This window comes from Cervus elaphus, chromosome 4 (assembly GCF_910594005.1).
Source record: "Cervus elaphus chromosome 4, mCerEla1.1, whole genome shotgun sequence".
NCBI lineage: Eukaryota > Metazoa > Chordata > Mammalia > Artiodactyla > Cervidae > Cervus > Cervus elaphus.
The window spans coordinates 15580481-15716689 of record NC_057818.1 but is presented as its reverse complement, the minus strand read 5'-3'; the positions used below and the strand labels follow the sequence as shown (position 1 = coordinate 15716689).

The following is a 136209-nucleotide window of genomic DNA, read 5'->3' as shown; positions in this document are numbered from 1 at the left end:
GCGCCTGACCACGCGGGAGCCACTGGGGCCTGCCCGGCCTGCTGCCAGCCAAGGGAGCTGCCAAGCCAGCCAGCTGTGTGCCAGGATGCTGATGGCGGGGCCACCGCTTCCCATCTGTCTCCACTCCCAGGTGGCACCTATTTTTAGAGCCAAGGCTTTGCAGCCGGGATGTAAGCAAGGCTCTGGAGCGGTGGAGTGGGCTCGCTTCGGGGAGCCTGCCACAGTGGAGCAGGCCAGGGCCGCCTGGCCAAAAGGCCAGCAGGCTGGCGAGGATGGGCCGCTGGGCTGGGGCTGACTCTTGGAGGAGCCAGGGCTGTGTGAGGCGCCTGTGAGACTGCTGTCCCCCTCTTTCCACCAAGCACCCTCCTCTGTGCCTCCCCCACCCTAGCTCCTACTTCTTTCTCTGGAGATGCTTGGCCACCTGGCCTTCCCGCAGCCCCTCTGCTGCCCCCACAGCTCTGGGTCTCTTCCTCTCACTCGCGGCCACTCCCTCTGTGGATCCCATCTCCCCTCTGGTTCCAAACCTGCAGAGTGAACTCCTTCATCTCCTTCCCGGTTGGTCGCCTGTCTCTCCTCTGAGAAGCCCACCCTCCCGCACAGTTGGCATTGTCCTACCCCAGCTCCCTCCCTTCTGTCAGCAGAATCAGCCTCTCCCCACTGCCTGGCACCAATGGTTTCACCCTGGCCAGCCCTGAGACCCCATGTGACCTCTGACCCTGCCCCCCCAGGGCTCTGGCCAGACTGGCCTTGAACATCAAGGCCTTTGCACCTGCCGTGCCCCTACCTGGGCCCCTGTTCCCTCTCTTCCTTCGAGTCTGCTCTGAGGAGTCCCCACCAAGCACCCCTGCACCTCCAGCCCATTCCTGGCTGAATTTCCTCAGCTGGCACAGTGCAGGTCTCACTTCAGGGATGTCCCCAGGGCCTGGAAAAATGCTGACACAGAAGGTGCTCAGTGAGCATCTGTGGGGTGGGTGAGTCACCGTCACGCAGACCAAGGGGGTCACTTCCTCTTAGTTTTCCACAAGGCAGGTCTGCTGAGATGAACTCCCTGTTTCTGCAAAGAAGTCTTTGCTTTTCCTTCACCTTGAAGGATAATTTGCTGATTTCTAGGTGAGGGTCTTCTTGTTTTAACTCCTGAAACATTCTCTCCACGCCCCTCTTGCTTGTGTGGTGTCTGACAAGAAATCGCTGTGATGCTCGATATTGCTCTTCTGTAGGTAAGTTCTCCCCTTCACTCCTTTCAAGATTTCCTCTTTGTCCTTGGCTCCCTGCAGTTGGAATAGAATGTGCCCAGGCATGGGGTTCGCCACGTTGTTGCTGTTGTTATCCTGCTGGGTGTTCTCTGAACTTCCAAGACCTCTGCTTTGGTGTCGGGCATTAATTCTTGATAGTTCTTCACCATGATTACTTCACGTGGCTCTCCAGCTCCGTTCTCCCTTGCTCTTCCTCCTGGTTCAATCATGTGTGCTCTTCACCTTTCGACACTGTACCATGGTTCTTGGATGTTCTGAGGTTGGTTTTCTCCTTTTTTCCCTCTTTTTGTTTCAGTTTAGGAATTTTCTGTTGACCTGCCTTCAAGCTGACAGATTCTCCTCGACCACGTTGGGCTGACTACCCTGCCTGCAGAAGGGCATTTTCATCTGTGTCACATGTTCATTTCTCACATTTCCTTTTTCTTCTTTCAGGAAGTTCGCATCTCTCTGCTCACATCACCCATCTGTCCTTCACACGGTCTGCCTTTCCCATTAGATCCCTTAATGTATTAATCACTGTTATTTTAAACTTTCTGTGTGATGAGCCCTGTCTCTGCTTCACGTTGTACCCCTCCTATGTCCAGTTTTCACAGAGGTGATGAGCAGCCTTGCCAGGAAGAGCCTGGCGACCGCGGGCCCAGTCCCCCAGGAAGACTCGTGGTGGTGAAGGATCCAGAGTGAGTGGTGTCCTGTGATAGACGCAGTCTTCACTTCTCTTAAAATTTCCCTCGAAAACACAACCAACTGCAACTCAATCAGGGCAGACTTCCTGTAAGAAGCAAGTGGACTCTGCAACTCACAGGATGGAAGCTCTGTGCATCCTCAAAGCCCATCCTCAGGGGTGACACCCTCGTCCTCTTGGGGGGATGTTCCTGTCGACACTGGCACAGCATGGAGTGTGTGAGGGTAGGTGACAAAGCCGGGAGTCAGTCCCAGCTCTGAGACCAAGCTACATGGGCCCTGGGCAGCTGCCTCCACTGTCTGGGCCCCAGTCTCCTCACTGTTAACTGTGCACAACTGTGACAGTGCCGCCCACGGGCCCTGAAGATGCACAAGCTCTCGGAGGCTTTCGAGGGGAGATTTCTCTTATAATCATGAGAGAGAGTTGGCTGAGGAATGATGGCCTGCCTGAGTGATGAGGAATAACACTGAGAAGGTACTGTAGGGAAGCTGGGAGGCGGAGAGTGTGGGGACAGGGAGAGGGAGAGAGAGAGAGACAGAGGGAGAGAGAGAGAGAGAGAGGGAGAGACAGAGAGAGACAGAGACAAAGGGGGAGACGGAGGAAGTGACAGAGGGCGGGAGGGCTGGGCCACAGCTCACAGGGACTCCAGTCCCCTCCTGCTTGTGGACAGGGGTCTCAACACCCCTTCAAGGCCTTCAGAGGGACTCAGAGGTAGGGAGGCCAGCCTGCCCTCCCAGTTCTTGATCAAGGGCATAAACTCAGGCTGGAGGTCCGTCCCGCAGCAGTCCATCCACGGCTCTGCCGACTGTGGAGCCTCCTGGGCAGCCTCGGCTGGTCAGGGGAACCTGACTGACACCCTCTCAAATCCTGCCTGGCTGAGCTCCATCTCAGACCCCAGAAGGCCTTGGAAGTTGGTCCTTAAACTGAGTGCAAGCAGCCCCAGTAACAGAGAGAAAATTCATCCCCACACAGCCAGGTGGATCCCACAGGAAGCTGGGCCGCTGGCCCTTCCCAAGCTCACACAGAAGGAGAATCCTGGTGGCTTGGGCTGGAGTCTGCCAGGAATGGACACTGCCGTTGGGGACCGTGTAAGCTGGGCAGCCTGGATGAGTAGCCTGTGAGGGGCACCAGTGGGGTGGAAGCAATCAGAGCTCTGCTGACTCAGTCTCAGAGCCCGTATTACTGGCCCAGTGGAGTGTGACCGGCTCCTTCAGGGTCCTTCCAAGCCACCTGAGTGAGACTCGCAAGAAAGTTGCAAGCAGGAAGCCATGGCAGGGGGTGGGGGCAGGGGCCTCAGGGCACCCAAGGTGCAGTCCCACCACCCAAGAGCCCAAGCCCCTCACCCCTCAAGATCCTGCTGTATCCCCACACCATTGACTCTGAGAAGTCGGATTGGTTTGCAGGAAATTCAGGGAACTTGACAACTCTGGGCTGAACTGGGTCCTCCTGGCACCTGTGAAACAGGGTCCCTGCAGGTGCAGTCAGTTAACATGAGGTCCTCATGGTGGGTCCTCACCCAATCTGACTGGTGTCCTTGTAAAGAAGGGGAAATCTGGACACAGAGACAGACATGCACACAGTGAAGCATAGAACATCAGAGGTACCAGCAAATGCATGTAACACACAGGAGCAAGTTAACATTGGGCAGGATATAAACTATATTTCTCACTATAGATCATACTTAAAAAGGCTTGAAAACCAGGACTTCTCTGGTGGTCCAGTGGTTAAGAGTCCATTCTTCCAATGTAGAGGGCCCAGGTTCCATTCTAGTCAGGGAACTAAGATCTCCATGCTACTTACCAAAAAAAAAAAAAAAAAAAGCTTGAAAGACACAGATCTGGGCAATTCTCAGTAAAACACCAGGACCATCATTCTGATTCCCATTTGACAGGTGAGGAAACCTAGGCTTCTGAGGGGTTGGGGACAGACGGGGCTCCTGGGTCCCTGGGTGGAGAGTCCTTGCTCTGGGGTCCCTCCAAGGGGAGTACATGACCGGCTGTGAAGGCAGGGCCTCTGGCTTGCAGCTCTGATGCCTGGTCCCCCTGCTCAGCGAGGCAGGGCTGGCCTATTTCCCACATCTTGGCCATTTGGGGACCAGAGGGTGTGGATGTCTGGAGCTTGGAGGAGGCACTGGGTTTGAATTCCAGCTCTGTCGTCTCTGGCCTAGGAGATCATGGCCCTCAGGGACAGAGGAAAGAGCCTTAAAAGATGGCCCTCCTGCCGGTCCACAGAGGAGGGATGGTGGACGGCAGACGGCCTGCCATGCTCTCCCCTGCCTAGACCTAGGTCTCCCGCCTTTCCAGTGTGGGACAGATGGCCAGGACTTGGCCTCAATGGCCCATATCTCTCTGGGCAGGCCCTGGCTCTGACCAGCCATTCAGACCCCTGGGCCTGGGGCTGCCGCTGACCTGGCCGTCGCTCAGCAGGTGTGGACCACAGGGGCACTTGGGATGGGGGCACCACCTCTCATTCCTCAGCTTTCTCCCTGGGCAGTCTTGTTGCTTCTTCCTCTGGCTACATCCCGACTCCAGCGCCTCCTCCACCTCTGACACCTCTGCCTCCTGGTCAAGCCCCATCCTCCAACTTCTGAATCATAGCCTTTGTGCTGCCCCCCTGTGTCTGCCACTGTCCTGGGGAGGAGACCTGTGCCTTTCCTATTCTCATCCCTTCTTGAAATAAGACCAGCAGAGATGTTCACAACGTGAGGCAGACAGTCTTGATGTGAGTTTCAAAGTAAGACAGAAGCAGTCATACTCATCTGTCTCAGTCCTGTCTGAGCAAAGACCTGCGGGAGGTGGGGAGCTGGCACGCAGCCCCTGGGGAGAGCTCCGGGCAGAGGCCCTGCAGGTGCACACACCCCGAGGTAGCCTGCCTGGCGCTCGGCTGCGGCCCCCTCTCAGAGGAGCCCTGGGCCTGTCCCTGCTTTAACCCCGCGGTTGGGCTTGGGCAAAGGGGCCCAGCTGCACTGGGGGGTCCTTGCTCCCGCTGGTGGGTGAGGCTCTTTGTGGGTTCTGCCCTGGGATGCTCCTCCTGCTCGGTGGGGGAAGCCAGCCCCTTCTGGGAGGGGTTGTTTTGGGCACAGGCTCCTGTGCCCCGGAGGGGCAGCGGAAGGGGGGAAACAGGCAGCAGGTGCCACTTCTAACAGCCTTGACGGGCTGCCAGTCGCCTCTGAAATCCAGAGCACATCTGCGCTCATCAGTTGGCCAACAGATGGGTCCCGGTTTAATATTTTTGGATTCGGTTACACTGAGGGGCTGATATGAACCATACAGAGTGCAGGTGTGCGAGCAAAACAGCGTCCTGCAGCGGGCGGGGTGGGAGGAGATTGTCCCGGGGGCGGGGGATGGGGACTCGCTCAGGGCAAGACCCCGGAGCCTGGCTGGAGACGCTCCAGGTGCCCGTGGGCGAGGAGCCTCACTCTGCACCTTGGGTTTGATCGCTGATTTTGTTATAAGCTTCTTGCAAACTGCATGCAGTAATTCCCCTGTCCATCCTGGGAGTGAGAACGGGTGGTCAGCAGGCAGAGAGAGGCCAGGCAGGGCCAGATGGCAGTGTGGTGGCTCACGTTCCCACCAGCAACGCTTTTGTTACTTAATCATGTCACAGGCAGGAAAGCACCCACCCACCATGCAGAGTATCTCTGGGGCCACCTTCGTGGCTGGCCCCAGGGGAAGTTCCCAGGGACCTAGATAAGGCTGCCGGATGCAGCCTTGGACTTGGAGCTCCAACCGGGACCCTGCAGACAGCGACCCCATGGCGATGTGATTGTTGCCATGGAGAGACATGGAGTGCTGTCCCGGGTCCTGGGGGACCCTGGCAGGAAGATGTCCATCCTGTGGATGAAGTCCTGGGCGAGGTAGCAGCCACCTGCCTGCCCAGCCTGAGCTCTTCCTGCAGAGACCAACTTGCTTCCTCTGACAGCACCTGTTCTCTCGGCTGACCCTGGGGAAACTGAGGCTCAGGGCAGCCAGGGAGCCTGCCCAAACCACAGCCGAGCAGGCCAGGGCTGCAGACCCTGTGAGCTGAGAGCAAAGCTGTGTGCTTCATTGGCTTGTGGTGGTGTGTCCCTCGCAGGCCCGATGGTCTTACAAAAACCAGCTCACCCTGTGCAGATCTCCTTGTCCATAGGCATCCCAGGGCCCCCGAGACTGCAGCTGGGTGTGAGGTCCTCAAGAGGTGGCACTCAGAGAGGACTCCCTGCCCTCGGGCTCTGTCCAGCTGGGAAGGAAGACTGACACGTTGTACACATATACACACACACACACGTAACGAGAACGAGTGCACGCAGGCCTCCCAGACCTGGTACAGGGGAGGCTGCAGTTCACATGTTCCTTCCTTCATTCATTCTGCGAGCACTTATCGATCACCTACTGTATGCCAGACCTGGCTGGGACATGGAACATCAGTGAAGAGACAGACGCCTGCCCTCCATAAACACAAAGTCCCTATGTGGTGTGTGAATTAATAGCTAATGGAATCAGAGGACTCTTCTTTTGAAAAGGAAGAATTGAGATTTTCAGGGCAAATAATGAAAGCTAATCTTTTTTTGGGGGGCTCTTAATAGGTGGCAGGCAATAGGAGGAAGGCATCCTTCTGTTGGTCTGAGGGTCCTCGTTGTACTGAGAAGGAGTAGAGTCTCCCGAGGGTGCCCGGCAACAGGTAGTGTCCAGCTGGGGAGAAGGAAACACCCCTGGGCATCGGTCAGGGGGTGCACCTCCTCTGGCCCCTTGGCCAGGACAAGAATAACATGTCTGCTTTGCAGCTGTGAGTTTGCTCCTCAGCCCCTGGAAACAAGAAGCAACTCACACTTTGTCTACATCCCAGCGGAGCTGTCCTGAGCCACTTGCCAGGACAGGGCCCTCGTCAGTTTAGCTGTCTTGTTCATGTCCAGGTCCAGAGAAGGGACCACGCACTGTTGTTGAGGCACCCCTCAACACACCCTGGGCCCCACACAGGCCTGAGTGCTGAGCACCAGCAGGACCAGTCCTCCTCCCTGCCCTCCTAAACCCACCTCTGCCCCACCCTCAGGGAAGCTCCTCCTCTCCTCCTGGTCCTGCAAGCCCTGCCTCCTCTGGGCCCTGGCTGCTATCCCCTCCCTCTCAAGTGCACATGGCCAGCTCTTCCCCTCCCAAAGGCAGGGACCTCATGGGATGTTCTCAGCCTCCTTTGCATCTAGGCACAGCCACAGTTTAACCAATAAGCTGGAAGGGAAGAACTCTCTGAAAAATTTCTGAGAAAGATTTTTCTCCCTGGCTCCTTTTCTTCTTTGAATGAAGGGGTCAAAAGTTGTTCTGATGGTTGGAGCTACAACCACCACTGTGGAACTTGAGGCAACAAGTCAGAAGCCAACAAACAAGCCAAGACTCAGGATGGCAGACCATGAGGACTGGGAGAGCCGGGGTCCCTGATGATGACATCAACTTACTGCACCTAATCCAGCACCACTTTCTCCAAGTTTCCAGAGAACTAGTGTGTGCGTCTGTTAAACCACTGTTAGCTGAACATCCTGTTACTTGAAGCTGAAAGCATCCCCAGGAAATGCAAAGCATAGAAACTGTGAATTCCCAGGCTCGACCTGGTCCACTGCCAGCCCTGCTTGGAGGCCAGTGGAGAAGAGATAGAAACTGGAGATGAGGACAGGACAGCCCCGCCACTCACTGCCTGGTGACCTTGGGCCAGTACTGAAACCACCCCCACTGGGCCTCTGCTTACCCATTAAAAAAAATTATTTTTGGCTGTGTTGGGTCTTCATTGATCCATGAGGGCTTTCTCTAGTTGTGGCGAGTGGGGGCTACTCTCTAGCTGTGGTACACAAGCTTCTCATTATGGTGTCTTCTCTTGTTGCAGAGCACAAGCTCTAACTACACGGGCTTCAGCAGTTGTGATGCTCAGGCTCAGTCGTTGTGGCACACGTGCTTAACTGCCTTGTGTCATGTGGAATCTTCCTGGACCAGGGATTGAACCTGTGTCCCCTGCACTGGCAGGCAGATTCTTAACCACTGCACCACCAGTGAAATTGGAGCGGGGCCAGCACCCAACCCCTCTGACCCCAAGCCCCCCTCCAGCATACCCCGGTCTGGAACCACTGCCCTGAGCTTTGCCAGCTCCAAGGGCTTTGCCAGCTTGAACCAGCCGTGACCCCACAACTGTAGCAGAGGAGAGCTGAGTTGGCCATAGGGAGGCAGGTGATGGCCCCTCTAGGGGTGTGGACTTCCGAAAGACTGCCAAGAGCCAGCATGGAGATGAGCACGAGGCAGCTTGATCAGGGCCAAGATGGGAGGGGGAGCCAGGGATGAGTCATCAGTGGACACCCCCACCCCTAGTCCAGGCCGAATCCTGGGAGTTCCCTGACTCCCAGGCTGCCCTCGAGCTTTGCTGGAGGAATCTGGTCTGGTGGTGGGGAGGAGCATGAATTCTGGGGTCCTCCCTATAGCCAAAGAGGCAGCCAAACCCGTCTGCTCCCACGACAGGCCATCTGGTTTACCCACAGGGCCACACCTGGCCGTTCCCCTGGACTAGGTCAGAGCCACGAGTGAGGAAAGGTAACCAGTCTGCTGCCCCATCTCACCCTCAGGCCCCCACTGGACAGATGGGGAAAGTGAGGCTGGGGAGGCTCAGATGCCCCGGAGCCAGGTGGAGCCTCCCTCCCCGCCAAGTGAGGGAGGGGGGCAGCTGAAGAGGCGCCAGATGGCCTGGATTCCCGGCTTCTGCAGAGACGCCGGGAACAAGACCTCATCTCTCAGCTACTCTCGCAGCTGAAAATATTTACATCCAAATACGTCCCAGTGCGTCATATTTTTGCCTCAAGCCAGTCTGGGAGTCTGTCCCCACCACCTGGGAGGCTGTGAGGCCTGCTGAGGAAGGGTCTTGCCTTTCAGGGGAGCTGATGAGTCTTACCAGAGGCCGGCATTAAGGAACAGGGGCCTGAGAGGGGCCCCAGAAAGGACCTCGGGGTTCTGAAAGGACAACCTGCCAAGTGCCCTGGCCTCGGGGTCTTTAGAAGCAGCTGGCTCTGCTCGAGGGGCTCCCCACAGAAAAGGTGGGAAGAGCCCGTGTGGATTCGAGGGTCTGCAAGGCTCTTGACTTCCTTCCAGGAGATTTGCCAACCTCGAGACTTCGCATCCTCGAAGCAAGACTGTCCTCCGCGCCTCACTGCATACGACGTGTTACTTTTACTGTGGTTTCTTGTTTTGCTGTCCTTCCTCTCGGGGTGTCCTCAGACCTGTAAGGGCGGGACCTGGCCTCATTCGCCCCAGCACAGAGAGCAGCATCCAGCTGCAGTAGGTGCTCGGCAGGTGCGTGTGCAACACGTGGACCACCAAATGTGGGGCAAGCTCCTGCAGACCCTTGGCTGCAGGGATGACCAGTGAGGCGGCCATGCCTCCTGGGCTGTGCAGCAGACTGAGAGCGGCAGAACGCTGTCTCCTCTGAGTGCTGGAGGCAGGGAGGCCAGAATCAAGGTGTCCACAGGCTGCGCTTCACCTAGAGGCTCCTAGAGGCTTCTGGGCCACACTGTGTCCCCCCGCATATTGGTAGGTTGAAGCCCTGAGCCCCAGTGTTTCAGAATGTGACTGTATTTGAAGATGAGGCTGCTGGGATGGTGCTGATCCCAGCATAAGAAGAGGGGACTTGGATGCACAGAGAGATGTGGGGCCTGCAGACACACAAACATGCACCTGGGTGGTTACAGCAGCTTTATTCAGTCCCCGAAACTTGGAAGCAACCAAGATGTCCTTCAAGGTGAATGGATAAAAAGTCTGTGCTTCATCCAGACAGTGCAATATTACTCAACACTAAAAATAAAGGATCTGTCAAGCCATGAAAAGACAGGGAGGAGCCTTAAATGCAAGTTACTAAGTGAAGAAGCCAATCTGAAGAGGCTACAGACTGTGTGATTCCGACTCTAAGACATTGTGGACAAGGCAGAACTATGAGACTGTGAAAGGATCAGTGGTGGCTAGGATTTGGGGGAGGTGCGGATGAACAGGTGGAGCACAGAGGATTTCTAGGGCAGTGAAGCTGCTCTGCATGCGACTATAATGGTGGGTACAGGTCATTATCCACTTGTCCAAACCCATGGAATGTACACTACCGGGAGGGACCCTGGTGTAGACTGTGGGCTCTGGGTGATTGTGGTGCAAGTCCATCTGTTGTAATCAAAGTACCACCTGGTGGGAGTGATAATGGGAGAGGCTGTGAGTGTGGAGGGAGAGGCTGTGAGTGTGGAGGGACAGGTGCTTGATTTTTCTGTGAACCGAAAATGACTCTAAAAAGTAATCTATTTAAGAGAAAAAGACCCAGCCCCACAGAACTGGCCTTCTAGTGGAGGGACAGGCAATAAACAACATGAGTGAGAAAATCTCCTCACCCAGAGATGGTGCCAACCCCAAGGCCTGAGGGAGAGGAGAAAAGGGGGCAAAGGGAGGAACAATGACATCTGTGCCCAGTGGAGTAAGTTTGATCCCAGTGGAGTTAGGACCCCACTTCACCGAGGACCCCAGCCCTCCCTGCCTCATACCTGGTCTCTGCTCCTCACCAGCCCCCACCCTTCTCAACGGGATCAAGCCTGGACAAGGTTGTTCATCTCTGGGGATGGGAAACTGAGGCTCAGAAGGGAAGACTGTCACCTCTGTGTGACCCTAACCCTCTCGGGGACCCGCCCACCTGCCTGCAGAGTGCATCCCCTGAGTCGTGGGGAGCTGCCCACGACTTTAATTCTTTCTGGATCAAACACAGCACCAGATTTGCTGCCTCATGTCTAGTGGGCTCAGAGGAAATGCAGTGAGAGCTGAGTGCTGAGATGGGGGCGGACACGGCTTCTCTGCAGGCAGGCAGCTTGGGGCGTGGGGATGAGTGGTGCCCAGGACACGGGAAACCTCAGCCCACAGTCAGAGAGAAACCAAGACCGGACAGGGCCGACCCCACCCTCCACCTGGGGCTCCTCAAAGGGAAAGTGGCCTCAGGGAGGGGCCTTCCCCTTTGCAGCTTGGCTGCTCAAGGGAGCAGAGTGGGCAGCTCCCCACGACTCAGAGGATGCGCTCTGCAGGCGGGTGGGCGGGTCCCCGGGAGAGTTGGGGTCACGCAGAGGTGACAGTCTTTCCTTCTGAGCCTCAGTTTCCCATCCCCAGAGATGGACAGCCTTGCCCAAGCTTGACCCTGTTGGGAAGGGTGGGGGCTGGCGAGGAGCAGAGACCAAGGGTGGGACAGGGAGGGCTGGGGTCCTCAGTGCAGCGGGGTCCTTACCCAGCCTGCCCAGCTTCCCCAGCCACTCTCCAGGTCTGACTGGACCCAGCCTGGTACCAGACCCCAGACCCATGCACCACCTGGTGATGTGAGCAGGCTGCTGAGCCTCTGGGTGACAGTGATGGTGAGGGTGCTTGGGCCAGGTGCGGCGCACACCAGGGAACCGTCTCAGCACTGAGTCAGGGCGACTGGACCGTCACTGCTAGCACTCTTGTTTCCATCCTCAGACCCTGTCCTCACCGGGCTCAGCCCAAAGCCCCCGTCCTGCTTGTTGAGCAGGCAATGTTCAGGGTAAGAGGAGCAGTATGGCTTCCCCCACTCCACACCACCTCCGGGCTCAGGGGGCCCACGCTGACCCAGCACAGGCTACTGAGCCCTGGTCCCCAAACTCAGAGGACGCTACACCATGCCTCTACCTCCCAGCACCTGAGCCTGGAGCACCCCTCTAGGGGCCAGGTCTCCAAAGGCAACCCACTAAGGTTCTTGGGCCTCTGGACCCACTTCTCCTGAACTGGTTGGACCACTGGGGTTGGAGGTTGAGGAGAGGTGGTCATTCCTTCTGTCTTCTTCATGCAGGTGGGGAATGGAGTCCTGAGGGCAGATGGAATTCATGCCTGGGAGGTTATAGAAGGGTGGGGGGCATCCAGAGATAGCATGTGCACACACACTTGGCCTTCCATCACACTCAAGTGGATCCTGGGCTGCACGCCAAGGACACAGCCATCACCAAGAAGGGTGAGGTCTCCACCCTGGGGCTGCTCTCCTGCTGTCCACGGAGGCTGGCTCACAGCAACCACAATCCAAGGTGCTAATGCTGTGATGGGGCATCCAGGACTATGGAGGCACAGGAGGGGCACTTCCTGAGGGCTCTGAGGGATGTGTAGGAGTTTGCCAGGGAAGGACCGGTCTGTGGGAGGAGCTGGGGAAGATCAGAGATAATGACAGCACTTTGGGGAGAGAAGCAGGTCCCATGAGAGAGACAGCTGTCGAGGGGAAAGGAGTAGAACAAGGTGGTATCCAGGGTCACCTTTGGGATTCATCCTGGGGCCTTGGGCAGCCACTGAAGGCTTATGAAGAGGACTTGGATGACAATCATGTGATTTGGGCAGATCTTCCTACTGCGGTGTGGGGGTGGGGGGCAGGAGCCAGGAGGCTGGGAGGAGGGAGGTCTCTGCAGACGGTGAAAGGGGGGACAGAGGGAGGGTGAGTAGGGGAGGGAAGCCCTCACTCCCAAAGGGCTTCCCTGGGCAGGGTCCTGAGCTGGACAAGCAGAATTCTCAGGGAATCTGACTGGAACTCTGTTCAGGATGAGCTTTCTGGTGACAGCACACCCACAGGGACCACAGCCGACCTTGACGGAGTAGGATCTCCGTGGAGTGGTTTCAGTGAACCCGCACCGCACCCTGTGAGATGGGCTGTGTGGTCCTCTTATTTTCTAGTTGAAGAAACTGAGGCCCAGAGAGGTTCAGTAGCTGGCCCAAGAGCATCCAGCAAAGACAGCTAACATGAGAGTGTGACCCTGGGGGTCTCTGACTCTGGAAGCCTCCATGTGGCAGGTTCACCGGGGCTAGAAGGCTCTGACTGAAGCACGGGATGGGAGGGGTCCTCAACATGAGCTAGAACAGTGGTTCTTTATTGAGGAAGAGGGGTCCATGAACTTGGATAAGGAAAAGATTACAGGGTTTTCCCTGGTGGTTCAGTGGTTAAGAATCCATCTTCAATGAATGGGATGTGTGTTCGATCCCTGTTCAGGAAACTAAGATCCCACCTATCTATCAAGTAAGCCTATGCTCTACATCGAAAAACCCCACATGATACAATGAAGATCCTGCATGCTGCAGCTAAGACCCAGCACAGTCAAATAAATAAATATATATTAAAAAAGAGATTACACCTATACTTCACTAACCTCTAACCAAAGTGTAGCATTTCTTTTTACCATGAACACAGGTGTGTCAGCCATTCCTGTGAGCTCGGCACGGACAGACTCAGCTGTGTTTGTCACGTTTGTAGGTCAGCAGCAGCCAAGTAGCAGGAATTTCACAGGGTTCAACCTAGCGTCTTGTATTTCGGCTGCTGTGACATCTGATGTCACAGTTCTCACTCACAGCTACGGTAAATAGAGAAGCATTGTGTATTACTACATCAGAAAGATCTTAACAGTTTGGCATCTGTATTTGGATGAAAGGAGTTTCCTTTGTACTTCTGTGAATGTATCCGTGTTCCCAACAACATTGCTTGGAGACGAGGATCATTGGTCTCACCAGACACCAGAGGTGCCCACAGCACCAGAGGGTCGGGATGCCAGCTCAGTCTCCTCTCACTGGTCTCTGCATGGGTCCAGCCTCTGGCCCCCAAAGACAGAGCTCCTCCTGCCAATAAGTGTGCTGACTGCCTCCAGGAGCCCCAGAACCTGGCCTCGTGTGCGGGATTCCCACTTATCAACCCAGGATGCAAGTGGCCCTTCCCTGTGACTCTGAGTTTGCTCTATGACACTCTGACTGGGGAGTGGTGGGCCAGGGGTCCAGCCCTGGACTGGCTTCACCTGTCTTTCCTGTGTGAGCGCACCACCACCATCAGGCCACATTTCATTCCAGACCTGGAAGCAGAGGTTGGCCACCTGCCAGGCCCTGGGTTGAAGAGTGCTGGGCTGTCCTGGCTCCCCTGTAGCTCACATCTCCCCATTGGGCCTTCTCTGGGGCTGTCCTGTGTCTCATATCCCTCTCTGGGAGGCTTTGTGGTTGGGAATGTCACCCCTGTGAGTTGTAGTCCCTGCTCTCTAAAGCACAGCTTACCTAAGATTTGCATAGAATTGTGTTTCCACTGGTCCATCCACCAGTCACCCATCTCTCCCTCCAACAGTCCTCCTGTGAGCCATCCATGCACCACCCACACATCCCTCCATCCACCCAACCATCCTCCTGTGATCCATTCATCTACCCAACTATCCATCCATCCTTTATCTACCCACCCATTCATCCATCCACCCATAAATCCATCTATCCACCTCCCATTGAGTCATTCATTCACCCAGCAGTCATGGGGCTCCTACAGGACAGGAAAGGAGGCAGAAATAAGACACCCATCCTAGTGACTTCCCTGCTCCCTCTGCCCAGTGGTCCCTCACCACTGGCCTCTACTGACCTCCCTCCAGCACGCTGGCCATCCTACAGAATCCTGAGAGCCTGGAGCCGTGACCACCTCAGGGCCCTTCTATCTGGAATGCATTTCCTCTCACCTCCCCAGGGGCAGCTCTGATCCCTGAGACACAGCTTCCAAATCACCTCCCCTGATTGCCCCATGGGCCACATCTCTTAGGGGCTTATTGGTTGAATGTCTGCCTTCCGAGGGAGAGAAGGCCCCTCGCCCCCTCCCTGCCACACCGGGTGCTGGCAGCCGTGGCCTCCGGAGGGAGCGGCCCCACCCCTCTTACTGCAGCCGCTTCCTCCTGGGCGCCTTATCTCCCGGGCCGCCCAGCTCCAAAAGCCGCAACTAACGTCTGCTTCCCCACAAGACCCAACTGCCCGGCCCGGGGGGAGTGGGGAGCAGGCGAACACTCCAGAGATGGCCACCAAGGGCGGTGTGGCACCCGCTCCCCATTCGCGGACAACTTTCTTCTATTTCAACTCAACCTCTGTCAGCCCCGCTGATCAGAAAACCAGGCAGGATGAGAGGCCCTTCATGAAAGTGGAAGTGTCCCATCTGGGGTGCCCCGCAGGTGCAAGGTGCCCTGAACATCTGCCCAGAGCTAGGGTGGGGACTGCCTTCACAGGGGAGGGGCCTGCGCCTCCCTAAAACCCTCTCACTCCCCAGCTTGGAGAGGTCCCACCATCTGCAGCCTGGAAAATGGGGTGACACAGGGCTCCAGTAGCAGTGGGGGTCACAGCCGCACCGTGGACCATGAGGCAGGCTGTGCCCGACATCTTCCACAGTCTCCACCCTGAGCGGCCTGGGAGCTGGGACCACCATGATCAGGGCGCCACGCACACCGAGGAAACTGGGTTGGGGGGGTGGGAGAGGTGGTGGCCAGTGTGACCCTAGATCCCACCCTGACTTGGAGCAGGGCAGACCAGGAGGTGCCGTGAGGACGGCAGAGACGTCGGGGACTGGGCCCTGGCTCCCAGGACCGTCCTCTCCATCTGAACCCTGGGGACTCAGGGCAGCCCGGCCTGCAGGGGATGTGCACGTGGCGGCCCCTTCCAGGAACAGACAGGGTCTGTGCTGCACAGGCTCTAGAAGGATGCCCACCTGTGGAGACAGTGCCTCTGGGGAAAGACAGCAGCAGGGGCATGGATGGGGTTCTCATTGGCTGCCCCGCGCCCTCTGCACTGCTCGGACTGCTCCCCACGGGCAGGAATTACCTAGAAATTCAACTCAGCTTATCAAAATTCACGAGCTCTGGGGCTGTGGGCTGCACACCTCTGGCCAGTTGGAGACCCTGAGCCGACACCAAGTTTGGGTCCCCAGGGATTGATTGACAGGCCAGTGGAGGGCAAGGGGCACGCTGTCTCCTTCGAGGGGTCTTCCCACAGTGGTCACCACCTTCACCAAGTGACTGCATGCCTGTGCACAGCCTCACCTCCTCTGTGTTGGGTGAGGGGTCTGGGACACCTGTGTCTAGTCTGAGAGGTGACTGAGGGCCCTGGCATGCTTTCTGTCATCCCTCAGACTGGGGAGCAGCCTCACGCTCTCGGCAAATTCCACCTGTGAGTCTGAATTGACTGTTCCCCAAGGTGTCCATCAGGAAATGGGGTGAGGGTCTCCAAGGAGACCCCAGCCAGGAGGACAAACTCAGAGAGGGGGTTTCCTTGCCCAGCCCAGTGGGCAGCACTTTCAGGGTGGGTGGGAGCCAGGACCTCCAGGCTGCAGGGGAAAGCCTGAGTGCAGGGGGCTGGCCAGAGTGGCAGGACAAGGATCAGACCAGGGCTGACCCAGAAGTCAGGTTCAAGGTTACAAGTGAGGCCCACGAACAGCTGGCCCTGGGAAGACGGCCCTGGGGGAAGTCTGGCTGAGGTCAGGAGAGGGTGGAGACCCCTGGACCACCCCAGGCTGCAGGCTGGGCCAAGCCAGAGGGGAGATTGGCAGGCCGGACTGGGCTGGGAGACTTGGCCAGGGTGGACATTGCCCTTCTGTTGTTGATCGGCGCCCTCACGCCCCCCTGCACCACCCCAGGTCAAGGAAGCACGCCCAGCGGGCCAGGCTCAGGGTGGGTGGAGTGTCACCGGCTGGGCTGGAGGAGGAAGTTGTTGGGAAGTCAGAACGGAATTGCCGTGAGGGGAGGCCAGGCAGGGCTGGGCCCAGATGGTTCCTGTTGAGGAAGCAGTGGGCACAGCTGCACGGCTGCTCCCTGGCCGGCCGCACTATCACGGTGACACAGCTGGCTGCCTCGCCGCAGGCTGCAGGCGACCTCCCCCACCGGCGCCTCCCCAGGCCCGCCCTGCATCACATGAGCCCCTGTGGCCACCCGCCCCTTCCCCAGGCGGCTGCAAGAAGGCCTGAAGCAGTCTGGGGGACAGAGACCTCCAGTTCAGAGGAGCCCAGGCTGACCAAGGCCTGCGTCTTTCCCTCGAGGGCCCACGAGGTTGAGAAGGGCATTGAGCGTGAGGCTCACGAGGCTCCACACCGCTGCCCACAACGGGGCTGCCCACCTCCCACCTCAGCAGGATTCAGATTCCTGAACCCGCCCTCTGGCTCCATGTCCCGGGCGTCCCCCGTGCTGGACAGTGGGCCCTCGGCATCCACCAGCTGTTCAACACCCCGGGGTCCCAGGAAGGGCGGTCCAGGTAAGGGGACGGGACCGGTTTGGGAGTCAGGGGCGGCGCTGAGCAGGTGGCATGAGGCAGCGACATCTCCTTGCTGTGCTTCCCGGCCTGTTGACTCATGTCGGACATCAGCACAGCCTCCCGCCGGGCACAGACCTGTGCAGGTGGGGCAGGTGGCCGGGGAGGACCAGCAGGTGCCAGGCCTATGGGTGGGCCCCACTGGGCCCCACCCGGGTGGGCCCCACCCAGAGGCAGACGCTGGAGGTGGAGGCTGTTCAGTGAGCTGTTCTCACCCCAGGAGTTGGCGAGAAAGGTGGTGTGCAGAGCGCTGGGGACCCCCAAGACTTGGAGGTCAGAGGAGGAAACCGAGGCCAGATGGAGAGGGGCTGGTCCAGGGCCCCAGGAGCGAGTGGTGGTCCAGGACCTGCTCCGCCCCTACTGAGGAGCAACCTGCCAGGGCTCCCACCAGCGGAGCCAGGGAGAGGTGGTCACACAGGGAGGACCTCCAGGGGCTGCTGACTGGGGGGAGTAGGAGGCTGTGGGCCCAAGCTGCAGGATCACCTGCCTGGCTCTCCCGGGACTCAGGGGCCCGCAGAGCTGCACACAGGAGGCCCTGCTCACCAGCCATAGCCACGTGGCCATGGATTATAAACACAGATCCGCAAGTCTCATTGCAGTCGCCTGCAGAGCGCAAGCAGGCCTGAGTCACCCCAGCACCCCAACCCCAGACAGCCCATCTCCCCTGCAGAGGGACCACCTGCCCTAAGCGGGTCCCCACCTTCCCCAGCCAGGGACCTGAGGGCCAGCTCCACTGGGCACTCAGCACATCCAGGACTGGGGCCCCAGGGTGCACAAGGCCCGCCTCTCCACATAGTCACTAGCTTGCTGCGGGTGATTCAAAGATGTTACCAGGGAGGTGCCAGTCACCGGCCTGGAATATGGCCACCCTGCCCTCGGGCTGACCACAGCCTCTGGTCCCATCCAGTTCTAGCTGCAACCACACAGCTGTCCCTCCTTCCCTGGGGTGGCCCTGCCTGACCCCCGCTGTCCTGGGACCACTCATCGCTCCTCACCTGGAATCAGTCCCTCTTCACCTGGGTCTCAGTTTCCTTGTGTGCCGGGCCCCATCCTTCGGCTCCATGAAAGGATCAAGAAGCAGCTTCTCAAAGCCGGGGGCGGGGGTGGGGGTGGGGAGGTGGGGGGAGCGGGTAGCGGCCGTGGCTGTGTTCGGATGGATGGCGGCGTGTCTGCGTGGAAGGGGTCTGAGGCCGGGAAACGTGATGCACCTGCTGAGCTCACAATGTCACTCCAGGTGTTGGGCTGCGGGCCTCTGAAGCAGAGCCGCAGCCACCCCATCCGCAGCGCGTCTCACCTAGGGGCTTCAGGGGGATGAGGGAAAGCAGTGGGCGTTTGGCTTGTGCGTCGAGCTGGGGGCTTGCCTGGGCACGGGGTCCCCGTCCTGGGACTCCGGCTTTTAGGAACTTGTGGCCCATCTTCTCTAAATCACCTGGCCCCATGGGACAGACACAGACACGCAGGGAGACATCCAGCTCCCCATGCCCCCTCAAAGGGGCAGATGCTGGGCCCCCAGATGCTGGACATCTCTACCAGAGGAAGTGGCAGGTGGGCTAGGCTGGAGTCCATCGGAGCCCGGGGGTCCAGGACAGGCCTTGGGTCAGTGGGTCTATCTTGCAGGCTTCCCAAGAGTCTGTGGAAAGCTTTGAGATTCCAAATGTCAAGTAGCACCTAAACCATTAAAAGAATAGTAAGTAATATCTTCTGAAGCTGAGTCTGTCTGTCTGAGAACATGCATGACCTCTGCACGGCCCTCCTGCTGGTAGGAAGTGGGGGCGGGGCCAAGGGCGGGGGGAAGACAGACCCACGGACAGACCCACCTCTGCCAGTGCGTCCCCGAGGTGTGCGGCTGCAGCAGACAGAAAGGAACAATGCTGGTTAGGAGGTGTTCACTGCACTCAGGCTTATTAGGTGCCCGACTTCCCTGGCAGTCCAGTGGTAAGACTCCACATTCCACTGTGGGAGCTAAGACCTGCACATGCCACAAGGTGTGGGCAAAAAAAAGAGCCAGTTGTGTGTGCTAGGAGCTGAACCCCACAAACGAGAGGTGGAGCTAGCACATTGGCAGTGGTGCCTCGGGCAAAGGAGGCTCAGGGACGGTGCCTGAAGGGGAAACTGAGTCAGGCTTGTTCAGGTGGGACCCAGGTGGAAGATCTGCAGGGAGACAGGGAGTGTACCGTCACCAGAGGGTCCAAGCGAGGCAGCTTCGTGGAGGGCGCCATCCTGTGAGCCTTGAGTCACCTGGCCACAGGGGTGGGGTTCAGAGGTCACCACTGTCACCAAGTGGTCTTGCCCTCCCTCCCCTGTTTCCCTCCTCCTGTCCCCGCCACCCCCCACCCCAACCACAAGCACTTCTTTGAAACATTCTCTATCTGGAATCACCCTCTCTGCTGTATTCATTTCCTGGGAAGGCTGTAACAAATCACCACAAATGGGTGAATTACAACAGAAATCTCCTCCTTCCGATTCTGGAGGCCAGATCTGAAACCAGGAGGGTCGCAAGGCCGAGCTCCCTCCAGAGGCTCCAAGGGAGGGTTCTACCTATCTCTTCCAGCTCTTGGGGGCTCCAGGTATCCTTGGCTTGTGGCCGCCTCCCTCCCATCTCTGCCCCCATCTTAATGCGGCCTCTACTCCTCTTCTGAAAAGGACAGTGGTTTTTGAATCTAGGGCCACCCCATTCCAGGTGACTGAGCTCCAACCATCCTGTCTGTGTTCCAGGTGGCAGGACTGGGGCAAAGGAGCCCAGGGCCTGCAGGGCCGCCTCCGGCACAGCCAGGCCCAGGGCTTGGGCTTGTGGCCTCCAGCTGCCAAGGGGGTCAGGGAGCCTTGAGGGCTTCACCCTGCAAGAGGGGAGCCAGGTTATCAGAATCCCACGTGTTCTCTGCCCCACTGCCCGCCCGCCACCCCACTTTCCAATCAGCCGAGGCCCTTGGCCACGCTTTCAGGGCTGTCAGGAGACAGTCAGCTATGGATACTGGGGAGTTCATACTGGGAGGGCCCAGGGCGTCTGGGATTGGCATGTGCCTGGGTGGATGGCAGAGTCCACAGCCCCTCTGTGCAGTGTGGGACCGAGGACCAAGCCCCACATCCATCTGTGTCTCTGTGCAAAGTACTGCGAGTGATTTGTCCTTTGACTTCTGTACCATTGCCTCACGTGGGACGGCTGTCCTGTGCCTGCTCTGCTCACATCCTGCAGGGCTTCCTTCCCTTCCCCAGGCCCGTCTCCACCTCTTGTTGACCACATGATGCTGGGGGCTCCCGTGTCAGGATATCGGCTCAGGGCTGCTGAGCCCCATGTGAGGTTGTGATTGCCATCACAGAAAAAGATACCAAGGTTCCAAGGGGCACGCAGCAGGCAAGAGCAGAGGCAGGCTTGGACCCGGCTCTACTGACCCTACAGGATGGATGCAGGGCCAGATGGGAGTGGGGGCCCATTACGGTGGAAGGAGCCCTGGACACCTGCTAGATCAGTTGGTCCTGGCAGGAAACCGCTTGCATGACCACTGGGCAAGAGTGTGGACAGTTTGAAGAGAAACCACTGACACAGATCAAACAGAGTCACCTGGCCAGCACAGAACTCTGGGGGACACTCCTTGACCTGAGGGGTGGGAAGGGAGGAGGGGAATGAGCTGAGAGAGGGGCCAGGAGAGGAATGGAGTGGGAGAGCCCTGGAGAGAGGACAGCAGGACAAACACCCATGTGTTCCCTCCATGCCCATCTCCTAGGGCCTCCTGACCTGCCCCAGGCCAGCCTCCAGAGCAGAGGAGCAGGAGTGCAGCTTGCCTCCATCCCCCCATGCCCCAGGTCAGGACCCAGCATAAGTCTGCGGAGGGAGGGCTGCACTCCACCCCAGGTCCTGGGAGGAGTGCATTACCCCCAGGGTAAATGTGGAGCACTCTTTCCCTGAGACCTGCAGTTTCCATGCTGTCCCATCCCACAAGCCTGGGGGCAAGACTTCCGGGGGCAGCCGGCAGGAGGACTCCAGCCACCCACGTCCTCCCCACCCATTAGACAACAAATCCAAACTTCAGAAGACAGAGCTGGGGACAGGAGTGATACCCAGGGGGCAGGGTGCAATCCAGGCCAACTTCCTGAAGGAAGTGGTCCCTTGGCGGGTAGCTAGAGGAGGCAAAGACTTTCACTTCTCAAAGTGTCTTGACTGAGAAGAAAGGCATTAGTGTTAACCTCTCACATCTTCACTTCCACAACTGCAGTGGTGGCGGAGAGGCCAAGGGAGGGAAAAGAGGGGCCACTGCTGGACTCAGGCTTATTCACACAGGTAATGGGGCCAGAGGTAGGGCTGCAATGGCGCTAATCAAAATCTCAGCATTAAAACCCTTTGTACAGTCCCACTGGCACAGCCAGGGCAGGCAGACATCCTGGGGCAGGCAGTGACTGGGAAAGCGTGGCCCAGAATGGAGGTGGCATCCATGGGAACCCCATCCAGGGGTCTTCTGGGAGTGGGGTGTTCACAGGTGCTTCTCATGAGGCTTTGGGGAGTCAATTTGCCATTCCATTGTTTACAAGAGTAAACTCAAGAAAAGTCAGGCCAGATCACCTCTCCTCTGTGTTCATGCCCTCTGGGGGCTTCCCCTGCCCCCCATCCCGTGCCCAACCCTCTCCCTTTATCCAGCTGGTGCATGGCCACCCCACCAACACCCAGACCCCCTCCCGCCCTGGCACTGTTCCCTCCCCATGGGATCCTCTTCCATTAGGCCCCCCCCACCCCCTCTTCATCTTTGCTCTGGTTACCCCCCCCCACCCCCAACACGTGTGCCCAGTCCTCCTTTCCTGCTGTTTCCCCTTCACTTATTACTCTATCTGACGAAGGAGGCAGTTCCGTGTCTATTTATCCTGTCTCCCTGGTGTGCTGGCTCTGCTGTCTGCTTGCCATGGCACTCTCAGCACCCGGAGTGGTGCTGCCGGGATGCCCAGCACTGGGTGGTGAATGCATCCCATGTCCAGGCGACTCAACCACCCGCAGACAGCGAGTGCGCTAATCAGCACAGGGGCCCTGGCCAGTGGCTTGTGTTGGTCTCTAGATGCTAGATCACAGCTGCTGTCAGACAGGAGCTTAGGCCCAAAGACTGGAGTGACCTGCCAGGGGTCAGACAGCATGTGGCCCCAGGGCTGAGTTGGATCCAGGCCTGGGGACGAGACCGGGGCAGCCCGTCCCAGCCCCTCCCCATGGGCACCAGCGTTCCCTCCCCCGCAGCTGGAGGTGTGGATGGGGCTGGACCACCTGCCCTCCCATCTTCTCTCCCCATGTCCTCTACAGGGGGGCACAGGGCCCAGAAAGGGAAAGGGACTGCCAAGCCACAGAACACCCAGGCAGGTGGCTTATAAACAGCAGATGAGGAGACTGGCGGTCTGAGATGACGTGCCGGCAGGTTTGATGTGTGATGAGATCTCCCTGGTCCACTGTGCCCCACCACCACCAAGCAGCGCTTCCAGGAAAGGCCCAGGGAGGGCTGGGAAAGGCCCAGTGGCCAGAGGGGGATGCCGACTGCAGGGAGGGCAGGCATCTCCTGCCATCCCAGTGGGTCCTGTTGCCTTGGAAACACTGACTTGCTAACTATCCTCCGTCCTAAGGATGGAGGAACCTTTTTGTCGACCCCCATCCCAGCACCTACTCAGCCACAGAGCCCACCCAGGCCCATTCCTACCTCACCTATCTGGCCCTGGAGGCCTGTGTCAGACTCCCAGGGTGCACACACTCCTCCCCCAGTTCCTAAGCGGGAGGGGGGTGGGTCAGATGTGGACTCACCCGCCTGGGCCAGCGTCTAAGCGGGAATCCCTCAGACGTGGCCACCTCTGTTCTGGGTGGGAGCGCTTGGGTGTCACTGCCGGGGGCTGGGCAATCCTTCTGTGACAACGCAGGCCTGCTCCTCAGACAGCAGAGGCTCGGGGACATGACCGCAGGGACAGAGGAGGGACCGCCGAGGTTGTTCCCCAAGGACAGTCTGCTCCCTGGAGGAGGAGGCAGGATGGGGGCAGAGGAGAGGGCCACTCCATTCCAGAGCCCTTCCTGGCCCTGGGCATGGCTTCTGCCCAGTAACCTTCAAAGGCATTATTGACCTGGCTGCATACATGGAGACGAATCAGAGGGGCCAAGAAACTTACCGAAGGTCACACAGCAGTCCCCAGCAGGGCTGGAGCCTCCCTGTCTGCCCAGCACCCTCCCTGGGGAGAAATGCACTTGGGCGGGGCCTCAGGAAAGGGACTCCCTTGGCACCCAGCACTCCAGTGTGGGAGCCACACCTGGCAGCCCAGACCCTGGGCTGAGCCCTCTGAGAGCCCACGGTGGGGTCTGCTGGCTCCATTCCACGGAGCCCGGGGCAGATGTTGCCGGCACCCCAGCTGACAGCTGGACAGAGCACCGCTGCTGCTAATGCCTGAGAGCAGCCCACCCTGGGCCACGGGGCGAAGCCCTGTGCTCCTTGCTGCTCTGCAACTTTCAGAAAAGCAGGCAAGCCTGCCCCAGGTTCATGCCTGCCCTTTAAGTAAGCTCGGGTTTTCTGAGGGCCACTCCTTGCAACTGAGGGCTCATGGGGCAAGGGGGACTCTGACTGTGGCTTTCACCCTGCAGGTGCAGCAAGGGTTCCCTTCCTGAGAGAAAGCTCCAGGGGGCTCAAGCCTGGGGGGCTTACAGCCTGGCGGTCTGGTGGATGAAGGCACACATGTCAGACGGCAGAGGGTTGGGCCCCACCTGCTCATGGCCGCAGGAGCCACACTGATGGACTGTCGTTGCTCTAGAGACATGACCAGTGTTCCCGGTGGATGGGGAACCAAGGCCTGGCCCTCATGCTGGCCAGGGGTCAGGGAGGCCACCCTGAAGATGCGCCCTCCAGACCTGTCTGCTCAGGTTGGACCAGGTCAGAACCAGGAGGGGAGGGCCGGGCTGGAAACCAGCTCCATCACTTGCCCAGGACCCCACAGGCCTATCTTCTTGTCTATGACGTGGGGGTGGCAGCCAGACCCCGAAAAGCTGGGGATGGAGGGGGAGGACCCCAGCACCCACCCGGCCCAGCCCACCTTTCTCACCCCTTGCAGGATCCTGGCTATGACCCCCTGTCTGTACCCGCGCCCCGGCCAAGGCCCCTGGCGGGAGTGAATAGGGGCCCTGTGGAAGGAAGTGGGGATTCACCCGCCCTGGGGCTCCCAGTGCTTCCTCCTTTCCTCCCAAATCGGGGTGCATTTTGAGTGCATGGAAAGCCCCGACCTCACAGGCCCTGGGAGGGGGCAGCATGGTGGGAGGGAGGCCAAGCAGGAGGGTCTCTGGGACGTTTGCCTCCAAGGCCAACAAGGCCCCTCAGAAAGTTCAGGGGCGGGGGCTGTAGGGGTCTTCCCACAGCCGGGTCCTCTTTTTAAGACAAAAGGTCTAGGGTTCCAGCCTCGCTGTGAGCAGAGCGACAGCACAGACGCAGGAACACCAACACCCAGACTCTAGACCTCAGAGAGATCACACTTTACTGAGGGGTCCCAGGGCTCACCTCCCCAGGACACTGCCCGCCACCCCAGCCCCACTGCTGACCGCACACCCACTCCTGCCAGGCAGCGCCTCGACCTCTGGGCTAGGAGCCTCCCCGAGAGGCTCCATGCGCACAGCCCTCGCCTCTCCCCTCCTGTTTCTCAGGAGGCCTGGACAGACGGATGCACAGACAGACTCTGTTCCACCCCTCCACCACCACAGCGTTTTCTAGACCCAGGGTCAGGACCCGATATTCTAAAGCAGGTGACAAAAAACTGCAAGTCATAACAGTATCATTCCAGCCCACAGGCCCCAGGTGCGTTGCACCCTGCTCTATCCTCTGAGGCCCAGGAGGCAGGACAAGGGACTCTGCTTTAACCTGGCCCCTCGACCCGGGCTTCCTTGTCTGCAGCTCGAGGGGCTGTCCCCACCTGGGGGGCTCTCCAGGCAGGGGCTGCCACTAGAAGCTGCAGGGCAGAGAGCACAGCTGGCTGGAGGGGAGACGGGAGCAGGCAGCTTCCTGTGGAAACCGAAACTGCCAGGTGCTTCCCTCCCCCTCCCCGGGGACCAGAGACAGCTGGACGAGGTCCTGCAGCCCTGCCCTGCCCAGCCACCTCCCTTTCAGGCAAATGTCCACGGTCCAGACTCTGCTTCTCACCCGTCACTACGGCGACGCACTTCCCTGAGCCCCTGACCCGACCCTCAGCACAGATGAGACCAGGTGGCCCTGAGGCTCTGCCACCCTCTGGGGCTGCCCGTCCAGCTGGAGACACCCTGGCATGGGATTTCAAAGTCTTTGGGCAAAAGCAGGATGCAACAGATATCTGAATAATCTCTAACTTGAATACAAGTGAAAATGATAACGTTTCAGGTAGATCAGATTTAACAGATTTAAAGCTGATTTCTCTGTCTGCCAGAATATGAAACGTTTCACACGCGGGCCACGTACAGTTTCTACTGCACAGGCTGCTGAGCCTGCAGGACCTGGGAAACAGAGGGACCGGCCTGGTCGGCATCCGGGGGGTGGGGGAGCCCTGGCATGCTGCCTGCTCCTACCATCGGCCCACCTTTCGTTTAAATTATGAAATAATCTGCCCACATCAGGAAAGCCACATCCCAGGCAGGGGAAGCAAACTGTCACTTCGTCCCAAAGCTGCTCCCTCACCACACTTCTTCATTAAAAAGGAGTTGCTTGTAGATCCAGTGCCCCCTGCCCCGGAGGCTGCCCCTCTGCCCCCACCCTGGGAACACTGAAAGCCAGGCTACAGGTCCCAGACCCAGTTCAGGGTGCCATGCGAGGTCAGTCCCCCCAAACTCGGCTCCGAATCCTCAATGTAAAATGGGGCTCGTGTTGCATGTCATGAGCATGGAGTCGCCCACCTGTGGAACCGTCCAAAGAACTGTTTTATCTGTGTGTGTCTTTCCCAGATAGGGTGTAACTGTCTGTGTTTTAAATTGCTACATAGAAGTATTGAGTTCTGTGCATCTTCTGCAATATTCCTTTTTCTCCCCACGATGATAGAAAACAAAGCATCAGTGCAGTCGTGGCCGCGTTGCCTGGTGGCCCCCTGAGCCTGGCAGCTGGAGGGTGGGCTGCAAGGTGACCCGTTGAAGCTCCTGTTGAGAAAGGCCTTTTGTACAGTCACATGTCCCGTGCAATGTAGGGCATTTCAGTAGGTCATGAATCCTTGTGGCTGCTGGGGAGGCCCCATCCACAGAAACTAGCGTGGGCAGAGGTGGGAGGCAGGGGCGGGACACTGGCATCTGACCATCGAGCCGGTGGGGGCCTCGGTCCACCTGATCCGACCTTTTCGGCTGTATTTTCTCTACATCTGAACATGGGCTCAGCGGTCATCTGGGTGAGGCTGTGGCAGGGAGTCTGGCTGTGATGAACAGAGGAGAGGCTGGTGCGGTCTCCCTCGCTCTGCACCATCCCCTCCCCAACTCAAGCCCTGCTCCAGACCTTCAACGTGAGGCTTGGGTGGTGGAAAGTCCTGGTGTGGCCACCAAGCAGCAAGCTTGAGGTCTCCGAGCTGGGAAACCCCGCTCCAGGAAGCTAGAAATGGCACTCTGAGCAGCCCCTCAATGACGCTAGAAGGAAGAGGTGGCTGAGGGGACTTTGGTATCTGCCTGTTGGCCGCTTGAGCACCACCCCCCGGGCCTTCCCCAGACAGCACCGCACAGAGGTGGCCGTGGCCAGTCCTGGGTGAGTCAGGAGACTGCACTACTGAGCAGACACACCCGTGCACTCCTCAGCGAGGCCAGGAATACATGACAGGCCGTGCTGGAGCCCAGGCCTGGTGGGATAGCCCCCGCTGCGGAGGGTGTGCAGATGGGCTGTTGCAGTCAGGACAGGGCCCAGGGGTGGGCGGGCATTTGTAATAATAGTGGCACATCGCTGAGCTCTCCCTGTTTCCACAAAGGAGACGTGTAAGCACCCCAGTTCACTCCCATGGCCCTGCCATGTACTGGATGCCAGGGTCTGGCTTCCAAGCCAGGAGCTCTGAGGCTGGCTCCGTGACTTTTGGCTGGCATGTTCCCTAAAATGTTTTTGAACAATCAAGTCCCCTGTAAGGTGCTGTTTCTCAGAAAGCGGCCTCACCCAGCTCAGTCACACCAGCCCTGGGCTGCTGCTTTTGTGTTGGGTATGAACAGGGGCTGTAGCCGCTACAGAAGCTTTGGAAGGTGACAGCTGGCTTCACCCCACACGCTGGCCGCGAAAAGAGTGACCTTAACACTCCTGCTGGCTAATGCGTGTGAGATGTGCGGTAGCGAGCAGGTGCCCCCACCCCTTGGGAGGAAGCAAGACGAGGTTGCCAGGGCCCAACTGGGGCCTCCGGGTGGGCATCTCACTGCCACTGTTACTGAACCAAACTTGGGTCCCCTCGCCCACAGGCTGCACAGCCTGTCCCCTGATGCCGCGTTGTGATGAAGGAAAGCACCCTGTTTATTATAGGCGGTGAGCAAGGAGAGCGAGCAGCTCAAGCTCAAAAGACCCAGACTCGCTGATGGCTTTCAGGGAAGGGGTTTCAGAGGCTAGGTGAGGGAGGGGCTGCAGGGTGTCTGCTCAGCTGGTGCGCAGTTCTCAGATTGGTTGGCATCAAGGTGAAGTTTTGAGCATCATCAGTCTTCTGGTTTCCACCTGGTCTGGGATCTATGCACTTGTATCGGGAGGTCTTGAAAACAACTTCAGAATGTGTGTCAGCGTGCATGCGTGTGTGCATGTGTGCTCAGTCGTGTTTGACTTTTTGTGACCCTATGGACTTTAGCCCACCCAACTTCTCTGTCCATGGGATTTCCCAGGCAAGAATACTGGAGTGGGATGCCATTTTCTTCTCCAGGGGATCCAGGGATCGAATATGCGTCTTCTGAATTGGCAGGCGGGTTCTTTACCACTGAGCCACCGGTGAAGCCCATGTGTGTCAGACCTTTATCCAGATCTTTCAGGGAAGTGGGAGTTCAGTGACTCTGCTCTGTGGCTGGTTTATAGTCTAAATTGTAACCAGTTTCCAAGCCCAACAAGAATTATTTTTCTCTACATCTTCATATTTCATGATCATTCGCTCTTGAGTCAGACTTTTGAGACTCAGGGTGGCCTGGGAGACTAAAGCGAAAGTCGTTTATTTCAAAGAGCAGCGATCTTGGGGCCTGTTTGTGATTTCACCAGCATCTTCCTAAGACTGGGCGATGGTGCCGACCGGCCTGTTTGCAACACCTAACATTGTGTTTAACATCTAACAGGTTGTGTGGTGTAGCGTGTCATGTTTTATGCTGCACATGTGCTCAGGGCTAATTTTCATGGAAACCCTGAGGCTGCGGCTGCAGGTTTAGCACCTTGATTGGTGGAAACGTTGCCCCAAAATCAAACTGTCCAGGCCCAGACAGGGAAGCCTGGCGTGCTGCAGTCCATGGGGTCACAAAGGGTCAGACACGACTTAGCGACTGAACAACAAGACTGACATTTGTCAGCTTTAATTCAAATAAGCATGTTATTAAATGACTCAGCTCGTCTCACTTTGGAATTCCACTGCTAATGTGCATGGATGGATGGCAGACGGGTGGGTAGATGGGGAGAAAACGAAGGAAGCTGGAAGGCAGGTGAAAGCAAATTCTTGAAAAGTTTCTTCTGTGAAGAGGGTGTCTGTGTCTGTGTCATTGCTGAGGTAGCCGGCTGGGAGGCAAAGGCGACTCAAGGGAGGATGTGGGTGATATTCCATCCCGAGAAGAGAGAATGCCGCCTTGAGACCCCTAAACACAGTCAGTGAAGCACAGTCTTTGCTATGAGCACAAACGGTTTGTAACTTGTCGGTTTCCTGCAAGTTAACACCCAACTTACAGCATCTGGGGCCCAATCGGTGTCAATAGAAAGACATCCAGGCCCGTCGCGGGATGCCCACTGACCGTGGAAGCCTGACTGGACACAGGGAATGAGACCGGCGTTTCTGTCAGAGGAAGGTGAGGAGGAGAGGAGTCTGGCTGGGTCTTTATGCCCTGAGGCAGAGCCTCGGGAGTGGTCCAGCCTGCAGAAGAGACTGACTGTTCACAGGAGGAGGAGCTCAGGAGAGGAGAGGCAATAGGAGGGAGCAGACCACAGGCCTGGAAGTCGAGGACCCCAGGCCTCCTTCACGCTCCTTTGGCCAGGTCTCTGGAGAATCTTAGATGCATGCCAGTTGGGAAGACCCCAGCCACAGACCAGACCAGACTGCCTGCTATTGTGACACCAGGTTCTGCCCGGGAGCCCCCAGGACTGAAGGGGATGCTGAGGGCAACCATGCTCTGCGGGCCCAGTGAATGTCAGCCCTGAAAGGTGGGTTCTGGAACCTGGACATATTTCAGTCCTGACGTCTGGACCTTCAGGAGCTTGGCCCCTGGCTGACCTGGTTGCAGGTCACCTGGGAGCCTGCACCCCTCTCTCAGCTCGAGGCAGGCATGGCTCATCGATCCCAGTAGCTTTCTGTGGAGCGTGGATGAGGCCTCAGCATCACTCAGAGTGCTCCCAGGGCCAGTCCTGGATGGTGGTCACACACTGTCCATGGGGAACAACTGTCCCCTCATCCACAGCTGGTACTTTAGTCAAATGGGATGAAAATGTCATGACCGTGTAAAACTGGGGCAGAGGCTTCCTCCACTAACCATCGCTTTCTCTTTGAGTCTTGTCTTCGGACCACATTTGGTTTGGATCGCTCTGTCCTGGGCGATGGGTCTCCTTTGCGCATGGTTTTATGTCAGGTTTTAGGAAGCCCTTCATTGGAAAAGACCCTGATGCTGGGAAAGATTGAAGGCAAAAGGAGAAGAGGGCGGCAGAGGATGAGATGGTTGGATGGCATCATCGGCTCAATGGACCTGAACTTGAGCAAATGCCAGGAGGTAGTAAGGGACAGGAAAGCCTGGCGTGCTGCAGTTCATGGGCTCGCAAAGAGTTGGACACAACTGAGCGACTGAACAACAACAGAATTAGGAAGCCCTAGCATCTATGGGGTCGCACAGGGTCGGACACGACTGAAACGACTTAGCAGTAGCAGCAGCAGCGTCCCCAGAGCACGAGGATATAGCTACGTCCCCACCCCCACACCGCTCAGGACAAACTCTCAGACAAGATGTGAAAGCTCTCTGGGATCCGTTACTTCATCCATGAAAAGTCAAATTTCAGATAAACAATATTTTCATATAAGTATGTCCCAAATAATTCCTGGGAGACACTTATACTGAAAACTATTCACTGCTTATCTAAAATTCAAATTTAACTGAGCATCTGTATTTTTATTTCCTAAATCTGGCAACCCTCCCCATGAAGGATTTCAACCCTATCTCCAACAGGATTGCATTCAACTACAAATAGCAGAAAAGCCAACAGCAGTAGAAACAGGGTTTGTTTGTCTTTGTCCATGTAACAGAAGCTCAGAAGCAGGTGGTCGAGGCTGGTGCGGCCATCTAGGACACAGACTACTTTGCTCTTTCTATTCCACCTCCACTTACTAGTGGCTTCCTAGCTGCAAAGTGGCTGTACCACCTCCAGGCATCACGTCTGCCTCCCAAGCAGGAAGAAAGAGGAAGAGAGAAGATGCAGAGGACAAAACTGGACCAGCCCCTTCATATAAGGAAAAGCTGGCTTCTGCAGAAGCCCCAGGCAACAGACTTCTGGTTCCGCCTAGGACAGGGGTCCAATCCCCAGTCTGACGCGCCTTCCCAAACCAGGGCTTTCTGACTTCTCATTTCACACCTTCTCTGCAGTTTTCAAACAGTCTCCGCACTCAAGGCTCCACCCTCTCACAGCCCGTCCAAGTTCACAGCACCTGCCACGTGCCCTTGGAGCCTGGGTGCAGAGCCTGCCCCTTTACGGGTGGGAAAGGGTGGGCTCCCATGTGTCCTCTGGGGCTGCACTGGTCTCTCCCCCTGCCCCCACCCTGGTCTCAGATCTGAGGAATGGAACTCCCCCCTACTCTCTCAGGGTCCTTCCGTAAACAAACTAGTGAGTAGTGGCCAGGGGCTCTGGAAATGTGAGTGTTCCCGTGTGAGAATCCTTGCTTGTCCACCTCTGCCACCCTCCCCTCCTGCTTCACTCCAACGCCCCCCAAATAGAACTTCTCCTTTCCCTCGGAGCAGCCCAGTTCCCCATTCGCGGCCACCACACTGCCCTCAGCTTCTCCCCGAAGTTTCAGGTTCTGAGAGCTATTTCAGGTCTTCCTCCCACCCGCCTGCACCCCGGCCCTGCCTCTCTGCATGGACTGGCCACATGGAACTCCCTTCCCCAAGCCTCCAGACCCACAGCTGTCTGTCCCACCTGCCGTGGTGGGGAGAGACTGGACCCCGGCCCTCACCTGCCCCCTCTCCTGGGAGCCAGGGGTGACTGTGGTTCAGAAGGTGCCTTAGTTCTGGGTCTGCTTTGATTTAAAAACAGCTTTCTTGAGATAACTCACATAGTATACAGTTCACCCAAGCAAGGTGCCCAACTGCAGTGGCTTTTAGTCTGGTCACAGAGCTGTGCAACTGTCACTGCCGTCTAATTTTAGAACATTTTCATCTCCCCTAAAAGAACCCCTGTGCCCCTCAGCAGTCACCCTCACCCACCCCTGTCTCCTCCTGTCTCTCCATCCGCCCACTCTGGACGATTCACATCAATGGGATGCTGTGATGCGCTGCCTTTGTGTCTGGCTCCTTCACTGAGCGCGATGCTTTCAGGACTCGTCATTCCTCTTTCCGGAGAATCCTATTCCGTTGTTTGGAGTGTGTGGCAGCCTGGAGAGAATCCAGCCCACGCCTACACGCTGTGTGTCTCGGGCAGGGAGAGGCTGCCCCTCTCTGGGCCTCAGCTCAGATGAGGTCCGCTGCCTGGGCCTGGTATGAGGATTCCGTGGGGGTCACAGGTGAAGTGCCCCACGAGGGTGAGAAATGACCAACCCTCCCTGCGGTAAACATCTGTGTTCTGCCCACTGCATTCGGATCCTGCCCACACCCTCCCCTCCCCCAACACCCAACTGTGTCCAGACTCCAGGGTGTGGGTGGGAGAGGGGCCATCTCTAGAGCTTGGCCCATCCTGAGCAGGGGTGTCAAGTAGACCGTGGCTGGGGCTGGGGGGAGAGGTCTGTGAAGGACAGGGAGCACTGGTCAGCGCCCCACACGCTAGCTCCAGGGGCTCATCAATCCCCAGCCGGCCTGGGCCCACACAGGAATGTGGGAACAGTGGCGCGTCCCCGGGCCTGGGCATGGGTTTGTCGCCTTCGGGAGCTGAGGTTTTGCCTCTTACACAAGAGGAGGGGGTGGGGCTGACTGGGGGACGAGGCATGGCCACCTTTGTCTTCCGGCTTCCCCAGGGCAGACCAGGGAGGAGGCAGCCTCCCCTCATCTCTGGCACGAAAGCCCAGCTCTCCCGCAGCGCTAGGCAGACCTGGCTCCAGCTCCATCCAGCCTCAGAGCTGTTCCCAGACCAGCCCCATGGGCAGGAGGGAAGGCAGCCACACACCGCTCCTGTCAGACCCCTGCTGGGCCAGCCTCTTGGCAGGAAAAGGTCTTTGGGGGTCACATCCCCCTTCAGACTCCTGCAGTCCCAGAAATGAGATGGCCTGAACAGAAACAGCCAAGGGCCTGGCCTGGGCATGGTTCTGCCTCTCTGTGAAATCAGCTCCAAGGTCTGTCATCTGTATGGGGAGCCGCCTCCCCAGAACTGGGGCAGCAAGGGCCTTCTCCATGCCCTCTGTTGAGGGTCACAGACAGAAGACAATGGGGGATGCCCCAGGACACACTCTGGACAGACTGAAGGACAGAGAGGACAAAGGGGGATCCAGTGAGCCTGGTGGGGGAACCCCATCTCCAGGCACACCCTCCTTGCCTCCTGCCTCATCTTCTGTTAGTGCCCCTGGGGGAAGGAGGGAGCGTTTAAGGGATGTTTAGGCACAAATGGGGACTAGGTACGGTTTTCTCTGTGGGTGAGGGTGGTCCTCTGTCAGCTGCTTATTCAAGGGCAACATAGAAAAGCAGTGTTGGCAGAGCCTGTGTGTGGGTCCTGCACGCTCGTACCCCAGGACAAGTGGGCGCAGGAAGCCACAGCCATGAGTCAAGGGGAGCCTGCCTCCTTGAACACATGAGCAGCTGCGATGGGACTGTCATGGGGGTGCTGGAGGGCGTCCCCCCAACTTGGGAAGGCTTCTCGGCAGATTCTCAGGCGGAGAGGAGCTTCAGGCAGGAGGGTCCACGTGGAGGGAGCTACGGGTGTCTGAGGGGCCGCGCAGGAGGCAGACTTTGTCTCCGTCGGGAGTGATGGCACCAGGCCCCCTGCAGGAAAAGGCCTGCGGATGCCCCTGTTCCAGGGGTAATAAACACCCGTTTCAGTGGGAGATGTGTGTGGGCTTGAGATGGCCCAGCTGGGCCTGCCCCGGGCATGGAGCCGCCGTGGGCGGGCTGTTCTCACCCTGCTAGGCACAGAGCGCGGCTGCCGCCAGCTGCTTCCAACACAACTCCCCATGTGCACGGCCAGGGGCCAGGGCCAGCGGAGGCCAGGGCGTGCAGTAAGGGTGCCAGGCTTGCAGGTAACAGAGACGCCACCCAGGAGCTCAGGCAGGACCCAGGTGTGTTGGCTCAATAACGGGCTTCAGGAAGGACGGGGTGGGACTGGCCTCAGGGGCCCTGGGTCAGCCAGCACACGCTCAGGGCAGGCCCTCTCGCCTCTCAGAGCAGATGGCCCTGGGCAGCTCTGAGAGAGCCTCCTGAGCAGAGCAAAGAGAAAGTCCCCAGTTTAAAACATCCCAGACAAGGATCGTGACTGGCCCGGCCAGGTCACATGCCTTCCTCTTGGCCCAGTCTGTGCTGCCCACGGGCCTTCTGAGCTGGGTATGGCCCTGGAGCTTGTGACCAGAGCTGGGGGTGGGCTGAGAAGCCACAGGCCTGGCATGGGGCAGCCATCCTAACCATACCCTGCAAGTGTACTGTCAGAACTAACTGCTATTTTCCCCGACTTAAAATGCTAAGATAAATGATAAATCCAAACATGCAGATAAGAGAAAGGAAGGTGAAGATGAAACGAGAATAATGAAACCTCTCAGAGAGTGGCATGAAGGTTAAACAAGGTCACGCAGAGTCGTTCAACAAATACTCTTTGAGGGTGTGGGCCTTTCGAGGCCCTGGGGACTTGATAGTGAACAGACAGACACTCCCTGCCCCAGGGGAGAGAGGCCAGGGAACAGGTAAAACACAGGTAAACATGCTGGACTGCAGTGATGGAAGGACAGATGCCTCATGAGTTCACGGGAGGTCCACGATGCTCCTGACAGGCTGGGCCTGGGCACAGGCCTGAGAGCGGGCAGCAGGGGCGCTGAGACACAGGTGTGCCCAGTGCAGGGTGCGTGCCCCGAAATCTGATCGCTATTCATGTTTTACTGTGGTCAGACCCTGGGCGATGGAATCTAGTGCTTGGGGAGGTTTAGCAGGAAAACCCTGAAAGTGGAGAAAATTATTACATGTGCATGTGCTTTTTTCGGGTGGGGTTGGTAACCACTTCTGACTTTCACTGTTGCACTGTGACGTTCATGTAGGAAACATCCTCTGGTACACCAATATGAGTGTAGGGATTGCTGGTCTGTTTACAGCTCTGGGTCATTATGGTCAAAATGTTACATGGCCTGTTTACCAGCACCCTCACCCACACTGAACATGTTTATTTTTTTAAAAATATTTTTAAAAAATTTATTTATTTGGCTGCACCGGGTCTTAGTAACCTCATGTGTGATCTAGTTCCCTGACAAAGGACTGAACCGGGCCCCCTGCATTGGGAGGACAGAGTCTCAGCCACTGGGCCACTGGGGAGTCCCTGGACATCTTCATTTTTCAATGTGGCCATTTCTCCGGGTAGGGAGCTTATCTGGCTCTTTAGCCAGCAGTCCTGAGGTCACCAGTGAGGGTCCGCGTTTTCCTACAGCCTTGGGATCTGGAGCACTTAAGAGAAAGTCTGTGAAAACCTTCTTTTTCTGACTTCATCGAGAATCCCTCAGAGAACTGGGTACAGGAAAGAAACTGCTGCCGTGACTGGGTCTGACCCCCACAGCAAGAGCCTGCCTTGCAGCTGTGTGACTGATGCTGCTCCCCCGGGCAGGATCCACATCTGGGTCTTCCTGGGCCTGCCTCAGTGCCCAGCCCTCAAGAGCCGCCTTTGTCTTGGTTCCTCCCCACAATCTGGAGGCCCATGGACCGCCCTTCCATAGCCTCCTTTCCGATGGCCATCGCCCATGGCATGGCCAGGCTGCTAGATGGGCAGGCCACGAGGTGGCAGGGTGTGACCGGCCAGATAACAGGGCAGAAGTGAGCAAGGTAGGGCGGTGCAGCGAAGAGGGGCCCAGGCTGGAGTTGGGAGGACTGTTCTACCCCAGCCCCCCCACCACCCTTTGTGGGTTCTCAGCCTCCCTGGGTCTCCTCCTCTGCAGAAAGCTGCCACAGGGGTTGTTCCAGGGTTTGGATGAGAGTGCGTTTGAAGTGCCCAGTACTGCCCTGCACAGGTGGGATGCCAGGTGGCTGCTACCCCGCCACAGGAGAGCACCTCTGGGGCCACCTGGCCCAGGCTGCACTTAGCCCAGTCAGGAACTGGGGTTTTAGCTGCCTGGCTCTGCACACAGGATAATTAATGGCTTTGCCTGGAGAACTTGTCTTTCCAATTCTCACAAGGTGGCCACCATCCTGATATCTGACAAAGGTTGGCTTAGGTAAAAACAGTGACCTGGAGTCAGTGCTTGTGAGTCCCCAGAGGCATCTCCCAGGACTCCAGGACTCTGAGGATCCCTGGGCCAAGTGGAGGGAGCCCCATGGAAGAGTACAGAGTCCAGCCTGGCAGGGGTCCATCCAGCGTCTCTGCCCAGCAGGCAGCTGTCCTTGCGCCCCGCCCACATCCTCTGTCCCTCCTCGGCCCCGCCCACGCCCAGCCACGCCCACATCCCCTTGTCCCCGCTTCTGCGCACACCAACTGGCTTGCGACCATGCGTTCTCACCACCCTCATCTGTGTTCCCTCTGCACCCGACGGGGAGGACGCAGGCGGGGTGAGGGTCCCTGGAGCAACCCCGCAGAAAGGGGCAGGAGCTGCCGCATAAATCCGTGTCCTCCCACCTCTCTGACCCTGGGTGGACAGCTGCTGCTGCTGGTTCCCTCCCTCCCACTCCCCTGCCCTGCCTCCTGGCCTTGACCAGACACCCTCTGGGGTTACCAAATAAGACAGTGCCCCATTTCCCAAAGCCTGTCTCTCATTCCCAGAATCCAGGGAGGAGTTGGTTTAGGCAGCCCACCTGCCAAGCTGACCCCACCTAAAGGGAAGGCCTGATCCATGGGAAGCCTGCCTGTGCATGACTTGAGACTGCTTTGGGGTCCTGTTTCCCACAGTGTGGCCTTAGCCTACCCCCAGCCCCCCAGCATCATGTGGTAGAAAGGGCAGGTTGGTAGTTGATTAATGAAGGCTGGGGCCTGCCGGCCTTTCTAATCCCACCTTGGGGAAGGAGCCAGCTACGGGGACTCTGGAGCCTGACCCAAAGGGAGACATGAGTAATGGTGATCTCATCTTTATTTAGAGTTTTGATACTTTGCTCACACAGATTTTGTCGTTATTTCTAATATTTTAAAATATTGGGTTAGAACGTGACTTATTGCAACCACTGAGTGGGGTCTTTTGATGCCCCTTAAATTCTGCCTCTCAGGTCCCCATCCCAGGAGACTTCATTTTCACAGTCACTCCAGGTGATCCTAATGTACATTAGAGACCCTCTGCATCAAGGGTGATACTTAATAAGCCAAAGCAGCCCTCAGATGGCTGAGATCAAGACAGCCTAAAAAGTAAGGCAGAAAGTCAGGTGTGTTTCATTGCAAGAAGCAGACTCAGTAAAACCAGCTTGAACAATAAAGAAGTATTATTGCACTAGAGTTCCAGAAGCAGGGTGGGTTTCAGGGACAAAACAGGTTGCTGGTTGATTTGGCAGCTGAACAATGCTCTGACTGGCCCTATCCCCTCTATCTGTCTGCCCCGCCCCTGCATCAGCATCACCCTCAGTGCTGGCCATTGGGCCCCCTCCAGACACAGCAGTACCAGGAGCAAGGACACAGCAGGTTCCTCTTGGCACGTGAGAGAGAGGACAGTCCCCAGAACCCCCTCTCTGCACATCCCATTGACTGGAGTGGGTCATAGGCTCACGTCTGAGCCAAGAATGAGCTTCTTTCTTAACCTGTAGAAAGGCTGGGGCTGGCCAGGCTGGGTCCAGTGCTGGGCGGTATCCTGGAGTCCTGGAGGGATTGTGGGCATGTCAGGACGGAGACCTAAAGTGGGAGCGGGGGAGTTGGTGTCGTACCTGGAAGGTGGAAGAGGAGGTGAGCGACAGCATTCTCCATGGACACCCCAAGAAGGTGTTTCAGACATGGTTGACAGAGCCCCTTGGTGACAGGCAGAGCTGTCCTGGGGGTTGTGAAGGCAAGCACCTCTGCCCCCCGATACAGCCACACCTGCCTTCCCTGACTGTCTACTGGGACCCTGCACAGCTGTGCTCTGCAGACCTGATGCCAGGCACACAGGATGAGCTCCACGGCCCTCCTGCTTGGCCCTCCTGCTGTGTCTGTGTGGGGCTCTAGGTGAGCCTCCCCTTCTGCAGGAGGAGCCACCCCTGGATCCAGGTGGGTTGGGGAACTGAGAAATGCCCCTGGGTCCAGGCACCTTCCTGCTGGAGCTCAAGACTCTTTCTGCTTAGGCTCTTTCCCTGCCTTTGTGGTTGACTTAAAGCCACAGAATCTGGTCCCCACACCAGCTCAGCTGATGGCCAGGGCAGGACGCCACCCACCTGGGCCCTGGTGCAGTCCCTCTTCCCAGCTTCCTTTGCACAGTCACCCCTCTCTCACGTCCCCAAAAAAGGTCAGTACCCCCTGCTGGGCTTACCCATGATGCCTCTCTGTCTCCCTGCTTGCAGCAAACAAAGCTTCTTGCAATTCAGACTGTTTCCAGTCTTTGCAACAAAATTGACGGAGGCCCATGAATTTGTCAGCTGACAGTCTTTAAAAATCATTCTTGTGACTGGTCACCCTGAGGTCCGGGGCAGAAAACTAATGGAAGGAGGCCACGGTGGTGTCACTAGAGCACATGAGCCTCTCGTTATTGTTCAGTGGCTCAGTCGTGTCTGATTCTTTGTGACCCCCATGGACTGCAGTATGCCAGGCTTCCCTGTCCTTCACTATCTCCCAGAGTTTGCTCAGATTCATGTCCACTGTGTCAATGATGCTATCTAACCATCTCATCCTCTGCTGATCTGTTTACTTGTGTAACTGGGGCTTCTTATAGTTTCACAGTAAAAATCCGTATAGGAATGGGATTCGAGTTGTACTCCTTTTCTTGGAAATAAGGAATATGTATGGGTGGATACACACTGCTTCAAAAAACCTGCCCATTTATTAGGCATTTCTAATAAAAAATTTACCTTTTATGTTTAATAATTCTCAAAATGTGTAATAAATTCACATTATTTTTATCAGCTACACACCACTTGTAATTAAAACAATAACCCAATGTAGAAGACAAACTTGAACACAAGAGAATGTTTAAATCTTGAGATCCCAATATCTTTACATACTTTCGTGTGATACAGGAATCTAAATAATTTCAAACCGAAACTAGGGCAAAATTCTGTTGGGCAGAATAGAAACATACAGTGAGGGAGGGAAGGGGCTATGTGAAAAGTCAGGCGTCAGAGAAGCAGAGTCTATATATTTTGGAAAATAGTTCTTTATTGGGTGTGTGTCTTGCAAATATCTTCTCCCATTCTGTGGCTTGTCTTTTTATTCTCTTAATAGTATCTTTCACAGAAGTTTTAAATTTTAATGAAGTCAAACTGACCCAATTTTTCTTTCCTGGATCATGCTTTTGATACTGTATCTAAAAGCTCATTGTGTCAGCTTGGAAGTTGGTGAAAATTCAGATGTTAAAGAAGAGTTAGTTTGTGGATTTTTAAGCGGACAAGGATGGCTATCAAAACGCTATCACTACTAGACCAGCAGATTCTCTCTTATTTTGAAATATCCATACTTAACGGTGCAGCAGATTTTATCCTCTTGGCAACTATTTAAACTTCTGGTGAAGATTTCTACGTACAACAGAAACGTATTTGAGGAAGTCCGTCATCACTCCGAATTATTTCGTCTTGTTCTAATATTTATTTATCCTGCTGTGCTGGGTCTCGGTTGCCACACGTGGGATCTTCTCTCCTCCTTGTGGCATTCAGGATCTTTAGCTGCAGCCTGTAGGACCTAGTTCCCTGACCAGGGATGGAACACAGGCCTCCTGCATTGGGAGTGTGGAGTTTTAGCCACTGGACTACCAGGGAAGTCCCAGAATTAATTTTACAGACAAGTGGTCTGCAGTGGCTGGATGCCCAGGTTGAACTGGCATGGTGGGACTCCAGCTTTGCCAAAGACCCAGGGGTTGTGCTGAGGCCACTTCTAGGATGAGGGGAGCCCAGGGGAGGCAACAGGGAGCCCAAAGGGTAGAGGCTGTGAAGCATTCAGCTTCCACCCATGCAGCCACTCGGAGCCTCTGTCCCTCCACCCATAACGTGGGGGCTCCAGGAGCATCTGCCTGACAGCTGAGGGAGAGTTAGGTGCTCAGCTCAGTGCCTACCATCAGCAAACCCTCCTCAGTGTGACAGCTCCTGCCATGACTCACCATGACTGTTGACGAGGTCAAACTGGCCTGGCCATCCCTCTGATCACTCAGCGCAGGCCTCAGTCCTCCCAGGCGGGGACTCAGGAGCCTTCGGGCTGGCTCGGGGCCTGAGCGTGTGGTCTCTGATGATTGCTGTTTTATTCCTGGTGTTTTGAGATCTGCCACATCTCCAGTGGTGTTCAATACCCTGCTTAAATCAGTGATGTTGCAACTGGTAATTTAACACAAAGAACTGACAACCATGTGCTGTTTGCAGGGGATGAGATGCAGCAGACCCCAGGCTAGGCCCAGCTTCTGCTAACGCTCTGTGAGAATTCGGTGTTGTCAGTCGGTCCACCTCCCTGCCCAGCTGAGAGCACCAAGGTGGGCTTCGGGCTGTCTGCTTGCTGCTCAATGCTCCACCTGGCCCACTGGTGGCTTGTTAACATCTCTGAAATGTAGAGGCGTCTTAGGATAACTGGGAGAGCATTCTCTTTTCTTAATGGTGCATGAAATGAGGAGTATCTTAACATCAGTGGTGCTTCAGAGTTCATGAAATAAGGGAGCTGGTATCAGTGAACCCTGGTGTGGGAAGTCTGGGACGCTTACTTTTAGATCCGCATTCTTCTGTGACCCAACTTTGCATGAAATGTTCCCTTGGTATCTCCAATCTTCTTGAAGAGATCTCTAGTCTTTCCCATTCTATTGTTTTCCTCTATTACTTTGCACTGTTCACTCAAGAAGGCTTTATTTTTCCCTGCTATTCCCTGGAACTCTGCATCCTTTTCTCCTTTGCCTTTCCCTTCTCTTCTTTTCTCATCTATTTGTAAGCCCTCCTCAGACAACTACTTTGCCTTCTTGCATTTCATTTTTGGGGGGATGGTTTTGGTCACTGCCTCCTGTACAGTGTTATGAACCTCCGTCCATAGTTCTTCAGGCATTCTGTCTACCAGATCTAATCTCTTGAATCTATTCGTCATCTCTACACACAAGTTCAGGACCATCTGCTCCACCCTGGGACAGGAGGGGTCCACACCTGATCACATTCTGAAAGTCAGGGGAAGGGAGATGCCAGAAAATTGTGTTCCAGGTAATCCTTCACCACACTTCTCTTATCTTCTCTTATCTCCACAAGGATAGAGACGCAGGAGGTCAGGGACTGGCAGGGGCCACACAGCTAGTTGGTAACCCAGAGACTCTGTCCAGTGCCCCTGGGAGTGGCCATGAGGATAAGGCAGGGATGACTCTCTGCCCAGAGCCTTGCATTGTGTTTCTGCTGGCTTCCTTTGCCCAACTTGCCCCAGTGACGGGGGTGGGGGTGGGGGGTGGGGGTGTGGCTCACTCAAGGAGAAGGTTGTTTTTTTCTTTTTTCTTTTTTTTATTAGTTGGAGGCCAATCACTTCACAACATTTCAGTGGGTTTTGTCATACACTGACATGAATCAGCCATAGAGTTACACATATTCCCCATCCCGATCCCCCCTCCCACCTCCCTCTCCACCCGATTCCTCTGGGTCTTCCCAGTGCACCAGGCCCGAGTACTTGTCTCATGCATCCCACCTGGGCTGGTGATCTGTTTCACCATAGATAATATACATGCTGTTCTTTCGGAACATCCCACCCTCACCTTCAAGGAGAAGGTTGTTTTTTTGGCATACTGATGTATTTTTGAACTTGGGAACTGGGGACCTTGGATCTTCACATTCAGATTTATGCCAAACAAGATGTAGATCAGGGCTCTGCTGTTTCGAGTTCTGGACCCTCTGTCTCCTAAGACCGATTCTCTGGGACCCCCAGCTTGTCTCGAGGAAACAGTCTGTGTGGGTTGGGGGAGGCCGAAAGGGGGAATGGCACCGATTTAACCAAAATATACTAACCGGGCGGATGCATCAGATATGCTGCAAAGCACTTTAGGGAAAGAGGCAAATAGGTGCCGGGGGTGAGGTACGGTGAGGGCTGCAAGGCAGAGAGAAGGGGGGGCACAGAGGCCAGGGCAGCGGCTCGGCAGTCCTGCAGACTGAAATTAAACGAATGGGATGCAAATAATGCAGAACACAGGCAAACGCCCCAGGCCAGAGGCTGCGAGCCCGGGTCCGGTGTCCCCGCACTCCTGCGGGTAACTGGGTCAGCGTGGGCCCGAGGCCACAGGCACTGAGAGCGGGGCGCAGCGGGAGGACGCCCCCTGCCGGCAGAGCGCGGAGGCGGCTCCGACCCGGCCCACGCTGCGGGGGTGGAGGGGGGGCGGCGGCCGGAGGAGGGGCGCCTGCTGCTCTCCTCCCGCCCGGACTCCAGACATCGCGGCCGTAAAGCTGCGAGGCGGGCGCCGCCGATTGCTCCGAGGTGGGTGTGCGCGGCAGCGCGCTCCGCTCCGGGCCCCCACCCGGCCGCCCAGGGCGCGGCCTGAAGAGCCGGCGGGGGTGGGCACGGGCGAGGGGCCCGCTGGCGCGCCTCCCGCGCTCCCTGCAAGGCACCCTCACGGCTTTCCTCACGGCACCTCGCGCTCCCCGCCCACGGCACCCACACTAACACCCGCCACCCGCGCCCCCCCCCCCGGCCCCCGTGCGTCCCAGCAAGCCACCCCGCGCTCCCGCACCCTCTGCGCTCCTGGCTCCGCGGCCCCCACGCTCCCTTCACGGGCATCCCTCCCCACCGAGCGGCGCGCGTCTCTCTCCGCACAGCACAGCGCGCCCACCCGGACACCCCGCGCACCCGCGCTCTCCCGACTCACACCCGCCCGCGCGGCCCTCACACTCGCACCCGAGCTGCTGGCCGCCGGCTGCGCCCTAGAGCCTCCGGCCCCCGCGGCTGGCCAGCGCCCTCGGCCGAGTTCTCAGGGCGCGCCCCGGGGTCCGCGACAGCCCGAGTGGCTGGGGCGGCGGCGGGCGGAGCCACTCTCCCGCGCCGGCCCCGCACGGAGCCCGGCGCCCCGGGGCGGAGCTGAGCGCGATGGGCGCCGGGCGGGAGGCAGGTGGCGCAGCGGCGGCGGCGGGGGACAGGAGGCGGAGGCGGGGCGCGCGGGGCGGGGGCCGCGGAGCCCCGTGAGACGCTCGGGCGAGCGCGCGGCAGCCGGAGCCGGCGCCCGCGAGCCAAAGGCGCGGCGGCTGGACCCGGCGCGGGCCGCGGAGGCCGGAGACCGCCCGGGGCGGCGTGAGCGCTTTGTTCCCGTGCGGGCGGCCGGCGGGCGGAGCGAGCGGCCGGAGACCGGCCTGGGGATGGCCCGGGCGGCCGCCCCGCGCGCCACGGCCCCGCCTCGCCCCTGAGCGCGGTCGGCGCCAGAAGACAGCGCGCGGGTTGCCCCCAAGTTACGGAGGCAGGGACCGAGTTCGAAGGAAAAGCCACTTCTGGAACCGGGTCGCGAGAGTGCAATCGCCTCCGGTCCGCCGGACCTCTGGACCGTAAGTGCCTCGTCCGTCCGTCCGCGCTGCCGCCGTTGTCACTCGACTCCGTCCGTGGCTGCTGTCCCGGGGTCTCCTTGAAGCAGCACAGAGTGCATAGGCCTCCTAGGGACCCCCTCCCCACTTTGCAAAGTTGGAGCCCACAGCGGGGTGGGGCCAGCCCACTCAGTGCCCGCCCACTGACCACCCCCGAGGTGAGCTGGAGCTTGACCTGCTGGGGGTGTGGTCAGACCTAAGGTGGGACCTGCGTGTGGAAGGTGAGGAGTCTTGCGGGTTCCCCTGCTTTGCCTGCGCTTCCTGACAAAGAGGGCCTGGGCCAGGTGACAGGGGACTAGTCCGGGGGGACAGTGGGTGACACTCTAAGAGATGGACGTGCCTGTGGCCTGGCTGGGGAGGCGGGCCAGAGCTCCCTCTAGCCCCTCCCCTTCTTGTTTTGATCCCTGGACATGCCGCCCAGCGCAGAGGCATTGAACATTTTTAGGGGTGAAGACTGCCCTGGGGGATGTCCTGCCCCAGCTCCCAGGGTGGGGAGGAGATCTTAAATAACAGCCTCTGGATCCTGTCAGCTCCGGGGCCTCGGGCAAAGCCCGGTGGCAGCGGTCCCACTCACAGGCTTTGGGAACCGTCCATCTGCATGTTGGGCAGGCCCAGAGCCAGGCTGTGGGAACGGCAGGGAGGGAGGTGTGAGCCGACGTGGAGGGACAGATGGCTGGAAATTCAGCCCTAGACGGGCTTACGTGGAGCAGAAGGCAGCAGGGCTGGTGGCAAGCCACACTCTGAGCCGCCGGCTCTGAACACACAGCCTCAGGCTGTCCCTCCTTCCGGCCCCCCGGAAACTGTGTGTGTGCTCAGAGGAGTGCCAGGCCCCCGCAGCCTCCCCACCAGGATAACTGTATTCCCCAGCACTGGGGCTGAGGCTGGCTGACCTCTGGCCTGTTCTAGAGGCCGGGGAGAAAAATATTTCCTTTGAGAACAGAGATCTTGTGCTACTGTGAGGGGTGATCTGAGCAACAGTCAGGCCCCTACTTTGACCGGCAGCCAGGATGCCAAATCATTATGTCTAACTGGGTGTGTGTTTCCTCCCTGGACCCAGAAACAGGAGGTTCCCAGGGCGGCCACCCTCAAAGGACAGGGGTTGGCTGGGGGCAGAGGACGGGCAGCTGTTCTGGATCCCTGCGTTGCTCTCCCAAGTTGCCACAAGGTTTGAGAAACTTCTTCAGGTTGGGCCCCAGGGGGCATCCTTTCTGGGGCAGGGCACATTCACAGAGGGCTGGCACTGCGATGGACACTAGGGTCTTGTGTGTCACCCAACCCCCACTTCTGTCCTCTGCTTGGGGACCCCCAGGAGGCAGAGGGTTCTGCTCTGTGCAGCCAACAGCCCGGTCCCTAAAGAGCCGGGGTGCGTGGGGCTTGTGTGGCTGAGCCACCCTCATACGTGCGAGGAACGAGGAGGGGAGGGGCGCTGAGCGCAGAAACAGATGTGGCACTCAGGGCTCCCGAGAGCTAGGCGGACTCGGGTGGGAGGGAATGTCACATTAGGACCAGTTTTCTGGCAGAATCCGGCTCTCTCTGGAGCCGCCTTGATCCGTGTGTGACTGGGGGAGGGGACGTGTCTCACAGGCCCACCCAGGGCCCCCCCCCCGCCAGGCCAGCGAGCTGGCAGATGTGGGGTGGAGGTCCTTCTCTGAGACCCCCGGGGGTGCCCAGGCCACCTGCCAGCCCTCCCTCTGTGACCAGGTGATCCACGTAACTGAGTTACCACCTCCAGGAAATCTCTCTGATTTGGCTGCACATATTTTCATTTCTGCATGACTGGAAGAAATTAATTTTCCTTCCTACGCAAGGATCTGGAGACGCCGGCAGGCTGGGTCAGTAATCCGCAGGATCCAAGCCTGCGAGGCTGCCCTGGGGGCAGGGGGGGCTGGCTCTGAGTGCTGCTAGTTCCTGGGCAGTCAGGGAGGGCAGCTGGCATCCAAGGAGGCATTTCCCTACCATCCGGAAGTGCCCTGGCACTCTCGGCGGCCTCCCTCCTCTGTCCAGTTGTGTTTGGGTTGTCTGATTCCTCCCGGGCTTGCAGGATGGTGGTTGACTTCAGCTCATCTGAGTTTCCTCACCAGTGTGTGTGTGTGCGTGCGCACGTGTGTGCTCAGAATCCAAAACAGGAGTGTGCTGAAGAGCTTGCACACAGTAGGTGCTAAATGAGTGCTGTTCTGAGGAGGGAGCAGGCACTTCCATGGGGCAGCTCCATCCTGCCTGTGGTGTGGCTCTCAGACACATGGTTCCTCTCCAGCCCCCAGCAGCACAAGTCACCCCGGGGCATTGCCTAGCCAGGCTCTGCACTCAAAACTCACCACCCCGAGTCTGTGGGACAGCCCATGGTGGGGCTTTCCCTGTTTCACAGATGCCCAGGGAGGTGCAGGCTGTTGATCCCACGAGAGGAGCCCCGGTCCTCCCTCCAGACAGCAGCCTCCTGGCATCCGTGTCTGTGGGCCGGGCCCCCTGCCTGCCTGTAAGGATTCCTCCCACACCTGCTGGGCACTGACAAGGGGTTAGTGCCCCAGATGTCAGCACTGTCACCTGGACACAGACTCTGGCACGTGGGCACAGTAACAACTGACACCCAGGGCATTCCCTGGGGGTAGGGGCCACGGGGATCAGGGCCGGGAGGATGAGTACCTTCTGCCTTGTCTGGGTTGCAGAGGCCTGAGGCCAGCCCCCTCCTCTTCCCACCACCCAGGATAGGAGCTGAGGTGGTCGGTGTCCTTTCAAGGCCCTCTGGACAGCATTGGCCATTGTCTGGCTGTTATAACAGGGTATCCAGGCATAGCATTCTGTTGGGCAGCTAGTGTCACTTCCCAGACCTGGGGGGTGGGGGCAGGGGGTGGAGGAGGAGCCTGAACTCTGAAACTGGTAAATGCAGGAATGTGGCCACAATCGAACTTACTGGACCGGACTGACCTGGAAGGTGCTTGTCACCCATGGCTGTGTCACTGGTCACAGGGTCACCCAGGCAGGGGGTAGAGTCATTGTCACGCAGCCTCAACAACAGCTCACAGGCTGGCTGTAGGCTTTGCCCCTCATTTGACCTCAGAACAACCCTGAAGGTGGGCACCCTTGACATGCCATTCTCCACATGGGAACACTGAGGCCAGAGAAGCTCATGAGAGGTGGGTGCTGCTCCCGTGGCACAGGGGGTGGACAGGCCCCTGGAGCTTTCTGCTGCGTTTGGAAGATGGCCTGGCCCTGTTCCAGAACCACAATGGCAGCAAGAGCTTGGTTTCTGGAAGCAAACTCTGGGCTGGCGTCACCTTTGTAGCCTCAGTGGAAAGACCTAGGCAGAGGACTGGCGCTCAGGATGGAAACTCGGGACAAGGAAAGTGAGTCGTGGGTTCCCAGCCCTTGCTTCTGAGTTCACGGCACGCATGTGGCGTGGGGTGATGGCTGAGTGGGGCCTCCGACGACCTTTGGCAATAAAACAGAAGTTGGGACTTCTGCTTGCTGTAACCGGGGACGCGCCGGGGGCCAGATGTCGGCAGGAAGGAAAGCAAAGATGCATTTGGCTGTGATAAGGAAGCTGCCTCCTGGGGCCGGGGCGCCCGCAGCCCTGATCGACTGTCCACCCGCAGGCTCCTGGCCACCGCTGTCCATCCCACTCCTTGTCCACGCATGCTTCTAGCCTCCCCGGGGCCTGGGTGCTCAGACCCCCTGCTGCCCCTGAGGCTGGAGCATGGTGGATGTGGCGGGAGGAGTTTGGGAAGGGTGTCTGGCCCTGGGCGCCTTCTGTTTACTTGGGCAGAGAAAAGTCCACAGCGGAGGTAGGGCAGGAGTCACAGCTGCCGGGACAGGTTGGTAGAGCTCCCTGTGTACATGACGGCCCCGGGCCACGTGTGGGACCCACAGGAAGTGCTCACCTGGTGATCCCGACCCGGGAGGACCCAGAAAAGCCAGAGTGAAGTCAGGGAGGAAAGGAGAGGCTTCCGGCTGCAGTGGCCCCTCTGACAGGCAGGCGAGGAGTGTGTTGAGAGGCTGGAGAAGTGGGGGTGTTCAGGACCAGAGGAGGCTGCAGCCCCCACCCAGTTTGGGGAGCTTCTGCCTTGTGTATCCAGGCTGTGGGGAAGGGGAGGGAGAGGACACCACCCAGCTTCTCTGAGCTGCTGGGATTTGGAGGCTGATTCCCCTCCTGGTGGTGGCTGTGTGACCCTCGGCACTCCACTCACCCTCTCTGAGTCTATTTCGATGCTAAACACAGTCTCACTGGCTCCTCCCTCTTGGGATTGTGAGGAGGGTGGATGGTCCTACGTATCTTGCTGACGGGTGGCTCTAGACGTGGTTGTCACAGGCCCTCTCTGGGGGACACGCAGTGCGTCCTGGGTTTCACTGGTGGGTGTGAGTGTCGGGCAGCTCCATGTCACACCCTGTTGCTCTGATTGCAGTCCACACCTGTGTCCTCCTGCCCCAGGTCCAGAGAGATGGGCTGTGTCCTCAGTGGAGCCCAGACCCCTGTGCCTGCTGACCCAGTCCCCACGCTGGGGACACAGCTCAGAGCTGAGCACAGGACCTGAGTGTCCCCAGGGACCATGCTCCACTCTGCGCTCCCCCCCACCCCCGGTTCATGGGGGAAACTGGGGCCCAGTGGGAAACCAGGTCCCATGGTTACTTGGTGGCAGAGGTGGGATTCCAACTCGGGAGCCTCCATCCTCCCCCCACACCTGGGTCCCCAGGTGGCTGTTGTGTCTTCTCCCGGGAGCCTTGGGCTTCCCCAGCCTCACCCAGCCCTGCCTGGACTCGTGAGCACAGTGAACCAGGGGCCTTTTCTCCCCACCTCCCTGCCTCTGAGGAGTCAGTGTGGGCCGGAGGGCAGCATTCCGCATCCGAGCTGGCTGCGTGCAGGGTGGTGGGGAGGGCAGCTGTTCGTGTGCTGACACTTGCACACCTGTGCAAGAGAGGCCCTTCTGCCCCTGTGGAGAACTTCGGGGCAGGAGAGCGAAGGGCACGTGGTCCCTTCCACTCCCACGAAGAGCGGTCCTGCCTTATCCCACCAAGGCGCCCGTCTCCAGGCAGGGGACAGGACGACACTGCCCTGCAGTGACCCCGTCTGCAGAGCCTGCACTGGACCGGGCAGCCTTGCAGGTATTCTTTTTACCCGGGGCAGATCCCCACTCGTGAAGGCTCAGGTTGGGGCTCTGAGACCCTCTCCATAAGGCCCACCGACTGCTGGTCTTGTCCCTCCCATGTGGTCTTTGCCCAGATATCTCCCTGGAGTCCAACTGTGTGTGACAGGGAGTCCCCGTGCCCTGAGACAGACTCTCTACTCTTGGCGTCTCCTTGGACCATTCAGGGGCTTTCTGCAGTTTGGAGCTTGTTTGCTTGGCTTGTGATCCTAGCAGCTATTACTGGGTGGGACTTGCCATGTGCACCCTGGGACCCCCAAGACTGTGACCACAGGAGATGCTCTGAAGGGCAGTTTCTCCCAGGATGCATCAGCCTACATGGCCCAGTGAGCCATGCCCACGCAGTGCAGACATTTGCCAGTTAGGGTTGTGGCCATGTGGAGAAAAAGGAGAAAAGGAGAAGGAAACCCACATGATTCTAGTGATATGTGTTATTTAACCTGGTGTCTCCAAAATGTTGTTATCTCAGCATGTAGTTGATTTTTTTTTTTAAGTATTGAGATCTTTTTCAAAAACACTTTGAAATTCCACGTGTGTTTTACATTTGCTTTGAGTCTGAGTTCCGAACAGCCTTGCTGGTCAGCTGGTGACCACCGTGTCAGACAGGGCGAGGCGCAGGCACAGGGGGTTCCCCAGTGGCGGCTCTGCCGAGGGGCGCTGTGGTGGCCCTGGGGGTGCAGGCGTGTGGCTCTGAGATGTGTAGTTGGGGACGACCATGCAGAGGTGACAAACCACAAACAGGAGGGGCCGGAGCCAAACAGGAGGACCGTGGGGCTGATGGACCTGGACAGGACTCTGGCCTTTGTCCCTGGAGTCTCCAGGGCCCAGGGCAGCCCCCTGAGTGGAGCTGAGTGGTGGGAGCTGATCAGGTTTGCAGGTTTGCATTTTGAGAAGATGGTCCTGGGGGACAGGTGAAAGGGGGACAGGGCCAGGAAGAGGCAACATCCAGACACAGGCACCTCGGAGGGCAAGGCCATGTCCAGGAGAAGTAGGCGCCCCCCCCTCCCAGCTCTGTGGACTGAGCCTGAGTCCCCGGGATGGGTGGAGAAGCCCCCCAACCATGTCCAAGGTCTGGGTGTTGGTAGAATGGTCTGAGGCAAGGGTGCTTACTCATGAAAAGCTGTTCTTCCCAGTGCCCTGCCCTTCCCTCTGCTTGGTGGTAGAGACGGGGGCAGGGCAGCTGCAGGGAGGTCCCTGGGAGGAGGGGAGCAGTTCGCTCCAGGGACCGCAGTGTACATCACCTGCCGTGGGAGCCCTGTGTGTGAGTGTGCACGTGAGGGGGTGCACATGGGGCAGGTAAGTATGTGTGCAAGGCTGTGAAAACCAGGCAGAAGGAGGATGTGTGATTTCCCTGACTGCCCCTAGGGCAGCTGCCCAGGACTCTCGTAGAGGAGCCATGTGACCCGTCTAGACGTCCACACTCTGACGGCTGCAGCAGTGCGTGTTGTCCTGGATCCCACCTACGCGTCCCAGCCCAGCTGCACGGCGACCCCGTGAGCACTTGTGAAGGGTGACCCAGCTCACACATACATAGACAAAGACTATCCCTGAATGCCTGTCACTACACACAGACAAGGACTGTCCCTAGTCACGTGTCTCTACACACAGACAAGGACTGTTCCTGACCAACTGTCACTACACACAGAAAAGGACTGTCCCTGGCCACCTGTCACTACCCACAGACAAGGACTGTCCCTGGCCACCTGTCACTACCCACAGACAAGGACTGTCCCTGGCCACCTGTCACTATACACAGACAAGGACTGTCCCTAGTCGCCTGTCTCTACACACAGACAAGGACTGTCCCTGGTCACCCGTCTCTGCACACAGACAAGGACTGTCCCTGGCCACCTGTCACTACACACAGACAAGGACTGTCCCAGGGCACTTGTCACCACCACCTGCATAGACTGTCCCAGGACACTTGTCACCACCATCTGCACAGACTACCCCAGGAAGCCTGTCAATGCACACAGACAAGGACTGTCCCAGGACACTTGTCACCATCTGCATGGACTGTCTCAGGATGCCTGTCACTTCACACCTGCATCGCTTTGTCATAGGAGAGCCTCATTCGGGGTGTCAGGCACCCAGGTGGAATCTCAGCCCACAGGCTCACCCTCAGCTGCGGTACATTGTGTGGTTTCTTGGAGCCTCGGTTCCCTCTCTGTTAATGTGAAAACTCCTTTCTGAAATCTCCACGATTGTGATCATTCAATCCCTGGTAAGGGACCAGCACAGCTCCTGGCCCCGCTGATCAGCATGGCCCTGGGGGCTTCAGAGTGGAGGGGACAGGTGGGGTGGTCATGAGGTCCTGGGCCTGACCCCGCATTCAGGAGGCTTTTCTGTGTCTCAAAGTGGCTGAGGTCCCTTCATTGCCACCCGGACCCCTTTCTGGCTGATAATTCTCATGTCACACAGAACATCAGCCCAGTTAGGCTCCTGGTTCAGGAAGTCATTAGGGGAGACCATCCTGAGGCCCCTCTTGGCCTCTGAAGGGTGCACCTCCGGATGTGGGGTGTTCCTTGGAAGGTAGCAGGTCACCGACCAGTAGGGCCCAGCCTCACCATCTTCCTTCCTGGGCCTGCCAGCCCAGCTGGGTTGGGGTCAGCAAGGGAGTAGCTGTCCTGCCCGCTTCTTGGGCTGGGGCCCCCAGGTGAACAGATCACCACGCCTGGGAAGAGGGGCAGGACCCTTCTCGTTAGCACTGCCTCAGGCTGGCCCCTTGTTTCTGAGATCCATCCATGTTGTCACATGTGTCACTGCTTTCCTTCTTTTTAATGACTGAGATTCAGTGACTCAGATCTGCACATTGCGTGTGTCCATCATCAGTAAAGGGCCGCTGGGCCGCTTCACCCTTGGTGAGAGTGGATGATCTGGAGTGAACCTTCCCGAGCACCTTCTTGGGTGGGTGTGTGTTTTCAGTTCTCCTGGGGTCACTCCTGGGACAGCATCTGCTGTGCTGAGTGGTCATCAGTTTAAGTCACTGTCCTCCAGATTTCAAGGAATGAATTCACATGGAAAGCCTTCTGCCCTGGTCACCTGGCTTCCCTGCATCACGCCCCTAGGTCAGCTCACCCCTTCCACAGGTGACCACACCCTGGCCTGGAGGTAGGGTGGGGAGCACACAGTTGTCCAAGTCACTGTCTGGCAGAACGCCCCGCCAGGAGCCTGAGGGTGGTTGGGACAGCAGGGTTCCTCTGCCCACAAGCTGTCCTTGTGTTTGGTTCTACAAACACTCACTGAATTTCCCTGGCACCTGTGTCCCAGGTCCTTGGCATGAACAAGATGCTGCACCTGTTCTCTGGCTTCATTCTCCCCACTCCCCCAAACTCAGGGGAAGTAGTTTGGGGCCACCATGTGTCAACCAGAGAGGCCCCCTCCAGGGACAGAGCCAGATTGCCAGTGGCTTCGAGACCACACAGCCCTCCCCCTAAATGTTCACCCCGACCCACCTGCCTTGCTGTGCCGCCAGCACCCAGGGACTGGCAGGTCCCTCTGCCTGTTTGTCCCACCCCACATCCACATGGCTTCCACCATCCTTCTTCAACCCACCTAGCAGTCCCCTCTGCCCTGAGTGCCCCCCATCCCCAACCCCCCATGTCCCCACAGCCCTCAGCGCCCCCTCTTCCTTGCACATCACCACGTTTCCTCCCCAGGAGGTCAGGTCTGTGAGGGCAGGACTTCTGTCTGTTGGCCCTGCTGCCTCAGAGCCCAGGCGGGCACCTGACACACAGGAGGCCCAGGGGGGCAGGAACATGTGTCACCTGTGACTGCCCCATCTCCAGGCAGTGATGCCAGGGTCACGGCTGCAGGGACGCCCTCGCTGGGTGCTGGGAGAGTGCTGTTTGAACAGCAGGGCCTGCCTGCCTGCAAGCTGTCGCTGTATTTGGTTCCACAAACAGCTATTTCATCTGCTTTCCAGCCCGGAGTCAGGTCATGCGTCCTGCCTTCGTCGGGGCACAGAGGAATGGACAGCCAGGGTCCTGCCTATGTGGGGGCGTGTAGGGAGGCAGCCGGGGTCATGCCCGCATGGGAGCACAGAGGAGGCAGCCAGGGTTCTGCAGGGCCATTCCCTGAAACCTGACCCCACTCACTCCCAAACAAAGGCTCCTTGAGGGCCCACTCCAGGGGCATCTCAGAGACAGGAGAGGGCATAGCCCCTACTGCTCTGGCCAGGACACCCCAGACTCCACGGCACAGCCTGCCAGGTGCCGGCTCTCAGATTCTGCCCCTCCATCTGGCTGCCCAGGACTGGGGACTCCTCATGCATAAGGAGCCCGTGTGGCAGGTCCGGAGCCCCAGTCCTGCAGGAAGAATTATGGAAGGCTTCAGGGTGGAGGGGTCAGGAGGCCCCTGGGAACGGAGACCCCACAGAACTGGGCCTGGGACAGAGGAGGGGAGGGCAGTGGAGGTCACCCTGGGTCACCTTTGCTTCGGTCTCCCCAGTTGAGACGTTCCTCCCCCCCCCCCCCGGAGCCACTAAGAAATTAGGTGTTTCTTTCCCAGCATGCCAGGGAAGCCAAGGCTTTGGGGTCACCGCTGAGCCTGAACGGGACCAGGTTGACACCTGGTGGTGTGCCCATCCCCCATCAGCTGACACAGCTGCTGTCCCCCTGGGCATCCCAGCTGTCACCTCACAGGGGGGCAGGGGACCAGGTAGGGAGGTCCCTGGAGAAGGATAGGTGGACCCGCCCCTCCCCCAGCCTGTCTGGACACAGGGCAGAATTCGAATACCCAGGTGCTGGTGAGGGTATGTGAAATAATTATATTCCATTTTTCTGCACATCAGAAGACCATGTATCTCTCGATGTATGGCAGAAATTCAGTTCCTCGCTCTTCCTCTGAGCTCCCTGCTGGGGTGGGACTGATGGAAGCCACACGACCCCCAGCTGCAAAGGGGCTGGGGGTCCTGCCTTCTAACTCCAGAGGCACCGGCCACTGCCCACCCGGCTCACATCTGCCCACAGGTGCCCCTTCCAGGATGACCCTCCTTTACAACTGTTGTTTCCTTCCTGGATGAAGCCCAGGAGGCTGACCCCAGAGTAGGGGTCATTGCTGCCTGGCACAGTGCACGCCCAGCGGCTGTGAGGCACCAGCTCAGAGCTGGGTGACACTTAAATGAGATAAGCTGTTGATGAGAACACAGTTGGTTTAGGCACTTGTTCCTTTGACAAATAGCGACTGAGGGCCTGCCATGTGTCGGCCCGTAATCCGGAATCCAGCGGATGGACCCGCCCTGGTGTGGCTGCTACTCTGTTTGGGGAGAGATGGACAATAAACGAAGGGAACAAGGAATGGGCAGGGCCTGGGGCTGGGAGGTGGTGCCTGTCCTTGCCAGATGCAGCTTTTCTGAGTAGGTGACATTGAGCTGAGGCCTGGAAAGGAGGCAGCCAGGGGACCACCAGGGCATAGCCCTCTAGTATAGGGGACAGCCAGTGCAAAGGCCCTGGGGCAGGAGCATGCCTGGCACATTTGCGGGCCAGCAAGGTGGCCTTGCAGCTGGAGAGGAGAAGCACAAGGGAGGAGGGCAAGGGGATGGAGGATGGCCTGGGAGCTGCCTGTGGGCCTTGAGGGCTTCAGCTGGTGGAGGTGGTGACATAAATACTAAGGCATGAAAAAGTCGTACATTTCCTGTGTGCCAGGGGTTTGCAGTGAAGACTCGTAGAGCTGACCCAGCAGGCATCCTGGCTTCCCCCAGGGTCTGCCTGATGCCCCCTCACGACTGCACGGCAGTGGCCAGTTTATCCCTGGGGGAGATCCCTGCCCGGAGCTGTGCCTTTGTAGCCAGCAGCCAAAGCCTTCATGCCGGAGCCCAGGGTGAGGGACCCAAAACCGGTCCTCCTGTTTTGCCTGCTATTCTGTGGTCCCACCACTGGTGGGCTTGGCGCTCACTCCATCCTCCTGATCAAGCTGACCACTGGCGCTCCAGCTCCATCTGTCCTGAGGCCTTGGGGGTCCATCATGCGGAAGGAGAGGAAGGAGAGTTGCTTGTCCCCTGAACCCTGTGCTGCCCAGAGAGGGTCAGAAGATGGACATTTCAGAGACCAGGAGGCCCCGTGGGCATCCTGAGGGGTTTGGCAACCAAGGGGGTGGAGCCGGAATAGCCCAAAACAGAGCCTGGTTGCCGCTCGGATCAAGCCTGCTAGCTCCCTGGAAGCTTGCTGTGCTGGAGAGTTGCAGGTCTGAACTGCCCGAGCTCACGCACCTGCACTGCCGTGGGGTGTCCCCGGTCAAGGAGGAGCGAGCAAGTCCCGCACACTCGTGTGCCCAGCACCGGGCACACAGAGGCCGCCCACAGCCTGAGGGTGTGGTTGGGGTGAGGCCTGTGGACATGGAGAGGTTTTCCATCCAAGGCACCAGGGCCTCCTTAGTCTCTCTGTTTTAAAATAAATGTCCTCGTGAAAATGTTCACACTGCACGGGCAGAAGGTGTCATGTGACTTTGGGCACTCCCCACAGCCTCTGAGGCCACCATGGTCTCCCCACTTCTCCGCCTCGGGAAGGTCCCCCGAGGGGAACACAGGAGATGAGGGCACAGCCCTGGATGAAGCGCTGTGGACTCCATGTGTGCCCCAGGGCTCAGGACAGGCCTGATCGAGCCTCCCTGGGTCAGAGGGGAAATCCCAGGGGCCAGCAGTGGCCTCGGTTTTCCCTGCCGTCAAATGGGGAGATGCCTCGCAGCCTTCTCACAGACAGGACGGGAGCCTCCGGGCAGAGCAGGCGGATGCCACGCCCCTCTGCTGAAAACCCCCAGGGCTGTTTTGACTCAGCAGGGCCCCACCCCCAGATCTCCTTGGGGTTCTGTGAGACCATGTGGTGGAATGAGTCAAAACATCCAGAAGGTTCCGCCGGGGAGGGAGGCATGGAGCTGGCTTCCCGCTCGCCTCCCCCAGAGCAGCTGCCACCACGGCTGTACCAGCGCCGGCCCATCTGCCTGCCTGGGGCCGTCCAAGGCGGGGAGGAGGGGCTGGAAGCAGACCCTCTGTTCACCAGGGACACAGCCCATTCTCTGGGTCAGGGCTGAGGGCTGGCGGGCAAGGCTGACGCTGTGTGACCCTGGGCAGGCTCCTGCCCTCTCTGTGCCCCTTAGAAGCGGCACAGTGATTCCCCCTTGGGGCTGGTGTTGCATGTGGACACTCTGAACCTTGGACTTGATTGACCAGTGAGCTGGCCGGTGGTTTCTGGTTTCTGCAGGACTGCCCCTTGTTATAACTGCTGCTCATGGCCTGTGTCACCTCTGAGGGGGTGGGTCCTCCGTTCGCACAGAGAGGAGGTCCCTGAGGTTTAAACTCTGAGGTGCAGCCCTCCCTGGGCAGATATGGCCTCCGGGGTGCAGGGTCCCTGCCCTTGACTCTGGTCATTGTGTGCCCTTGCCGCAGACCTGGGGTGGGGGCTGTACCCGAGGGTTCCTGTGGCCCTTTCCCTGTGGCCACCACCCTTCTGAGGTCCTGACCAGTGAGTCTGGGCTCCTCCCCACAGCCTGGCGGGCCCTCTGCACCACATGGGACTGCCAAGGATCCCTGCAGCTGGCTTTGCTCCTGGCTGCTCCTCAGCGAGCCCCAGGTGTGGAGACGTGGTCAGGTGGGCCAGCACGGGGCTCCCCACACCAGGCCCAGCTGCCCAGCATGCTGCAGGAGCTGCTATTAGACATGTTTTGTGGCTCAGACAGTAAAGCGTCTGCCTACAATGTGGGAGACCCGGGTTTGATCCCTGAGTTGGGAAGATCCTTCTGGAGAAGGAAATGGCAACCCACTCCAGTACTCTTGCCTGGAAAAGCCCATGGACAGAGGAGCGTGGTAGGCTACAGTCCATGGGGTCGCAAAGAGTCAGACACAACTGAGTGACTTCACTTCACTTCCCTTATGGCTCGAAGTGGCTAAAAGGCCCCAGAGAGAATGGCCCAGAATCTGGATGACCAATGGATGTTGAAAGGGACCCCCACTGGGCAAGGCTGAGGTACAGGCTCCCCAACAGCCTGCAGGGCAGGGCCTGACCCACACAGGCCTCGGCCTCCAGCAGCTCAGGAAACTGCCCAGCTACATGCTGGTGTTCAGCCAGGTGGCCTGCCTGGAAGGGGAGGCAAGAGGGGAGCGGTGGGCAGAGAGGCTGGCAGGAAAGCCCCAGTATGCTCATGCCGGTGCTGCGAGGCAGGATGAGCATCCCTGCTCTTCCAGGGGAAAATGCTGAGACCAAGCCAAGTGGAGGGACTCGCTCACAGCCTATGGCCAGAAACTGAACAATGCCCAACTCAAACCTGGAGGATATGCCTGCCCCTGGTCTCTTGTCTGGGAGACTGGAAATCTGGAGGGAATGAGTTGGGTCCGGGCAGCAGGGTGAGTTCAGGCCAGGCCTGTGCACATCTGCATGGTGGGGTCGGACCCACAGCCCTGCCCTTTCCACCGTGCACCCCGCAGTTACTGAACTTGTGAGTTGTCCCACCTGTAACTTGGGTGTAATAACATGTTTTACATTTCACTGTTACTATTAAATAACAGAAAAGCCTCATGGGACTGTTGGAAGGATTAAATGAGCTAATAAACTTTGGATCACTCGGTACTTGCTGTTCCCCAGCCCTGCTCCGAGGTTGGGACAGGATTCCGGGTGGGGACTGTGAGCTGGGACCCAGCCTTGGAAGGGGTTGGCCCCTGAACTCTGGCCTGTCCATCTGTGGACTGTTGACCCATGTCTCAGAGAAGGCTGGTGCAGGCAGCCCCCTGAGCAGGTGCCCACAGGCAGCAGGAGAGGCAGACTGTTCTCTGTTCTGGAGCACTGTTTGTGAACGTGGACTGGATCCTGGTACCTCCCCATTACTCCATATGTGCTGCGACTGGCAGACATGGCGAATCAATCTGCACACTCCAATGGCTGTGGCAGACATCACCAATCAATGTCAGGCACACCTTTCCCTTTCAGTCCACCTGAGGCAGTGGCATCATTCTCACAGAGATGCTCTGCTGCCTACCTCTGACGGGCCAAGGGGAAACCCACCAACCACACCAGCTGGGCAGCTGTGAGGGCCAGCCAGCTCTGACCACCTCTGCTTCTGTAAGCCGTGTGACCTGGGAGGGGGTGGGGAGAGCATCTGTGGGAGGTGGGGGAGGGGGCACCCCAGGGTCCAGCAGCTCCAGCCCCTGGAGACGGCATGACTCCCTAGCTTGGCCTTGGTGATGTAGTCAGTGCAGTAAACACATCCTGGAAGTAGGCTCCTTCTGGGTTCAAGTCCAGCCCCTCCCGAGGGCTGGTGTGACCATATGACATCTCAGAGGGTCCTCTCCCAAGCGAACCCTGTGCATGGGAATAATGACACCTCCTCTGTGAGCATCCCTGGATAAGGTTCACTCGGAGACTTATGTTCGGGTGCCTCCTGCCTGCCTGCCCCGGGCCGGGTTCAGGGAAGCCAGCAGGAGAGGGCAGAGAAATTACAATCCATGGTGAAGGCTGTGGACGAGGAGCCGGGTGATGGGTGGACGAGGAGTGCTCCGGGGGTAGCTCCCAGTCCTGGTGCTCAGGGTGCCGCCATGCAGCATTTGTCGGAGCAGCATTCCCCTCCCCTAACTCCAGGCAGGCCTTCCTGGAGGGGGTGCAGGCCTTCACCTCCACCTGCCCCCCTCCCCTAGCAAGATACAGCCAAGACATGACGGACCCTCTTAAGGTCCCTCCTTCCTCTCCAGTGATGGGGGGGGGAGTGGCTGGAGGAGGTGAGAGTGGGAAGGGGGAGGGCAGAAGGGCCTGAAGGAAGGGGCTTCTCACTCCCTGGAGTGAGCTGGGAGCCCCAGCCGGCCCCCATCCAGGGCCCTTGGAGGAGGTGCCCACCCGGCAGCCCCAGATCAGGGAATCCCGGCTGGCACTGCGCCACCACCTCCCTGCCACCCTCATCCACCAGGAGCCAGACACAGCCCGGATCCTTGCCAACTGGGGGGAGGGCGTGCACTCGGCTTCGCCTACTCCCAGCCATCCTTTCTGCTGCCTGCGTGTAATTAACAGAGTAATTAAAAACAGGATGAGTTAATTGGTATTCATTTATGTGGCAGATGTTTTTAATTGAGGCAGGAAACAATTTACCTGTTTACATAAACAATGGCAAAAGCAGGCTTGTAAAACACATTTTTTAAAATATTTTCCTCCCCCTTCCTAAAAAGAAGAATTGAAATCACTCGGTCTCCCCTGCGCCTCCGTGTGAGAGCGGTAGGCCCCGCCCGGGAGGTGCGTGCCAAGAGGAAACATCTGCTTAAAAGGTTTGCTTCCAGAGGACTCTGTTTGCCTTATATCCAGAGGAAGGAGGTTGTTCCCAGGTTGTAAGGACACCAGCTCAGAGGGATGCCTCTCCAGGGGGTCACTGTGGTGTCATCCCCAGGGCCCAAGGGGGCTCTGACCTCCTGGGTGGGTGGGCCAAGGCTGGGGAGACCACCCAGCAGGATGGGAGGCAGGGCTGGGAAATAGCAGGGGACCCTGTCCAGCCAAGCTGGGGGCTCCTCTGGGCACGGAAGGGGGCTTCCTTTCCACCTGCATTTGTGGCAGCTCCGTGTTCCTCCATCACGTGGCCAGCCTGGGGACTGTGGTGTCGGCCAGCAGGCCCTGTCTTCCTGGAGTCCAACCCTTTGGCCATTGCGAGGTGGGGTCCCCAGGTGGAAGAGCAGAGTCAGCCTCATAGAGGGCCCCAAGGAGGACCTCCAAGAAGTGAGTGCTCAGGGTGACTCCTGTCTACAGATTGGCACTAATTTGGCACTTGCTGTATGCCTGACTGCCGTCTATGCTGGTTATTACTGTCCAGCTCCTGTTAACTCTGGGGGCGGGGCTCATCTCCCCATTTCACAGGTGAGGAGCCTGAGGCTGGACTGAGCACACAGCCTCCAGGTTTTGTCGGAAGAAGCCACAGCTTGTGGAGCTGACATGTAGGCGCTGTGGCTGCCCCTTCCTTGCGAGTACACACACCGAGGGTTATATTCACACGGAAATATCTAGAGGGGTCCACAGACCCATCAACAGTGGTTACCGTGGGTGGGGGCTGGGAGGGTGGGAGTAGGCCTTTCCCGCGTGACTAAAACCCCAAGCTGAGCCAGCTGCCACACTCACCAGAGGGCATGTCGCTGACTCTGAAAGTAGGAAATAATGGGGTTCCAGGAGCTGTGTGAAGTGATGGGGTGAAACACGTGGCCCGTGGAACTCAACAAACGTACAGAAAGCTCTCTGCAGTGAAAACGGGCTGCATGGGGCCCCAGAGGCTCCTGGCCCCCTCTGCAGGGGAGGGTCTGGGCCATGCTGTTGGGGTGACATACGATTGGAATTTCTGGAACATTTTGACGGTTCCTGGGGGCAAGAATATGGATTGTTTGGAATCCTTCAAGGAGAAGGGCCCTGGGAAGACGGTGCCCAGAGTTTGGCGCCCAGAGCTCCACACCCAGGACGCCAGAGAGGCTGAGGCTCAGTATTCTCCTTCCGCTTTGCCAGGCCTCTCCAGCATTGCTGTGGTTCAGTCATAAGAGTAACCGCAGGTATCTGAGGTGAGCAGTAGACAGAGATGCTGCAGCCAGAGGTGCTGGTGGTATTCTCAGGAGCTCCGGCCTGCGCTAGTGCTGTGTGACCTCAGGTGCAGACCTCAGCCTCTCTGAGCATCCAGGAAGGGAGGCAGTGATGGTCTCCCCAGTGTTGTGAGCTTTGACCACAGTTAAGACAATGACATAAATGTAAGCACCCCTGTAGCCTCCCCTTCCGCCTTTACCGAGTTCTCTGCCAAAAGAAGCGCACGTTTTTCAGGGGCCCCAGTCTCGCCCATGAAGACAGGCGCAGGAGGATGGGAGGGTCTGGGGCCCTGCAGCGATGAAGTCTTTCCTGGGCCAGTCTTGGTCCCTAGGTGTGCGGGTTGGGAGGGCTCTGGGCAGGGCCTTCCATGTCCGGGAACTGAGAGCACAGAAGAGGGGTTGGGTGTCTCTGGGCATCTCGCCAGATCCACGGGGGGTCCGCAGTGGGCACCGAGACACACCACGTCGGGCTGACACTCATCACAGCTGAGCCGCACCAGCTCTCAGGTCATCCTTATGAAAGCGGGGCGTGAGAGTTGGAGACGCCCCTGGTCCCCTGAGCAAAGCCTGCCCAGACCACCTCCTCAGCTCCCACTTCAAACCTGCTCCAGCTGGTGCCTGTCACCACTTGGGGTCCCTCTGGCGTGTGGGGAGGATCCTGCATTGATGTCTCCGGTCATGGGTCACCGGGGCCTTCACAGACCGTGTGTACTGAGGGCAGCTGTTCTGTGGCTCGGGGCTGGTGGGAGGATCATCTCGCTCTCAGGGATGTGCTCGGAGGGGCGTGCATGCAGGGTAAACCGCCAACCCTAAATACTGCTTAGCGTTCGCAGGAGCAGCGCGATGAGTTTATATTTTGGCAACATTCCTCTGGGGAGTTCAAGGTGATGTGCAGCCAGTCTACATGCTTTCCAACAATGAAAATGCTCTGGGACTCAGGTCAGCCTTCCGTGGTGCCTCAGTGCCACCAGGGGAACCCCTAACCATGCAGCCTGGGTCTCCAGAGCCCCCAGCCTCCCTGACTGCTGCCCGCCTTCGTGCACAGAGTTCCCGCTGCCCCGACTTCCCCGAGCTGTGCCTCTGCCAGACGCCCTTCCTGGCTTCAGGCATGCACACAGGTGCAGGTTCTCCTCTCAGGAGCCTCCCTGACTCCCAAGCACCCGATCCAGATGTGTGAGCGCTGACGCAGGACTTTGCGCTTCATGCGAATCTGAGCACCGATTGGCCTCAGAGGTGTCCTGGCTGAGCAGTTCCTTGAGTTTTGTCAATTCCTTCTTGAAAACAAGTGATCTGGATGAGTGTTATCTGTTAAGTGAAACTTTGTAGTTGTCTATCTTGGTCAGAGTTAGGGTGGGCACAGTGCTGGTGGGCAGCAGGCAGTTTAAGAGTAAATCAGGAATTACTTTAAGTGTCGCTGGTACAAGAGGCAGGCAGAGAGGAGAGGGTCCTGCTGCCACTCCCCAGGGGCAGCTTCTGTTTCCTTCTAGAGACACTCTGTACATATTGGATCATCTTGTATTCCAGGGGCTCCTGCAGTCTCTTTTGGGGTCACACCCCTCCCCTAGGAAATGCACGTGCCCACATCCTGCCCCGTGTTGTCACAACCCCTCGGGGGACACGTCTTCTGTTCAGACTAAGTGTAGGTGGTCCTTGGCTCTAGGAGGACTTCCCCCAAAGCACCGGGGTGCCTCCTGGGGTCTCAGGGTCCCCCACCCATCACATCCCTGCCAGGTGTGTATGTGAGCGAAGCAGAGAGCTGGCTTAACAGGCTCTGGCCTGATCCTGACTATGACGTCGGCCCGCGTGTACAGTTGAGGAGACTCAGAGGAGGAAGCCTGGCCAAGGCCACCCCAGTGATGAGGCCACGGCTGGACTCAGGCCTGCCTGACCCCAAAGCTGGGCTCTCCCCACTACTGCTCGACCTCATGGGCTGGCCTGTGTGTCCACCACCCCCACTGCCATGAGCTCTGGTCAGGACGTCACCGCCCCCCACTCATCCACCTACCCATCCACCGTCTACCCTCCGCCCACTCAGCCACCCGTGACACTCTCTGTTCACATGCCCACACCCCTCAAGCCCACCCAGGATTCACTGTGTTTCTCGTCACAGCCCATTCACACTCGCTGGGTGTGCCAGCCTGCAGCTGAGCCACACCCCCTTGGTGGCAGGTGTGCATGGTGGGCAGGAGAGGACCCCGGAGTGCTGGGCCCAGGTGCTGGCAGAGGGGGGCCCTCCCCTCCACTGGCATCCCCCCCCACACACACACATGGCAGGCGGCCCAGATGGTGCATGCCCCCCCAGCTCTCAGGAGCCGCTCTTGGCAGCACAGCCCCAGCAGCTGGGTGAGGAATGTGCTCCCTCCGTGCGCCAGCCGCGGGGCAAGCAGGGGACATCTGGATCACGTTTGCGGCCGGCGGAGAGCAGGGAGGGTTTCCATTCCAGTCGCTAAGCACACTCCACCCTCCCCACCTCAGAACTCTGCTCAGCGCCAGGGCATCCTGGACCCAGCTCCACGACCATCCCAGGTTGTCTAAGAAGGAAGTCCCACCCCTGCCTCACTTGTTTGGAGGGTCTGTACGTGGCTGCAGCTCTGGGCTTCTTGGCCTAACCAAACCCTCAGACCCCTTCTGCAAACACAGACACAGACATAATGGCTCTGACGGGCCTTCTACCAGGAGCTGTGGTCACCTTTTGTTTCTTGTCATTTTTCTGCATGTATGTTTGTTTGCAAGATGGAGTTACATGTGTTTCTACTTCTTTTGGTTTTTATTTGAAGTACAACACACACACAGAAAAGTGCTGTGTGCATGAAGGCTCAGAGTGTGCAGGTAACAGACAACGTTCCCTGACCTGCCCCAGGCCCTGAGCCCCCCTCCCCGGTCACTGCCTGTCGCGGGCCCACCACCCTGACTGTAATGCCAGGTTCTGAACTTCCTGTAAGTGGAGACACTTGGCCCATCCTTTTTGGGGTCTGGTGTCATTCACTCAGCCACGTGTTGGTGACATTTGACAAACTGGTGCATGGGGTTGTGTGTGTGCTTTTTCCTTACTGTGTAGTATTCTGCTGTGTGGATCTGCCCCATGACCTCCCAGTGGGCCTCTGTGACAGTGACCAGTGAGTATTCTTATCCTTTGCTGCCGATGCTTGGCTCTTTGCTCTTCTGTTGATTCCCTGCCTGACAGCAAACCACTGAGCCATGGGTGTGTGATATTTCAGGCTGGTGGGTGCTGAAAAATGGTTTCCAAAGTGAAGGTACCCACCATGTGATTTCAGGCTCCATAGGGTCCCACTGGGTGGCTCATCTGGGCCGGCAGGGCTTTCTCTTGAGTTGAGGTTGGCAGTTCTGCTGAGCGTGGCCAGGCCCTCACATGCCTGGATCCCCAGCTGAGGCAGCTGGTCCAACTCGCCCAAGTGAGCCTTCCCATCCAGCAGGTTCAGCAGGACAACCAGAGGTACTGACTGCCTCATGTCCAGCTCAGAGCTGACAGCCATCACTCCTGCCTCATCCTAATGGCCAGAGCAAGTCCCTGGCCAGCTCAGATCCAAGGGCAGGGAATTGAGCCCATCTCTGGGTGGGAGGAGCTGCAGTCACATTGGAATGGGTATGAAGAACTCCTAGGGGGGAGAAGTGAGGACATTTTCTGATGCGTCCACCCCCAGGTGGAGGGTATCTTAAGTCGCCATAACTGAACTTTACTGCTGATGGGTAGGCTCAGAGTAGCTCCTTGGTCCCCACCCCCTACACATGGGGGAGCTGCCCACCAAGGCCACCAGTCAGGGAGCAGGTCCTGACCCAAGCTCCGCCCAGGCTCCCGCCACAGCCTCCAAGCCAACAGGCCAGGGTCCCAGATGGCACAAGGGCAGGCAGGGCCTCTCTGGGTTTCTCACAGGCTGGTCAGCACACCTGTGTGCAGCATCTCGCTGACCACCAGATGTTGGCGCTGGTCTGGGGTTCGCAATGCACAGAAAGACAAGGCCCGTGTCCTCGTGGAGACAGGACCGCACAGACCATGATCGCGGGTGCTGACAAGTGCTCCCCAAGAAATTAAGTGGGTGATGCAGTGGGAAGGGCAGGGGTCCTCTGAGGGGGGACATTTGAGCTCGATCCTGTGTGAGGAGGGAACAGCCTTGTGGAGCGCAGGGGAGCATCCCAGCAGGTGGAAACGCCCCGCGGCCGCCCGGGAGAATCTAGTTGGGTCTCCCAGCCTGGAGGCACAGTCAGGTCAGGAGAGGATGGGCACCTCCTGAGGGAACCCTGGACTGGAGGACGGTGGTGAGACTGGGTCTGGCTCGCTTCCACTGCACCTCAGTGGCATCTCGGTGGCAGAAGGGACCTTCCTGTCCAGGGGGGTGGCTCCCTCCCATCACTGGCGGGATTCACGATCCCCTGCTGGTGCAGGGGGCAGCCTAGCCACCACGGTGTCCCCTCTGGGGCTGCGAGGGTCTTCCCTGTGAAGTGGGACATCCTCTTGTGGAACTTCCTGGCCACCCCTCTGGGGAGGCTCTGAGGGTCCACAGTGATGACCATGCCTGAGCCCAGCAGCGTCGTCAGGTGGAGCACTGGACACATCTGGGCTTTGTCAGGATGAGGGGTCTTAGGACCCAGGCATATACACCGCTCCCAGCAGAAGGCAGCCCACCTCAATCAGAGCTGAGCCCTGCTCAGCACCCAGGTCTTTCAGAGGAGCCTCTTGCTGGCTTGTCCCATCCCTCTGTGCCTCTGCAGGGGCTCTGCTCTTGTCCCCATCTCACAGATGAGAAAACTGAGTCCTGGGTAGAAAAGTCAGTGACATTCAGGCCAAGAGGCTGAGACAGGGTGGAGGGAGGCCAGTCATAACCTCTCTCTTGTAGGCACCATGGTGGCCTTTCCCCTTCTGGTCCATTGTCTAAGACTACCCCTGTCACCTCCCCCTGACCTTGAGATGCAGGAGTTACGGGCCCATTTTATCAGTGGGTAAACTGAGGCCTGGGGCCATGCTGGGGTGATTTCCCCAGTTCACAATCTGTCACAGAGCAGGTTTCCTGGCTTTTGGTCCAGTGCTGTTACCACGGCGATGGGCATCCTTGGTGTTGTCACCCACAGGCCCAGGGGATCACGGGGTCCCTGGGGGCAGGAGGGCCAGGGTGGCCTAGCACTGTGTAGCAGGAAGGGTCACAGCGTTAATGGGCAGAGGGACAGAAGCCCAGTCAGACCCCAGGACTGGAAAGGGCTGGGCAGAGGATCCAGTGGACGTGGCTGGAGCACTCGTGGGGGTGGGAGAGCCGCCCGGACCAAGGGAGGGAAACACTAATCCTTGTGTGTATTATCACTGATTCATCAGGCGGTGGAGGCTGTGATTGAAACCAGATGTGGGCAGCGGCCCAAGTTCCAGCGCCTGGAACTCGTTAGGGCTGCGGCCCCCCTGAAAATTCTCATTGCTTTGCAGAGCATTGGGGATCAAAGACAAGCCGTCCCTGACCTTGGCCTTGGAGGGAGAGGGAGGGGTCAGCCTCCTGGTCAGACCCACCCATCTCGATGTGGGGGTCAACCCCATGTCCTCTGCTTCAGCCTGGGAGCCCTGTCCGTCCCTTCTGAGAAATGGCTGCTTCCTGGGGTGCATGCCTGGCTTTTCCCTCCATCCCCAACACACCCACTGGGAGGCTCCAGGAGAGTCCATGCCCCTCCTTGCCCCAGGAAGTTGGCCCTCAGTTGGGAGATTGCCTGCCTTGCTCCAGAACCCCCAAGGTCCAGGAGTACATGCCCCCATCCACCCTCCAGGAAGCCTTGAGGGTGACAGAGGGTGTTCTGGAGGCAGGTCCTCCCCAAGCAGCGGTATGGAGGCTCAGGTACCCCCCAGAAATATCTGCGCTCACCCTCCTGCTAGCTCCTGTATGTGCTGGCAGTGGACCTGTCCCACCTTGCCCAGGCCCCTCAGTGGCTGATGTGCAGTGGTCAGTGGCTCAGAGGAGGTGAATCTGTCACCGGGGGTAGGGGTGGAGGCAGTGTAGGGAGGTACTCGGGCTGGGCTGGCCTTCAGGAAAGACTTGCTGCACCACCCACATCCGCCGTGTCGCTCATGACTTCCGAGGTTGGCCCGACAGTTACACGGCCAGAAACCTGCCTGGATCCACGTGCGAAGAACCGTGTCCACCCCTCATGTGGATGCAGGAGGATCCCATTGACGCTCAGAGCTCAGGAGGGCCACCCGCGAGCCTGGGGAGCCGGCTCCTGCCTCCACGCGCCGTCACTGCCGGGGGACTACGCCCGTGCTGGAGCGCACTGCTCTGGGGTCCGAGGGCCTCACGGGGTCCACCCCTGACGCGTGGGGGTGTCTCCCAGTGGGTCCTGCCCAGCAGGGATGCCCTGAAGCTACACCCTCCCCGAGTGCTGTGAGGCTTGCGTCCCCTCAGACACACCCACCTTCTGCCTCTTCCACGAGTGTGGCATCGGGCTTCTGGAGGTTCGGGGGCTGTCATAGTTAGGAGGGGGCTCTGGGGCTCATGGTGGTGCTATAATAGAAGGTCTAGGAAGAAAGAGAGGGAGAAAGGAGGAAATCTGTAGTCAGGGCTCTGCAGCCTCGCCGAGCTGTGGTCTTGGAGGAAGCCTGACCTCTGTCCCCTGTCCCCTCGATCTCCTCACTGCTTCAGCAGGTGGTGATGCCCACCTGGCCTGGGGCTTGGGCCCACAGAGGAGCCTGGGAAGGTGCTGGCACTGGAGGCCATCGTGGAGGACACGAGGTGGGGCTGTGTGAGGCCCCGAGTGCCATACAGGGAGCTGGGACACTGTGGAAGCCACGGTGGTCTCCGGACCCTGGAGGCCCCTTGCTCTCTGCAACTCTGGGTGTTGGGGTCCCTGTCTGTAAGCCCAGTGGTAGCGGCGTCTTCCTCCAGGACTGGCGAGGGCTGCCAGCGGAGTCCCCAATCATGGTCAGGATCCCGGAAGCCCAGGAGCCGCCTTCACGGAGGGGCACCTCCCACGGGCAGCTGTACCCTGCCCCGGGCAGAGTGTCTGCAGGCTGGGACGCCACGATCCTCCCAGGAGTCTGGCCTGAGCAGGACAGAGTGTGCCCGGAGGCGCTGGGGACAGGTGGCCGCCTGCCCTTGCTCGGGACACCTGACACCAGCCCGCTGCTGTCCTGCCCCCGGACCTTTGGAGGACAGGGACGGGGCTCCAGGGGACACCTGACCTGATCGGGGAGGTTCCCTCCAGTCCCTGGCTGATGCTCTGGGCAGAGGAATCGGGACTGTCCTCAGTGAAACAGCGCCTGTGGGGCTGGGAGGTGGGACCGTCCTGCCGTCCATGGGCCATCTCCCTTCTTGGTCCTGATTCCACAGCATTTATGCAGCACCTGCTATGTGCCTGGCCCTGCCCTGCACACTGTTTCACTGAGGAAGACAGTCACATTCAGGCAAAGACGTGGGAGGTGAGGGCAGAGAGGGAACGGCCAGTCACAAAGGTCCATGAGGGCACTCAGGATGCCCGCCAAGAGGCAGGGGCTACCCGGTAATGGTCTCAGATGATGTGTCTTAGGGGTCAACTCGCCCCTCTGCCTCCAGGAAGGTCCAGTGTTCAGCTCACCTTGGCAGGAGCTTCCGGACCTTGGCCTGCTCCCCAGCGCAGGGCGGAGGCCAGGATATCAGGGCTTGGACCTCTAGTGCTCTGTCCCCGCCCCCACCTGCAGCGGCAGAGGCTGCGGCCGGGCAATGTGCCAAGGGGCACACTGGGGCCGGGGAGCAGTGCCCCTCCTCAGGGTACAGGGCTCCCCACCAAGCCTCCATGGGCCTGGGGAACCCTGCCTGCCTGTGGGTTGGTGCCAGGAACGGAGTCTGGGCACGTCACAGGTCATAGCCCAAGACTCCGCAGAGAGTGGCCTCTGGGCCCTGGGCTTCCTCATCGGCCGCCTCGCAGGCTGGGGGCTGCGTGGAGTGCTCAGGTTGAGGCCAGGCTCACAGTCAGGGCCCTGCCCCCGGAGCAGGGTTACCTGTCGGTACCGGGCCCACCTGCCCACTTCCTGCCGCTTCTGTGAGGGTCAGACGAGGTGACGGCAGAGTCAGACCACAAGAGGCCAAAGCAAGCCCTGCTTCTGCAACAGCACCTGTGGGGGATGGGCTGTGCTGATGCTAAGGGCCCCCTCCCGTGGAGGGTTCTAGAACCCCAGGGCTGGGAGCGCGGGGCTGTGGCCAGTTCTCAGCTGGGCAGGGCGGGCTGGGAACACAGGCGGACAGGGAAAATGATGGATGGGGTGGCTTGTTCCGGCACATTCTGTATTCTTTCCCACCAGCTCTGCTCGGCCCCGGAGAGCGGCTTCCTCTGTCAACGAGTTAGTGACATTTAGTGGGAACTGGAGCCACTGTCTGGGAAACACGCAGGGTCCCCAGGGGCCTGGGGAGCACCGCCCGGGTCTGGGAATGTTCTCGAGGGCTCGGAGCCGGGGCCGTGGGTGGGGCTGCAACCGAGTAGGCCGTCCCCTCTCACCCTCTGGCTCCTGCACCGCAGCCGGACATCAGGACACCAGGGGGGCCCCCACCCTCTGGGATTGAGGGACGGGCAGTTCAAAGAGGAGCGAAAGAGGGAGCAGCAGGTCTCGGGTGGGTAGGACTCTGGGGCCACCTCCAGCGCCCTGTCGGCTGTGTGAGCTCGACAGGTCACCCACCCTCTCTGTGACTCAGTTTCCTGTCTGTCAGATGGAGCAGAACTAGGCTGCCTCCCACGTTGTGCGAGGGTCAGACTCCTGGCTGGGCCCTCAGCGCATCCCTGCCCCCTGAGCACACGGGGAGGGGACCCCGGGGGAGGGGCCAGCACCCCGAGAGTTCCCCCCAACACACACCAGCATAAGGGCCGTTGTTCTGGCCAAGATACTGTGCGGGCTCCTGGGGAGCTGACAGGGACCCTGGTCAGGGAGAAGCCCAGACGTGTCTTCTCCAATTCCACCCCATCTCCCACTTTTTTCTCTATGGGGTCCTGTGGCTGCCATGGCCCCGGACTGGTGATGGGGCCAGCGGAGGCCCAGGGATGCTGAGGCCACCCCGATTCTTCCTTCCTGGAGCTCTGACACCTAGGGAGAGCCTAAGGGAGTTGGGAAGATGGTCCTTGCACTTAACCTGCCGCAAAGCTGGGGCACCCGGGGCGTCACCCACTGACTCAGAGCAGCAAACCCACCCCAGCCTCAAACCCCAGGCAGCCAGCCTTTCCGTGTCTGGTCGGCCCACATGATGTTCCCCAGGGAGCATGAGGTGGCTGCAGAACTTTCTGATCTCCCAGGCGGTGGCGGAGCCTGGGGCTTGAGGCACCCCTGGAGAGCCCCAGGCTCGGGCCCTGCTGTCTGTCAGGCTCTGAGACCCTGAACAAGACACTTGCCCTCCCCGAGCCTCAGTTTCCCCTTCCACAAATGGGCCTGATGGGGGCCCCTGTGGAGACGCATTGAGTCCTTCTGCAGGGTGTGGCATTCCTGGTCACAGTCGTCCCTGGGACCCTCAGTGGGCACGCTGATGTGCATGGGACACGTGCCAAGCCCTCGCCTGGGGAGCTGTTATTTATATGTTAATCTTATAAAGGTGAAGGAACTTAAAGCTAGACATATGTCCAGCTGCCAGGGCCCCCTCCCTGACCTGCTACATCAGAGCTCCCTGAAAGGGGCTTGTGCAGGGGATATCCTGATTTTGGGTGGGGGCGTCTGTGGGGCTGAGGGTCCCCAACGACTTCAGAGTCAGGAGTGGGGAAACAGACCCAGAGTGGGTATGGGGGGGCCGTTTGAGCCAGGAGGGTGTCCCACGGACCTGTCTCTCACAGGCAGGCACAGGGGCCAATGGTGCTTTCTGGGGAGGGTATGAGGGTGCAACGAGAGGCTGCGTGGACATGCAGGGCACAGAACCCGGCTCCCCCGGGGCTGGGACTCTTGGGAGTGGGCCCCGGAGGGTGGAGGACCTGAGAGTGGGGGAGGGGAAAGAGCGGCCTCACGTGGCCGGCTCAGGCTTCTGGGTGGAGTCTGGACCTCACCGGGAGCTGTGCCCTGCCGACCACGCTGGCACCCTCAGGAGTCTTCACGGCGGCGGGAGCTGCCCCCCTCCTGGCCCTCAGCACCCCGCAGTGGGCCCCTACCCTGCCCCTACGACCTGGCCAGCTCCTGTTCATGCTGGTTTGTGGGCTCAGAGTCCCCCCCTAGGTGACCCTATGGGGCGGCCAGACAGGCAGTCAGGTTGTGCTAGAGCCCTTGGGGGTCTTGGGCCTTGGAAGGGGCTAGGGGCTGGTCAGGAGGCCAGCACTCAAGAGACTGAGGCTGCCCATCTGGCAGCTTGTTAGCCATGTGCCCTCAGACGGTGCAGGCCGGCAGACGGGCAGGCTTGTCTCCTCCACACACAGCTCGGGGCTGCAGAGGTGGAGAGAGAGAGCAGTAATTAATAACAGCAATGATGGTCCAACCATGGTGGGTGCCCTGCCCTCCGCTAAGCACTCTTCTCCGTCTCCTTTGACCCATGCTGCACCCCGGGAGGTGGGTGACAAGTGTGCCCATGTAGACACGAGGAGCCCAACTTAGAGGCGGCCACTCATCCGGAGGGTGGGCCTCTAGCCCCCTCACACCCTACTGTCCTTGCTTGGCCAGCCCCAGGGAGGGCAAGTGTCCAGGGTGAGCTGTGGTTGCATCCACAGACCCCCGGGTCGGCCCACCTTGGGGCTGGAGCAGCCAGGACCCTTGACCTGCTCCCTCCAGGCACTGAGCAGGGAGCCCCCTCCTCTCAGAGGGCTGCCCAGCAGTAATCTCACTCTTGGGTCCTGCCCTGGCCTCCGGCATGTGCACAGGTGGCCTTCTGGAAGTGCCAGCCCAGCCAGAGACCCTGAGGTGGGGGAGGCGGTGGCGGTCAGGAAGCAGGGTCGTCTCAGAGGGTATCACATTCCAGGGGAGCCAAAGACCCTCACATGGGGCACCTCTCCTGAGGACGTGAGGTCAGAGCTGAAGCCCCAGGAGGGAAGGGGAGTTGGGGGGAGGCCCCGGGGAACCCCATGTGCAGTGGAAACTGCTGAGGGTTTCAGGCGGCAGAGGTGACACCTGTGCACACCCTGATGGGCTCCCCACTGCCCGCCAGCTTCGTCCGGATTCTTTGCACGACTAGAGAGAGGCCCGTGCGCTCCCGCCGGCATTTGTGCTGTTCCTTGCCATCTTCACACCACCCTTGCTCTTTCCTGAGGGCCTCCGTCATGCTCTGCTTTGGATCTGGGCCGAGGGCAACCTCAAGAGCAGGGTCCCAGCCCTCGCATTGCTTCATAAACCGTTCCTGATTGCATTGAGAGCTCACCATCACCCATTACAGAGGAGTAGAAAGGCTCAGAGAGGTGAAGTGACTTGCCCTACGTCACACAGCCATCAGGCAATAGAGCCAGACTCAAACAAGATTCAACATATGTGAGGCTTCCTGCACCCGTGGCCCCACCGTGTGCAGCCCAGGGACCTAAGACCCAGCGTAGGAGGTGGGGATGCACCCCCACTAACCCGCAGCCTCCATCCACCTGGGTCTGATTCCTCTCCTGCAAGGAGAGTTCTCATTGATGCAAACCAGTCCTTGAAATCCTGTGGACTTGTGTGCCCTGTGGGGACGCACCCATACGTGCTGTGTGCCCTTGGCAGATGGCTGCACCTCTCTGTGCCTGTAAAACGGGGCTGGAAGCAGCATTCCCTGTGCTGGGTTTCCTGACGATAACAGGAGCCATGACTCATCTACCAAGTGCATGCATGTCTCCTCCATAGGTGGGCAGCCTGGAGCTCTGCCTTCAGGGCCTGTAGACACCCGAGGGATGGGTGAGAGGCTACATGTGACGCAGGCACACTCGGTCCACCCCTCCCCTATGCCCCCTGAGCCGGGGTTTCTGGTCTGCTCCACTTGTGACACTCCAGCAAAGCCCCTGCATGGAAGGACTTGGAAAGGTCGAAACAGGCCATGTCCCCAGCGTCCCAGCCTGGCGTCCTGAGTACCCTCCCTGGACAGCCTGCTGGCGGGACTGCCTGCCCCAGGGTGGCCTGGTCAGATGAAGGGCTGGCCAGGACAGGCAGGACTGCACCCCGCAGGGGTGGCCCAGGGCCCGCGGCGCTGGCCACGTTTGCCTTCTTTGGTTGTCAGTGGGGACTGGCCGCCGGCCCTGCAGCCAGGCATGGTGTTGACAGGCCCCCACAGCTGCAGTGCACGTGTGCCCGGCCGTCAGCTCCTGACAGGCGGCGGCAGGGGGCAGGGCGCCCGGCGGGGGGCGGGGGGGGCGGCCACAGCTGAGGGCACAGCAGGTGCTGTGTGGCCCGGTGGCTGCCGGCGACTGGCTGCTTCCCCCTCCGCGGGGACAGTGAGGAGGGGGCTTTCTGCTCCCACCTCAGGGGCCCTGGGGTGCTGCAGGCGTCTCCTCGCAGTATGGAGGACGTGGGGCCAAGGAAGGAGGTCTGCTCAGTCTGGGACACAAACGCTATTGTCGCTGTCACTGTCCATGGAGGCGGGCGGCCCAGATCACGTGGGGCCCCTGGGAGGAGGAGGAGAAGAAGTGAATGGGTTGACAGGTGTCCAGCCCAGCCCCGTCACCCCCTGGCCCCCAGTGAGACCCCATCAGGGTTAACAGGATGGGCAGTGGCGGGGGTGGGGGGCGGGCAGGCAGCACAGGCTGGGCCAGTTTGTAACAGGCGGGGACGCCCACCTGTAATCGCAGCTGCCCTCCCAGATCTCTATGGTCGCCGGATGCTGGCTGATGCTGAGCTGGGGCCGGGGCCGGTAGGGGTGGGGGGTGGCCCAGAGGCTCGCTCCCTCCCGCAGTTGAGAATACCTGGGCAGCTGCTGCCTTGGGTTCGCATGGACGATCAGTCACCCAGAGGCCTTTTCCCAGGGCCTGCTCTGTGGGCCCAGGGGCTCGGGGGCATATCAGGCTGGGGTCTCTCCTTCCCATCTCCACCCTGTCTCCACACCCTGGCTCCTAGCAGAGCATCAGAATCCTTGACACAGTGGGATTCTGTGGAATCTTTGACACAGAATCCGGGGCAGGACCTGCTGCTCTGTGGACCACACTTGAATGGCCAGGCCTAAAATGGCCTGAAATCGAATGTGTCCTTGGCCTGGCTGGTCCCAGGTGTCGCCTGGGCCAGGAAACGGTGAAAATACAGGTTCCTGCCTCCCAGTCTCCCCGGGGAAGACCCCCAGACCTGCCTTTTAGCATCTGCTCTAGGATGGATAATGCTAGGGTGTCCCTGAGCGAGAGCTCCCCCTGGGATCCTATTAGGAATGCAAAGTCTCAGGCCAGCCCCGCACCTGCAGAATCAGAAATGGGGGTGGGGAGGTCATCCACACAGGCCCTCCAGAAGCTGCTGATTAAGGAAGTGGGGGCACCACAGCCTCAGGGGGTGCTCCCCGACTCCCTGGTCTGCAGTTGAGAAAACCCAAGCTCCCCAGGGTCACCCCCACAATGAGAACCCCAGGCCTGTTCTGGTGGCCCAGGTTCTTGAAGCTATGCCCTCCAGCATACCTGAAGTGGGCTGACCCATCCTGCTGTCTGATCCCAGGTGGGTGGGATGCCAGCCACCTGTGAGCACACCTGGGGCTTCTCTGTGGCGGGCTGTGGGCAGAGTGTCCCCCACCTGGGCTCCAGCTGCTTGGGGCCTCGCCCAGGAAGCAGGTGGGCCTGGACAGTGCCAATCCCTCCACCCCTTGGCCTGACTCACCTGCTCTCTGTCTCTTTCTCCTGGCCCTCCACCCCGGTGGCGTCCACAGCAGACAGAAAGGAGAAGGCCACCGCGATGCCCGACTCCCCAGCTGAGGTGAAGACGCAGCCCCGGGCCACGCCCCCCAGCATGCCACCCCCACCGCCTGTCGCATCCCAGGGGGCCACACGACACCCCTCCTTCACACCCCACACAAGTGAGTAACCCCAGGACTGGGTCTCAAGGGGGCGGTGGGAAGAGTCACCTCTGGGTGGGGGTGTCCCTCGAGCCATTTGAGGTCCGAACTTTCACCTGGACCTGTAAACGACCCCTCATTGGGCCTTTGAGAGGGAGGATCTCATTATGGTTCAGACCCCAGCTCTTCTACTTGGTAGCTGTGTGACTTTGGGGAAAGTTCTTAACCTCTCTGGGCCTGGCGTTTCTCACTGGGAAAGCGGGGCTGGCCATGGCCCTGCCTCACAGAGCTGCTGTGAGGACGAATGAGTTAATAATTCTCAGCGGGGCGGGCACACGGTGAGCCCCCCATCAAGGTCAGGTGCTATACTGGAGCTCAGAGAGGGACGAGGAGTTCTCTGTGGTCACACAGCAGACTACTTGCATGTGGGTGAATCCTGTTTGGCCTGGACCCCAAAGGGTGAAGGGGCAGTTGGAAGCATTTCTGGCCTTGGAAGAGCCCTGCGGCCAGTCCTGATCCAGGTGTGTGGGTGGGCCAGGAGCTGGGCCCACAGGCCCATAGCTGCCAGCAGCAAGGTAGGCAGACCAGACCCCAGGGTGGTGCCTCACGGGCACTGGGCCATAGTTGAGCATCTTGGTACACACAGTGGGTGTAGGTGGGCTTGCGGAGTCCACAGCCACCCCTGGAGCCCTGGGCCTTTGAGTCGGAGCAGTTGGGAAGGAGACCCCTGGCTTGTGCTTGTGTGGGAGACAGTGTTCCCTGTCCCTAAGACCAGGGGCTCAGCAATGTGTCCTAAGTGTTTCTGGGCGATCCACGTGCCTCACCACCCACACATTCAGAGGTCAGAAAGCCCCACACTAGGGCTCCCTTCCCCAGGCTTTGGACCCAAATGAAGGCCCTCTGTGGAGCAGGAACCTCAGTTCCTCAACCTGGCGGCCCCTGGCCGCCCCCAAGTTCCTCAGGCCCCACCCTGCTCACCAGGGTCCATGTCTCTTCCCAGAGCCCGGGCCCCAGCCTGGCTCTGTCTGTTACTGGTTGTGAATGGTGCTGGTGCTGCCATCAGAGGCTGGGCAGTGGCCCCCATCTAGAGGAGGGGTCCGGCTAGGTCCCTTGCTGCAGGATGCTGGTCTCTGCTGGTAAACAGGGAAATGCCACCTGCTCCCAGGTGCGGCCACCTGAACACAGGACTGTCTGGCACAAACAGTTCCAGCACCTCTCCCCAGCGGGGTCAGTCTGAGTCAGGGTCCCCACACATGATGGATGAGCCCATGTCCCCACACTTGCCTCCTGTCTCAAGACGGGGCCCTGCCGTCCACTCCTGAGTGCCCGGCCTGCACTGGCCACACAGGAGGGGCCAGAGGTGGCCGGACTTTGCTCACTCACTGTTCTCCTGGGGACTCTGGCCAGCCGGTTACCCCTCCTTCTTCTCCGGAAGAGTCAGTCCTCACCTCGGGCTGAACTGCAGGCCGATCTCTGTCCACTGACTGCAGCTGCCCCATCCAGCCTCACTGGTAGAGAGGGAAGGCTCCGGCCTGGCTGAGTTTCACCCACATCCGTGCAGCCCAGGGTGTCCACGCAGCCCAGGGTGTCCATGCAGCCCAGGCAGGAAAAGGAATTTTCCTGATGGGGCAGCAGCAGGTCCCCCTGGGATGATGACACCCCCACTCTGTTGTCCAAGCAGTTCCAAGCAGGAGAGACCAGTGGACCCTCGGAGGGCCTGGCCAAGGGCTCCGAGCCAGGGTCTCCGATCCTCGTGGGCGTGGCTCCGTGGCCTGCCTTTCTTCTCAGTCCAGGAGCCTGTGTTCCGGAAGGCACTGGTCTGGGAAACAGATGTTCCAGGTTGCGGATGAGGCTGGGGTCAGATGCCACGGGGCCTGGTGAACAGATGTGTGGTGGCAGGGCCATGTGTGGTGTGGGGTCCATTCCCTCTGGCCAGGGTCCCAGCTCTATTCAAAGCATGGAGATTATGAGAGAACGGGTCTTTCTTCTCTAAGCCGACACCTAGTTCCCTCTGTCCGCTGGGAGCTTTTGTCTGAGTGTCAGGCTGCCTCTGGGGTGGCCTCATGTTTGTTCCCTAACCCTCGGAATTCCCTGAAAGCAGGGTGTTAACATGAGGTTAACATCTCATCTCATCTGTGCACCTGGCTGATGGTGCCCAGAGTAGACGGATCCTCTGCACTCCCCATGGATTCCTGCCAAGAACCTCCCCCGCTGCCCCAGGGCCGACCTGCAAGCCAAGCTGACCAGGGACTGACTGGGAGCCACGGCTTGAGGGCTGTGTTTTTTTTCTTGCCCGGTGACTGCCCTGGGCACAAAGTTTATTTTGGAGTTGAAGCTGTGGCATGGCCACAGGAAGGTGGCAGGAGTGCCAAGAGAACTCTGGGGAGGGATGTGAGGAGCTATTCTGCAGCTGGGAGGACCCTTAAGGGGCAAACACTCCATCTTGCTCTTACCCCCTGCGACAGGGGGCACACTCTCTGTTTTCGGTGGTACGGCTTTTCTCCTTGTGGCTTTTGTCCACTGACCTCAGCTCAGACGAATCAAATCTCTCTTCCTGTTTGGTGCTTCCCCCCATCACGGCAGCTCAGACCTGGCCTTTGTTTTGGAACCATTGTTGGCTTATCTGTCGATGGAAACCCTCAGCCCCTCAGCCTGGGCCCTGAGGATGGTGCCAAGTGGGATCACCAGGCACCTTCCAGAAACAGCTGTTTAAGAGCCAGGGTGTCCCACTCATGCCCACGAGGAGCCAGAATTCCGGTCGAGCCCCAGAAGTTCCCACCAGAAGTGGCCCCAAGAGATCCCAGACCCGCCCATTTCACAGACGAGGAAGCCGAGGCCCAGAGAAGGGAGTGGACTGGGCCTAGGTGATGACAGAGGCCCAACCCCCAAAACGCTGTCGAGAGGCAGGGGAGGGGCCGGCTGAAGACACCCCCCCGGGCGGGGTCCGGAGCCCAGCCTCCTTCCTCACAGCGTGTTTTTCTTATTTTGCTTACAGATCGAGAGGACGGGCCTGCGATGTCTCTGCCCCATGGCCGTTTTCATGGCTGCTTAAAATGGTCTATGGTCTGTCTCTGTAAGTAAAATAACAAAAACCACTGTTCTCCCAGAAGTCCTGGCCCAGGGCCTACCGCCCTGTCTGCGCCCCCTGCATCTGCCATGCTAGGCCAGCCTCCCTTAGGGAACAAGGGCCCAGGGGCCGACCAGGAGGACTGAGCGGTGGGGTCCCCAGCCCACAGACCGGGTTCACACCGGCCCTGCCGCCCACACACTGTGACCTTGGGCAGGTGGATGGCCTCTCTGAGCCTCCGTCTCCCCACCTCAGAACTGGGCAAAGCAGGCAGGTCCCAGAGTTGCAGGATGGTAGAATGCCAGTAGCAAGTCCGCAGCCTCTCCCAGGGCAGACCCTGCTCTTAGCCTTGCAGGCACTGTGTCTCAGGCAGGGAACCCCACCTGTAGAAAAGCAGTCATGGGCCCAGCGCTGAGGGCAACGACACGGAGCCCCAGGGTGCTGCTGGTCACATCATGGGAGTCCCCGGCACACGCAGGGTGCTCCACAGGTATTGGTCACCAGTGGACATTCCCATCACAGTGCTCGGGCTGCAGCTGGTGCCATAGGGGAGGCTCTTGCAGGGCGATGCTGGGAGTGTGTCAGCCTGCACGCGCAGCGATGTAAGCCCAGGTGTGTGGCCTCATCCGGGGCCCTGTGCGTCCATGGAGCTGCGGTACTCCCAGGCCTGGGTGCTTTGTGTGGCCAGGAGGATGGTGCCCGAGGGCAGGCTGGGGGCTGGCAGGAGGGGCTGTTTTTGATGCCTCATCCTAAGCTCCCCCCACCCCGCCCAGGCTCCGGGCCTGGGGGAGCCGTGGGGGTGCTGCTCCGTGCCCCCAAAAACCTCGGCCGGGACACGTGTGGTCTATCTTAGTAACACACCTGTTGTGGGAATGAAAGCACTTGTGGCCGGGGGTTATTTTCGGCGTCACTTTAGCAAGCTGCTGAGACTGCCCGGCAGCCCGGGAGGGAACTCGGCGAGAGAGGGCAGGCCAGCCGCGGGAGGACCAGGCACCGAGGGCCAGCGGGTAAGGGCGCCACAGGGAGGCCGGGCCAGGGGCCGCCGGGCGGGGGCCCAAGCAGCAGGAACAGCCACAGGTCTTTGAAGCCCCTGGAAGGCCAGACCCCAAGTGATGGCCCAGCTCTGCTGCAACTGGCCAGGAGGCCCTGCTGTGGTGAGGTCCCCATGCAGCAGGCCACCTCCAGCCTGTCTGGGTGACCGCCAGTGGCTGTCATCAGCCCCAATCGGGGTGTGTGTGTGTGTGTGTTGGTGTCCACCGAGGGATCAGTGGAGCTCTGCGGTGACAGAGAAAAGTAGCACAACTTTGGGGTCTTCTGGTCCCCAAATCCTGGGACACGGCTCGGAGGGACAGGGCCCTTCTTGTCTGTGTCTGGAGCTTACCCCTCCCCGGGCAAGAGGGAGTCCCCGGAATGAGGCACATTGTCCTCAGGGTTGTCCCTGAGCCAGAGTGTCACCTGTGGGTTCTAGAAAGAGCTCCTAGGGTCCCCCAGCCCAGAGGGGGCAAACAGAGTTCAACCTGCACTGCGTCTCCAGGGGAGGGAGTGGCAGCGCCAAGGGCCCAGTGGAGGATGGGGCCGAGGGGCCCAGTAGGCCCCCCGCCTGCAGCCGGCCCTCCTCAGGACACGCAGGGGGCACGTCTGCTTTGGTGCTGACCCTGGCCTTCAATCAGTGGTTCCCAGACGTCTGTCAAGTGGGGGCCAGTTCTGGACGAGCGATCACCCAGCACGTGAAAGCAGTCAGGTCAAGCATTTCCAGCCCCTTCTGGTAGGAGAGGCATGACCTGTGTTCTACAAGCAGGGGCATGAGACGGAGGGAGCCAGGAACTGTCCTCCCGGCCCTGAGACCCCTCCTCTGGCTTGGGCCAAGGGCCATTTGCAGATGAAGAAACTGAGGCCAGGACCAAGTCTCACCCCCACAGCATGTCTGGGCTGGTTTGGGACGTCCACTTCTGACCAGGGCACTTGGGGGGCAGGGCTGTGTCAGCCTGCCACTGAGGAGCGGCATGGTGCCGGGGCACCTGGGGGCAGAAGGCAACCTTGAACACCGCATGCAGGGCGCAGGGACTATGAGGCCCACCGTCCGTGGATTAGGGGGGTGGTCCCTGACCTGCTGCTCAGTGAGGGGAGGAGAGTGTTTGCAGGTGTTGCTGCAGGCGAGGGGTCATGGAAGCTGGAGATGTGGGCAGAGCCAACCAGACAGCAGACTCGGGGTTAACAGGGTGGGCCAGTTCCAGAGGCCAGGGAATGGGGCTAGAGACAGCGGGAGCTGTGTCCCCTGGGCCTGCAGGGGCGGACAGAGCCGGTAACCGGGACCTGGAGAGCCAAGCCCTGGGAGAGCCGAGGCCTAGGGCAGAGGGGCAGGCGTGTGGTCCCACCTCACGTGCTCCTGCCCTTCCAGGCTGGCAAGGCCAAGACAGTCCGCAGAGGTCACCCCCAGAGCCAGGGCAGGATGGCAGGTCTGCGTGGTCTGGAGGGGCAAACCGACACGCCCACTGTCCAAGGTGGCCAAGTAAACAGCAATTATAGGTGATTATTCTGGAGGGGCCACTTCCCAGAGCCCAGCCCGGCAACGTCCCAATCATGGAGAAAAGGGTCCCTGCTCCCTCATCACCAGGGGATGCTGGAGCCTCAGAGAAATGCAGCCCTGAGGGAGCAGCGGCTCTGAGCACCCTCAGAATCCCCACCACGAGATGTGAGCTCACAGCCTCTGCACAGACCCAGCCAGACAAAGCCTGGCGGGGTGGAGGGGAATGGGGGCAGGGCCAGGCCTGGGAACCACAGCAGAGTGAGTGAGAGGTATGCGTGTGCACATACATGTGTGCTGTGTAGGCACGCACACATGTGCGCTCTGTGGGCATGTATGTGTGTGTGCACCTTGCGGGTGTGTATATACGGTGTTAGTGCCTGTGTGTGCACCATGTGGGTGCGTGTGCACCATGTTGGTGCGTGTATATGTGCACCATGCTGACCTGCACATGTTCACTGTGCGGGTGTGCCCAGGTAGGTGCTATGGGTGGGCGAACACGCATGTGTGCTGTGGGGCTGCACTGCATCGTGCCTATGTGCACACACAGGTGTACACATGTGCAAGTGTGTATGGGGGAGTATGCTTGTGGTGTCTGTGTGCATGTGTGGGGACATACATACATCTTTGTGCACGTGGGGTGTGCACTATGTCCACATGCACTTACATGTGTGCATGTGTGTGGTGCATATGGGCCTGTGTGCAAGCATGTGTGTGTGTTGTGTGTGTACATGTATTCATATGTATATGAGAATAAGTGCACATGTACTTGGTATGTTGTATGAGTGTGTATACAAAGATGCTAAGGGAGGGAAGGCGTGGGGAATGAAGGGCATGTGTAAGGGGGAGGGTCATGTAGGGAGGAGCTGGCAGGCAAGCACACACAGGCCGAGTATGCGAACTTGAAGGAGCAGGTTACGGAGGTGTGAATGACTGCTGAGTTTTTGGGCTGCGCTGCGGGACTCCCAGAGGTGTCCATGTCCAGAGCCCCCTCCCCTGTCATCAAGGACCCTGGAAGCCCTCTACCCCTGACCTCTGTGCAGGCTCTGAGGCCAGGAGGCAGGTTGCAGGCGGCCAGGCATGGGAGGACTCCCTGCCTCTGGGGATGGGCTCCCCTGAGGTTATGGTCCTGCCCCAGGACCACTTCACAGCACCCCAGTGTCTGTCACCCTGGGACCCACTGTGCTGCTCCTGAGGCCCTGCACAAGCTCATCTAAGACCCCTTGGGTCACCAGCCTGTCCTCTACACACAGCAGGCCCCATGGGCACACATGTCCGCCGTGCAGCAGACCCTGCCAGCATCCAGCCCAGCTTGTCCTGGGGTCCGGGCTCCCTTGGCTCACCCTGAGCCCCGTCAGCCTGGCACTGGGGCCCTCATGCAGGCAGTGGGGCCTGTGTAGGCATTGGGACACAGCCTGTGGCCATCATGACGGGTGTGAGGGTCACTGACCTTCAGCGGAATGAGAAGATGGGCCAGCAGATCCCGATGGAAGGGAAGCCCCTCCACCTGTTCACAGGAGATGCATGGGTGCCAGGCAGCTGGAGGGCCCAGGTGTCTCTGGGTGTGGAGGGCCTGACTGCACAACCCAGAGCAAGGCCGAAGGACAGCTGAGCGGGGGCACATCTGGAGGGTGGCCACGCTCAGCTCCTCCCTGCACCGGGGCCTCAGTCTGCATGTATGTAAAGGGTGTCTGTGGGGCCCATGGTGCTCTGCTGCATCCTCACCCCCTCCCCCCGCAGTGATGAACGGCAGCAGCCACTCGCCCACGGCCATCGGCGGCGCCCCGTCCACGCCCAACGGCTTCAGCAATGGCCCGGCCACCTCGTGCACGGCCGCACTATCCACACAGCAGCTGCCCCCAGCCTGTGGGGCCCGGCAGCTCAGCAAGCTCAAGCGCTTTCTGGCCACCCTGCAGCAGTTCGGCAGCGATATCTCCCCAGAGATCGGGGAGCGTGTGCGCACGCTGGTGCTGGGGCTCGTGGTGAGTCGGGTGGGGACCCGGTGGGTGACCCCAGGCTGGGCCAGCCTCGGCCTCTGCCCTCCCCTCTCCAGGCTGAAGCCAAGTGTCTTCTTCCCCAGAACTCCACGCTGACCATCGAGGAGTTTCACTCCAAGCTCCAGGAGGCCACCAACTTCCCACTGCGGCCATTTGTCATCCCTTTCCTGAAGGTACGGACCAACCCCCTTCCCTACCCTGAGGCCCCAGGAGGCCTGAGTCTATCCTCTGCCTGCTTAGATCAGCCCCACCCTCAAAACTCTAATCTCCCACCCCCTGGGAGAACAGTGCTGACCCCTCGGCTGATTGCTACAAACCCGCTGCTGGGCCGGAGCCGTCCTCTCCTGACCCCAGGCTCTGACATGCAGCTCCCAGAACCAGTCCTGTGGTTAGTGGCCAGGACACTCAGCCCTTTAACAGCTATGTTCTGAGCACCCGCTATGTGCCAGCCGACCTGTCATAGATTTTGTGGAGCTGCGGGCAGGGGGCATTTCAATGAAAAAGGAGAGCGAGGAGCAGAACCTTCCAGGCAGCAGGGAGCATGCCTGCAAAGGCCCTGAGGCAGGGGTGGGCCTGCAGAGGCGCTGAGGTGGGGGGTGTGGGGTGTGTGTGTGCCTGCTGTGTTGCGGCCCTGTGCCTGGAACACGGAGTGAGGGGATTGGGACAGTGGACAGACTACCGACTCGTAAGTGAGCAGACAGATGGGTGGATGTCAGTTGGGAAGCCACCTGATACGGTCATCATGGAAGATGAACAGTGGACCAGGGCCTCTCGGCAGGAGCAGTTGATGTTGGGTTGGTGGCAGCTACACCAGGGCGTGTGAGCAATGCAGGCTTCCGGGCCCCCACCCAGACCCCTGGAGTCAGAATCTGCATTGAACAAAGCACTGAGCAAAGCTTCGGCACAAAACCGGGAGGAGTGTAGGTGCAGACAGCCTCAGACCCGAGTCTGCCCTGCAGGACTTCTCAGGGCCTTCGCTCCCCTATGAGCACCGCACATCTCCCAGAGCAGGTGGAGACAAGGTGCTCCCCAAACGTATTTGACCACAGGCACCTCTGCTCTCTCACCTCCCCAGGTCAGGTTCCACAGTGCACTTGGGAAGCGCTGAATGTGGCTGACATCCCCCACTCGGGCTCTTGTTTTCTGGGCCACAGTGATGCTCACAGCTGTGGGTTCATCCCTCCATGTATGCTGTGCGCCGGTGGGGCCTGCCTTCCAGGGGACAGGCCAGAGCAGATGTGCTCAGGTTCAAGCCCTAACTTTGCCACTTAGCCCCTGTGGTCCTGGGCCGGGCGAGTCCCACTTACGGAGTGCCTCCATGTCTGCGGCTGTAACTTGGGAGCTATTCCTGGGCTGTTGGAAAGGTTGCAGGGAGTGATCAGGCAAAGAATTTGGCATGTGCTCCATTCATCTGGGGATTTCAGGGGTTCCACAGACAGGTATCCCCTGAAAAGCTCTTCTGCAGCTGCCCCCGCCGAGCACCCAGCAGCCCTCAGGGGGCGGCACAGACACTGCCACTGTGTCCAGTTAACAGGCAGGGAAACTGAGGCCCCCGCCCGTGGAGGGGTACCAGAATCCATTGACTCCAAGCCCCCCGGCCCGCACAGGGTGTGCCCCAGGCCCGCACCTTCCTCCGAGGGGACCCCACGTCACGCCCCCACATCCGCTGCCTCCTCTCTCCTTCCTGCCCTCCGCCCACACCCTGCTGAGCTCACGCTGAGCTGGGCCCAGGCTTCCCCATCTGGCAGTCATTTGCATTCATCAGGAGCCCTTCCCGCTCCTCCTTTCAACTTACTGCTGACTCCTCGCTCCCCATCTTTGGGGACACCGCGCGCCTGCTTCTTCTGTCAGATCAGATATTTACAGCAGACGCCGCCCCCCGTGTCAGCTGCCCATGTTTACCAGGAGCAGGGAAAACACGACACATCCCTGCTCTCACCCAACCAGGCCTGCAGCCCCCTGCCCCTTGAGCTCGGTACCCTCTACCTCCTCTCAGGGGCACACCCAACCTGGCACCGCCTGCCTCAGTGTCCCCTCTGCCCTCAGCACGGCCATGGGGCTGTCAGGACTCTGGTGCCCTGACTGCCCTCCCGGGAACAGGCAGCTGGGGTGAGGGACGAGCTGGCCACACTGAATGCCCATGGCCCTGCCCAGGGCCCTAGACCAAGGTGCTGTCAGGGACAGAGTCCATTCGCCTGCCTGACATGGGGCTTCTGGGCAGGTCAGGCCTGTTCCCCGGTCTTGTGGACAAGGCACCGGCCAGAGCCCTGCCCGGGGAGTGCCCCTCCCCTGCCCCCCATTCACTGTAGGACCCTGGCCTCTTCAGAGTGCAGAGCGCTGCGGGGAGCCTGCAGGGTGTGCCGGCCTGCTGGAGGGGTGGGGTGGGCTCGGTTTTCCCACCTGGGACCTGGGAGCCACAAAGACAGTGCCTTCCAGTGAACTGATGGCCCCCCCAGGCCCACCATGGTGCACCTGCGTGGTGGCCCCCCAGGCCATCTCCTATGAAAGAGGCAGGAGCTGCTTCCGGTCCACCAGGCTCACACCCAGCTCTGCCCTCGGGTAATTGAAACCCCCATTTCCCAGTCCCCTCTCGGGTCCCTGGGGTGTGACCACCCACCTCCCCAGGTGGGACTGGACCAGTAAATTTACAGGAGGAATGGGAGGAGCCACAGCTTCTCGAAGCTCCAGCTGCAGGTGAGGCAGGAGTCAGAGAAGTTAAGTGACCTGCCCACAGTCACACAGCATAGTCAGGGTGGGCTGACACAGGGCACCCAGTCATGCAGGCTGTGTGTGCAGTGGAGACAATAGAAACATCATAAACCCTCACTACATGAGAGACACCTGCTCCACTGACACCGTCACCCACCGGCCTCAGTTCCCTCTGGGAAGAGGGCAGGGTGGAGCCTTTGATCAAGCAGCAGAAGAGGGTTCACATCTCAGTGGTGAGGCATCCCGGGTGCCCTGAGTCCTGGAGACAGCACTCAGGCTGCTGTCTTGGAGGGACATGAGGCCCCCGCAGTCTCTACCCATTTCTTCCAGCCTGGGGTCCCCATTCCCCCAGCCCAGGGCCCCAACAGCCCTGCATCCTCTCCTGAGCCCAACACTGTGCGTGGCTGTGTGGTGGGCTTTCCAGGAGCCGGGAGATGCCACCCACCCGGCCGGCCCTCTGCCCAGGGCCCCCGCTCCCAGCTGGCCCCAGCTGGCCAGGAATCCAGATGTTTCCATGGGTGGTGGACGGACAGCGGCCAGCCATGCTGTCCCCGCCCTGCTGTGCCGGGAGAGGAGGGGGAGGGAGGATGTTTGGCGTCTTCCGATCTCCCGGGACCTCCTTTCCCAGCTCATGCTCCTAACGTGTTCAACAGATGGCGGGCTGGCCCTTGTTCAGCTATCCAAATAGAAAAACAGGCCTGGCAGCCGGCGCTGCTTCACAAAAACGCATCGGCTGCTTGATCCATCCGGGTGGATGGCAGGCGGGGGCTGGGGAGGCGGAGGTGGGAGGGGCTGCGAGGCAGCTTGGAAACACCATGAGAAAGTTGAGGAACTGCATTTATTTACAAATACTCAGAACTCTGGCTGTCCCGAGCGGCCTGCCGCTGGGCCCCCATCCAGCCTGCACCCCTTGCCCAACGGTGGTTCTGGGAAGACCACAGAGTCCCTTGCGGCCCAGCTGGCAGGCCCAGAGCCCGGTGAGGGCGGAGGCTGGAGGACACAGCGGTCACGTCCGGTTGTCACAGGCCAGATATGCATTTGAATCCTGTACCCACCCCACACACACCACACCCTCCTGTGCTGTGGTGCCTAACCCACAAATGTGGAGCCAAGTGGTCGTGTCCAGACAACCCCCCTCCCCTGGGAGGTGACCACGTGTTGGCTCAGTGATGTGGGCACACAGAGCCTTCCTTCCAGGCCGGGCTGGGAGGGGAAGTGGGAAGTCAGGGGCCAGCCATCCAGGGCAGGTGTGCTGGGGTCCTGCTCCTCCATGGTGCAAGTTGAGTGTGGGGGCCGCCCCTCCACTCTGAGCCTCACTCTGTCCTCCGAGAGGGGTTCACCCAAGACCTGCTCCCACAGGTACAGGCAGTGGGTCCTGAGGAGGAGCCCTCCTCACCTTCTGATGCCAGAGCAGAAGGGAGTTTAGTGATGGGAAAAAAACCCCAAATCCCCTGGGGGCATGGTCTTGCCCTCATTCCCAAGCTGTAGCAGAGGAATTTGAGGCCCAGAGAGGTCGTGCATCTTGCCCAAAGTCACAGAGCAATGCTGGCCATTGGCCTCCCTGCCTCACATCTGAGCACCCTTGTGCCCTGACCTCAGCCAGCAGACAGTCCAAGCCCGTCCCGCCCTCCCCACAGGCTAACCTGCCCCTGCTGCAGCGGGAGCTCCTGCACTGCGCCCGCCTGGCCAAGCAGAGCCCTGCACAGTACCTGGCCCAGCATGAGCAAGCCCTGCTGGATGCTGACGCCTCTTCCCCTGTCGACTCCTCGGAGCTCCTGCTGGAGGTTAACGACAACGGCAAGAGGAGGACCCCCGACAGGTACCTAGGGGCGCAGCAGGCAGCGCCCTCCCCTTCTGACTCCTGAGAGCTGCCCTCCTGCCGAGGCTCAGCAGGCGCCCAGTGCCAGGGCTGAGAACGCAGGTGGAAACCGTGTTGTGTTCCGTGGCTGCTGCCACTGGGCTGGTCAAGTTCAGCCTTAACCGCACAGGCTGATCACTGGGAGGCCACCCTCTCTGGCCGTGGCAAGGCCTCTTGAGGACTCAGATGCCCATCACCCCACCCCGGGAGGACAAGGGAGAGGCAGGAGTCTGCCCGACAGGAGTTCCCCACAGGTGTGCCTGAATGTCCAGCGGCCCGAGGTCCCCAGGTGCTGGGCTGACACCCACTGCTGGGTCACAGTGCGGGTGTGTGTCCTGCTGCCAGGGAAGGCTGTCTCTCCCCACTCTCTCCAAGAAGACCCAAGCACCCTGACCTCCAAGCCCCAGGAGCCCGCACCCCTGAGAAGGAGGGGAAAGGGGGTGCCAGACCCCCAGTGGGCAGGTCTGTCTCCCACTCGCTCACTCTGTCCACGCCCCTGCCTCCCTCTCTCCCCTCGGTCCATGGCTCGTGGTCCCTTGACCACTGTCCCCACCTGCTCTCTGGACCAGGACCAAAGAGAATGGGTCAGACAGGGACCCACTGCACCCGGACCACCTCAGCAAACGGCCATGCACCCTGAGCCCCGCCCAGCGCTACAGCCCCAGCAATGGGCTGCCCCACCCGCCGCCGCCCCCACACTACCGCCTGGAGGACATGGCCATGGCCCACCACTTCCGGGACTCCTACCGCCACCTTGACCCCCGGGAGCTGCGGGAGCGCCATCGGCAGCTGGGTGAGTGGTGTGGGCAGGGGCGGCCAGGGCGGCTGTGTGTACCTGCAGGCGGGCACCGCCTGGACACGTCTATCTGGAAGGAGGGACCTGAGAACACAATGCAGAGGAAGGATCTGCACCCCACCCCAGCTGGGCTGTGCCGGAAGCCTGAGGGACAGTCATCTTTTGAGACTCTGTCCTGGGGGGGCAACCCGACATCCCCCAGACCCAGAAAGACCCCTCCCCATGGAGGGAGGGGCACCATGGCTGCAGAAGTACCTGTCCTGGGGGACTTAGAGCCTCTTGGGGTGCATGGTAGCCAGGAAACACCTGGCACGTGGGGGTCCCCAAGTCATAGGAGCTGTGGCCTCGCCTCCAAGACCTGGGTGCCCCAAGGGATCAGCAGAATGCACCACTGATCACACATGGCCAGTTCTGCCCTCTAATGGGACGGGCATCAACACCAAAATACCAGATCCTTAGGAGGTGGTCCCTGAGCAGAGGAAGGAGATGAGAGAGACTGGGTGCTGGAGCCACACCCCTGGGGGCAGGACTGCCTGGTCCTCTGAGCTCTGAGATTCCTCAGGTGTACCCCTGGGCAAGTGATGGCCCCCCCGGCTCCCGCACACCTGCAGCCTCTCTGCTGATTGGTCTATGAGCAGTCCTGCCCTTGGGGCATGAGGGGTTAATAGAGGGCTGGGTCCAGAGTGGGTGCCATCAGGCCCAGCTGTGCTGGTGGCAGGGTGACAGCTCTTGGTGGAAGTCTGGTTGGCACTGTATGCTTTACTGGGCTCCAGAAGGCGGCACCCCCAATGTGTTCTGATATACCTGTGTGATGTGTTAGCCCACCCACATCACAGATGGGCAGACTGAGGCCCAGAGGGGTAATGGACATGCCCAAAGTCGTCTAGCAATGACAACCGGCCTTCTGAACCTCCTCTGTGCTGGTCAAAGAGATGAATAAGACCAGCCTGCAAAGGCTGCCCCTGAGACGGAGGCCCAGGACACCAACCGGGGGCCCAGAGGCAGGGTCAGCAGAGGCCTTGCCCCTTATCAGGCCGTCTCCCCACCTCCTCCCTACGGGAGCTGCCAGGGCCTGGGCCCAGGCAGCAGGTGACAGCGTCTGGCTCCCCACAGCCGGGTCAGGCAGGTGCTAATTCCCATCCGCTTCTGCTAACGCAAAAATAAACGCCAGCTGTCAGGCAGATCTCAGCCACTATTTTGGTTGGGGCGTTGGCGCGGGCCCCAGCTCCACGAGCAGCAGGGCAGGGCGGTGGGTGGACAGCGGGCTGTGGCTACCACCTCCCACCTTGGCTGCAATTTGAGGAGGTGTTTCAGGTTTGGGGACCAAGAAAGGCCTAAGTAGACCCCAGCCCAGGAAGCATGGAACATGCTGGGTCACAGTGAGGGTGATCGTGTTCGGTATTTCAAGCAGTATAAGAGGAGAAGCTATGAGAACGCCAGATGCTGCCCCTCTGGCATGAATTTCTCGGCTCATGGTTGTTTTGTTTCTGTTTAGGGGGTGGGGGCATCCCATTGTTTCAGTCCCTGGAGCTGTACCAGCCAGTGGCTAAGAGCACAGCCCCAGCACCAGTTGACCTTGCTTGACCTTGGTCAACATGTCCCCTTAACCAGCCTCAGTTTCCTCATCTGTAAAGTGGAAATAATGGCATGACCCCCTCCCCTAGAGGATGAAGCAGGGGTGAATGGGTAAAGCACTAAGTACAGAGCCCTCCTCCATCCACACCAGGGGCTCTCCCCTCCCACTAGGGAGGCAGGGAGGCGGGGAAACTGAGGCCACAGGTAAGACAAGGGGCCCAGGCCCCATGGGGAATGAGTGCCAGGGCTTTTGACCTTTTCAAGCCTCACTGTTTCCCAGTAGACCACACTTGGAGCTGCTTATTTGAGACCCAGCAGATTAAGCCATGCACCCCTCTTACCAAGCGGGAGCTCAGCCCAGGAGCTCAGCCCACGGAGGGGAACAGGCCTTGCCAGCCCTGCCCTGTGGACTGACACAGTCTGCTGGGTGATTGAGAATAAGCAAGGAAGCACCTGTGATTACTAAGCAACCAGAGATATACAGGGCTTAAGGGAATCTGGGAGCACAAGGCTGCTGAGGAGGAAGGAGCCTGTCACCTGGGCTTTGGAGGGTGCATAGGAGTTCAGCTAGCTCAGGAAAAGCAGTACAGTGTGAGTTGAAGCCAGGCAGCCACAAGGAGACCCTGAGCAGTGGAGACGCCCCTTAAGTGAGGTCCACTGCCATTTCTCTGGCAGCAGGGGGCAGAAAGAGAGAGTGGCTGAATTTGGGGGAGGAGAAGGAGTAGTCAAAGCAAGGGATGGGGACACTGGTTTCTTCCTCTCAAGCATGAGTAGAGGAGAGGCCTGTTCCTGACCCACTCCATCCAGGGCGGTGGGCAAAGAGAGGGTCAGAGCCTTGGGTTCTCTTCCTCACCTCCCCACTTACCCTAGGCGGGCACAGCCTGTGGGCGGGGCCTGGGTGGGGATGTGAGCGGGGGCGTGGCTTGATTGGCAGGGGCGGGGCCTGAGCTTACGCTCCCTCCGCAGCAATGCACGGATCCCGGCCTGAGGAAGTGATTGACCACAGGCTCACGGAGCGCGAGTGGGCGGAAGAGTGGAAGCACCTCAATAACGTGAGTGTCCAGGCTCAGGCCACGGGGTGCCGCAGCCACTCCCAGGCGCCCTGCCCAACCTGCAGAGGCTGCGGGGGCCGGCCGCTGTGCCCTCCCTCAGCCCTGTGCCCAAGCCTCTGCTTCTGCACTCCTGGCCAACCCTCAGAACACTCCCTCCCTGGGCCGCCATGGACTGTCTCCCTGAGGAAGGTCCCTTGGCCATGAGGGTTGGACCCCTTCAACACCATTTTCAGGTCATGCCCACCCCGTGTCCTTTTGGGGAGGGGAGCCCAAGAGAAGGGTGGTCCCCAGAGCAGCACTGACCCCTCTGCTCCACGGGGCAGACCACAACTCCAGGACTGCAAGGAGAGCTCCAGCTCTGGGTCCTGGACAGTCTCCCCACCAGTGGGAGCCCTGGGTGCCTCCCCAGTCCTTGCGCAGGTGCTCAGGGATCTTTCGCAGCAGCAGAAATGGGTTTTCCAGCCAATGCCTCAAGAGCTGTGGGTAGGCTACACAGTCGGGTGGACCGGGCTGGAGTGTGGGACAGTGTCCTAGCTGTCCTCCTCTGCGTGCGACTCACCCACCCTGGGTGCCCACAGCTCCTAAACTGCATCATGGACATGGCCGAGAAGACGCGGCGGTCGCTGACCGTGCTGCGCCGCTGCCAGGAGGCTGACCGTGAGGAGCTCAACCACTGGATCCGGCGCTGCAGCGACGCGGCAGAGGACAGCAAGAAGGGCCCTGGGCCGACCGCCCGGCCCCTCAGCAGCTCCACAGGCACAGAAGGTGCTCAGCTAGGTGCGCTGGGGGGCACGTGTGGGGCCGATGCAGGGGGACCAGGGGCCAGGCCATCACTGATCATGGCCCTGCAGGGAAATAACACCCAAACCACCCCACCTGGAAAAGAAGGGTCTTCTGCTGCACTGACACTGCCTGACCTGCGGGGATGCCCAGTTCTTGGTTCCGATGGGACAAGGGCTCGGCACTGGGAGGCCCCCGGGGGCTTGATGACTGTGGAACCTGAGAGAGGCCATCTCGTCCCAGCTCCCAGTCAAATCCAAGGCCCATTGCCCCTGACAGTCTTCCTTCATGACATTGCCCTGTTCCCCCCTCCACCAGCTGCAGAGACAGGGTTTCCCCCATGTGTACCTCAGGAACCCCCAAGGTCACTCCCACGCCCTGCCCCCAAGGCCCAACCAGGCGAGGCCCCATCTTGTGTGTGACGCTGGTGTCCCTGTGTTTCAGACGTCCACCGGGAGTTCATGCCTCGGACCCTGTCTGGCTACATGCCCGAGGAGATCTGGAGAAAGGCGGGTGAGTGGGGATGGCCTGGGGCCCCAGACTCTCCCACCCTCCCCATATGCTGGAGGGGCCCAGCAGGGCCTTCCCAGGCCTGCTGACCCACTCTCCACCCTCCAGGGCGTGGCACTCTGCACACAGTAGAGGGCAGGCTTTGGAGATTTCCCCACAACCATGCCTGGCTGCCCGCTCCGGGGTTGTGGGCAGGGGAGATCCAGCTGGACTGGCCCACTAGATGAACAGCCCGAGGTGTCCTTTTCAGAGGAGGCGGTGAACGAGGTGAAGCGGCAGGCAATGTCAGAGCTGCAGAAAGCCGTGTCTGACGCTGAGCGCAAGGCCCACGAGCTCATCAGCACAGAGCGGGCCAAGATGGAGCGGGCCCTGGCCGAGGCGCGGCGGCAGGCCTCCGAGGACGCCCTCACTGTGGTCAACCAGCAGGAGGACTCCAGCGAGGTAGGGCCGCCCCCCTCCCCTCCCCCCAGTCCAGGACGCAACCCTGGCTCTACCACCTCCCAGCCACGTGACCTTGTGCAGCCCCGCCCGGGGCCTCTTGACCCCACGTGCCCTGGTGAGCTGGATCCTGTGGGTGTCCTGATTGTACAGATGTGGAAACTGAGGCCTCCAGAGAGTGGCTGGCTCACCCCAGGTCACTCCCCAGGAAGTGGTGGGACTGTTGTTCAAACCCAGGCTGGCTGACACCAAAGCCCACGACCTCTCTGACCCCTGAAAGCAGAAGGGTGTGCAAGTCACCATGCTGGTGCCTGTGTGTCTGGGAGCTGGACCGATCTGGTGGGGCAGGTGGGAAACCTGGGTGACCACATACATTCTCTCCTTGTCTGAGAATGGCTCAGAAGGCAGAGAGGTGAAGAGGAGGGTGCAGCCCTCTCCAGGGGCCCCTGGACTGTCTTTAAGGAGGGCACTTCTCCAAAATCCCCTGGGCCTGTCTGTGCTGGGCCGGCCCTGGGAGGGAATGAGGAGATGACTCCCGGTCAGGTGATGCCCATGTGCATCTCTTTTCCACTGCACTCTCAGCTGGAGCAGACAGACCTGACGGTCTGAGGGACCAAGGGAGAGGGGACGCAGGATGATGGCCTGTGCAGCTTCAGGCCATGGACGCGCATGCGGGGGAGGCTACCTGGGCGGGTGGGCCTTCCTGCCAGGGAGGCTTGGCTTCCCCACCCCACAGCCCACGCTGCTGCCTCCGGCCTTTGGAAGGTAGAATCCCTGCCCACCTTCTGCTCACGTGGGTGGCTGGGGTCAATTGCTTATTCCACAAAAAAGGAGCAGAGGCCCAGAGGTAGGGAAAGGACTTCAGCAGCTGTGGGCACTCACCACCCCTTTACTCTGCCCAGGCTGTGACATTCTGGTATCAAAGCCTTGGCAGTGCCAGGAGGGATTCCTGAAAGAGAGGGAAGGGGCCATGGCACACCATGAACCTGGGGTGGGCTGGGGTGGTGGGAGCCTGTCCCGCCAGAGTGGCCCAGGCAAGGGGCCATATCTGCAGAGGGTCACCTGCGAGCCTGGGAGTGTTGAGTTTTCTTCTTTTCTTGCTCTGTGATGCTGTGGCTGGGTTTGAGCCGGTGTGTTTGGAGTGTGTGCCTGGTCTGCAGCTGGGTGGGTGCTCAGGGGAAACAGGGGGTGAATCTGGGCCACCCTGATCGTTCCCCCTCACCTCCAGAGCTGCTGGAATTGTGGGCGCAAAGCCAGCGAGACATGCAGCGGTTGCAACGCGGCCCGCTACTGCGGCTCCTTCTGCCAGCACAAGGACTGGGAGAAGCACCACCATGTGTGCGGACAGAGCCTGCAGGGCCCCGCGGCTGCCGTAGCCGAGCCTGTGCCCGGACAGTCCGACACTGCCACAGGCCTGGGCCCCTGCCTGCCCCCGGCCGCTGCCAGCCCCAGCGAGGCGGGCTCCACTGGGCCTTCCCGCCCTGGCTCTCCTGGCCCACCCGGCCCCCTGGACGCAGCGCCCCGCTGACCCGCCAGGACCTGATGCCCATCGAACTGCCCAGCCCCGCCCGGCCCGCAGGACGCGCACCCAGCCCTGGGAGCCGACCATGGGAGTCACCGCTGCTACTGCTTCTCTCCAAAAGAAAACAGAACCAACAAGACTGCATCCACACGACTTCCTCAGCTACCTGACGATCACGCCTCGACCTCTTCCGAATCCTCAGAAACCACCCGCTGAACTTGAGGCAGCGGGCGGACGCCGGCCAGAGGTGACCGGCTCGTCCACACCCACCTCTCCCTCCCTGTCTTGCTCTCTGTCTTGTTTTTCTCTCTTTATGACTTTCACATACTTTCTCTTCGATGAAAAAATAGAATTGTTTGGTGGCTTATATTTTCATTGAAGAATTTTGGGGGACTTTGTGGCAAGAGAGCTACTCAGAAATGGACAAAGAAAACTGAGGTTTTCTCCCCTTGCCTGATTCAAAAGGCAAAAGGAAAACTGTTCTTTCATAGCCGGAGATCCGAGCCGCCAGTTCATGGAAACCGCCCTAGGGGTGTGTGGCCAATGCGGTGAGGCTGGTGAGAAAGATGTCAGACTCAAGTCGTAATTTTTCATTTTCAGAATTTTTTCTCCTTTAATGTCAAATTCTTTGGCTTTAAGTAGAAATCCAAAAAGTTTTTTAAAAAAAAGAAAAAAAAAGGTAAAGGAAGCATGCTGCAGTCCATGGGGTCGCAAAGAGTCGGACACGACTGAGCGACGGAAATGAACTGAACTGAAAGGAAGCATACCTGTAAACTACCTTGCCAGCTAGCTAGCCAAGGACGCCGGACACACCTCTGCTCCAAAGGAAATCCAAAAAACATACACAAGAAGTCAAAATCCAAAATTTTGTTGTCACTGCCAAAGGATGTTTTTCACTGTTTTCCTCCACGCCTGGGCTTGTTCCAATGTCCGTCTTTTCTCTTGCTTTGATTCTGTTTGGGGGGCGATGGGGTATTGGGGTTTGGAGTGTTTTGTCCAACAGGAAGCAACTTCTTTCTTTTCAACTCCATGGCAGCGCCTCCCCTGGGGCCGGGTGGGGTGGGCAGTGAGGCCCTCGGCACCCACACGTGTGTGCAAGTGTGTGTGTGCATGTGCGCTGGGACACACCCAGCATGCATCTGCACACACGCAGGAAGGGTATCTTGTCCGTCCTCACACCCTCTGTGAATTTCCATCACATTTCATCCTTTCCACTTGTGAAAAAAGTGCTAATGTGTCCTTCCGAGAGAGAATATAATTCCGAGACAAAACTGTGACAATCTTTCGGGTTGATTCTCGACTGCTTTTCTGAGCACGAGGAGACAGCCACCACGCCTTCCGCTGCTGCTTCTCCTCGTCCTCCTCTACCTCTGCCGCCCGCTACACGAGCCTGCCGCCCAGCTCGTCTCTCCGTCCCAGCCCCCGTGTTTCCTGCAGCCCCTCTCCTGTCGTCACACTTTTGCAGAAAAAGGAAAAAAAAAAAACCCACAAAGAAAAGCAATTTGCCCTCCCTGCACCTTCTGGAGACTTGACCAGCTGTATATAACCCTGCATTTTTGTCCAGCTCTTCCTCAGGGGATGGTCTCTCTGAAGTCCCCACCCCACGCCTCACCCTGACCCCCATCCCACTCGCTCCCCCAGCGATCTCAAGGAGGAAATAAAGGAATAAGGAAATTCTGATCTGTACTCAGTGGGAGAACAAACAGCAGACACAGTCTCTGATCGGGGTTTTACTGCATGGCTGTAAGAAGTTCCAGGACTGGAGTGCAATAGTGACCAGCTACTGAAACCCAGAGCCCAGGGGCCTGCCGAGAGGCAAGAAGTCAATGGTATATGATAATGTGAATGTATATAGTCCTTGCAGAGGTCCAAATGATGATATTCATGATGATGATAATAAAGAAGAGATGTTTGCCAAATAAAAAATTAAGAGAAACCATGGAGGTATGTAAAGCATAGGAACTAGGTTTTCAGAGAAATCCGAACTGTGGTCCTCCAGGCAGCAATGTGTGTGTTGATCATTGTTACTTTCCAGAGTTGTGAGAACTTATCCTTTGAGTACTGAGAGGAAGGACTCCATCCGGTCACCACAGACGAGGTGCTGTTCAAACCCCACCTGGCAGGAGTCCTAACTCTGACCGCCCAGCTAGACCTCTCACCCTCCAGAAAGCCTGTGGGCTGCGCAGGGCTGCCAGCCTCTCAGAGGCTCACTTCTGTGGGTTTCAGAAGAGCAGGGGCCACGTGGGATTCAACCTTTCATGAGGCACCTGTCACACGTGCAGTCTGCTCTCTTATAAGCGCTGAACCTGTTGGAATGGCAGTTTTGCACATGCTATGATGTAGGCCCACCTCCCCTTGGCCTCTGTTCCTATGAGGTTGCTGGTAGGCGGGCGTGGGTGGTGCCCAGGGCAGCCCGGGGTCTGGGGTGGGGGGAGTGGTTCAAGGCCCTGATGTCAGGACTACTGCAGCCCCGCGGGTGGGCTTGGCTGGCCTCTGCTCCTCTTCAAGGACAGGCGGGCACACCAGGGGTGGTAGCATATTGGCCAGCTGGTGGCGTCAGTCCAGACCAGCCTGCAGGGCCAGACCACAGGCTGAGGGTCTGAGGTGGGGCAGTCCCTCCCACCCCAGTTGTTGGGAAGAGGTCGCTGCAAGCCCCCTGGGAAAAGCTGTCTTCCTGGTGTGACCCTCCACACCTGTATCTCATTCACCAAGACCTGCCGCTGGCTGGGCCTGCAGAAGCCTCAAGTGAGGGGCCGGCCACAGACCGACAGACAGAGCCCCTGCTGGCAGAGAGTGTCCACAGGGTCAGAGGGTGGTGGCCGGGTGGGCAGCACAGTCGAAGGCTGAGGCCCAGAGTGGGAGGGAGGGGGCGTCCCCGTGGGCGCCATGTCAGCAGATCCCAAAGGTGCGGGCCGGGTCACACGAGGCAGGCCTCCTCCGTGCCCTGGGAGCCTGTTTCTGTTAGTCACTGCATTCAGGCCCTGCTTGAAGAGGCAAACTCAGAATGAGTAGCCCTGGTGGGAAGGGGACTGGGGGTCTGTGTTTTCCTGCAGTTTGCATCTGCAGCAGCTGCCTTTCTTAAGCAAAGAGGACATCTGGACAGAAGGGGTCCCACCTCTTCTCTCTGCCCCGAGGCTGTCCTGCCCCTGGGCTCTCTGGTGGTTGGTGCATGTGTGGGGATCCCCTCCCAGGAGGCCCAGGTTCGACACGCTGGTGACCCCAAAGCTCTGTTAGATGTGGCTGCTGGCAGAGCCTCCCTCCCCGCAAGTCAGGCCGAAACAGCAGCTTTACCCCCATTCTGAGGCCAAAGTAAGGATAGGAGGGCAGAGAGAGGTGGGCGGCAGCCACAGCTGCCAGCCCACCAGGCCACACCAGGGAGGATGGAAAGACCAGGGTGGCAGATGCTGGCCCGGGCCCCCTGACTCCCGTGGAAAGCCCCTGGTGTGAGGCCCTTTGACCTTGCCCACCCACTGTGCTCTCTGGCTGTTCTCCTAGGATGTGTCACTGTCCCCACGTAGTGTCTGGGGGTATTCTGTTGGCAAAGACCAGTGCCCCCCATTCCCTGTGTGGACAGGCTGGCACATCCCAGACCCTGTCAGAATTAGGAGGCTTCCTATCCTTATGGCCCACCAGGACCAAAGGAAAGCCTTGGGTACTACAGGGCAGAGAGAGCTGGAGAAAGCCTCAGGGCCAGGAGGGTACGGGCTGTAGGACGGAGGAGCCGGCCTTCTGGGAAGGGGCCGGGAGAGGGGCCTTCCTCCTGGTTTCATCCCAATGACACTGTGGAGAGAGGTCAGGACCGGCCCTGACTCCCTCCTGTTCGCCAGTTCTTCCAAATACATCCTCAAAAGGACACCAGAGTCCACCCACCTTGCCTGACCCAGTTCTATAGCACATGTGTCTGCCCATTGTTTTGCCCATCTCTTCAGGCTATCTGTAAATTATCTATTGATTCTTTTATCAGTTCATCCTTCTGACCAATCTGGTCACCTCTCTGGCCATCCAGTCTCTCACTCATCCGTCCATCCATCTGTCCGTCTGTCCATTACTCTGTCACCTAGTCCCCCATTCATCCTTCTACCATCCGCCCGTCTGCATGCCATGCATGTGTCTCCATCTAACCCACACAACCATGGCTCAGCCCATCCCCAGCCAGGACCCAGTGTAGCACCAACACCCTCAGTGACCCAAAGCCACCTTGGCCATCCCCTCCCAGTGCCCCTCCCATGAATCCAGGCCTGTTCCAGGGACAGACCAGGTTCCGCTACAGGCATTGTAGGCAGATTGGACCGACACTGTAGCAACAGCTCTGGCCAGTCTGAGCCCGCCTGGCAAGTGTGGTGGCATTGGACCAGGAGAGGTGCTGGAGGCGGCCCACACAGCTGCTCAGGGGCCCTGTGACCAGGGCCATCCGTCAGGGAGGCACATTCCCTGGCAAGACTTGGACACCGCTGAGGGTGGATTGAGGGGGTCCGGCGCGATGCCTGCTGCATTCCTTGTCACCAGGGGTCACTGCCCAGAGGTGTTCCCAGGAAGGGAGGAGACAGAGCCCCAAGCTGGCTGGCACCAGACACCAGGGCTCCCAGAGCCCCTTCTCCGGGTACTCATTGTTGGCTCTACCTTCCCTCCTCGCCTGTCTTCCATCTGGGGGTCCCAGAGCTGGGAGTGAGCCCCTCAGAGCTGGAGAGCAGAGAAGGAGCCCCAACCCAGGCTGATGAGGCCGGCATTCCCAGGACCCTGGAGGCCTAGTGCAGCCCCCACCTCATCTTTCCCTGGCCCCTGCGGCCGCACAACTGCCTCCAGGCCCCCACGGCCCACAGGTATCTTCCAGTCCTCCCTCCCCCAACCAGATTCGTCCTGCTGGCCCAGGAGGAGGCGGCGGAGTTGAGGGGCCTGGACAGCCCACACGGAGGAGGGCTGGGGAGCCGAGTGTCTGGAGCAACCCATATGGTCCGAAGTGTTCAGAAAACTCTGTCTGCCTGCTTCCTGTTCTTTTCATTTCAATTAAGTCGGCCCCTGGGGCACCTCACCAGAGACCCCCTACAGCAGTTACACAACATAGCGGGCTCAATGGGAGCCCAAACTTAAACGTCTGAAGGTAGGGCTAGGGGCCCAACCAGGCCGGCCTCTGTGGGTGAGGGGCTCCGGCAGTGGGAGCCAGGCCGGGCACAGCCACACACAGCTTGGTGGGGACAAACTGACTGTCCACGTCCTCTTCTTTTTATCTCACGCTATGTTTTAATTCTCCCAAAAGGGCCGGGCTGTCTTCCTCCGTGCTGGGCGGGGTCCTGGCAGCCACCCTCCCACACCCCCCATCTCTCTGTTCGAGGCCCCGTGGGTTCTGTGTCATGGAATAAAGCTGCCATTCGCCAACACTGGCTCCACGTCTCCTTGAGTGTCCGGCGACTCCGTCTACGCCCACTTCACACAGATTTGTGTGGGGGCCTTCTCAGGGCCAGGCAAGAGGGACAAGACCCTGCCCCATGAGGGTGGATGAACATGTGATGCAGGGTAGGAGTGTCAGCGGGACGGGGCAGATAACTTGCCTCCTGAGTTCTGGCCAAGGGGCACGGGGGTGGTGGTGGGGGGGCGGTGAATGCTCGAAGGTGTGTCCTCTAGTTGGTTGGGACGACCTTGACTTCAAGGCTTCAAGGGCCCAAGCACCCCTCCCTGTGGCCATGTAGGCACCATCCACAAGCTCTGAGGGTGGACGCCGAGGGAAGGGACACCTTGACCCCAAAGAGCCGGGGTGTCCCTGCCATAGTATCCCGGCTCACAGGGCAGGTCCTGCCCAGAGTGGGTGTCCCGGGCTAGGGCTCTGGGATTGGGGGCGGTCCTGGGAGGAGGCTGTTATTAATACTCCAGCCCAGCCTGGAACATGGTGTATTCTGAACGGCGTCATTGGAAAGGCCAGCGTGGGGGCGAGCCTGTCCCCACGCCAGGCGGCTGGCGGGAGCCCCAGCGGGCCTGGTGTGTCAGCAGTGCCGGCACAGAGGGGATGACAGCAATTTTCCATTGCAGAGGTCTGAGCTCAGAGGAGCCTGCCGGGCCAGGCCAGAGTCCAGCCGGCCCTTGGCTTGGACACAGCCGCCATGCTGTCCCTCACCCATGTGGAGGTAGAGGGAGGCGCCCGGGCCAGAGCCCCTTCATGGAGTCTTGGCCCGCAAGTGAGGGGAGCTGACTGCCCTGAGCTACGAGAGACCTGCGGCAGCCGCACTTCTGTCCTCATCCACCAGCCTTGGGCTGGGGCCATGTCCTCCGTGCTGCCCTTGAGGCACTCTGGCCAGCTGGGGTGGGGGAAACCTGGGGACATGTGCCTTACACAGGACCAACAGAGGCCTGGGCACTGTGGCCACAAGAGGGAGCAATCAGGAGGGCTTCCTGGAAGCAGCAGCACACTGGCAATAGTGCCCCGGGGGCCTCAGACATGCAAGTGCATGAAGTCATGTGCAGCCAAGGGGAGAAGAGCTGTCGCAGGCAGGAGGGCTGGGAGCTAGGAGGCCATGCCTATAGGCTGACAGCCAGCTCAGGCCCGCTCCTTTCCCTCCAGGGCCCAGGGGGAGGAGGGGGGACAATGCAGGCTTAGTTCAGCTTCTCCAGAGGTGAGAACAGAGCCAAGAGGAAAAAGGCAGCCACTGCGGGCCCTACAGCACATGCCTCGTCCTCCCACCTCTGGCCCCCAAGGTCCACAGGCTTCAGCTCTCCCATCACCCAGCTCCATCCCGGGAAAGAGACCCCGAGAGGTCCAACGGGCACCTACCAGCTACAGCCTGGAGGGTGCGATACGTGCTGGGTGAGCAAACACTCAGGAGGATGCCATACCAGGGAGCAAAAAGGCCAGAGCAGCTGCTGGGAGGGGAGACCGGAAACCAAGGCACCCAGGGACACAGGCCTGCAGCCGCCCTTGAGGAGAATGACGGGAAGAGGCCAAGATTTGACAAGCTGCCATCAAGCCCCCGGTATCCAGGCCTGATCTGCACAGGCCTGCGGTTTCCTCAAGGGTTCCAACCTAAGAGCTAGGGTTGAAGGGGGAGGGTCCGTGGGGAATCCATGGGGGTCAAGAGGAGGGACGTCTCTCCTCTGGCCCAGTACCCCACTCTGCAAGACCTCTGACCCCGTGGTACCCAACCCCCACCTCCAGACCTTTGCTCAAGCTGTTCCCTCCACCCAGGCCACGCTCGCCTCAGCTCTGCCTGACCCAATCTGTGAAGGCTGGCTCAAACGCCACCTCCTCCGGGAAGCCTGCTCTGACCCCCATGCCCCACTTTCGCTTCTGCACACTCAGGTAACTTGCTCGTGCCGGTGTCATCCTAACGGTGGTTGACCACTGGAGGCATGACATAGCAAGGCGTGTGACAACAACCCCATAGACAACCCCGTGGACCACTCCTGCATCCTGACAGGTGAGGCTGAGCTGTGGGGGAGTAGACCTCTGAGCCCCACCTCAGCTGCACCCTCTCCATCTTGAGTGTCCCGGAGGGGCCGCCCCGCAAGGAAGAAGGGCCCAGGGTGGGGGGTCTGGCCTCTGATCCCTCAGGGCCCAGAAGCCAGAGTGGAGGCTTGGCCCCAGGCAGGAGACTGCTGAAGCCTCTAGTGGGAACACCTGGCCTGGGAGGGCGGGCTTAAAACCCAGGAGGGCGCAGGCAGGTGCTGGCGTGGAGTGAGCCCGGAAGCCTGGCCTGCCCCTTACCCCTGCCGCCATGTGGCCCTTCCTCAGCCGCGCCCTCTTCCCTCCCCCTACTGAGGCCTGGCTCCAGAGGGCTTCCTCAGACCCCGAGGCCCAGGGCTGGGGGGCCTGGAGCCCGGCCGAGAAGACCCGTCTGGGTCCGGGGGCTGGCGGGGAGGAGGAGGAGACGGGGGAAGCTGAGGAAGACGATGAGGAAGATGCCGGCTTCCTGCTGTCTCTCTTGGAGAGGGAGGGCCTGGCTGAGTGCCCAGTGCCTGACCAGGTAACCACTGAGTGGAACGCCTGGGGGAAGCCAGCGGGATCTTGGGAACCGGGAGAACCTGGGGCCAGGGGATAGACTGCTGTAGCTCTGCCTCCAGGGGTCAGAGGGCCACTGTCCCCCGCCTGGAGGAGGGTGTAGGGATGGACACCCGCCACACACAGGCTGGAGAGGCCTCTGTGTGTTGGGGTGGATAAAAGGGGCTTCCTGCAGGCCAGGGTCCTCACCGCTTCCCTCACCCCTCCGGGGAGCCCCCAGCATGACCTGAGGACCGGCAGGCCCATCCCCTCTGTCCTCGCTCCAGGGAAGCCTAGGGGCCGTCCCACCTCGAGGCTCAGCCTGGGCCATGTGCTGGCAGGAGCTAGAGGCCATCAAACTGAAGCTGTGGGCCATGGAGCAGGCCCAGGGGCCGGAGCCGCCCATGGTGCAGGAACTGGATGAAGGAGAGGAAGCTGCTGGGGCCCTGCTGGCCAGGCAGTTACTGAGTCCCGAGACAGGTAGGAGCCAGCGGACCAGGCCAACCACTGTCCTGGGCCGCGGGCCTGAGTCCTCGGTTGCATGGCTCTAAGCCCCCTTTCCTGGTAAACTGGGATGACTGCAAACTCCCAGGGAGAGGCTGGGGTTTCCATGAGGTCCAGCCTGGCAGTGGGGCCTTCTGGATAAGCCCTGACGGGTGGTCTTCCCCAAGAGTCCCCGAGAGATGCGGGTGTACCTCTTCCCGGAGGAGTGAGGACTGAGCCACCCAGGTGGGGTGCCTGCCCTTAGCAGCTGCCGGGAGCCCCCTGCCCAGGACAAGCCCCTGGTCCTGAAGCCCCTCTCTCCACAGACAGCCCCCTGGAGAAGGCAGCAGCTGACCACAGATCCGTCTATGTGGGCAATGTGAGTGAGGGGAGGAGGGCAACTGCAGCCCCCTCCTGGCTGAGAGGATTAAAGGAAGGGCGAAGGGCCGTGTTTCAGGGGCAGACTCCAAAGCCACACAGGCCTGAAAAGGAGAAACAGGAGGGGCGTCTGATGAAGGGGCATCTCCAAGCGGAGACCCTCTGTGGTCAGACCCACTGTGGCCTGGGTTGGGGGTCCAATGAGGGGGCATCCCCAAGACGGAGTGCGGACTCTTTGTGGTCAGACCCACTGTAGCCTGGGATTCAGGGTTTCTATGTGCAGTCTCCGGGTGAGCAGATCACTGGCAACAAATTCCACTCAGAAAAGCCACAACCCCTGCCTAGGCCAGTGAACTTGGGGAACGTTCCTCTGGGTAGCCAGTCCCCTTGGGACAGAGGCCCAAGCTACTACCCCCCACACCGGGGCCCAATCAACCCCTCTCTACCAAGAAAACGTGCTGCAGGAGCCCCTGGGAGGGGGAGGCTGGTGCACAAGGCCCCCCACCATGGCCCGTGCCTGGCAGGTGGACTATGGGGGCACGGCCCAGGAGCTGGAGGCCTATTTCAACCACTGCGGGGAGATCCACCGGGTCACCATCCTGTGCGACAAGTTCTCTGGACACCCCAAGGGGTCAGTGTGGGGCCTTGGGGAGGTGACCTCGAGGAAGGGTCCGGTGCCCGGGGAGGACAGCTATGCCTGGGTAAGCATTGCCCTCACTGGCCCCTGCTCCATCCCAGCTATGCCTACATAGAGTTTGCCACCGAGAGCTCGGCCCAGGCCGCTGTGGAGCTGGACAAGAGCATCTTTCGAGGCCGGGTCATCAAGGTGTGTGTCACTGCAAGACGAGGGGGTGGGGGGTGGGGTGGGGCAAGTGGCAAGGACACACAGCTGCCCCAGCCTGGCCCTTTGCCAGTCTCTGGTGTTTGGGCACGTCTGCTGGACTGAGGCTTCCTTCCTGACCCAGACTCCACCTGCAGGGGGAGATGCTGGCTTGACTGAAGCTGTGGCTGGACTGTTGTGGTCTAAGTGGGGATCTTGAGATGACTGGGACCAGGCTAGGGTCTGATGCCTCAGGCAGCCGCATGCCCTGGGGCCACCAGGGCCTGGTGGGTGCTGGGGCCTGTGTTCACCTACTTAAGAGCCTTCAGCAGGGAAACCCCGGAAGGCAGCTTTAGTCTTCGTCTCGGCTAGGGGTGGGGAGGAGGATATGAGAACAAAGATCTCAGGCGGACTTGGCCTTTGTTTCCAGGTGCTGCCCAAAAGGACCAATTTACCAGGGATCAGTTCCACGGACCGCGGAGGCCTTCGAGGACACCCAGGCGCCAGAGTGGGATCCTTCCCCCACAGCGGCCTCCAAGGCGGGGCCCGTTTCAGACCACGAGGGCGGAGCCGGTGGGCGGGGCCCTGGGAGGGCGGGATCCTATTGGGGCGGGGCGGGGGCGGGGCCCGGTGGGCGGAGCTCTGGAGGCCGCTCACCTCCCATTCTCCTTCCCTCAGGGGACGCGGAAGATTCTCACCGTGGTTTTCTCCGTATTGAAGCGAGGACGGGATTTTGAGAGTGGGGTTTGCCACTTGGTCAGGAATCAACATTGGTGCTCCTAAGAATAACTTCCCCTCCCCCTTCATTCCGCTGGAGGACTGCTGGACCCCACCGAGGCCACCGTGCACGGAGCGGAGCACAGGGTGGGTCTGGCGCGGACGCCAGTCAGGGCTGTGGAGGGCATGGGACGAAGCTGTGGGCAGGTGAGGTCTGGGCACCACGGGGTCAGCGCCGGCTCGACTTACTCAGGGATGTTCCACTAACGCCTTTTATAGAAAAGTAGAAATAGTGTCTTATTGGTAAAGTATAAATTATTAAACTTGAATATTTTTTAAAGGCACATGGCAACAGTGTCCCCTTTATTCGCCTCACTTGGACGCTGTTTCCTCAGGTGCAGAGAAAGCAGTTGCTGGGTGACTCAATCTGAGACGCACGCTAACAGCCAATGGGCAGCCCCCTCACACCGTAGGGACAAGCTGTTGCTGTGTCTTCACCCCAGGTCCTGTGGCCTCCGGGACACATGTTCGGCCCATGACGAGTGACAGAGGGAGGGTGCAGGCCCAGCCCTGGTGAGACCTGAGCGCAGAGGTTTCCATGCCGGCCCCCTGCCTGTGCCCTGCACCGCCCCGCCCCCCCCGCCCCCCCCCTCCCCCCCCTCCCTGTGCACTGATTACGCTCAGCTCAGAGCTGAGGAAGGAAGCTGTGGGTCTGGGCTGCAGACACACTCGGTCACGGCCTTAAGTAACTAAAAAACCTCTCCCTGGGCTTCTCTAAAGAAACCCTCTTTGCCTTGTAACCTTTCAGTTATCAGCTACTCAAGTTTCAAACACAGCTGCTCTGGGGCTCCAAGCCCCAAAGGTCCCCAGTGCCCAGTGTCCCCTTTACAGCACCAGTGAAGGCAGCATTCTCTCGGGAGGGCAAGTAGCCCTCTGCTCTCCATCCACGTGTCCATCAGGCTAGGTTCACATTCCCCTGCTGATCTGGGATCACAATGGTCCTTATAGAGGCATGAATGACAACACCCCAAAATTATGTCTGCATCATAATCTCCAGTGCTTGTAGATGTGATCTTATTTGGAAAAGGGGTCTTTGCAGATGCAACTAAGCTTCAGCTGCGTGGCCCTAAACCCAGTGACACAAACTGGGTATGAGACACATGGAGAAAGCAATGTGGAGACGGCAGAAGTTGCAGTGATGTGTCCATAAACCAAGGAGCCACGATGGCTGCTGGCCATCATTGGAAGCTGGAGAGGCTGAAAAGACCCTCCCTCAGAGCCTCCAGGATGAACCAGCCCTGCCAACCCCTCGGTTTCTGACTCTGGCCCCCAGAACCGTGTGAGAATAGATTCTATTTCTACACACGCACCAGCACGCTCACACATACACACCACTGCCCACCCCTGGAGAAGATGGGTGTGAGGGGCTGAGTGGCAGGGCCCTTGCCAGGACCCTGTGCACTTATGGGGCTGCAGAAGAGACAGGCTGCCTGCACCGCACCCTGGAGCTGAATTTCATGAAGCACCAGCTCCTGCGGCTCCACACTTCAGGTCAGTGCCCTCCTTGGCAAGCAGGCTCCACACTGTCACTGTGCACATTGCTTTTCTTTTTAGAAAACGTGTATTTCTTTGGCTGTGCTGGGTCTCAGTTGTGGCATGTGGGATCTGTTAGTTGCAACTTGCAGGATCTTTAGTTATGGCATGTGAACTCTCAGTTGCAGTGTGTGGGATCTAGTTCCCTGACCAGGTATTGAACCTCAGCCCCCTGTAGTGGGAGTGCGGAACCTTAGCCACTGGGACCACCAGGGAAGTCCCTGCAAGTTGCTTTCTATAAGTACCTGCTGACAGGCATCTACCCCAAGGAACTGGTCCCTTTTCAGAAGTACCTTCTTAATCCCTTCTGTATGGCCACTTCAAGGAGAATGGACCTGGGAGGCACTCCTTTCCCTTGGATTTCAGGTCTGAGCAGCCCACATGGGCGGCCAGAGCTCCGACCCACACTTCCTTAGCTGTACCCAGAGGAAGCCAAGACACGCAGCATCCTCTTGGCCCATCTGGCCTGACACAGAAGGGAGAAGGAATGCTGATGGGGAGGGAAGACCAACTTCAACAGAAATCACTGGTGCAACAGCCAAGGGCTGAGTAGGAGCTGCATCTGACAGGGCTCAGCCCTGGAGGGAGGATGGGCCTGAGGCAGCAGGGGACGCAGGCAGGCGGCCTTCATTGAGGCCAGCCTCATGGTATGAAGAAAACAGAAGTTAAGGTGAAAGCACTATCTGAGAGTTCTGTTGGCAAAGGCAAGCATATTACTTCTAACCCTTATTTTCTCAGGCTGAAAATGGAAATCCATGTGAAAACCCTTAAATGTAAAGCCATTTATGGGTTGGTCTGGCTCCACCTACAGGAAAACCCAAACAACAGTGGCTTCAACAAGATAAGGGTTTTATTTTCTCATTTATAAAAAAATGCTGAACATTCAGGACTGGTATGTCAGCAAAGACCCAGACCTTGCCTAGTTTTCTGCTCCCCATCCTTAGAGGATGAATCTTGTCTGCATGCTGTCAAAGATAGCTTCCTAAGCTCCAGCCATCACATCCAAGTTCCAAGACAGAAGAAGGGAAAAGGTGAAGGTACTGCCAGCTAAATCCCTCTTTTAAGTCTCTTTCCTGCAAGTGTTTCCCAACATCATCCACTCACATGCCACAATGACCTACCCATGTGAGGATAAGGAAGTATATTTTGTCTGGCCAATTGTCTCCAATAACACTGGGGATCTATTAGTAAAGAAACAAGGCAGAATGGATGTCAGCTTAGCAAACTGCAATCCCTGCTTCGTCATTTCCTCAGGCAGGAGAGATTACTAGTAACAGCTCAACCAGAGATCTGAGGATGGACTGGGGAGAAAGCCCATGTGAAGATGGCTGCATCAGCCCCATATCTGCTGATCACACTTCTTGGCCCTCGTCTAGGTCCTGTGATTCCGTGTGTGTGTGTGTGTGTGTGTGTGTAGGCTGGTGGTGGTGGGGAACCTGGGACTTGTGCCTTTCACATACACTCTGAGCTTTTCTTTTTTTTTTAATTTCTGTAATTATAAAAAAAATTTCATCTGTGCAGTAAACCCAAAGACAAGCGGAGCAGAATACACCCCAGATCTAGCCCTGGGCTGCCAACACTCACAGATCACAGCTTCCCCACTCCCAATGAGTCTAAGCCACCTTTCTCCTGGCCAGAGACCCCCTCCAGAGTAACTGAGGAGGCAGAAGGGGACTCTCAAAGAGTTTGCTCATTTGGTGTCCACCAGCAGTTGATAAGATGATAGGTAAACGGTCTCAGGAAGGCAGCCTTCCAGGGTGGAGCAAGACCAGAAAGGGGAAGCCCCACCCCCAGGGGAAGGTGTGCAGGCCATCCCACCTGCCCCTCTAACTGGGCTCTGGGCACAGGAGGCTGACCCCTCCAGACAAGCCCACCTTCTCAGTCACTGGGGGGTGCAGCCAGGGCATTGACGCAGCAGGGTGGCTGGTCTACAGGTCTTCTGCCCCTCCCTTCGCAGCCTCTTCAGGGCTCCAAGCTCCAGAAGCTCTTGCCACCAGGTTCTCCCTGCCCCTTCATGCCTGGTGGGAACAAGAGTTCCTGTTCCATCTGGTCCCTGATCAGCTCTGTCCCCTGTAAAGTCCCAGGTAAACTTTTTTTGGGGTGTAGTACATAGATTGCAGGATCTTAGTTTCCCCACAAGGGATCAAACCTGGGCTCCCTGCAGTGGACGCTCAGAGTCCTAATCACTGGACCACTAGGGGAGTCCCTAAACTCTCTTTAATTAAAGCCTCTGCTGTCTCAGAAGAAAAAACCCAAAGCTGATCTCACAAGACCTTTAGTCAACATGCCCCAAGCATGAGGCCCTGCCCCCGGCGACCCCCAGGAGAGGCAAGTGAGATGAACAGACAACTGGATAACGCGGTTATGTACAGAACCATTCCTTCCAGCCAGGGGCTGCAGAGCTCTGCTCAGCAGACCTGGATCATCATGGAAGTCACCATGCCATCGAAGGCCCTGTAGAAAGAAATAGACCAATCAAAGAGGCAGACCTACACCCGCCCTCCATCCCTGGCTGGCAGAGATGTCAGTCTCCCAGGTCCAGGTAAGTGAAGCCAGCTGAAGTCCGCATGTGCATCCTCCCACACTGGGTGGTGAGAATCTGAGTCTCCTGCCTCACTCCTGTGTGACTTTCCACAGAGCTGCCCTGGCTGGGTCTCCAGTCAGGGGTGGGACCCCGGATGACCTAAGACACAGTGTCACCACTGAAGGGAGGTGCCACAGGAAGGGTCTGGCTGGAGTCACCTGTTGGAAACACAGGGAATTCCCAGGAGCAGTTCTGGAGCACATACACATGAATGCTTCTTTGGGAAACATTATTTTTGACGTTCCAGTGTTTTGTCTGTGTTTACCTGAAGGCTATTTGGAAGATATCTGTAATTTAATTTTCTAATCATCCAAGTTCAATGTCAAAGACAAAATCAGCACTGGCAAGAGAACGTTTTCTCCCGGAAGGCTCCTGTCCACATGCCTGGGCCCTCACTGGGATCTGGGGAGGCGCCCCAGTACCTGCTGGGCGCACCTGGAAGACCAGATGGATGAGCTCTGCCCCCGCCCTGCTCCCCAACTCCCCTTCTGTTTCACATGTTGGAGATCCATGTAAGTGTTTGTTTGGGAAAAGAGGGTTCTGCCATTTCAGAACAGCTGCCTTAGAGGCACAGTGCCTGTTGCTTTAAAAGACCTTCCCTCTCTCCATCCCTCTCAGAATTGCTGCCTCTCAGCAGGGCAGGGGTTACCAGAGAAGGCGCCACGCCCACCTGGACTGAATACGGTCCCCGGGGTTATAGAAGGGGTTGCACATTACGTCTGTGTAGGAGTTGTGCAGCTTCCGGAACATCTGAAACAAGCAACAACATGTTTACTTCACACGGATGCACAGCTGCCACCACGCTGGGGGCTTCTCAGCATTTCTAAAGAAACATGGAAAATCAAATCACCAGTCCCCATACTCACACTGCGGATTTCGTTGTCTCTGAGCGCTGTGTTGGAGGAATCCACTACCATGACAAACTTCACCTTGGAGTTGGTCACATAACCGTATCTGCACAGTTGGTTAGGGAATTCGCTCATAACACAGGGACTCATCACTGCAGAGTCTGTGAGCGCAGGGCCATCTGCACATGTCCCCCAGCTCCTCAGCTGCTCTGGAGGTGCATGACAACCTGCATCACAACACCAGCCCTGGGCTGGGCCTGTCTCGCAGTGCCAGGAGGACACAGGGCCATGCCGGGTGTGACCGGACACTTCCTTATACAGTTTTCGGTGTTTGCTGGAGGAGCAGAGGGCAGGCAACTAAGGCCTGTCACAACTCAAGCCCTGGGGCGACCTGCCCAAACCCTGGGGCACCTCGCCCTCTCTGTACATCAATTCCCAGCCCCAGAGAGTTAACTGCAAAACCAGAGGTTGCACAAACGAGGTGCAGTCTGCCTAAGGTACCCACACCTCTAAAGGCCACTTTGTCTTGTGAACCAGTGGCTCCCAGGCAGTGACACTGGGCAAACTCATTACTATTAAATACTTGTTGGAATGTCTTTGAACTCCATGGGTTTTGGAGTAATCTCTCCTGGTCAAGATCTTAGAGTGACAGGTGGGGCTGAGCCTGAAAAAGAGATGAGTGAATGATGACCCCTGGCTCAGGAGGCGGTGGTCCTGCTGGGACGGCACAGGAAGGCGTCCTTGCAGGCATGACGCTAGAGAGTCCCCAGTCCCTCCACAAACTCCAGGGACAAGTGAGGACTGTCACAATTCTTCAGGCAACTCAAGTCTGGCTGTTCCCACATCATCCTCTTAACTAAAGAAAAAAGGGTATGAAGTCTTAATTGGTCTCAAGCTGCTCTAATTCTCCACTGGTCAAAAGCCCACATCTTTTTTCCTTTCCAAGTGACGTTATAAGATGCTTTTCAAGGGAACCTGATGCTACAGTGCACCCCGTGACTGCAGGAAATCCCGACTTGAAGTCACTGACAGACACAAGGATACACCTTGTAGTCTTCTGTAGGATAGAGCAGGCCCAGGTAGAGCTCCCTCTGGTCCACCAAGGCCTTCCCCATGGCAGAGATCTTCTCATCCACCACGTCCAGGGATGTGTGCACCATGTAGTGGAACTTGAGCTCATTCTCCGTGGGGACGCTGCGGATGTAAAGAGGATAATTCTGCAAGAAAAGGATGATGGTGGCTGAAGTGACGAAGATCCACCCTGGGTGCACAGGCCCAGAAAACAAGGCCCCACCCTAGCGGGTGCCCTTCTCCTAATCCCATGATACTGGCTGTTTCCCAAAATGCCAACTCCTGCAAATGTCACCTGGGCAGAGGTGCTGGCAGAGTCATTCTAGACCCTTCAAGGCTCAGCTCAGACCTCCATCTCTGCAGAGCCATTTTGGAGCAACCTAACCCTGGAGTTCAAACAGCATCTTTCCAGGCTGCCACAGGCCTGGTGCTGCACAGATATAGTGTGCACAACACTGCCTCTACCCTGACTGATAGGGATGACATCGGGTGAAGGAGACAGTCCACAGACCCACCAACAAATAATGCAGCACGTGCTAGCACAGAGCCCAGCATAACAGGAGCTTCACGGGAGAACAGCCTCAGAAGCCTGGTCTTTTTTTTTTTTTTTGGTAGAAGCCTGGTCTTAACAAAAGGTTATGAGGCTACCAAGGTTCCCTGTAGTAGGGGCGGGTGAATGGCCACGCAGCTCAATCGTAGGATTTAGAAAGAGCTTTCTACAGAAAGTGAAATCTATGGTGGCCTGTGGAGAGAACGGGAGTGGAAGAGAGGGAGGGAGGGGTCCCGGAGGGAGGGGTCCCAGGTGTAAAGACCCAGTGAGAGAGCTCAGCCTGCCAGGGGAGCTGCAAGTAATTCCGTTGGTTGGAGTGAAGGATGTCACTGGTATGGGAGCAAAGTTATTCAGACGTGAATCTAATGAGAAGCCAATGTTGAGATTTTAGGCAGGGGTGTGCCACGGTACATTTGTGGCTGCCGAGCGGAGAAAACCGAGTCAGTCGTCTGGGGTGGAGGGTGAGCGATGGCCCGGCCGGTGGAAGCGCGCGGCGGAGCACGACGGACCGAAGTGGACGGCTAGACTCCGGAGCAGGAAACCACAGAGCCCGCCGACGATGGCTGGGCGGAGCGAGGGCCGGGACGGAAGCGGTCTGTGACGCTCCGGCAGCGGCAGGTGTAGGTCTGCGCGGCGCCTACCCCGGGCCCGCCCCGGCCACCTAGGCTAGCCAAAGTCCCAGAGCCCACCCTCTGGAGTCCCCGAGGCAGGGAAGGAGGGAAGGCGGAGAAAGAAGGTGACGCTGGAGCGGCCCTTGCAGCCCGCGTACGCACCTCCTTGGCGATCACCGCTACGCACACCGCCATCTTGGGAGCCCGACCGGCCGCGTCACGTGACGACGACGCCGGTCACGAAGCCAGCCAGGCCCCGCCCCGCTCGCCTGTCTTTCGGTCGGCCGTGACCCCGCCTTTCCTGTCACTCAGCCGACCTTGCCCCGCCTCTTCTGGTATTCAGTGGGCCTGACCCCGCCCTATCCGCCAACTCTAGTCCAAGAGTCTTGACCCCGCCCCTCCTGTTACTCAGATAGCGTGGCCTCGCCCCATCGCCAGGCCGGAAGGACCTCTCGCTTCCCGGGTCAGGCTCCTGCAGCTTCCCGGGTCAGTGGCACTTGGCCTGGTTGCCATGGCGGCGGTTGCTGTGGCGACCAGGTGGCGGCTGCTTCTGGTGCTAAGCGCCGCGGAGCTGGGGGTCACGGGCGCCCCTCAGCCCCCCAACATCCTGCTCTTGCTCATGGACGACGTGAGTGTCCGCGCGAGCCGGGATCCGGGGAGGGCTGCTGCGCTCGGCGCGGGATAGGAGGCAGGGGAAGGGCGGCCAGCGGTGTGGGGGTCATGTCTGGCTGTTCATGAGTGAAGCTGAAGTGAGGTGGTCATTTGCGGGCCGAACCAGGAGAAGACCTTTCTGCCCTGCGCCTCCACTGCCCCCTCCCTGCCCCACACCGCGCTGGAAGGTCTGAGCGGCAGCCCAGACCAACTGTGATGCTGGCCACGTGAGGACCAGGTCTCCAGGACCTATGCTCACCTGTTGCCCTCCAATTCTCCAGGCGTTGGTGGCAGAAAAAGAGTGCAGAGCTGACTGAGACCCCGTCCTGACTGCCCTGAAAGTCCCTTCTGCTGTCTTTGCCTTACTGGACCAGCGTTGCTTGGTCTGGCTGCTCTGCCTCTGCTGGGATTTCTGGCCAAAGGTCAGGTCTTTGTGGGGTGGTAAAGAACTGAACCAGAGGAATGTCCCCCGTTGAGCATGTGTGTGGCCCCAGGTCACCCTGGTCACTCTGGTGAGCCAACCCTGGGGTTAAACCAAGACGTTCCCAGCTTCTTTATGACTCGGTCCCTGTCCTCCTTCCCAGGAAAGCCAGGAATGTATTTTGGGTGAGTGAAATGGAGGTTCCCACACATATTTAGTGTCAGAAGAGTCATGAGTAAAAATATCTCAAAGTTCCCCCAAAAGGCCAGCAAAGACACTCCCAGTAGTCCGAGCTGAGGCCATGAGCCTCACATTGCTGCTGGACGCTCCTGGCTTGTCGGATTTGCAAGGTGCTGTGTGTGTAAAATGCTCAGATTTCAAACATCTAGTACAAGAAAAAGACATAAAGTATATATCATGCAACATTTTTTATTATCAAAGTAATTCTTTGGAGTGTGTAGCTTATCCCTTCCACTGTGGATCTTCCCAACCCAGGAATCAAACCAGGATCTCCTGCATTGCAGGCGGATCCTTTACCAGCTGAGCTATCAGGGGATCCCTAATTCTTTATTACAAAAAGCTAACAACATTCAGATAAGCTAGAAAAGATTGCAGAGCCACCAATATGTAGTGGCTCCTCTCAGAGGTGAGGTAGAATGTGTTTCAGTTTAGTCACAGGTGTTCAGACACCTTGGCTCCCGAAGGGGCCCCAAAGCTCCTCTCCTTGGGAGCCCATCTGATGGCTGGTTAGGAAACTTTGCTTCATAACCGATACGTGGATCTTGGGAATGCTTGCTGTGTTGCGGTCAGCCTCCTCAGAGCTCAGGTTCCCAGGCAGGAAGGCTGTTTAAGTACTTAAGTCATCGAGGCTGAACCAAGCTGAGCCCTTAGTCTCTCCCACTTCTGCCTCTCCCTTCCCCAAGGTGATGGTTCATTAGTGAAGACGGACGCTGCAGGCTTGTTGAGATGGTCGTTTCCTGGATTTATGCGGCTAAAAAAAGAACCTAGAAACTTCCCTGGTGGTCCAGTGGCTAAGAGTCTGCACTCCCAATGCAGGGGGCCCGGGGTTCATTCTCTGGTCAGAGAACTAGATCTCACATGCCGCAATTAAGAGTTCACATGCCACAACAAAGAATGAAGACCCTGCGTGCTGCAACTAAGACTCGGCACAGCCAAATAAAGTTTGTTTTTTTTTTAAAGATTTCAAATTATGCAACAAAGATGGAAGATCCCATGTACAGCAACTAAGGCCCCACTCAGCTAAAACAACAAAACAGAACCTGCGCCCACACTGACTGTTTCTCTTTGCTTGTTACCGGAGCTGCTGGGTGACAGGCCTAGCGGGTGGCTTCCTGGTCTCTCTTGCATTCCTTGAGCGGTGGAGGGGGACCGATGCTGGGCACGTCTTAACTCAAGGGGGCTGACCGGGGGACTATCAACCTGGGTGCCCAGGGTGGGCCCCAGGAACCAGGAACAGCAGGCCAAAAGACCCTGGTGACCCCCACCTCTCCTGTGTCATCTCCTCCTGTGACTCTGGCAGCTGAAGCCCGGAGAAGTTGGGGAGATCTCTGTCCTGGTCAGCGAATGTTAGAAAACATTCAAAGCAACTTGAGCATTAGTGGGGAACACGGCTCTCCAGACCAGACAGGCTTCAGGCCCCCGCAGTCCTGTGTCCTCACCCGGCCTCACCCCTCCAGTCATCAGGCCTGGGGGTGCCCCCCAGCAGGTCCTCAGACTCGGCGCAGGGCCAGTAGGCGTCAGCTCGTGGAAGCCCTCAGAAGATGCTGAGTAGCTTTTTTCAGTGGTGCTGGCTCACCTCCGTTCTCTGTGGCTGGTGGGCCGGGGCAGGGCGTGGGGGCACAGAGCTCCCTCTTGCCCACCTGGACCCTAGCGCTGTGTGTGTGTCTGTTCTTTACTTGTAAAACAGGATTAAGGAGGCCCCCATGACTCCTGGAAAGTGTGAGGCCGGGCTGTACAAACACCGGCTCTGCGTCCCCACAGTATCCTGAATCTCCAGGGCCTCCTCCCATGTGTGTTGACGTGGACACACACATGTACACGCATGATCATTCCTCATAGCCGCGTGTGGCCCCTGCCCAGAAGCCCTGAATGTCCCACTAAGGAAAGCAAGGTGGAGGGCTGGAAGGGAACCGCAGGGCCGGAGTCTGGTTGACTTCTGCACAGGTGTAGGCAGGCTGATACATCTTATGTTCCAGATATGGTTATGTTCACAGGTTCTCAATGGAAAGAAACTTGAGGGGGGCCTCTGTTCACCCCAGTACTGGGTGGACAGACCATGTTCTGTCCACTGTTGATCAGTGATGGACTCAGGCGTTTCCTTAGGGCTGTCGGGAGTCCTGCTGCTGTGGACATCTGCCCCATGTCTGGGTGCAGGCCGGCTCAGTTCTCTGGGTGGCAAGCTCAGGAGGAACTGCAGGTCTCAGGGCCTCACTGGGTTGGCATTGTGGGCCCTCACCGCTGTTTTCAAATCTGAGTTTGCCCCGTGGAGTAAGACGGCCTCCGTGTCTCTGTGGAGGGCAGGGGAGTCTTGATGCTGGTGCCCCATGAGCATGTGGGCTGACATCTGCACCAGGGAAGCGTCAGATTGTGTCCTGGCCGCACTCGGGGCACCAGGGGCTGCAGCTCTGGCTGTGTTCTCACCTGACCTCCACATGCTCCTTCCTGCAGATGGGGTGGGGCGACCTGGGGGTGTATGGAGAACCTTCCAGAGAGACCCCGAATTTGGACCGGATGGCTGCGGAGGGGATGCTCTTCCCGAATTTCTACACAGCCAACCCCCTGTGCTCCCCGTGTAAGTCAGGGCTGGCTCAGGCCACCGGGGCGTGGGGGCAGGGGGCACGCATGGAGCAGGGAGACAGCAGTGAGGTGAGGCAGGGTGGGGGGACCTGCAGACCAGCAGATGGGACACAGCGGGCAGGCATGGGGATGGGGCAGGGGTGTAGAGGGGCAGCCTTGACTCAGGCGTCCATCAGATCCTGGCACTGGGGAGCTCCCAGGATCCACCCCGTGAGGGACACGGGGCCAATGGAGCTGTCAGAGGTCACCAAGGGTTTGGAGCATGTGGGGACCTTGGCAGTGGCTGTTCATTCATGAAGTTGAGTTCAGCGGCTCGTTCAGAGGAGGCACTGGGCTGGGGAAGTGGTTGTCAGCCAGAGGTGTGGGGGCCCTACAGGTGAGGAGAATCTCTGATCTCAGGATGAGAAGTAATCCTGGGGGTGTTGGCCATGACCCACAGGCTGTCTCAGGAGCTGGAGAGCACAAGGCGGGAGGCTGTGCGCCCACCTGGCTCTCCAGGGGCTTCTGGGACTCAGGCACTGCAGGGCCAGCCTCAGGCTGGATGTGTGACACACGTTTCTGTTGTGTCCCTTCTGCGTAGCCAGGGCAGCTCTGCTCACCGGACGTCTGCCCATCCGCAGTGGCTTCTATACCACCAACGGGCACGCCAGGAACGGTAGGCTCCAGGGCGGGCTCCCTTACCTGTTGGGGTTTCACATGGTCCTTGGAGGTGGGTGTGTTCCAGAGACCCCAGGGGTGGGCCCTCTCCTGAGGTCCGGACCCCCCCCCCCCGATGTTTGCCCGTCCCACCCTGGTAACAGTGCTGACAGTGAGACGTAGCTGGAAGACCTGAAAAGTGCCTGGGTGGTGCCACCCCCACCAGGGCTCTGCCCCTCGATCCTCACAGTGCATGGCCTCCCTTGTGCCCGGCTCAAGGGCTACGTTGCTCCACAGCCTACACTCCGCAGGAGATAGTGGGGGGCATCCCGGACTCGGAGCTCCTGCTGCCGGCGCTGCTGAAGGGGGCCGGCTACGCCAGCAAGATCGTGGGCAAGTGGTGAGTCCCACGCCCCACCAGCCAGCTCCGTGGCAAGGCTGCGGTGTCAGCCGCACAGCACCACCGAAGCAGCCCCATCGTTGCACACACGTGCCGTCACGGAGGACACATCAGGAGGCTCCGTCTCGTAGTGAAACCAGGAAGCAGGCAGGGGTGGAGGGTCGTGTGGTTGGGTCATCGGGGTGACGGTTAGGTGGCTGTGAGGTGTCTCCTCTCCTGCTCCCCAGGGACGCCCCCCTGCGTGGCCCTGGAGGTTGGTGCAGAGGTCGGATGTCCTCTCTACCCTCCCCTGATTGTTGGACCCATCAGAGACCAGGCCTGCCTTCCTACAGGAAGCCTCCCTTGCTTTTCCAGACCTGACTGTGTCTCCTTTGCTGCTTCTGTGCTTCAGACCCTCTCCCCTTCAGCCCCTTGGCACGCACCTTCTCAAGCACCTCATCTGCACCTCTTGGGGGCCCCTGTTCAACCCAGTTGTTATGGTGGCGGTGGAGTCTGCAAAAGCCAGGAGAGGAGACTCAGCGAGTCGGGGAGTCTGGAAGAGCAGGAGCACTTCCTCACTCCTGAGACCAGGCGGAAGCCACCCTGCTGAGTTGACGAGCTGGGAGAGGGTGGTGGCTGCAGCGCGGAGCCGAAGAGGGCATGAGGGTTGTGGGAGCCTGCATGGCCCTGGCAGAGATGGGAAGGCCTGGGGCAATGGTGGCTGGGCCGTGCCAGGGCTGTGCCCACAGAGGGGGAGTGCCTGTGATGACTGCTCCTCCCTGCCCAGCCTGGCAGCTCAACCCTGGTCCAGCAGTCTTCCGTTCATGGTCAGTGACCCTGGGCCACCCCAGCTGGTGGGGGAACCTGTCCCCACGAGCTCTGGAGGCAGGCGGACTCTGGAGCAGGCAAGGGCACAGCAGGGCCTAGAGAAGCAGCCGGCATGGACTCGGGGAGGTGGACAGGCTGGGGTCAGGATAGCCCTGGCCAGCATGAGGATGGGCTCTGCAGACAGTGCTGACCCCACAGCTGCTTCAGGACCGGCTCTTTGAATCAACAGCTTCACATGAGCTGGACCTTCAGGGTTGTTTCTGTTCTGTGAAGTCCATTTGGGCTGAAGGACTCAGGCCCAGCCCTGCTGTGTAGCTGCGGCCCAGAGAGGAAGCACCTCTGCAGAGAGCTCAGGGCGGAGCCAGTGCGAGTTTCCCCCACCCCGCCCCTCACAAGGGCTGCAGAGGCTGGCAGCCGTCTCTTGGAGGCAGAGTGGGTCAGGACCCACAGTGGGGGACCGATAGGTTTGCCTAGGCACTCAGATTCCGCTCCCAGCCAACTCAGCTCTGGCCCTGTCCTGCCCTGGTGCCCCGGCCACATGCATCCTGGCCAAGTGACCAAGCAGTGCGGCGAGCTCATGGTCACCTGGGGTCGGCCTGTGCCAGCAACCCTGCAGATGTGACTCTAGGAGACCTGTCCACTTCCCAGGGTGGGGGCACCTTGCCCCAACACCGCTTCCCTAAGCCGTACCTTCTCAAGGGTCTCTGGCAGAAGGACCCGACGTGGGAAGGGGCCCCTGGGTGGGAGCAGGGGGTGGGGCCGAGCACAGCCTCAGGAAACAGCTGGGCTGTCACCCTGCAGGCATCTCGCCATGTTCTCTTGTTGTCCCCACTGGCTCCTGCCCGGGCATCGAGCACAATCACCAGACCTGGTCCAGGCAGCCCCAGGGTGTGCTCCCCTCTGCTGTTCCTGGGTGGCCAAGCAGGGAGGGGCTGCGGCCTCAGGACGCCAGACTCAGTTCGCCCTGGGCTGGCTGGACCTTGTCTGCTGAGCTGTTCTCCGAAGGCCAGGATGGTTGCACTGTGGAGCTCCCTGAAGTGCCCTGGGTTACTGTCTCCAGGCACCTGGGCCACCGGCCTCAGTTCCACCCCCTGAAGCACGGATTCGACGAGTGGTTTGGATCCCCCAACTGTCACTTTGGACCTTACGATGACAAGACGAGGCCCAACATCCCTGTGTACCGGGATCAGGAGATGGTTGGCAGGTATCGAGCCCTGGTCTCCGCTCCACCAGCTCCTCCACATGCACAGACTTGTCCTGTGAGCCTTGACTGATAAGCGCGCCACCTCAGGGGCTTCTAACTGTCTCAGGAAATGTGCTGGGAGCTCCAGACGCTTTACTCGGCTACTAGGGTTCAGGCCCAACCCCTGAAGCGGCCAGGGGGCTGCATTCCAGATGGTCAGCCTCGTTCCAAGCCACTGTCCAGGGGCCATCAGCTGCAGGACCACCTGTTCTGACCATCAGGCGGCTGCGGGGCGGGGTTTGGGTTAACTTCCCTTTCTTTGTTCCTTTTTATTATTTGTATCTTGTTGGAGCTCAGTACACGTCAGTGCACCACACAGCTGGGCAGCTCACCCAGCACCGCCCCCCTGCACTCCAGAGAGAGGCCCTGCGCCCGCCACAGCCCCAGGGACCCACCCCTTCCTCTCTTAGTCCTGCCTGTCTGCCAGGCAGGGGTGCAGCCTCAGCCCCACCCTGACCTGGTGCCCCAGGATCTGGGACCTTCCAGGCTCTGACTTCCTCCAGATCAGGGATGGGGCTTCCCTGCACTGAAGGCTGATCTCTGTCTGCGTCTGTACTGTTTTCAGATTTTATGAAGAATTTCCAATTAACCTGAAGACCGGAGAAGCCAACCTCACCCAGATCTATCTGCAGGTGATGGCCGCCAGTGCTGCGCGGGCTCTGGGCCCAGGAGGGGGTGGTCTTGGGCGGGATGATAGGGCTGGGTGGGCTCTGGGCTGGGGAGGGGGGTGGTCTCGGGCAGGGATGACAGGGCTGAGTGGGCTCCGGGCCAGGGAGCGGGGTGGTCTCGGGTGGGGATGACCGTCGTCCTTCTCCTCAGGAGGCGCTGGAGTTCATTCAGAGGCAGCAGGCAGCCCACCGCCCCTTCTTTCTCTACTGGGCTGTCGATGCTACACATGCGCCCGTTTATGCCTCCAAGCCTTTCCTGGGCACCAGCCAGCGAGGGCGGTGAGCCCTTGGCTCCAGAGACCTGGACCCCCAGGGTGGGAGCGGGGAGGGTTAGCCGTGTCTGATCACCTGCAGGGCAGAGTCACTGTCACAAGTGACCATCAGCTGTGGATGGTAAAGCATCTGTGCCTCTTCCAGGGGGTGGACGGAGGGCTCGGCGCTACCCCGATTCCACCTGAGACTGACCCGTGTGCCCCTTCCCCTCCACCCCTGAGGTTAGGCTCTGACCGCCCTCGGGTCCCGACGCCGCTAGCCCCCACTGACCGCCCCATCCTTCCCGCAGGTACGGGGATGCCGTCCGTGAGTTGGACGACAGTGTCGGGAGAATCCTGCATCTCCTCTGGGACCTGGGCATCGCAGAGAACACCTTTGTTTTCTTCACATCTGACAATGGTGCCGCCCTCATTTCTGCACCCAGACAAGGCAGGTGCCCCAGCAGACGGGGTCCACTTGGGGCCCCTCAGCTCCTGGCCCACTGCAGGCCTGCTCAGACGCCTGGCTTCCAGGCCACTCAGGTCTGAGGCTTTTCCACATCGTGGAGGGAGGTTGTTACACCTGGTTTTTCACAGTCCCATAAGGGTTTCACACCCCTGTGGTGACGTGTCTCTCTGTCCTTTTTTTTAAAAAATGCTGGAGGTCCCAGGAGGACCTGAGTCATTCAGCTCTGTAAGGAAGGTCCCAGACAGCAGGAAACCCTCCAGGGCTGGGCCTGCATGGGGAGGCCCTGGGAGACCCTGCAGCTGTGAGTCCTGGGCAGAGAGGGGCCTGGGGATCTTCAGGGATGGCACCAGAGCAACTGGCCGAGAAGGAGCTGTGGGGGGAGGACAATACGGTGACAACCGTGTACCCACCCGCAGCTGGAGAAACGCAAGGAATGGCCTTCATCAGCCACTGGCCAGTGACCCTTGCTGGCCCTGTGCCAACCAGTGAGGGGGCTTTGGGCTGCAGGGAAGGGATGAGCCACGGGGTCGCTGCTGGAAGAGGCTGCACTGCTGTGCTCATCTCCCCGTCCCCGGGGTCCCCAGGGGGCAGGAGCCTCCCTTTGTCACGGGCAGTGTTAGCCAGGACTGGGCTGACTGCCCTCTGCCCAGAGGTTCAAGGACCGCCTGCTCAGAGTGGGGCATGTCAGAAACATGGGGTCTGCACCCCTTAGAGCCCAGCGCACAGGAGCTGCTTGTGCACACTGGCATTTAAGGATCCAGCACCTGCCAGGCTTGGGGGTCTGACTGTCTCACATTTCACGTCTCACCAACAGTCTACATGCTCTGTGCATCCATGGTCGCTGTCCACAGGGGTACAACCTTACAACCACAGCTCTAGGTCACAGCCATCTCCAGGCATTCTGACCTTGAACTTGAGGCCTGAACCCCAGGGCTGGTCCTTTGTCTCCAAGGTGACCTTGGTGCTTCAGCTGTGTTACCTCTGAAGGGCCGGGCAGGGAATCAGGTGGACACAGTCACATCCCAAGGTCAAGTTCCTGGAAGGGTGTGTGTGGCCCTGGGGACTCAGGCACATGGGCTGATGGGCAGCTGTCTCCCAAGGTGGCAGCAATGGGCCCTTCCTGTGTGGGAAGCAGACCACGTTTGAAGGTGGGATGCGGGAGCCTGCGATCGCCTGGTGGCCTGGACACATCCCTGCCGGCCAGGTGAGTCAGAGCGGGCCTCGTGCCAGGCCTGCGGTCATCCTGGGCAAGAAGGCTCTGTCCCCTCCTGGCCTGCTCCTTGTGCTCACCAGGCCACACGTCCGTGTCATCGGGCAGGGACTGCCTTTGTTCTCCATGTGTGGACACGCTGCAGGATGTGACCACATGGGTCTGTGTGTGTGCACATATGTGTGCATCTCATTGTGCCCATCTGGGCAGCATAGGGCTGTGTGCTTTGCAGGTGAGCCACCAGCTGGGCAGCATCATGGACCTCTTCACCACCAGCCTGTCCCTCGCAGGCCTAGAGCCGCCCAGGGACAGGGCCATCGACGGCCTGGACCTCCTCCCCACCATGCTACAGGGCCGCCTGACAGATAGGTAGGTATCCTTGCCCAGAGGGAGGTGAGATCCAGGGGACTTGGGCATGCAACGCGTGGTGGGGCCGAGAGGCCTTGCTCCTCCCCGTGGTGTCCCTCACCACCCTCTGCTCATGTCCACCTCCTCCTGGGCGCTGTCCAAAGTCATTTTCTCCAGCTCAAGACCAGCTACTGTTGTGCTCAAATAAAATCAGTTCTCCTGGCTGCTGTGAACAAGCATAGCTGGAGCAGGTTTACGGCCGGGAGTGGACAGCTTGCTCCCTTTTCTCTGTCTTAAAAACCTGCCATGAGAGCTTGTTACCGCAAGGGCAGGGGGTGGGGGTGCCAGCCGCCATGGTCCTCCCGGCCAGGCTACCTGCCAAGCCCAGGCACCACCCCCTCACTCCGCTGCTGGCCTCCCCGGAACCAAGGATCATGGGCCTGCCCGGGGGACCTCCCTCGGAGCCCAGGGACCATTTCTCCTGACCCTGCTGGTCCCCCAACAGGCCGATATTCTATTACCGCGGCAACACACTGATGGCGGTGACGCTCGGCCAGTACAAGGCCCACTTCTGGACCTGGACTAATTCCTGGGAGGAGTTCAAACAGGTGAGAGGTCTCGGCCCCATGGAGCCATCTTGGGGAGGGCTCCGTACCCCTGGCATGGTGTCCTGGGAGCCATCTGAGGGTGTCCTGGGTCAGTTACTGGGTGCCGGACTGATGGAGGAGAAGGGCTGTGCCATGCCAGTCCCCACCAAGTCCGTGACCTCCCCTCCTAGGGTGTTTGATGCCTGGGGGTTGAGGCAGGAGGGAGGGTCTGTGTGTTCACAGGATCTTCTGCATTTATGGACTAAACCCACAAGGTTAGCTCAAGGGCAAAGCTCTGCTCTATCCTTCCCTCCCTCCACCCTGCCCTCCAGAAGCCAGCGCTGTGCTGGGTGGGTCTCCCCACACCCCTCTCTGCCTGGCTGGGCTGCGTGGTGGCAGTGCTCAGCTGCAATGCCCCCTGGGCAAGGCCTCCCTCCCATGAGCAGTCGTAAGAGAAAAATCCAATGCTAATTAGTGGGCTCTTAATTAAATAGCTTATTTGATTTGCATCCAAATTATAATTTGTGTCTTCTGTCTAGACTTGGATTCTTCTCCATTAACTGCTCAGCTTTTTTACACTAAACTTGGTTGTTTCTCCCACCATTAAATCCATTTTTGTTTTCCAGCTGATCTGCTCCCAGAAGGTCAGAGGGTCACCCATTCAGGACCCACCTGGGTGTCCATGCTCACCGCCCTCAGCAGCTTAGACAGACTCGGGTCTATGGCTTGGTGCAGACAGTGGAATTTCTTAGGCTCCTGGGCTCCTGCTTTACTGAACCGCAGAATACTTGCTGACTGGCTGGCCAGGAGAGACACATGGGTGCTGGGAGGGTCGCCTGTCAGAAGCAGCAGGGAGCACCACTGTGTCCCCAGCCCTGTTTCAGGATTAACATGCCCAGTCAGGACTCTACTCCAGATCCTGTAAACGATGTCCAACAGTGGCTGGAGACCACTGTCCAGCTGCTTACGGGGCCCCAGGGTCCCCAGTCCTTCCGGAGGGTTGCCCTGGCCTCACCTGACTTACCCAGGATAGCAGCAGGTGGTTCCCTGAACCAAGTCAGGGAGCCCTGGGGGGCAGCCTTCCAGCCTGGGGGACTCACTGGCATAGGAACCCCATCTCACACGAGCATCAAAGGCTGAACCCAAGGGCAGAGGCCACCTGGAGGGCGTGGAGCAGGGCTGGACCCTAAGCCTGGTGGAGCAGATGCTCCAACTCCTGTTAAAGGCGGGCGTCGGGATCACCTGTGTTTCCTCTGGCTTCAGGTCTGTAGTCCCTCCTCAGCCAGCCAAGGGGTCTTGGACGAATGCTGGCTGCCATGTACCTCATTGCTACAAGGCCCATAGGGTGGACATGAGACGCTTTGCTCTAGAAATTAGAATGTGGACTAAAATATTTTTAAGAGACTCACCCCTCCCCACAGAAAAGTACCGAAGCCCCAGGGGACGGTGCCCGGGGCAGGTGGTGCACCTCTGGGCCGGGTGTGGGAAAGCTCCGTCTGTGGTTCTCACTGGCTGCTGCTGTCCTGTGACCTGCTCCGCTTCAAGGAGCCCCATAGACAGAGCACTCACCTGCACGCCCCCCCACCTCTCGTTTCAGGGCATTGACTTCTGTCCCGGGCAGAACGTCTCAGGGGTCACCACCCACTCACAAGAGGAGCACACGAAGCTGCCCCTCATCTTCCACCTGGGCCGAGACCCCGGAGAGAGGTTCCCCCTCAGGTGGGCCAGGGGCTTGAGGGGCCCAGGACGCTCGCACAGGTGGGGAGACCGAGGCTGGAGGTTAAAACCAGGCTGAGGTGGCCTGGGAGCCAGTATGGAGCCGAGACCCGGCAAGAGCAGATGGCAGGCCCTGTGCCTGCGGGGCCTCTGGCAGCCTGACTGCCCTCTGGGGCCACCCAGAGGTCACGGCCAGTGAGTCACTGGCCCTGCTCTCTTGCACCCCATAGTTTTCCATCCACTGGGCTTTCCCCTGAGTCACATCCCAGCACCCACTTGTTGTTCCCAATGTTTGTTCCAGCCAGGCCATGGCAGGGGTGGGGCACACGATCCCACCCCCGGCAGCCCCCAGGCCTTTAGCCCGCCTCACAGATGAGCAATGTGGGCCTCCAGGTCTCCAGGTGGGGTATAAGGAGAGACATCATCTGAGCCCCGCCCTGGATGGCAGATGTGTGTGTGTGTGTGTCTGTGTGAGAGAGGGAGGGAGATATGTGACTTCCAATACAAGTGCCTATTAGATGGCGGCAGCAGCAGCGAGCCCTGCCCCTTGCTGGCTGTGAGCTGGCCAGATGGTATCCCCTGAAATTCGAGGTCCCAGGGAACACACCTGCCACTGTGCCCCCAGGAGACCCCACCATCACTGTCAAGGTCACTGGCCCAAGCAGAGGGCCCAGCATGGATACCAGGCTCCCCCAGTGGGGAGACCACATAACTTGCATGGAGTGACTTGGGGGACAGAGCTCTGGGCAAGAAGCCCTTGGAGCTGCCGCCTGGCCGGGAAGTATGCAGGACTGAGCACGCGGTCTCCCAGGCGTCGCCCCTGATGCTGTCACACAGGATCCTGGGGAGACGAGCTGGTGGGACGAGTGCAGCCAGCAGAGCAGGACACCGAGGGCCCAGGAGCCACGTGGGCTCGGTCCAGTCAGGCAGGACCAGTTGCCCCAAGAAAAAGGAGTTTGGGCCAGAGGATTAAAAGAGACCCTGAGAGAGGAAAGAGCCCCCCGATTCTGGGCAGCACTCCCGGGCTTCCAACTGAGGAGCAGGTTGAAGAGTTGCGGCCACTGTCCTGGGCCCCTGGCTCTGCCCGAACCCTCATTTGTGGGGCGGCTCCCTGGATGCCCACCTCTCAGGGAGGGCAGGCAGGACAAGGTGGGGCCACAGCCCCAGCCTGTCTTCCTGGCAGGTTGCCGGATGGTGGCACCTGGAGCAGGGCTGTCCCCTCGGTCTCCCCACACCCTGATCTACCTGAGTGAGCTACAAAGCTCGCTCTGCCCTTCCCCCACCTCGTGACCTGGTGCCGCTTGCCTGCAGCATTGCCAGCATCGAGTACCTGGATGCCCTTCGCAGGATCACCCCGGTCGTCCAGCAGCACCAGGAAGCCTTGGTCCCCGGACAGCCCCAGCTCAATGTGTGCAACCGGGCAGTCATGGTGAGTGGTCTGTACATGGAGTGTGGGGGCGGCCCAGGGCCGCGTGCATGCTGAGCTGTCTGCCTCAGACATGAGCCCCGCTTCCCTCCTGCTGCTCTGGCGCCAACCTCACAGGAGCGACACGGGGTCTCTTGGCCTCTCTGCAGGTGCAAGACGAGCCAAACCCGTGTGGGATGTGGGTGTGGACAGGCTGGGTGGATAGCCTGGGGTGCAGCCAGGCTGAGCCCCACTCCTCACCCACCCCCACCAAACCCTGCTGGAGTTGTGAGGATGGATGTGCAGCTCAAGCTACTGCCTTGAGCTGGGTTGGGGAGGGGGACAAAAGCTAAAGGATGTTGAATATATTCCCTAGTGCTGAGGAGTACCTGGGGCAGCTGGCCTTGGGGGTGGCCTGGTCACTGTGGTCCACATCCAGGGCTCACAGGGAAAGATTCAGTGCAGGGGCCAGCAGGGCCTCCCCGTCCCTTGGAAGGACACCAGGCTGGCATTCTGGCCCCCTGGACTCAGCAATGGAGCAGAAGAGCCCCGTCTCAGGACCACCGAGATCCCTCAGGTCCCAGTGGCTCAGAGACCCCTACCCAGGGTGGAGCCCCTGGTGCCCCCTCCAAGCCCGTCTCGTCGTCTTGGACACGGTGCTGTCCCCACCCCAGCACACGGTCTCCTGTGGGCTGGGTCTCCAGGTAGCGGCAGTCGCCAGGTGGCTCAGAGACCAAGGGTTCTTGGTGACAGTACCGGAGATGGGGAGGGGCCAACCTGAGGGGTGCTGCCGCCACCTCCTGGGCGCAGCCAGAACTGCCATGGCTCCCAAGTGAGTGAACAGTGGGGGTTGGGCTCGGACTCTGAAGCGAGCACTGCCACGAGGGGTTCAGCGGCTTACACACATGTGGGCACGTGGATGTGCTCGCCAGTGTGCAAAGCGCTCCCCAGCCTCCACACTCTGCTCCACCCAGCTCCTCTGGACCAGTGAGTAGACTGGATCGTGTCCTCTGCTCTCAGGACAAGCAGCTCGCAGCCCATCTCCCTAGGGCCTCATCAGACACTCTCCCCGACCCCCAGGCACACAGGCCGGGGCCAGAATCTGCTTTTGCGTGCACCCGACCCCTTTCTCTGCCCTGCCTCAAAGGTTGGGAACTGCTCCCTTTCCTAAACCTGGCACTGCCAGGTGGCCGTGCATCCAGAGGGGCTACCTGACGGTATTCAGGGCAGGGGAGGCTTAAGCTGCAGTTCTCACTGGCACTGATGCTCCAATTCAGACTCAGGGTCTGAGGGGGGCGAGAGTGGGTGGAGTGACTCTGGGGAGGGCACACTTCCTGTGTCAGGGGACCCGGCAAAGCCACAAAGGCTCCCTCTCAGGGATGTGAGTATCCTGTTGCCAGGAAATCATGGCCGCACAAAGCAAGTCTGCACAAGAAGGTGCAGCCGGGCAAGCCTGCAGAGGCACCAAGGCCACCGCCTACATAGCTTATGGGGAGGGAGGAGTCTGTCCCAGCCACGCCACCACCACCCGGGGGCCTGCAGAGGCCATGGTGCCAGGCAGTTAGCAGACTGTCCCCTTCAGTGACAAGCAGGCCCTGTTAATACCGGGTTGCCGCAGGGCAGTGTCTCCTGTGCCAGCCTCAGGCACAGAGCTGCTTCCAGGCCAGGTAGAGATGAGACAGGTGGTTCCACACTGTGGCATCCATCCATCAGGGTGGGGCAGGTCACAGACCTGGGCAGGGCATGAGTCTGGACAGTACCGAGTCTGGAAGTGCTTGGAGTAACTGTATGTCCTCTTTCTGAACTTTCATTACCTAGAACTGGGCACCCCCAGGCTGTGAAAAGTTAGGGAAGTGCCTGACACCCCCGGAGTCTGTCCCAGAGAAGTGCTCCTGGCCCCACTAGAGACAGCCTGGGTTCAGGCCAGGCCCAAGCCCCAGGCTAGGAAGCCTCTGGTCTCAGGGCCCTCGGCTGGAAGAGCACCAACTCCCTCTGCCCTGCCTGCCTGCCAGACGGACGTCGCCTGTAGCCAGCAGCGGGACCTGCCCGAGCCCAGCCCTGGAGTCTCTCGCCAGCCGGCCTGGCCCGCCTGACTGCTGCCTGGGGCCCACAGCAGCCCCTGAACTGGAGGCTACCTGCCTCATGTTCCCACCCTGCTCCAGCTACCTCATGGCCGCCTCGTCCAGGGCCTGAGTTCTGTCCCTGGACCCGGAGGCCACGATGCAGACCCTCGAGGATTGTGGTCCTGGTGTTGCGGCTGCCTGCCCATCCTGTGTTGCCCCTTGGCTTCTGCACAGGGCCTTCCCAGTGCCTCCCCCGTGTTCCCCATCCCCATGGTGCAGGGGTGTGGTGTGAACACGATGGGGGTGGCCAAGGGCCTTTCTGACCCAGAGCCTCCCTAGTCCAGTGGGGACTGCTGATGCCAGCACCTCCCTTAGACATCTTAGACACTCTGGGGCTTGTCTGTGCCTCAGAGGTTCCCCGCCCGCCCTCCCTTCGTGGAGTCCAGGGTGGCAAAGCTTGAAGATGAGCCTGAGCCAGCCTGTGCATAGCTTCCAGGGGACCCGCCCTAAGGGCCTGTGGGCTGCTCCCATTGGGTGGTTTCCCGTCTGCAGACTACCCTGCGAACTCTACTGTTAAGACTTGGGGAATGGTGAAGAAAACGGGTTTAGAATAAAGTAACAGGCATTTAGCTTTTTTAAAAAACAAATTCTATTTAGGGAAGGTTGCCCCCTGGGTGCCAAGGTCGAGGCTGGAATGGGCCAAATGCCTGGACTTCCACCTCTGGCTCGCCCCTCCGTCAGCCCTGAGTCTTCTGAACTGCTCCCCTTCAGGCCCTGCTCCGCACCCCTTCTTGCTCCGGTCCTCAGGCACCGGGGGCGGGGGCGGGGAAGGCCCCCTTGTATGGTGCTGCCGGAGCTCAGCCGAGACTCTCTGGGAGGAAAGGAGAGTGGGCAAGGCCGGTTGGTGCGGCCACAGCTGAGCCGAAGACCTGCGGGCACTCTCGGCTCGGCCGAAACCGGGCAAGGATTTCCCCGAAACTCTGGTTGGGCCTGCGTAGACGGTGTACTCCATCAACCCGGACTCACATCTGGGCCCTGCGCGAACGTCCTCGAGGCGGGGACGCCTGTGTTCTGGGCACAAGAAACAAGCGAGCGTCTTAAAACCGACCGTACTTAACACTCGATGAAATACGGTACCTCCTGCGGGAGGAGGCGGCCAAGCTCCTTGGGGCCCCGCCCCGCCGCCCCTCCTCTCCCGCGCCAGCGCGGAGCTGCTGAGCCAGCCCCTAGCGTCCGACCCCGCCCTCTGGACTCTGTTCCAACCCCGCGCAGGCGCGGAGCCGCCGAGCCAGCCCCTCGTGCCCGCGACACGCGCGGAAGTGGCGATGGCGGATCCTGAGCTGCAGCTGGTGGCGCGGCGCATCCGCAGTTTCCCCGACTTCCCCATCCCGGGCGTGCTGTTTAGGTAACGGGCGGCGGGAGGGACTGATGGGGCCGCGCGGCCAGGGCTGTCGGGGCGCGGTGGGCTCTGCGTGGGTCCGGCAGTCACCAGGCCTATCCTCGCGTGCCAGGGACATCTCGCCCGTCCTGAAGGACCCCGCCTCCTTCCGCGCCTCCATCAGCCTCTTGGCGAATCACCTGAAAAAGACCCACGGTGGCAGGATCGACTACATCGCGGGCAAGTGGAGCGGCGGGCGTCCGCTGGGTCCCCGGACCCTCCCCGAGGCTGCGCGCATACGCCACGAGGGTGCAGTGTCGAGGGTTCTTTACTCTGGGGAGGGTTTTGGCGGGGGGCGACCTACCGGACGCCCCCAATGAAGTTTTAAGAACAGACCCGTTGCCCTACCCCCGACTTCACAATCCTAAGTGGGGCAATAGGCCCCTTCAGCGGCCTGGGAACGGCTTCTTCGGTGGCTGCCGGCGGCGGGCTGAGGATAGGCACCCCGGTTTCCTGCCCCAGCCCTGGACCGATGGGGCTCCCGGGCTGACTTTACCCAGAGGATTTCTGACTAACTTCCTTGTTCTTTTACTGCTGCATATGGAGCGACTGCCCTGTGCCAGGCCTTGTACCCAGTGGAGGGTTTTAGGAAAACCCAGGAGATCCGAGAGGACCCTGGCAGGTTATGTGTCTCCTTGAGAGCCCCATCCCTGACCCTCTCTTGACTCCTGAATACCCTAAGGGGCCACTGCTGGGCCTTGGGACTGGGAGGGGCTCCAGCTAGCAGAGGTGGAGTCTTTCCTCCAGAAGCCTCCCTCCCTAGCCAAAACTCCCAGGTGGGGAGGAGACCCTCAGCTCCCCCAGAAGGGCTCAGTCCATCCCCAAGGTGGCCGGTGCAGTCACAGCCTCTCCTTCTGGACTTGAAGTTCCTAGAGCAGATGCTGAGCCATCTGCAAAGGGCTTTTCAGGTACCACCAACCAGTGGTGAGCAGCTGAACTTTGGAGAGAGGTCAGGTGACTTACCCCAGGCCACATGGCTATTTACACGGCTGTGTGGAGTGGCACCTGCCCAACTCCTGACTTCTTACTCTCCAGCAAAGAGCAGTCCTGGGGTGATAGGGGAATCTGTTAACATCCCCAAAGTTGATGGGTATTGTTGGGCTTTCACCTGGAGCCAACAAGGCCATATGTCCTGTGTCAGGATGGTTACATGTCACTATCCAGCCCTAACCTATAGGGACTCCAATGCTGCTGTAGCACACGGCTTCCCCCAACACCCCAGGTCTCGCCTACAGGCCTAGACTCACGCGGTTTCCTGTTTGGTCCGTCCCTGGCCCAGGAGCTGGGCTTGGGCTGCATTCTTATCCGCAAGCGAGGGAAGCTGCCAGGCCCCACCGTGTGCGCCTCTTATGCGTTGGAATACGGGAAGGTGAGAAGGCTGGGGGCTGCCTCCGTGGACCGTGCATTCCCAAAAGGAAAGCCATGGACTCCAGTGGAGCCGCCATGGTTGGAGTGGACATGGGAGCTCAGAGAGGCTGAGGAGCCGGGCCAGGCTGACACAGCCAGGAGACAGGGTGGGTCAGAACTGGGCCTAGGAGGTGGCCCTTGTTAGTTCCCCAGCTGTGTGTACCAAGGCTGTTTTGGGGACGCTTAGAGGTTATATGTCCACTTTCCTTTGCAGGCTGAACTGGAGATCCAGAGAGATGCCCTGGAACCAGGGCAGAAGGTGGTGGTTGTGGACGATCTGCTCGCCACTGGTGGTGAGGGTCTTTCCCCAGCAGAGTGGGCCTGGTGCGGGGCCTGGTGTGGGGGTGGGAACAGGCTTCAGCTCTAGTTTCCTAGGGGCCGTCTCCATGGTACCTTTCTTCCCCCACCAGGAACCATGTGCGCAGCCTGTGAGCTGCTGGGCCAGCTGCGGGCTGAGGTGCTGGAGTGTGTGAGCCTGGTGGAGCTGACCTCACTGAAGGGCAGGGAGAAGCTGGGGGCTGTGCCCTTCTTCTCCCTCCTGCAGTACGAGTGACCCCAGCCCTAAGCCACCTGGAAGAGAGGACCAGCATGGGCAGATGGAGCAACCCCCACTGGCTACCAGGGGGCACTGGCTGCCCACCTGGACTTGCTCTGTGTCTGTAGCTGAGTGACTTTCTTCAGGGTGGGGCTGCCCCTGAGGCCCTGCTGGGGCTCTGGAAGCCCTGTGGCCAGGAGCTGCCAGCTGGTTGATAATGGAATGAGAATAAATTACTTTCTAGAGCAGAGTCTCCTTCCCAGTGACTGGGTGAAAGGGCCCACTAGGCAGGCTGAGCACTTTCTGACGTTAGTGTTCGGTGGTTCTCAAGCCCCGTGAGCTGTCTGCACACACAGGGGCAGCCCAACTTGCCTTCCCCTGTTGCTGTAACTCATCACACAAACATGCTGACTTCCAACAACTTTATCTGACAGTCTAGAGACCAAATACAAGATCCAGGGGGTGGGTGGGCACAGCTGCTTCCTTCTGGAGGCTCTAGGGAGACTCAGTCTCAGATTCTGCATCGGCCTCCCTCTGTGGGGAACGTGTGTGATACCGGGTCCTCCAGGAGCTCCTGTGGGCCCCTGAGAGGTTAACTCTAGCTGCTACACTACCTTCCCCCACCCCACCTTTTCCCTGCATCGTATATACAAGGTAGGGGGCCTTCCACCAGAGACCCTCTAGCTCAGCAGCCCAAGTCCAGGCCAGCCTGGCCCTCATGAGACTCAGGACAGGGAGATCAAAGTGCATCATTTTCCAAAAGGAAGTAAGACACAGGCCTGGCACGTGTCCACCGGGCTCACAGTGTCTCCTCCGCACGGGCCAGGCGGGCTAGCTGCTCCATGACACCTGCCAGGTCGGCGGCCTTGTCCAGCTTGACGTAGGTGTCCGTGCGGATGTGGTGGAGGCTGAGCCAGTCAGGCAGCAGCTCAGAGAGGAGCTGCAGGTGCTTCTCCATCTCCCCTGCAGAGAGAGGGGAGTGTGAGGCTGGGCACCAGGACCCTGTCGAGCCTCCCATAAGATGACAGGAAAAGATGCTGGCAGTGACCTCGCAGCCTCGCCCAGCAGCTTGCGCTCCCACAGAGACCCCACCATGGGCTGCCCTGCCTCAAGGGACCAGAGGCCTTGAGAGAACAGACAAGTCCCGTGGGGCCTCAGGTGGTGACCCCAAGGGTGCGGTGCCCACCCTCACTCTGCACTCACCAGGGCTCATGGCTGCTCGGTAGCTGCCCACCATCCTGGCACAGGCCACCTCCATGGTGAGTGCCGGCTTGCGCTCTGACACAAACACGCTGCGCAGCACCCGAGCCAGCTCGGGCAGCCGCTCGAGTCGCTGCAGCCGCTGCTCCTGCTCTGGGCGCCGTGTCATCTGTGCTAGCTGCTTCTGCGCCTCCTTGGCCCGGATCTGTGGTGGGCATGGGTGCTCAGGGGCCTGTCTCTCTCTTACACACACACACACACACACACACACCCCCACCCCCACCCACCCACCATGGAGATGCTGAACACTCACTCGCTCCAGCAGGGCCTGGGACACCCCCTTCAGGGCAGAAGGCGGGGCAGCAGGTGGAGTGGCTGGCTGTGCCAGGCTGGGGGACCTGGGGCTGCTAGGCTCGGCTGTGCGCTGGGCCAGGTCACTCAGGGCCTTCTCCATCTGGGACAGGTAAGAAGAGAGAGGTCAGGAGAAGCCTCCCCCATCCAGCTGCAGGGGAGGCCCCTCATCCCATCTGTATGGAGGCCCCAGAAGCCCTGTATACAGCCCAGGTTCATTTCAGCACATCCAGGGCCCATGCTTGCCTGCCCAGGGCAGTGCCTGCTGGTGGGTGGTGCTCTATGGTGGGAAGGGCACGTCCATCCACTCTGAGGCCCATGGCCAAAGAGGGAGCTTGTCAGACACCAACATGGGGGTCAGGCCATTCCACCCCAGCCTTACCCTGGGTGACATCAGGCTGCGGGCACGGGCCAGGACCTCTTGGGCGGTGGTCAGCTTCTCCACAGCGGGCGGCTGGGGCAGCTCGGCCGGCTCGATGTCAGGCACCCCATCCACGTTGAAGCGGGGATGCCAGCGTGTTAGCTGGTCCTCTTGCACCTCCATGGGGGGGTTCAGGGAGGCCAGGAAAGCCTATGTGAGAAGGGGGGCACCCAGTGACCCTGGGCACATCTGCCCAGTTCCTGTCCCAGTTAAGCAATGGGCAAGTTACTTCACCTCTGAGCCGCAGGGGCTCAGCTAGCCTGGGGGCAAAGCAAAGAGCACTCAGAAGCGTCTGTGGGACTCCTCCTAAGCCTCCGGGGGCCAGAGGCTGCAGCCCTGAGTTCCCAGTTTGCCCAGCCCTACAGCCACCCACGTGTAGAAGATGGCCAGGGAAAGCAGTTAAAAGAACTCTAGGATTCAGCCTTGGGAGGAGCCCATTTCCTGTGGATCCGATGGGACTGCAATAGCAGGGACAACTAAGCAATGAGGCTGGGGCACCTGCTCACCCTGTGATGCTCCCGGACTCGGGCCACCAGGTTCTGGCTGAAGACCTGGCGCCGCTGCAGCAGGCACGACGCCGTAAGCTGGGGGACCGCACTGCCAGCCTCTGCAGGAAGAGTCAGGGCCTGAGCCCCGGGGCCAGGCCTACCCAGTCACCTAGCCCACACCTGCAGTCTCAGATGAGGCCCACTGCCCGCCGCCTCACACCCATGCTCAAACCGGGCAGCATCCCAGGCAGGAACCCGAGGCCTGGTACACTCACGGTGGTCCAGCAGCGGCTCAATGGTGAGCTGGTAATCGGACCTTTTGATGCCATCCTTGAAAGTGGGGACGAAGCGCTCCTGGCGGAAGTGGTAGGAGCCGGGATACACGGTTTTGATCTGGCCCACGTTGCGCTCCTCAAAGCGTCTGTGGGACGAGGGTGCAGGGGTCAGAAAGCCGGGGCCAGAGGGAACACAGACTTCAAGGGCAGGGCGAGGCCCCAGCTCCCTGCTCACTTGCGCATCATGTCCTGGACGCCCTGCTTGACTTTGGCGAAGGTCACAGTCTCGGAGCGGTTGTAGAGCATGCCCACGATGGTGTCCATGCTGCGGAACATCTCGGCCAGCACCTGGTACTTGTAGGGCAGCACAAGGCCCGGGGGCCCCGGCTGGGCCAGGGCATGGAAGCGCTGGTAGGCTGGCATCTGCTTTCCACTGCAGGGAGGGAGCAGGGCTGTGAGAGAAGCACCAGACCCACCCCCTCCAGCACTCTAATGGCGGGCAGAGTGGCGGGGGAGACTCCAGAGCTGGGAGTTCTGCCCCAGGATACACTACACTCCAGTTTGCAAAGCCCCAACATGCCTCCCTGGCACAACTAAGGGACAGAGACAAAAGCATGGCTTCAAACCCAGCTGTCACCCAGGGAGGTCTGCAACCACCTCCAGCCCTGGCTATCTTGCCTCTAAGAGGCATATAATAACCACATGACCTGGGGGTGGGAGACCAATATGCAGCTGGGCAAAAGGTACCCAGTAACCGGCCCCTCTCACAGACAGAGGCTGAGACCTGTGGATTATGCTGACCCCTTGGAAGGAGCGATCCTGTCCCTTTCCACCCAGCTCAGCCCAGCTTCATCAGGCCTCCCACCAACTGAGCCTTTCCCGGGGAGTCTAGCCACCCAGGCCTCACCACGGCCCCTCCAGGCGTCCCTCATCCTCTGGTGCGCTGGGTTCCCCAGCGTCCTTCTGCGCACTTGCTTTCAGCTCCTGGACCCGTGCCCCCAGCTCCTGTGCCCGCTGCAGGCACGACTTGAGCTCAGATGGGGTGACCTTTGAAGGGACCTGTGGACACAGGGTGCGTCAGTCCACCTGTCACACCACTCCAGTCCACCTACCCTGCCCTTGGTCCAGCCTCCTCACCTTGTTCTCCTGGGCTGCCAGGCAGGGTCGCCCACCAGCTGAGCCGGCAGCCTTCTTTGTCTTCTTGCTTTGGGGAGAAGGGTGCTCTGTGGAGCCAGGGGCAGCCGGGGAACTGGGGCCAGAGACCTGATGGGAAGGACCCCAAAGGTGATGAAACCACAAGACCCTGGGGTGCACCGTCTCCCAGAAAGCGTCTCTCCAGTCCCCTCGATTAACCAGGAGACGCCCACTCACAGCCAGGTCGAGTCATCCAGGCCCGACCCCTCGCCCAGTCTTGCAGACGAACCTGGTGTTAACCAGCCCCCTGGCCCTCTTCCAACATTGGTCAGACTCGGCATCCCCGCCGTCTCTGAAGTCCTCGGGAAGGGAGGACCCCGCCTACCAGGTGCACGTGACCTGGCCCAGCCCCTCCTCCCACTGGGGGTGAATCTAGGTTCACCCCGGGCTTCCAGACCCCCCGTCGGTGCCCTCCTCCAGGGCAGGTCTTTCCAGCAGCCCCGCCTACTCCCCGCCCGGCACCACTCCCCTCTCCACGGGTTCTCTCCCGTCTGTCCGTCACCCCGGCCTCAGTTTCCCCTTCCCCTCCGCGCCCCGCGTTCTCACCGCGTCAGCCGGCAGCCTCAGTCTCTTGCGCGCAGGCGGCGCAGGCTCGTCGCGCGTGGGCTTGGCAGGCGGGCGGGCGCGCTTGCGGCTGCTGCCGGGACCCGGAGCTGCGGCGCAGGGCGCGGATTTAGCAGGGCTCGGGGTGCGCCACGCCGGCTTGGCGCGCGGCAGCGTGGCGCTGACCCCGGGACGGCGGCGCGCAAAGAAGTCAGTGAGGCGGCGCTGCGCCATGGCGGGAGCGGAGGGAACAGGAGCAGCAGGAGCACCTTGGTGGGCCGGCGGGCGGAAATGGAGCCGCGGTTCCCTCGGATTTTCGCGCCGCGCTCTGGCTCCGCCCCCGCCATGGGCGGGACCATCGGCACCTCGGCCAGGGGAGTTGGCGCGAAATGGACGCTCCCGGGCGCGTGCGCTCTGGTCCTCTCGCGCCGCTCTGGCTCGGGCTGTCCCTGCCGCGCATGCGCCGCTGAGAGGCCCTGGGGACGTTGGCTGTTCCTCCGCTATTTTCCAGGCCCTGGCGGGGTCTGCGCTAGGCGGCGCAGATCCGGGTGGGCGCCAAGCCAGTACTGTCTTGTCAAAGAGGGGAATGGTACGCTGCTTCCAGCGGAAATTTATGCTAATACGGTGCAGTAAAGCTGGCGTCAGGCTGCTCGGACCTGGAGGGCGCTGTGCACGTGGGGGGAGCGTCCTGGGCCAAGCCTGAGGCTCAGTGTGTGGACCCCGACACTGAGGCAGGGGGGTGCGCCTCTCGGACCGAAACCACTGAATTGCACACTTCTTTAAGGGTGAACGTGATTATCGGGCTATCTGGCAGGTTCCGTGTCTGTGGAATTCCCATCACAGAAGAATGCAGTTAGCCCGGTCCTGAAGTCTGACCGCAGGTCTTGGAGGAAACTAAATCACAAGGGTTGTCTTTGGGAGGGGGTGAAAACTGAGACTACACTGGCGTTTTACTTTGCCATCTTTGCCAAGCTTTGTGTAAAGAGTGTGAATTGTGCCTTTAGAAAAGTTAAAGGAACAGAAACATCTGTCGGGCTGCTGTTTGCAAAATGACAAGAGTGAGAAAGTTGGGAGCCACCGAGACAGGTGGGTATAGAAGCATCGTTTCCCATATGTAATAAAGGGTGTCCACAACTAGGTCCATATTTTGTTAACAAACAGGAGCAAGCTATTCGTGGGCCGAGACTATAAGGCTACATTTTGCTACAGTTTTGTTTTGGTGTGTGTACTCTTGAGCCACCCAGTAAAAATTTCTAAATTTATTTTATTGAAATATAGTTGCTTTACAGTGTTGAGTTAATGTATGCTGTATAGCACAGTGATATTTTACACACACACACACATATATACACCCTGGAGAGTAGGCATTTGGGGGTGACTTCAACCCTGGGGCCAGTTCCTTCTCAACAGAACTGCCCACCCCCCTCAGTGATGGAGTGTCAGCCCTCCCCCACATGGCCCTCTGGTCTGAGGGGCAGCTGAGCCAATCAGAACCTCTTCTGGGACCCAGGACTCTGGAGTTGGAATCCCCTCTGTCTCCTCTGATGACAGAAAGTGAGATGGAGGAGGACCGCCACCTTCACCGTGTGTGTAGAGACAGAGTAAGGGCCTTGTGGCCCCATAGAAGAGCTAACTCAGATTGTTGTTAATACTTTCCATTTTGATCTCTTGTGAGACCCACGTTTTTATGAGGTAGCCTTGATTCCGTCCCACACATCTGCCTCTTTTGCTTAAAGTGCCTGTGTGGATTTCTGTTTCTCCCCACCCAAGGAATCTTGGGGCTTCCCAGGTGATGCAGTGGTAAGGAATCCACCTGCCAATGCAGGAGATGGAGGTTCAATCCCTGGGTTAGGAAGATCCCCTTCTGTGACAAGTTTCCACCTGACATGTCAGGTTAGTTTGTAGGTGTGGAATACTCGGAGAGGACAGTCTGGCTGAAATGCTTGGACAGGAGAGAAACCAGATGGCAGAGGGGCCAGGGTCCTTGTCTGTGGATGTTTACCCTGCAGAAACTTGGAGATCTGGAACTGTGCCTTCAGTCATTTGATCAACCAGTGTTTACTGAGTGACGAAGGACCACAAGGAGAAGGGACTCAGGCATTGAATATTAATGACCAAAGTGTGTGTGCTTACCATGTGCTGGGTCTAGTCCTGAGAGCTTTATACGTACTGCTGCATCTGATGCACACAGCTAACTAGGACATAGATTCTACAGATATGCCCATTTCATGGATATGAAGACTGAGGTCAGAGAGGTTGAGCCACTTGTTTTAGGTCACAGACCCTGCAAGAGACCAAGCTGAAATTCAAACCCATGCCCCCACTGCTGGCCAGCCCACCCATCTGAGGCGAGCCAGAGCCGGTGCCCACCCAGGTGACCCCCATTCGCTGAGTGGAGTGACTTAGTTTAGTTCCTCCACCAGCTCCTTAAGAGGCCTGTGGACTTAATCTCTGTCAGCCAGGCCTGTTCTGGATCTACATACAGGAACATCACTAGTTGTGGGCTGACCTAAAGTTTCAACCTGGAGGTTGTCCAGAGGGACTCTCATGGTCTCCAATTTGCTTTTCCTGTAGAATTCCTCAGCCCAGGGTTTGGTTTCATCAGGCCACAGCTGAAGTTTACAGACTCGGGCAATCTGGTGCTGTCACTCCCTCTGTCACTGTGC

At 59.3% G+C, this 136209-nt stretch overlaps 6 protein-coding genes across 16 annotated transcripts; 4 read left to right on the top strand and 2 right to left on the bottom strand.

Annotated features, from left to right (window-relative positions):
• The first annotated feature begins 16504 nt into the window (after window positions 1–16504).
• CBFA2T3 (CBFA2/RUNX1 partner transcriptional co-repressor 3) lies at window positions 16505–97754 on the top strand. 10 transcript variants are annotated; one of them, XM_043898295.1, is made up of 13 exons: window positions 66306–66310; window positions 68583–68590; window positions 73431–73574; window positions 76549–76626; window positions 80885–81126; window positions 81225–81314; window positions 85488–85669; window positions 86278–86501; window positions 89046–89131; window positions 89710–89908; window positions 90356–90424; window positions 90672–90862; window positions 92088–97754. In XM_043898295.1, exons 3-13 carry the CDS (start codon window positions 73454–73456, stop codon window positions 92385–92387), a joined length of 1782 nt encoding a protein of 593 aa, XP_043754230.1. In that variant the 5' UTR covers window positions 66306–66310; window positions 68583–68590; window positions 73431–73453; the 3' UTR covers window positions 92388–97754. The 10 variants fall into 10 exon arrangements, with proteins under 10 accessions (XP_043754226.1, XP_043754224.1, XP_043754225.1 ...); XM_043898289.1 differs by lacking the exons at window positions 66306–66310; window positions 68583–68590 and adding an exon at window positions 16507–16961 and having other exon boundaries at window positions 73428–73574; window positions 89710–89896; XM_043898288.1 differs by lacking the exons at window positions 66306–66310; window positions 68583–68590 and adding an exon at window positions 16511–16961 and having other exon boundaries at window positions 73428–73574.
• A 1844-nt stretch (window positions 97755–99598) lies between these two features.
• On the top strand, window positions 99599–103086 carry PABPN1L (PABPN1 like, cytoplasmic). Its single transcript, XM_043897999.1, has 7 exons — window positions 99599–100330; window positions 100686–100824; window positions 101154–101206; window positions 101730–101836; window positions 101944–102031; window positions 102456–102598; window positions 102704–103086. Exons 1-7 carry the CDS (start codon window positions 100082–100084, stop codon window positions 102741–102743), a joined length of 819 nt encoding a protein of 272 aa, XP_043753934.1. The 5' UTR covers window positions 99599–100081; the 3' UTR covers window positions 102744–103086.
• A 2081-nt stretch (window positions 103087–105167) lies between these two features.
• Window positions 105168–110279, bottom strand: TRAPPC2L (trafficking protein particle complex subunit 2L). Its single transcript, XM_043898287.1, has 5 exons — window positions 110162–110279; window positions 108812–108984; window positions 107786–107873; window positions 107590–107669; window positions 105168–106789 (listed from the first exon to the last, which is right to left on the bottom strand). Exons 1-5 carry the CDS (start codon window positions 110192–110194, stop codon window positions 106744–106746), a joined length of 420 nt encoding a protein of 139 aa, XP_043754222.1. The 5' UTR covers window positions 110195–110279; the 3' UTR covers window positions 105168–106743.
• A 114-nt stretch (window positions 110280–110393) lies between these two features.
• On the top strand, window positions 110394–126334 carry GALNS (galactosamine (N-acetyl)-6-sulfatase). 2 transcript variants are annotated; one of them, XM_043898281.1, is made up of 14 exons: window positions 110394–110627; window positions 113760–113883; window positions 114469–114543; window positions 114804–114924; window positions 116792–116935; window positions 117540–117606; window positions 117794–117921; window positions 118205–118344; window positions 119463–119566; window positions 119805–119941; window positions 120426–120528; window positions 122105–122226; window positions 123535–123652; window positions 125447–126334. In XM_043898281.1, exons 1-14 carry the CDS (start codon window positions 110511–110513, stop codon window positions 125531–125533), a joined length of 1587 nt encoding a protein of 528 aa, XP_043754216.1. In that variant the 5' UTR covers window positions 110394–110510; the 3' UTR covers window positions 125534–126334. The 2 variants fall into 2 exon arrangements, with proteins under 2 accessions (XP_043754216.1, XP_043754217.1); XM_043898282.1 differs by having other exon boundaries at window positions 110396–110627; window positions 114822–114924.
• Window positions 123634–129316, top strand: APRT (adenine phosphoribosyltransferase). The gene is made up of 6 exons (XM_043898285.1): window positions 123634–123652; window positions 126964–127096; window positions 127203–127309; window positions 128365–128498; window positions 128751–128829; window positions 128947–129316. Exons 2-6 carry the CDS (start codon window positions 127017–127019, stop codon window positions 129087–129089), a joined length of 543 nt encoding a protein of 180 aa, XP_043754220.1. The 5' UTR covers window positions 123634–123652; window positions 126964–127016; the 3' UTR covers window positions 129090–129316.
• Window positions 129317–129478: 162 nt separating this feature from the next.
• On the bottom strand, window positions 129479–133893 carry CDT1 (chromatin licensing and DNA replication factor 1). Its single transcript, XM_043898279.1, has 10 exons — window positions 133547–133893; window positions 132944–133069; window positions 132714–132865; window positions 132042–132239; window positions 131807–131952; window positions 131550–131650; window positions 131005–131193; window positions 130585–130725; window positions 130275–130476; window positions 129479–130034 (listed from the first exon to the last, which is right to left on the bottom strand). The coding sequence occupies exons 1-10, from the start codon at window positions 133775–133777 to the stop codon at window positions 129871–129873; spliced, it is 1650 nt and encodes a 549-aa protein (XP_043754214.1). The 5' UTR covers window positions 133778–133893; the 3' UTR covers window positions 129479–129870.
• Window positions 133894–136209: the final 2316 nt, after the last annotated feature.

Bases quoted from the DNA above. Each gene is read 5' to 3' on its own strand.
- APRT (XM_043898285.1), top strand. From the start codon at position 127,017: ATGGCGGATCCTGAGCTGCAGCTGGTGGCGCGGCGCATCCGCAGTTTC. The intron at 127,310-128,364 runs GCAAGTGGAGCG...TCTCGCCTACAG, and splicing joins CAGGATCGACTACATCGCGG to GCCTAGACTCACGCGGTTTC. The intron at 128,830-128,946 runs GTGAGGGTCTTT...TTCCCCCACCAG, and splicing joins CGATCTGCTCGCCACTGGTG to GAACCATGTGCGCAGCCTGT.
- PABPN1L (XM_043897999.1), top strand. From the start codon at position 100,082: ATGTGGCCCTTCCTCAGCCGCGCCCTCTTCCCTCCCCCTACTGAGGCC. The intron at 102,032-102,455 runs GTGTGTGTCACT...CTTTGTTTCCAG, and splicing joins TTCGAGGCCGGGTCATCAAG to GTGCTGCCCAAAAGGACCAA. The intron at 102,599-102,703 runs GTGGGCGGGGCC...TCCTTCCCTCAG, and splicing joins AGACCACGAGGGCGGAGCCG to GGGACGCGGAAGATTCTCAC.
- GALNS (XM_043898281.1), top strand. From the start codon at position 110,511: ATGGCGGCGGTTGCTGTGGCGACCAGGTGGCGGCTGCTTCTGGTGCTA. The intron at 119,567-119,804 runs GTGAGTCAGAGC...TGTGCTTTGCAG, and splicing joins GACACATCCCTGCCGGCCAG to GTGAGCCACCAGCTGGGCAG. The intron at 119,942-120,425 runs GTAGGTATCCTT...GTCCCCCAACAG, and splicing joins CAGGGCCGCCTGACAGATAG to GCCGATATTCTATTACCGCG.
- CDT1 (XM_043898279.1), bottom strand. From the start codon at position 133,777: ATGGCGCAGCGCCGCCTCACTGACTTCTTTGCGCGCCGCCGTCCCGGG. The intron at 132,866-132,943 runs GTGAGGAGGCTG...CTGTGTCCACAG, and splicing joins TGGCAGCCCAGGAGAACAAG to GTCCCTTCAAAGGTCACCCC. The intron at 132,240-132,713 runs GTGAGGCCTGGG...CCCTCCCTGCAG, and splicing joins GGACGCCTGGAGGGGCCGTG to TGGAAAGCAGATGCCAGCCT.
- TRAPPC2L (XM_043898287.1), bottom strand. From the start codon at position 110,194: ATGGCGGTGTGCGTAGCGGTGATCGCCAAGGAG. The intron at 107,874-108,811 runs GTATCCTTGTGT...CCAACTGTGCAG, and splicing joins CCTACAGAAGACTACAAGGT to ATACGGTTATGTGACCAACT. The intron at 106,790-107,589 runs GTGGGCGTGGCG...TTCTTTCTACAG, and splicing joins GGGGACCGTATTCAGTCCAG to GGCCTTCGATGGCATGGTGA.
- CBFA2T3 (XM_043898288.1), top strand. From the start codon at position 16,625: ATGAGCCCCTGTGGCCACCCGCCCCTTCCCCAGGCGGCTGCAAGAAGG. The intron at 16,962-73,427 runs GTAAGGGGACGG...TGGCGTCCACAG, and splicing joins TCCCAGGAAGGGCGGTCCAG to CAGACAGAAAGGAGAAGGCC. The intron at 90,425-90,671 runs GTGAGTGGGGAT...TGTCCTTTTCAG, and splicing joins GGAGATCTGGAGAAAGGCGG to AGGAGGCGGTGAACGAGGTG.